We start from the raw sequence: 105,648 nt of genomic DNA on the forward strand, positions 1-105,648 counted from the left end.
TCCAGGGAGTGTGTGTGGAGGGTGGGGCGGGGGGCGGTGAGGCGTCAGGGGGGGGGCGGAAAGGAGGAGTGACTGCAAATGGGCACAGTTCCTTGGGGAGGGGGTTATGAAAATGTTCTGGAAATTGATCATGGTGAGGGTTGCGCAACTTTTGGGAATGCACTACAAACCACTAAATTGAGTAAAGGGTGGAATTTTATGGTATGCGAATTGTACCTTTATTTTTAAAAGAGGGAAAATGACGCCCGTGGAGGAGTTAGCGGAACCGAAACAATGAAACGGAGCGTGAGTGTCGCCTGTCCCAGCCGCGTCCCAATGAACGAACTTTGAGCCCAGGCATGGTGCACCCGGAGGGAAGGGCGGCCCTGGAGGCAGGATCCAGAAGACACACGCCCCGGGATTCTCGGGGAACCGGCGAGGGTGGCGATCCCGGTCGCCGAGGACCGGGGCGGCTCAGAAGTTGGCCGGGCGGAGCGGAGATTTAAAGGTCGGAGCGCAGAGGCCCTTAAAGGGGCCGGACGAATTCCCTTTCTGCGTCCGCCTTAAAGCCTGCTTCGCGGCACCGCGCGTCGGACCCGGGTAAGTGCGCGGGGCCGCGGGGGAGGCGGCAGCGCCGGCCTGTGCTGTGGTCAGGCTCGCGCGCCCTGCCGGGGCCGGGGGAGTCCGCACCGGAGGCTGGCACTTCGCGGGCCGCGCGGGCGGGCGCCGGGGTGCAGGCGGGCCCGGCGGGGTCGCCGCTGGGGGCCGGCTCCCCCCGCGCCCAGCCGCGCTCTATTTTTAGCAGCGCTGTTGCAATATAAGGAATGCGCCGCGCGGCAGGCGCTCGGGGCGCGCTCGGGCGGCGCGGTCGCTTTAAGGAGGCGCCGGGGTGGGGACTGGCCAGAGCCGCCGGCGGGCCGGCGGGCCAGCAGCCGTCAGTCCGGCTGGAGCATGAAGGAGGCGACCTGAGGCCGGAGCCCCGCCAGGGCTGGAGCGTGCGGTGAGTGGTCGGGGCAGGCGGGGACCCGCGGGGAGGAGAGGGGAAGGGGCCCGGCCGCGCGGCCCCCGGTCCGGGCGGGCGCTTTGTTCCGGGGCTGGAGGTGTGGCCGCCCCCGGCCGGGCCGCGCGCTCCTAGCTGCGTGCGCTCCGGGGCTGACGCCGAGTGGCTTTGGGCCCCCACCCCAGGCTCCCGAATAACGGTGTGCGATCGTGAAATCGGCCAAGAGTGAGACTCCGGTGGGGAGGGCCTGGCCGCCGCCCCCAAAGCCTCTGTTGTGATAACCGCACTTGGGTTCCTTGTTTGCCCCGGCGAGACCCCGCGGGGTGGTGGGTAGCGGGGCTGGGGTGCGGTGGGGTGGGGATGGGGAGGGGTGGGGTGGGGGGGGCGCTTTCTCCCCTTCTAAAATGGCGTTGACGAGCGCTGGGATCCGCGGGAGGAGTTGTCAGATCCAGCTGAATAACAAACAGCACCTTCTTCATCAACAAGCCTTCCCTGCGCGCGGGGCTCTGCTCACAGGTCGGGCTGGGCTCATTCATTGACCAGACCTGGCTGGGGCGCCCACCGTGGGTGTGTGTGTGGGGGGGGGGGGGGGCAGTGCCAGCTGCTGCTCGCGGGGAAGGACCGGGAGCAATGAGCCACAGCTCAGCGTGGTCGGTCCTGGGCTCCGGGAAGCTTAGGGTTTCTGGGAGCAGACAGTGTGGAAGGTCCGCGAGGGCCTCCTAGAGGAGTTGATGCCTGGCAGGAGCCTGGGCACTGGACGCCCAGTTAGCCTGTGGCCGGACCCGAGGTCTGTGCTGGCCGCGTCTGGAGAGGTGGACAAGAGCCACTCTCATCGTGGCCCTGGTCACAGAGCTCGGGGCTGGAATGGTTCCTGCCGCTCCAGGACCCAGCTCTGCCCCTGGACCTGACGGAGAGGGTGACCGACAAGGCTCAGACTTGTGGCGGCAAAAGAGTGACCTTCCTGGCAGCGGGAGTGATGAGGAGATCTGACTGGGAAGACCCTGAGGCTCTGCTGACAGAGCAGCCATCAGGGCACACGCAGCCCAGACAGGGACGTGCTTGCTCATCATCTGAGGAGACTCCTTCAGAAAGGTTTTATTATCACCCACATAGGCGGGTGTGTGTGTGTGTGTGTGTGTGTGTGTGAACTGGGGCTCAAAGGGCCCATCACATGCCCACCATCCTGTCTGGGATCAGGCTTTGAGCAGGCAGCGGGGAGGGTCCAGCTGTCCTGGGCTCGAAGGCTCCAGGTGCAGCCTGTGTTACACTTTTGCTCTATGGCCATCCCCTGGTGAGTTGGAGTGTGGGGTGGTGAGCTGTTTGTATTAATAACCGACACGTGTCAGGGGCTTCACTGTGAACAATGCACTTTCACGGAGACAGTTCTTAGACTTTCTCCTGCTCTTCTGAAGGAAGAACCTCGAGCTGGCTCACATTTTGTAAGTCTCCTAATTTCCTGTAAATTGCATGTCCCTGCTGACCGGGGTTGAATATGTTTCAGGCCACAGCTTTTACCCATGGTCTGTTCTCGCGGTCCAGCGGCCAGTCGGCCGGAGTCTCCGTCTGTGGTTGACGGTGTCGTTTGTCCTTTCCCTGCCAGGGCAGGAGGTGTGGGGCTTTGATGCTCTGGGGTTTTCAAAGCGGCAGGGTCTGCCAGCCTCTTTCTGGGGAGGGGGGCCGGGGCCCTTGCGGAGCCCTGTGAGGCAATCCACAGCCTCCCGGAGTTGCCAGCTTTGCTCCGGCATCAGGCAGCTTGTATTTTTCCACAACTCCTGTTTTCATCTGCATAAGACATTTTTGTGACGGGTATAACTTTTATTTTATTATTGGCTCTAGCCGCAGATGTTTCATGCTTTCAGCGATCTGAGCTGCCTATAAAGTGACAAGTGTGTGATCCCTGGGGTTGCTTCCCGGGCGCCAGTGATCCTGGAACCAGGGGGAACCGCTGGGCTCCGATGGACTGAACCAGCTCCCGGGCGGCTGGCTCTGACATCAGTCAGAATCACATGTTGGCCAGCCTGCTGGATCGAGCGCGTTCTCAGGGAAGTGCGACCTCCATTTTATATTCCACATCTGGTGTAATCATGGTTCTACCCATGAAATGCCCCCCGATGGAGGGTGCCTCCCTGCAAGCGATTGAAAACATACCTGCTCAGGGGCATGGCGTCGTTTATACAACCCATACGCACGGGAACCAAGTGGGAGCACCTTCCTGTGCAAAGCGGGAATGTCCTCAGGTGTCCGCAGGGTGTGCACGGAGTTCCAGGCCCAGGGCAGGCATCTGGCTGGCTGGGAGGCACAGTTACCTTCGTCTGGGGAGGAGAAAGAGGAAGGAGCTGGGGGAGCGCCCTTTGGCAGGTGCCCATTCTCTAGACTCAACCTTCCTAATGCCGCGACCCTTTAATACAGTTCTTCATGTTGTGGTGACCCCCAACCGTAAAATTATTTTCGTTGCTACTTCATAACTGTAATTTTGCTACTGTTATGAATCGTGATGTAAGTATCTGATATGCAGGATGTATTTAGGTGACCCCTGTGAAAGGGTAGTTCAACCCCCAAAGAGGTCGCAACCCACAGGTTGAGAACCGCTGCTCTAGAGGCTGAGCATTGAGAGGAATTCTGTTGGTGGGCGCTGAGGCCTTGCCAACCCTCGTACGAGTCTTGGGTGATGTCACTGGGCCCTATGGTACTGGGTCAGTGGGGATGCTTTTGGCTGCAAATAATAAAACCCAAGTACTGGTGGGTTAAGCAGACTTTAGATCTCCCAAAGATGCTCTCAGCTCACATGAGGTCTCTATAAACAGGGATTGGGATGGTTGTTAGTGCCACTTCCAGCAAGTTCTTGCATGGAACAGGCAGCCAAGTAGGCTGAGGGTCTGAGGTACAGAGCAGTGGATTTTACTTTCTTGGGCCACAGCCTCTTAACCATGCCAGGGAGAAGCCCAGAGAAAAGTTGCTCAGATGTACAAAGTTGGGCATACAGTTCCGAGGCTTCATGGATCTTCTGAAAACGAGGGCTGGGTCACAGTTAGAGCCCCTGGTCTAAGCCATGTTACTTCAGTGGTGTTTACCTAGGACAGTGGTCGGCAAACCGCGGCTCTCGAGCCACATGCGGCTCTTTGGCCCCTTGAGTGTGGCTCTTCCACAAAATATCACGTACAGGTGCGTACGTACAGTGCGATTGAAACTTCGTGGCCCATGCGCAGAAGACGGTATTTTGTGGAAGAGCCACACTCAAGGGGCCAAAGAGCCGCATGTGGCTCGCGAGCCGCGGTTTGCCAAGCCGTAGTTTGCCGACCACTGACCTAGGACTTACGGTGTCCCTCTGCCTTCCGGCCAGGCCAGCATGCCTTCGTGTTAGAGGCAGTGACAAGAATGGAAACAGAGTGGACGGTTGTCAGTTCTCAGCCTGAGCTGAAGTCTATGCAGCCCGCCAGCGGGTCTGTCTTGCGGAACTGACCATAGAGCCAGCGGTGCTGCCGCCGCCTCATGCTTCAGACAGCCACGGTTGCACTTCTTGGTACCTGCCACGCATTCCCTGTGCCCGTCTCCACTCTTCTGGGTAGCGTTCCTGCTGCCTGTGATGAGGTTGTCCTGCCTATTCTCAGAGACTCCACCCCCTGGCCCTCCTTGGCCTGGCCCCCACCACTGAGCCCCTAGGCCCTTTTAACCTGTTAGCATGACCCGAGGCAGCCTTCTGCAGCCATCTCTCTGCAGGGGTCCTAAGTAGCCATGTCCTTTAGTACTCATTGTCCTTCAGTATTCTTGGTGGCTTACTCAGAGAGGCCTGCTGATGGCCAATGGCCAAATGACAGTGTGGGTCATTACCGGTTGTTGACGTGACATCCTGGGTCTCATCAAAAGAGCCTGGCATGTGCCTATCTAAATTTACACCTAATGTTTTGCTAATGAGGTTTTGGGGAGCACTGGGGAAGGTTTTGGGGAGCACCAGGAAAGGATTTGGCTGTGCAGCATGCAGGAGGGTGGGGTGGGCAGTTGCGAGCTCTGAGCTCTGGTTCCGTGCCTCTGTGACTATCTGTAGGGCCTCGGGTGGGTCCCGTGCTGCAGGGGCCCAGGCACCATCTGTGACTTCTCGGCGGAGCCCTCGGGGTTGTCATGGGGATTAGATGAAATACACAGATGAGAGCATGCTTGGGAAACCAGAAAGGGTTATAAAAATGAAGAGCATTATCAGCATTCAGGCAGCCTTCAGATAACAAGCTGATAGCCCCGGCGGGGCCCCCTGGAGCCTGTGTGCACTGGATTCAGACCCAGAGAGCATATTTCTCCGTGGTGAGCGCCGTGATCTTAGGTGGGTCACACACAGCTTTTATTAGTTAGAGACGTGTTTACACTTACAAAAAATGCAGGCATCACCTCAAGCCTTTTTTTTTTTTTTTTAATGGATATTTAGCTCCGACTAAGGCTAAAGGAAGATTTTTAAGTGACCTCTTGAGTTCAGGCTGCGAAACCTTCAGCAGGGGAGGCCTCCCTGCAGTGCAGCCTGTGGGCTTCAGCTGGACCCTTCTAGACGCAGGGAGCTTGTTGTCCAAGTCGGGCCCCTCCATCCGGGGGGCTGTCACCCTTGCAAAGTCTTTTCCTTCCTCACGCGAGCGGTCCCCCTGGATCTGTCCCACACAAACCTGTGACAACCATGCTTTCCTCCAGCACCGGCAGCTCCACTTTCGTCAACTGCTCCTCAAACGGCGGGGTTTAAAGACAGCCTCTCTGTATGTCCGCCCGCTCCGCCCTCCCTCCTTCCCTCCCCACCCTTCCTCCTTCCCGTCTTTCCTGCAACAAAGAAGACTCATGGGCCAGGCTCTCTCTATTCGCCATTTTATTTTATAATTTTACCATTAGCCTTTTACAGATGAGGAAACTGAGGCCCAGGGAGGCTAAGCAGGCCACCCACAGCCCCAGCCGGAGAGAGGAGGCCGGAAGGACCCTGCTTGGTCCCACAGCAGGTGCTCCTGTCACCCAGTACTGCTCCCAGCACTGGAGAACCCAAAGCCGCACGTCCCTTCTCTCCTGCTGCTCACGGGACATGTCCTGGGGCCTGGCCACATGTAATCAGCGAAGCGTGGAGCAGAGGTCTCCGGAGAGAAAGGAGGGAGCACAGGACGTAGGCGGCAGCAGAAGCCACAGAGGTGCCGGCGTGGCTGCTGGCAGAGGCGGAGAGAGGACCCCGATGACAGTGGGTTTCCCTGACACTCACTTATCTTTTTTTAAAATTCTCACCTGAGGATATGTTTTCATTGATTTTAGGGGGGGGGGGGGGGAGTGAGGGAGAGAGAGAAAGAAACATTGATGTGAGAGAGAAGCATCGATCTGCTGCTTCCCCCACACACCCCAACCAGATCGTATCGCACACCCCAGGTATGTGCCCTGACAGAGAATCAAACCCTCAACCATTTGGTGTACGGGACAACACTCCAACCTACTGAGCCACCCGGCCAGGGCTGTCACTAATCGTACAGTCCATCACGAGCCCCTAAATCATTTGTGCACTTGGTATATTTTTTGAGTTTTAAAAAATAAAAAGCAAAGCCATAAGGGATCGTATAATAAATACCATCTACCTATTGCCCACGTGGCCCTTTTCATTGCTGGTGTAGGACCTAAAACACACCCCTCGTCTTCGGTGTGGGGGTCCTCAGCCTGCGGCGGCTTTCGGAGCCTGGCTCCGGGGTTCCCACGTGCCGGCTCTTTCAGCTCAGATCCTCAGCTGGGTCAATGAAAACCCCTCCTGGTTTGTCCATGGAGGTTGTTGCTGGATCCTTTCGCTGCCTCTGGCCACGCTGGGAGGAGCCGCAGGGGAGGAGGATGAGTATGCATTTTTGGATTTAACCCTTTTCAGAAAAGTGGATTTACTCTCAGAGAACATCTGCCTTCACCCTGTGGGCTCAGGCCAGACCGCAGAGCGTAATGTAGCGGCAGCTGCGCAAACAGAACTGTCGTTTACACGGTGGGTGTGTATATTTGGAAAAGAGAGAGAATAAACATGATTTTCATTTTATAATTAGATGACAACGATTCGATGAGCAGCTCACTTACAAGGTCTTTAACAAAATACAGTTTCTATTCTAAAGTATTGGAGTAGAAACATTAAAGGAAGGAAGTCTGCAGTCCAACCTAGAACCTTTCTAATCCCTAACTTCACCTTTCCATGTTTCCCTTTCCTCAGCCTTCCCAGAAAGAGGGTGCCTGGCCCCTGGTCCGGGGGGAGGGCGAGGGCGAGGTGGCTCCCCAGCCGCAGAGGGTGCGAGCGCTCCATGACAGCAGGAGACGTTTCTCACCCAACTGCTCACACCTTCTGCTTTCCACCCCCGGCTGCCTCCACGCCGGAGCTGATGCCATCCCGCTCGCGTGGGGCTGGAGCTTGGGTTAGAGCAGCTAGCAGAGCAGTGCTTTTAAAAGCTGGGCAGGGACGATGCGAATGCTTCTGGAAAAGCCGTCCACACGCCCCATCTGCAGGGAGTCAGGCACCATCAGGAGCAAAGATCTGAACTGATTGCACAGTAAAACACTAGGGACCTGAGGTGGCCCCCTCGTTCTCTTTATTAAGTGGTAAGAAGGAGTGGAAATGTTTTCTGTCCCTGCCTGTGTCCCCCTCCCTCCCTCGGATGGGGATGCTGCAAAGCCAGCGAGGGCTGGGGCCCGAAGACCTTGAGAGAACCTGCTTTGTTGGGGTTTGTCTCCCCATAGAAGTGATCAGGGACTGTACCAGTGAAGGCAGTTAAACATATTAGAAAACCAATTCATTTGACTACACACAAATATGCATGCATGTTATGTGTACACACCTACTCTTTCCCAAATATTGATGGTTTTGGTTATTTCTTAAACTCCTCCCATTATTTCTAACCATCTCTCCTTTGGCTCCAGCCTTAACATCTCTCACTTAGATCACTTAACATCTCTCAATAGCATTGGAACGGCTTCTCTATCGCTAATTTAAAAGTAACTTTAAATTTACTGATCTTAGAGAGAGAGGAAGGGAGAGGGAGGGAGGGAGGGAGGGAGAGAGAGAGAGAGAGAGATCGGTTTGTTGCTCCCCTTATCCATGCATTCGTTGGCTGATTCCTGTGTGTGCCCTGACTGGGGATCGGACCCATCACCTTGGCACATCGGGACGATGCTCCAACCAAACGAACTACCCGGCCAGGGCGCTCTATCTCTAATTTAACCCGCCCCCCGCCCCCCATCTATCCTAAAGTTAACCAAAATGAAGTATCTCAAAATCAGATCTGAGCATTTTATTCCCTTGCTGATAGACCCTTTCGTAAGTAGGAAGGGGCTAGTCCAGCCGTGGGCAAACTTTTTGACTCGAGGGCCACGATGGGTTCTTAAACTGGACCGGAGGGCCCGAACAAAAGCATGGATGGAGTGTTTGTGTGAACTAATATAAATTCAAAGTAAACATCATTACATAAAAGGGTACGGGTTTTGTTTTTTTTTTAGTTTTATTCATTTCAAACGGGCCAGATCCGGCCCGCGGGCCATAGTTTGCCCACGGCTGGGCTAGTCCTACCACATATTAAAATACACTACAAAACTGGAGGAATGCTCGTTGTGTTGCTCTGCATAGGAATCAACAGGCCAATGAACCAGAAGAGTGTCTCCCGAAGTCTGCCAAACCTTTTATTTGCAATGAGGCTGCAGGCCCACTTTTTTTTTTTTCCACCCAGTTCCCACCCCACCCCACCCCATGCCCTTACCCCCACCCCCACTGTCCTCGTCCTTAGGTGTACGATTTTTGGCCAGTCTCTTCCCGCACCCCCCACACCCCTTCCCCCTGAGAACTGTCAGTCCACTCCCTTTCTATGCCCCTGATTCTATTATATTCACCAGTTAATTCTGTTCATCAGATTTTTTATTCACTTGATTTTTAGATTCACTTGTTGATAGATATGTATTTGTTGTCACTTTGTTGTTCATAATTTGTATCTTTACCTTTTTCTTCTTCTTCCCCTTCTTAAAGAATACCTTTCAGCATTTCATATAATCCTGGTTTGGTGGTGATGGACTCCTTTAGCTTTTCCTTATCTGTGAAGCTCTTGATCTGACCTTCAATTCTAAATGATAGTTTTGCTGGGTAGAGTATGCAGGCCCACTTTTTAAAGGAAAGTTCTGTTTTTAAAAAACCTGCTCTACCTACTGTGTGTTAGGCTGCCCCTCGTGTACCAGGGACCCAGACGAAAAGTGAAAGTGTCCGTAGGCAGTGGAGCTGCGTGGAGGTTGCTGAAGGTGTGGTGGGGTTGGGAGGCCTCGGCCCCTCGCCTCCCCAAAGCATTCTATGATCGTTTCAAAAGCAAAGTTAATTTTCATTCAGTGTAAGGATTTTCGTTTTATCGTTTCAATTTTCAACATAGCTTCTTGAAAATCTCCCTTTTTAGATAACCCACAGATTCAGCCCTTACATTCTCACTCCAGTGGAAGCGAGGTCCCAAGGAAGAGATGGAGGCAAACCCATCTTTCCTGGCGAGGACCATTCTCTCACAAGCAGGCTCAGCAGCCCGAAATAGCCTGTCATGCTCTTCTTTCAATGGCTGCTTTATTGGAGCCGGAGATGATGGGAAAGGGTGGAGCCGCTGTCCCGAAGCCTTGGGGCATCTATGGGGGGAAAAACATGACTTGTATGAGATGTGTCTTCCCAGCCATCCCTCCACACCCACATTCCTCAGGTCCAGAGGCTTGGGAGCACAGCTGGGACGGCCTCCTGCCCCTCACACCCAGGCCCTTCGTTTCCTGCGAAGGAAGCCAGGCCCCAGGTGTCCTGGTGGCACTCCGGGGAGCTAAGGGCAGCTGGCATCAGAGCCTTCGCACCCACCCCCCTCCCTGACCCCCAAACCCACCCTCCCGAAGCGGACAGCGGCCCGAGTCCACTTCTCTGGGACTGGGTGGGTGTTTCCTGCATGTTTGAGATTTCACGGAGGAAATCAAAATAAAGAAACAAAGCCTTTGTTTTACTTCTGGACTCCAACTGGGGCCGGCTGGAGGCATGGATAGGGGGAGCAGGAGCAGGTCACTTGGCACTTTAACAAAATAACCGTTCTAACAAAGCGTGTAACAGGGGCTTTTTCTGTTGGGGTTGGTGTGAGTAGGGTAGCTGGGCGGAGGGCTGGGTGGGCCTCTGTGTGGCAGGAGTGGGCCCCAGGCAGGGGTCTGGGCCCACCAGCAGGGCTGCAGAACTGGCAGCCAGAGGGGCCGTAGGGAGCCCTCAGTCCGTCCTTCCTTCCTCAGCAGACCCACAGGAAAGTGGGCCGGGACATGGGCGTGAGCTCCAATTTCTGCCCTCGCTGTGGTGTCTGTAACCTTGGGCTAGTCCCCCATGCTGTGAGCCTCCTTTGCCATGTTTATGACAGGGGCCAGATGTCCCAGCCACCTGTCCCTCTTTTTGCTCTAGCCCAGTTATATGGGGTCCGGCCCCAGCCCACACTTGTGGAACTGGGGAGGTGGTTCCCCCAATATTTCTTCGTTCTTCCCAAAGGATTTCTCCTTGTAGAAGTGCTCTGAGTATATTATTTAAAAAAAAAAAAAAAAAATTAGTCAAGCATTGACAAAATCTGCAGTATTTCTAGGGGTTTCGGGTGGGGCCTGTGCCCGCTGGCCGCCTGGCCTCGGCAGGGTCAGCTGCCGCGCTTTGCATGCGCACAGTAGTCATTGGCTTCCTCATTTCCTGAGCTTCACCAAGCAACGAGGCTGTTGTCTGTAACAGCTTCCACCACGTGTAGAAAGGGGTCGCCCACTGCTCAGAACAGGGCAGAAGTTAAGCTCCTCAGACAGCGCCTTTCCTGCTCACGCCCTTGGAGAATTTCTCGCTGGCTGGCTGTCTCCTCAAGCTCCGTTGACTGCCGTTTTCCAGGGGCCAATTTTCCTGGACAGTATCCCCAGAACTTCTGAAAACTCCAATTTTCCATTACTTTTGACTGCAGAGCAATAATGACAGCTATTTAGACTAGGCTGTAGGCCTGTCCTTTTATATCTGAAAAGAGCCATTAAAGGACTTGGCTAAAGCCCTGGCTGATTTGGTTCAGTGGACAGAGCGTCGGCCTGCGGACTGAAGGGTCCCGGGTTCAATGCGTGCCCAGGTTGCTGGCTCGATCCCCAGTAGGGGGCATGCAGGAGGCAGCCGATCAATGTTTCTCTCTCATCATTGAAGTTTATCTCTCTCTCTCCCTCTCCCCCTCCCTCTCTGAAATCAATCAATCTATCTATCTATCTATCTATCTAATCTTTTTTTAAAAAAAGGACTTGCCTAAACAGGAGTTCTGCACCCCAGTCCCACACCTTTACCCGCAGTAGGAACCAGCAAGAGCGCTGGGGATCAGCTTTTCCCTTTATCTGCACTCCTGAGACAAGCCAGCACGGGCTGCGGGTCGCGATTATTCCTCTGTCGTCAGAAGTAAAATGTGCTTCCTGTTGAGCCCTGGGGTGGCCCAGCAGTAATGCTTCGTCCAGCTGAGTGGCTGGGCCTCCCGGTGGAGTGGCTGTCTTTCCCTCCCCCCGCCCCCCCCCTTCTCCTAAGCAGTTCGGGACAATCAGAAAACACCGCTCCATGCGGCCCGGGCACCCCTCTGGCCAGTGTGGCGGAGGGGGGACTTTGACAGGAGTTCCTACAACACAATGAGAATAATAATAGCAAGCACCTCATGTGCCAGGTGCTGTTCTAAGTACTTGCTTATAGTAGCTCATTCTGTCCTTAAAACAGCTCTGAGAGGTGGGTACTGTTCTTAGCCGGTGAGGAAGCTGAGGCACAAAGGGGTTGAGCCATGTGCCTAAGGTTGCACGCCCAGCAGAAGGTCAAATGCTCTGATTCATGACCTTTTAGGAAGTGCTGTATGTAAGCCCTGGCCAAGTGGCTCGGTGGTTGAAGGTTTCAAGTTCCATTCACGGTCAGGGCACATACTAGGCTGGGGGTTTGATCCCCGGGGGGGGGGGTGGGGGGGGGGGCGGGTGCAGGTCTGCCCACTCTGCTGTTTGCCCCCTCTCTGCCATCCAGGGCTAGTCGTCCAGCCTGGCCAGGCTGCTTAAGAGAGCAGGAAAAATGCAGCAGCTGTTGAGAGCTTGGGGAGAGAGAGGTAAAAAGTGGCCTTCCCGCGGAGTGGGCTTAAATCAGAGTTTAAATCAGTCATTCCACCCCACCTTCAGGCCGGTGCAACCCTCCAGAGCCAGGCAGCGCCCCCCCCCCCCGCCCCCCCCCCCCCGCCCCCCCAGGCCGGTTTTACAGCCTCTGCAGAGGAAAATCCCCCGCCGCCCCAGGCGGCTCATTGCCATGCCCTCCTCGTGTTCAGGAAGTTTCCCTGATTTTGCTCCTGCTGGGCTCTCAAGGTCTGATGACTCTTTTAACGTGGAGATGAATTGGCTGGCCCCACCTCAGGATAGAAGCTGGGCCGGTTTCTTCTAGTTGTGGGTCAAACATAAAAATGGTCACGTTTTTCATTTATGGTGTTTAACAGTTTGAATATAAACGAAGGAAACACATCAAAGCAGCAGCCACTTGTGAAGGTGCCTGCCTGCCCTCCCCCTCCCTGGCTCCGACGCACTCCACTCCGAGAGGCTGTGCCCGCCCCTAACGGCAGCTGGACTGGAAAGTCTCCCTCGGGCTGAGGAGTCCAGATGCTGCCCAGGGTTGGTTCCACTTCCTCGAACCTCACACCTCTTCGGGGCCAAAGCCGGGCCGGGCCCAGGCAGTGCGAGCAGTGGCCTGCCTGGGAGTGGCCAGGGCCCTGGGTGTGTGCCTGCTTGGGGCACGCTCCGGGCAGACGGGGTAGCAGGAGCCCTGTGGGCTGGGGCACCCCGGGCAGTGATCTGTTTGGCTTAGATCATGTGTAAAGCTTTTTCACTGGTAGCCAACATTAAAAAATCAGTCTCACACACAAAGTCAGATTTCTGGCCCTGGCCGGTTTGGCTCTGTGGATAGAACATCGGCCTTCAGAATGAAGGGTCCCAGGTTCGATTCCGGTCCAGGGCATGTACCTTCATTGCAGGCTCCTCTCTGACCCAGGCCCTGGTCGGGGCATGTGCAGGAGGCAACCAATTGATGTGTTTCTCTCACATTGATGTTTCTTTCTGTCTTTTCCTCTCTCTTCCACTCTCCCTAAAAAATAAATCAATGGAAAAATATCCTCGAGTGAGGATTAACAACAACAAAAAAAAAAAGTAGACTCTCTGTTAACCCTGTAGCTCAGGGGTCCTCAAACTTTTTAAACAGGGGGCCAGTTCACTGTCCCTCAGACCATTGGAGGGCCAGACTATAGTTTAAAAAAAAACTCTGAACAAATTCCTATGCACACTGCACATATCTTATTTTGAAGTAAAAAAACAAAACGGGAACAAATACAATATTTGTATTTGCATGTGGCCCGCGGGCTGTAGTCTGAGGACCCCTGCTGTAGCTGATATGCTCACGTTGCAGCAGTTAACTGGTGGGAGTAGCCGTGGTCTCCTGTTAGCCACAAGCCCCACCTTTCCCTATTGCCTATACCTGCCCTCCTCTCATGTATCGGCCTGGCCTCTGCCAACACGTGAGTTCAGGACGCCCATTTGTTTCCTGAGTCCCCCTTTCTGCTGCTGCAGGGTGAAGCGGTGGAGATCGTGGCCAGCAGCACTTGGGTGCTGGAGTTTACCCACAGTCAGCCCAGACAAGAAGCATCCATCTGACATGGGGGGCTGCTGATGCCCAGGGATGCTTGCCTCTGGCATTCAGCCTTCCCGCTGCTCTCTGTCGCCACCTCTGTCCTCCTCCCAGGCTGCTTACAGAGGGGGCTGGTGTGAGGCCATGGAGTCCACGAGACAAAAAGCTCTGCACTGGGACAACCCTTGAAGTTGTGTTCTGGTGAGCTCCACACAGCCCCACTTGGGAGAAAGAGAATATGAAAAGATTTGCCTCGCTGCCGTCAGGAGACTGGGGCGGGGTGGGGTGTCCCCAGCCCCGAAGGCAGAGATGATCAGGGATCTGGGCCCCGAGGGCTCAGTGTTTGGGAAGGAGCCCCTCCCTGCCACCTGCTCCTCCTGCTGGGTTGGTGGCCACGTGTGTCTAGCGCAGGGGTGGGCAGACTTTTTGACTCGAGGGCCACAATGGGTTCTTAAACTGGACCGGAGGGCCGGAACAAAAGCATGGATGGAGTGTTGGTGTGAACGAATATAAATTCAAAGTAAACATCATTACATAAAAGGGTATGGTCTTTTTTTTTTTAGTTTTATTCGTTTCAAACGGGCCGGATTCGGCCTGCGGGCCGTAGTTTGCCCACAGCTGGTCTAGTGGGTCTCCTGGCATGGCATCTCCCTGAGGAGGGCTTCACCCCACTCCTCCGGGCTCTGCGTGGCCCCAGGGCATTGCACCCACACCACCTCTGCCCTACCCTCCACCCAAGCCAGACTCCCTCGCGGCTCCCAGTGTCAGCCCTGGCTTTGGAAATGCAGACAGCTGACGCCTGGAGCGTCTCTGTGCCAGGGCTCCAGGCGAATCCTGAGATAAAGAAGACGAGGTCCAGCCCATTGCTTCCCCCCCCCCCCCCCCCCCCCCAAGGGAGAAATATGACAGTAGAACACCTCCTTCTCCCAGCGCCGAGGGGAGGAGAGGCCGGCTCCTGGGAGAGCAGAGCTCCGTGGTCCCTGCAGATGGAGATGTGTGGCCTGTACAAGCACAGAACCTGTGACCTCAGGGCTCCTCATCACCACAGCTGAGCAATGCCTTCATGGTGAGGAGGCTGTGGGGAGGCAACAGGACAATGGCTGCAGAGCACTCTGGCTGCCACCTGCCACCTGGGGGCGCTCTGCAGTCAGGAGCGAGGTGGCCTGGTGGGAGGAGGCCTGGGCGGGGAGGAGGGCCCAGGAAGGAGGGATCACTCGGGAGCATGGGTTTGAGACGGGCTCCTTCCCCAGGGCATGCTTTCACAGGCGGGGAGCCAGTGCTGGCAGAGACTCATGGGCAGACCTCACGGTGCCCTGACAGAGGCTGGAGCCCTGACAAATCAGGTGCCACCTGTCCTCAAGGATGCCATACTGGGAATCAGCAGGAGCAGAGGCTGCACGAGGGGGCAGGGGTGCCCGCATGCCCTGTCAGCGGGGAGAGCTCCAGGCACCTGTGGGTAGTGATCCGGGAGGAGGAATGTGCTTGGGTTGGTCACGGGGCCGTGAAGCTGGTATGGTGGAGGGCAGTGCCTGCAGGGGCCCGGGCAGAGGGCAGAGCCAAGCTCTGAGGTGGACATGCCACATATGGCAAAGTTGCCAGGCCTTGGCCTCAGATTTGAGTAAAGGGAGGTTTGAGCTGCTGGGGGAGGAAGAGGAAGAGAATGCCAGGCAGAAAGATGGGAAAGGGGGCCTGGAGGCCAGGGGAGCGGTGTGGGAGGGCTTGCTGGCCTAGTCCAGCATATGAAGGGTTGAGCCTGAACAGCCCGAAGTGGTGCTGTGAGGACACGGGGGCTCACAGGAGTCTTCCTTTGAGGGGCAGCTGAATCCGAATGGGGGAGGGGGAAGGCAGGGGCCGGCCAGGCGTTGGGGAATCCCAGAGTGTTAAGGAGAACCCCCCCAAAGGAGGGCAGGTGTGAATGACCTTCCCAATGGGCATGCAGATTTCTCCTAAGACTGAGAAGTTCTCCTTAACTACGGGTGAGACTGTCCCGGCCCTAGGAAAATATTAATAGGCCCCCAGGACTGAGAATACAGCAGCTGTAAACATAAAGTCATTTCCTCCTTTCTGTCCCTAGCTGCCACTCAAGCTGGGGGCCGCCTCTCACAGCGGGGAGGTGGTGAGCCTTGCCCCTCAGCCCTGGATTGAGTTCCCTCCCCCCCTTGTGGTCAGTGGTTGGGCGTGGGAACACAGTGGGGGCTGGGTGGGACTCTGAGGCCATGCGGGCCGGGCCAAGTGGCCAGGTGGTAGCACCCCCATGACCCAGGGGTGCCAGCGGGGCACGCTGCTCTGACGGGCTGTGTGGACCCTGCAACACTGTGGCCCTCGTTGGCCCCCCGGATCTGAGAGCCTCTCAGACCTACCAGGTGCCCCAGGCCAGCTGGGTGGTGAGTGGAGGCGAGTTTTAGTGTTTAGTTGCCAGGCCTGGGTGCCAGATCTCAGCTTCACTCGCCCTTCACCACGCTGTGCCCTGTCTCAGACTCTGTCTCCCTGCTGGCAAAATGGGGGCATTACATGCCACCGCACACACAGGTTCCTGCCTTCAGGCCTTTGTGGCTCTGCCACACCGTCCGTCCAGTCCGTGTGACCTTCCTGCTCCCACCTGACCCTGGAGCCCTTTCCCATCTGCTTCCCCTCGCCCCGGGGCTTCTGGAACACTTGGAGTTTGTCCGGTGCAAGTTGTCCAGTCTCCGCTGGTCTTTTCTCATTGGCCAACCTCACTGGGGTCATCAGAAGGCGTGTGGGCACCTTGGAGGGGCAGCTGCCCAGCGAGCTGACCCTGCTCCCGTGGGCCTGTGTGGAGGGCAGGGCCTGAGGGCTTCCCCGCACGCTCTCCCCTGCCTCGCCCTGAGGCCGGCCCTGGTTCCTGCATTATTCAGCGCTCTGAGGCAGCCACTGTGTGCTGGGCACTGTGCTCGGTGCTAGGGATGCAGCCACGAAGATGCTCAGTTGTCTAGGCATCCAGCCTCCCTCCCACTCACCTTACACCCACCCCCTTCCCTTACCACCCCCACCCGGCTGTACCTGGTGCCTCCTGGGGTTCCACACCTCCATGCTTTACACCTTCACAGCTTCTGACCCTCACCTAGGATACACTTGTCGCTGTTACTCACCTGAGCTTATGCCTACTTGGCCTACAAGAGGCCATTCTGGCATTGCCTCTGCCAGGAAGCCTGCAGTGCCCCAGGCTGGGTGAGAGGCCTCACTCCTGTGCTCCCACAAAGCTTAGCCCTGTGTGCTATGACCGTCTGTCTGTCTGTCCCCTCCCACCACACACCTTGAGCCTTAAGGCCGGGCCTGCACTGGGCCAGGCGCACTGAGTGCTCTGGGAGCGCCTTCTGGGTGCGAGAGTCTTCTGCAGTTGGAGCGTGTGTATTGGGAGAAGGGCAGCAGCACTGGTGGCTTGTTTAGTTCACTCTCCGGGGCTCTTTCCGGTGTCAGGTGTCTTGTTAGTTTTTCTTTCTTTCCACAGAGGCATCCAGAGAGGGGCTGGGCTTTGCAGTGGAGAGCACTCCTGGACTTAAAGACCAGAGAGAGAACCCGTATTTAATGCCGAGTTCCCATATTTTGGTATCTTCCAAAGTCTATTCTGTGACCAAGCATCTCCTGAATGCTGGGGGCAGTGTCTTTGAGGAGCCTACATCTCACCCGTCACTCCGTCAGCAATGGGGGCTGCCTGTCCTGCGGCATTGCTGTGGGCACGGTGGCAGGCTGGGCCAAGATGCTGCCCTTAAGGCAGAGCCCAGCCTGCAGGTGGTGTGAGAGCACACGGGGGAGGGTGTGGTGAGGGGCTGAAGCGAGCTTCCTCTGTGGAACCTGCCCGTTTGCAGGCGTGAACTCAGGAAGGACCCTGGAGAGGGGGGATGGCTTCCCCAAGGAAAGGGGCTTGGGACACACTGGGAAGGATGCTGGTGAGGGTAACAGTGTTCTGTTTGTTGAGCACTCACAGTGGGCCAGATGCTGACCAAGCAAATACATGTGTAGCCTTTTGCAACCACCACGAGGCACATGCTGCCACTGTCCCGCCTTTTACAGAAGAGACAACTGAGGTTCAGAGGTAAAGAACTGGCTAAGGTTGCAGGCTGTCTGGGTCCAGAGCCCACGCTCCTGGGTGAGGGGCTCCAGGTGAGGGGCCAGCCCCAAGCCTGTGTGCAGGACCACAAGGCGACAGGCTGGAGCTGGGGCAGGGACCAGCACAGTGGAGAGGGTCCCAGACACAGGTGCTGGAAAATGAGGGTGTCAAAGCCACCTGGTGCTCCCACAATGTGGGCAGCTGCCCGATACCCCCAGCTTCCTCCCTCGTCCTCAGCGCAGGAGGCCACCTGGCAGTACCACAGCTGTGTCCTGTGTGTGGACTTTATCCCAGTAGGGATGAGGGGCGTGTCTGTTTTAAGTGACGGGTATGGGCGCTGACCTCCTCAGCTGCTCCTCCCACAGGGACAGCCATCTGGCCTTGGGGGCCTCCCTGACTGTGACCCCACCTCCCTGGCTCATGCGGACCTCTTCCCCACGCTCCTGGACCTGCTGCCACCCACCCTCTGCCAGCCTCAGAGGACGCCTAGTGGTACGATGGGCTGCCCAGGGCTCTGGAGGCACACTACCTGGCTTCAGATCCTGGCATTGCCTGGTCGACCTTAGGAAAGTTAATCTACTCTGTTGTGTCTCAGTTTCTTCAACTGTAAAATGGGGACAATTAGAGTCAGTCACACCTCATAGGGTTATTGTGAGAATTAAATGAGTGAATTTGGTAAAATCTCCCAGCAGCATCAGGCACACCACATACATGAAGTGTTTGTACTGTTTTTAACATGATCACTGTTATCACGCTCAGGACTCAGTGCTGGGTCCTCACTGGCTCCTCTCGTCTCCGGGCCCTGCCCAGGAGGCACTCTCACACTAGCGATCAGACCCAAGTGCTAACAGTTGTGATATAAGGAAGCACGAGGTGCTTGGAGGTTGTGAGTCAGCCCAAGGGCATGGTGTCCCGCCTCTGGATGACTTGGAGCCCTGCCCTTTGCCTGGATCTCTGGATTCCTGTCTTCTTTCTGCCAGCAGGTCCAGGTGTGATCCTGGCAGAGGAGCCTGGATTTGATGGGATAGAAAAGCAGGGCTGATATGTTAACAGAAGACTTAGGTAAGACAATCTGTCAATCAACAGAAGAGCTGGTTATCTCCAGAATGGTGCAGTGACAGTGCTGGGCTTGGGTCAGCAAAGGTGTGAGACAGAAGGTCCGGAGCTAAGTCTTGAGGAGGGGAGAGTGGAGCCTTACGGGTTATCTCCAGAGATGATCAGGCAGGCTACCCCGGAAGGTCCTGAGCTCTTCCCAGGGAACAGGATGGCTACTAGGTGGGAGGTTTTGAAGGGGACCAGATGAGTAGTGGGTTAGACCTGGGATGGCAAACAAGTTTCCTCTCTGGACCAGTCATCCAGTTCTGGCTGCCAAGGATGCTGCATGCAAAGGATTCTAAGACTGAGCAGGAAAGAGAACCGTGCTTGATTAGTGATGTCTGCCATGGCTCTGGGACTGGGAGGGGCAGTACCCATGTCACATACTCACCATCTAGATCTAATGATGTTAAGGTCCTTTACAGCATAAAATAACACGTACATGTTGGGCGGGTGGTTAAGTATTAATAATGAAGTGAGCTGAATGCACTGGCAGCTTCCTGCTCGGGTTGAGTGGTGCAGTGACAGTGCTGGGCTTGGGTTAGCCAGGGTGTGAGGCAAAGGGCTGGAGCGAAGTCTTGGGGAAGGGAGAGTGAAGCCCTAAGGGATACCCAGTGGCCTGGACTCTGGCCGGGCCACACACCAGGGAGGCACAGCCTGCCAATCAGCAGCCCATTTCTGGGAATTGTGCAGAGGGGAAGGGCAGCTCTTGGAATTCAGAGCCATTTCCTCCACGTGGGTTGGGTCACTCCCCCCACTGTGTCCTCATCCCTCTGAGTGGGCACACCCAGATACCAGACAGAGGAGATTAGCTTCCTAGGGCTGATTCAGCTCAGTGTGAATAGAAGTCCCTTACTCTCCCAGGAGCTCCGTTAATAGTGACTATGCCCCCTCGTCCAGCCCTATTTCCCTAGATAACTCGTAGTTCAACTGATGGGGTTTGGGAGAATCTTTAAAATAATTAGTATAGAAATAGAGAAGCAAAAGCAGTAAGAACTACGCCTTCAATAAAGTTGGCCGCACCCTTGGGAGAGACTGCGTTGGCCACTGCCCCGGCTCTGAGAGTCCCTGGTCCTAGAGTCAGGGCCAGGGAGGCAGCCACAAGGATGAACTCTGCAGGTTAGTGAATCACGGTGACAGGCACAGAGAAGTCCTGTGATGCTACACAACTAATTGCCCAAAGAACTCAAGGCCGTGGGTGTGATGGTTCCCAGCCTGCCCGGTGGGGTCCAGCCAGGCCGCCGCGGGCATCCACGCCGTGTGACTGCTCTGTAGCCTCCCCTGGCACCGCTTGTTCTGGCCGGGACGGTAGGAGGCTGCTTAGGAGATGGCGATGGCTGGGGAGATGAGGTGCATGGAGAGGCCAGGAAGCCATGACCCCTTCACAGTGTCTGCAGCTGCAGCCATGTCTTTCACGTGCCCACTTAGAAAAATGGGCAGTGTTTTGGGGTGTCCCTTTGGGAAATCAGCTCTAGAAGCCCTAGAAACTGGAAACCCGGGGAGGAGAGGACAGATTGGGTGATCTAACCACGGAGTTCTGCCATGGCGGTGGGAGGGGAGGCTGCTGGGAGCGCACTGCTGTTCCAGGCATTATATCTTTATTTTTTTAAATATATTTTATTGATTTTTTTACAGAGAGGAAGGGAGAGAGATAGAGAGTTAGAAACATAATGAGAGAGAAACATTGATCAGCTGCCTCCTGCACATCTCCTACGGGGGATGTGCCCGCAACCCAGGTACATGCCCTTGACCGGAATCGAACCCGGGACCCTTCAGTCCGCAGGCCGAAGCTCTATCCACTGAGCCAAACCGGTCTCGGCACAGGCATTATATCTGACACCGTGTGAGTCCCCTGGCAGCCCCCAGTGCTCTTAGGGCCGTGGATGGGGCAGGTAAGTGGTTCAGATCACTGCCGTCCACCAGATTGTAGGGAGACCGGGACCCACTACTTTGCATATCAGGGCAAATATGCCCTTGCTGGAGGCCCTCCAGGTTTTTTGTGTTTTTGTTTTAAAACTGGGACTGTACACGTTCTTGAGCATTCTGTTCTCCTGTTTTACAAATGGGGAAACTGAGGCTCCTGGAAATGAAGAAACTGGCTTTAGGTCACACAAGGCATCTGTATCAGAGACGGAGGGGGGCTCTGCCCAAGACTGCTCCCAGGAGGTCGCCCCCTCCCCCAAGCACACTTGAAATTGCTGGTTGAAAAACTTCTTCTGGGGTCATCCGTCTCCCAGCCCCACCTCCTAGGGGTGTGCGCCTGCCCGTCAGAAGAGCAGGCTCACCCCCTGCTTCTTGGCCCAAGGGAGGACGGGGTGGGTAGAAGGCTGCTCCGGGGCAGCATGGGGTCATTGAACAGACCCTGGGCCTCCCCGTGTTGGGCCCTGCCTGGCCCTGTGAGCGGCAAGGGAATAAGGAGACGTGGCCCTTGTCCTCATGGAGCTTCCACGCTGCCTGGGGAGGCGCATCTGCCGTTCAGGGAACAGCTTCAAGTGATGCCAGCTGGTGCTAACCCCGGGGAGAGGAGGGAGCAAAGGACAGACCGCCGTTTCCATGTGCACATTATCGGGAGCGTCGAGGCAGAGGCAGTGCCTTTTAGAAAGAAGTTGCCAGCAGAGCGAGGTTCGGGCTGCCCGTGGGCTGGGCGGGGCTCTCCAGCGGCGGTTACCATGGGAGCCAGCGCTCATCTGCCAAGTGGCTGCTGTTCCAAAAGTTGGTTTCTGAGTGGAGGGGGCTGCCTGGAACCTCAGAGCCATTTCCCATGGAAACAATGTTCTAAATGACGGGTGACGTTCCCACACACGCCTTTTAATCTGAGCTGTGATGGCAGCAGAGCTTTCTAGTGGGGGAGGGGCAGGAGGCTGGGAATGGGGAGCCTCAGAGCAGAGGACCCATGGGAAAGTCTCTCTCTCTCTCTCTCTCTCTCTCTCCTTCCCTTCCTCTCTCCCTCCTTCTCTTCCTCTCTCCCTCCATCCCTCCCTCTCTTTTACACACACACACACCTCCACACACACTGAGCTAGGCTAGAGAACAAAGATTTGAGCTCCTTCTCTGAGCTGGGCTCATTTCATGCATTTTAATTTTATGCTTAAGGCAATTCTGCAAAATATGATTCTCTAACCAACCCCATCTCACAGATGAGAAACTGAGGCTGGGAACGGGAACATGCCCAAGATCCTCCAACTGGTCAACAGGAGAGAATCCAGCACAGAAAACCGTGTGGGGAGACTTTAAGGAGAACCTCGCGTCCACCTTCAGCATCCTCCCACCTCAAATCCTGAATTTATATGTCCATTTTTTTTTTTTTTTTACCAGGTTAGGGAAGTTTTCTGTCATTATTTTTTCAAATAGGTTTTCAATTTCTTGCTCTCTCTCCTCCTCCCAGCACCCCCATGATGCGGATGTTGGTACACTTGAAGTTGTCCCAGAGGTTCCTTACACTATCTTCATTTTTTTGTTTTTTTTCTTTTTGCTGTTCTGATTGGGTCTTTTTTTTTTTTTTTTTTTTTTTTGCTTCCTTCTATTACACATCGCTGATTTGATTCTTGGCTTAATCTGCTGTACTGTTGATTTTCTGTTGCCGGCTCAGTGGGTTTGGGGGTCTCAGAAGAGGAACAATGGCATCTGCCAGCATTTCTGTCTGACAGAAAGCTGCCACCCCCCCAGCGCTCACCCTGAAGCCAGACAATTCAGTTCCTCCCCATATGTCCCTGGTTCCTTTCACGCTGCTGCCGCAGCACCGGCGCTCAGAGGGAGTGAGTCTGAGGACGCTCGTGTGTGGGCCCTTTAAGAGGAATGTCTGGAACTCCAGCAGCCTCTGTGTCACTCGGCCACAATCCCTACTGGTTTTTACAGCCAGAAGTTGTGGGGACTGCTCTTCCCAGTACTGGAACCCTGGGCTGAGGGGGGGTGGCGCTGGGCGCTGGTGTGGGTCTGGGACCCTTTGCTCCTCCAGGGGGGACCTCTGGAGCCAAGATAGCCCTCCTGATTTTTATCTGCCCCACGTGGGTGTGGGACCAGCCCATTCCGCATCTCAGCTCCTCCCACCAGTCTCCCTGTAGCGTCTTCTTTAATTCCCTAGTAGTAGGGCTTCCATCCATCGAGATGTCAAGCAGTACTGAATGACGGTTGTTCTGTAGTTTAGTTGCAATTCTGATGTGGTTGTGGGAAGATTCAAGGAGTACATTTACCCACACTGCCATCTTGACTAGAAGTCAAGAACCAACATTCTAGAGTGATCTCCAAGGTGCCTTCCAGCTGAATAGGCTGTGCATATAAGCAGTTTGCTCCTTAATCGCCGACCAATTTTTCATCCTGTGGTGACTTTTAGAAAATATTTCTCGCCCTGGCCACTGTGGCTCAGTTGGTAGGAGTGTCGGCCCATACACCAAAAGATCATGGGTTCGATTCCCCGTCAGGACAGGTACCTAGGTTGCAGGTTCAATCCCTGGCCCTGACTGGGGCCCATGGAGGAGGCAACAGATAGATGCTTCTCTCTCACATGAATGTTTCCCTCCCCCTCTCCCTCCCTCCCCCTCTCTGTAAAAATCAATGAACATGTCCTCGGGTAAGGATTAAAAAAAAATCTTTCTTTGCACCACCTGAGACCAGCTTGTTTTGTGGAGTGTAGTGCATGCCCTTTGGCATTTTGCCTTCCCTCCCCATTTACAAAGACATCATTTAGTCAGGGATTATCTGGGGGGAGATTGAAGACTGGAAAAACACATCCATTAGGAGAAGATGCAGCCAAGAGACTTTATGAATTGGGGAGTTTTCTGGACCCATTCTCCCACCCTGGCGACCCCTTCTTTTCTTCCTGGGCTCACAACTGCTCCCAGAAAGGTCTTATCAGTGTGATTGGTTCGACTTGGTAGAGGAAGGGAGGTAATCCCAACCCCTGGCTGGGAGACTTGCCCCTTAGCCTTCTGCATGGTGAGGCCAGTGCTGTGGACAGTAGGTTGTCTGACAGTTGTTCAGAAATGCCAGGGCTGAGCTTCCAGTTCCTTCAGCGAGCATCTGCTCCATGCTGGTGCTATGCTAGGCTTTGTGCTACAGACAGGGACCAGAGGCAGTCCCTGCCCTTTTGTGCATAATACAAGCGTAGAAGATTTTAGGTGTGTGGTGGCCTCTGTACCAGAACTCCAGGTCTCCAACCCAGGGTAGAGGTGATGCCTCTCAGGGGAGTGCGATTCCCAGGCTCAGGCCGGACCTGTGAAGAGATCTTTGCTCTTTCTGGGGCCGCAGGGGTGTGCAGAGGATGCGGTGTGACCATAGGGCACCCTGGGAGAACACAGAGCTGGTCGGGGGAGAGAGGAGAGTGTGAGAGGCTACAGGTACCGACCACTGGAGGGTCCGTGATGGCAGCCAGTGACAGCCTGGAGTGTCTAGTGAAGGAGCCCGGGCTTGACCCATCAGCTGTGGGCAGCACTAAAGGGTTTTCACCACAAGGGACCCAGTCCAGTTTTGGTGTTAACTGTGCATCCCAGCCCTGTTCCATTGCATCTGAGTTGGGATGGAACCCCGAGTTGGCCTCCTGTGGTCTCTCCGGAACTCAACCCCCAATTGCTGGGCACCGTGAAAGAAGGGGCCCCCCTCTGGCAGCGTCCTGCCCGCAGCCTTGCAGGACAAGCAGAGGGCGATTATTAGCAAGTCCCTGGTGAGTCTGTTGTGGGTGGTCTGAGCACTGACTCACAAGTTCAGTTCATGTTCTCTATCATGTTTACTAGCATATTTTTTTAATCCTGTTTTATTTTGAGAAGGAAATCAAGAGAAACAGTTTTCCTTCCCGATACCTTCCCACCCACTTAGTATTTCTTGTTCATGTTGCTGCCAGCAGAGAGTGGAAGGGAGCTTTAAAAACAGCCTCTTTCACAGACAAACACACACACCCGGGCCCAGCATCGCTACTCACCCCCGGCCAGGAGGGGCAGTGAGGAGCTGGCTCTCTCCCACCTCTCCCCATCTCCGTCTCCCTCCAAGGCCTCTGTGGCCCCTTGGACCGCCATCTCTGTCATGTGGGAGATAGTTCATTGAAGTCTCAACTTACCTCCATCTTTGTAGGAAGACCACAAGATGCAGGGGCTGCAGCTGGCCCTGGTCCCCCCATCCCCCACTCGAAGGAGAGGCAATCACACATTTTCAGGTGGCTTAAACATTTTATTTTGTTGGAAACATTTTAATATGGTTAAGCTTTTCTAATATACAACTATCATACATGCTTCTTAAAGAAAAGAAAATTGAGAAAGTTCCCTGAAATCTGCATTAGACACAGCCACCTGCCAGTCCTCTCTCTGCCTGGATCTAGGCATGTAGGTTCACAGATGAGTAGCTTTATGGAAATGCAGTCATAGGTACTTGCTGTTTGCAGCCTGTTTTATTTTTTTACACATAATATAAACTTTTTTTAGGTAAGTAAATATCATCCTTTTTTTAAAAATATGTTTTTATTGACTTCTGAGAGAGAGGAGGAGGAAGGGAGAGGGAGAGGAAGAGAGAAGCATTGTTGGGAGAGAACCATCACTTGGCTGCCTCCTGCACACCTCCCCTACTGGTGATCGAGCCTGCAACCCTGGCATGTGCCCTGACCAGGCACTGGCCCAATGACCTCTCAGTACATGGGGTGACTCTCAACCAACTTAGCCACTTCGGCCAGGGCTGAATACCATCTTCTTAATGGCCACATAGTGTTCCATTGTGTGGGTAACTTTTCCTTTAGCCTACCCCTCCCAACATTTAAGTTATTTTCATTTCTTTCCTGACTCTTAACAGATTGTACACTTGTCTGCATATCTCCTTAGAATAAATTTTCACATGTTGGTACAGCTACAAGAGAGGGCATGTCCATCTGAAATGTTGCTATATTTATGCAAATGCAGTCTCAGACCAGCGTGGACAGATTTGCACTTTCACCCTTACTTCCCCACACTGCAGGGAAATCCTAAATGTCAACATCAGGCTTCAGTAACTGCAGGAGATTATGCAATGACTCTCGCCTGTAGCCCCATGCAAATCAGTGTGGCCACATAACCCACATTTGTATCTAACACCCTTTCTGTTGAGATCTAGACTTGAGGACTCTTCTGGAGTGGAAAATAACTGTAGAAGCCAGTCCTTTGATCCGATAGGTAAGAAACCATGGCTCAGAGAGGCAGTGGCCTTCCCAGGCAGCAGCAATGCACACAGGACACCCAGTTTGGGGCCCTCCCCCTTCCCCTGGGCAACTACCTCCTCACACTCTGCTGTGAGTCCTTAAGTTTCCCAGTCACACATACAACTTGCTCAGTACACTGAGGCAGGCGCAAGCCTTCTCCCCCCTCCGCTCAGGGCCCGCTGTCATGCTGCCCGGGAATGCCCACCAGGAGGTGGCATAGCATCTCCCTGGCTGGGCCCGCAGTTAGCAGCTTAGGTCCCTGGCAGCAACCCTCAAATTGTTCTTTAGGTGACTGACCCTCACTCCCAATGGTGCTTAACGTTTGGGGCTGTCAACCTCCTGCTACTGGAGACTGTGGGCTTCCGTCGTTATAACAGGTCCCGGCGTCCCTCCTATTTGTCTGAGTGCTCCTTCCATGCTCCCTGGCTGCCCCTCCTTGTCACTTTGTGACACCATTTCCAGAGGCCACTCTACTTCTCTGCTGTTGCCTCTTCACAATCAGGCCTCATCTGTTCAGGCGCAATTATTCTTTTGCATCCTAGCCCCATATTTCCAGCTCCCTCCTAGGCACCTTAATTCAAGGTTTCTCAGTGTTGGCACTTCTGATGCTTTAGGATGGACAATTCTTTGCCGTGGGGGGTGGGGGGTGTGGGGAGGCGCTGTCCTGTGCATTGCAGGATGTTCAGCAGCATTCCTGGCCTCTGCTGACTAGATGCCAGTAGCACCCACTTGGTTTTGACAACTAGAAATATCTCCAGACATTGCAACATCCCGGGATGGGAGGGAGAATTGCCCCTGGTGGAGAACCGTTGCCTTAGCTGGACTCAACATCATCAAAACAAAACTGAGCCCGGCTCCTCCCCTTCCTTTCCCCCAACTGGAGCGGGTTGACCAGATGTCGCGAGATTCTAGCACGACTCTGTGCATATTAACAGTCAAGGGGAAGGAGGCAGGATCACAGAATTGGGAGAGTTGGAAGAGGCCCCTGAGATCCTGAGCTCAGGTGTGCTACGCTGTTGGGGCCTTCTTTCCTTTACGCAAAGATGGTCTCAAATCCTTCCCAACTCTTCATCCAGTGGGTCAGAGTTGGTGGGAAAGGTGAACCTCCATGCTGTCCCTGCTCAGATCACAACCTCATGTTTACCTGCACAGGTAGGCACAGGGCAGAGTTTAGTGGTGGGAAAGCTTCTTTGACATGGCTTTTGGCTGTGCTTATTAGAGACCATGTGGCATCTAGTAGTACTGTGTCCCCGAGGCCAGACCTGGCACAGGGTTGGGATTCAGTAAATGATTGAATCAGTCATTCTAACAGTGACTGTCTCTGGGTGGTGGGATCAGGGGTGACATTTTAATATTCATTTGCTTTTTTTCATTTTCAAAACTTTATAAAATTGGGAGTGTTTATTACTCTGTAAAAAGGCAAGAAAACCCAGGACTATTTTCCCCTGAGTCAGAGAGGAAAAGGTCCCTGCCTCACTCCTCATGTCTTGCTTCCCCAGGTCTGACCCACAGGAAACATGGCAACCAGCGCCGTCCCCAGTGACAACCTCCCCACCTACAAGCTGGTGGTGGTGGGGGATGGGGGCGTGGGCAAGAGTGCCCTCACCATCCAGTTCTTCCAGAAGATCTTTGTGCCTGACTACGACCCCACCATCGAAGACTCCTACCTGAAACACACAGAGATTGACAATCAGTGGGCCATCTTGGACGGTGAGACCTGGCTGGCAGCCCTGCAGGGGGGCTGGGGGTTAGAGGCAAAGTGTCAGGGAAAGTTGACAGGCTACAGTGGGGTAGGATGGTTTTCTTCTAGTTGCCATTAGGGAACAGTTGGTATTATGAGGCAGTTGGTCCAAGGCCATGTATGGTTTCCAGGGTGAATTCTGAACAGCTTTGTGGAAACCAAAATGTGTATTCAACAAAGAGTCAGGGTGAGACTCCTGCCAACTCAGTGATGTCATGTGGGTTATTTATTTGCTGATCAGAAGCTCTGATTAACATTTACAGATGTCTCTAGCTAATAAAAAAATGGAAAATAAATTTCTCAGTTAAACACAGTTTAGTTGGTAAATGTCCCTTGGAGGGGGAAAACTTGCGTCTGACATGATGTTACTAGTTGAGCCCAAATTGGTCTAGATTAGCAGTTCCCAAAGTGTGGTAGCTAGGCCTGCAGCAGCAGCGTCACCAGGAAACTTGTCAAAACTGAAATCCCCCAAGCCATACTGATTCAGAAACTCTGAACGTGAGGCCCAGCAGTCTGTGCCTTAACAAGCCCTACAGGTAATGCTGAATTCAGAGAGCCACTGTTCTAGATTCCCCCGATTGTGACTTCATACTCCGAGTCTTTCCCTTAAACAAAGAGCCGTTACTCCTAGACTGTCATTGTAGGAGGGGAGCTTTGAAAACCACTGGGATCTAAGTCCTCTGCCAGATGTGCGATCTGCAAATATATCCTCCCAGCCTGTGGCTTGTTTTTCATTCTCTTAACAGTGTCTGTCAAAGACCAGATTGTTAAAATGTCCCGAAGTTCATTTATTAGTTTGTTCTTTTATGGAACGTGCTTTTGATGTTCTAAGAAGGCGTCATCTAACCCAAGGTCACAAAAGTTTTTTCCATTATTTTCTTCTAGAAGGTTAACGGTTTTAGGTTTATCATCTCCCTGAGTTAACATTTGTGTGTGGTATGAAGCATGGAACAAAGTTGGTTTTTTGTATATGAATATGCAGTGGTTCCAGCACTGTTTGTTGAAAGTCTGTCCTTTCCTGACTGAATTGTCTTTTGTGCCTGTGGTGAGAATTGTTTATCTATTTTATGTCTTTAATCTGTATGTCTATTTTAACACCAGTACCACACTGTCTTGAACACTGTAGCTTTATAATGCGTCTTGAAGTCAGATACTGTTAAATCTCCAGCTTTGTTCTTTTTCAAAATTGTTTTGGCTAGTCTAGGTCAGGGGTGGGCAAACTTTTTGACTCGAGGGCCACAATGGGTTCCTAAACTGGACCGGAGGGCCGGAACAAAAGCATGGATGGAGTGTTTGTGTGAACTAATATAAATTCAAAGTAAACATCATTACATAAAAGGGTACGGTCTTTTTTTTTTTAGTTTTATTCATTTCAAACCAGCCGGATCCGGCCCGCGGGCTGTAGTTTGCCCATGGCTGGTCTAGGTTCTTTGCATTTCCATATGAATTTTAGAATCAGTTAAATTCTAAAACTCTAGATTTTGATTGGGATTGTATTGAATATATAGATCAATTTGGGAGAATTAACATCATAACAATGTTGAATTCCCAACCCATGAGCACAGTATCCTCTCCATTTATTTAAGTCTTTAAGTCTCTCATTAATTGTTTTGTAGTTTTGAGTGCCTGGGTCTTTTAAATATTTTGTCAGATTTATACAACATCTGTATTATAAATGATATTTGGGTTTTTTAATTTTAGTTTTCAATTATTTGTTGCTAGTATTTAGAAATACTATAGGACTTTGTATATTAATCTGGTAACCTGCAACCTTGTTAAATTCACTTATTCTAGTTTTTGTTTTGTTTTTTTGTATTCCATTGGATTTTCTGCTTAGATGATCATGTCTATGAGTAAAGATAGTTTTACTTCTTTCCAATCTGGCTGGCTTTTATTTCTTTTTTCTTGCCTATTTCACTGACTAAAGACATACTTGTCTTGTTCTTGATCTTAAAGAGAAAGCGTTCGCTCTCTACATTAAGTTTGACGTTAGCAGTAGGTTTTTAATAGATGCCCTTTATCAGGTTGAGGAAGTTCCTTTCTATTCCTGGTTTGCTGAGAGTTTTTATCGAGAGTGGATGTTGGATTTCGTCAAATGTTTTTTCTGTGTCTACTGAGACAATCATGATTTTTCTTTTTTAGTTTGTTAACATGACAAATTAACATTGGTTTTTCTAACATTGAACCGACATTGCATCCTTGGGATAAACTTTACTTGGTCATGATGAATTGTCTTTTTATATATTCTTGGCTTTGATTTGCTAAATTTTGGTTAGAATTTTTGCATCTATGTTCTTGAGAGATCTTGGTCTCTAGGTTTCTTGTAATGTTGAATAATATTGAATTTATCGAGTGAATGGGGAAGCATGCCCTCTTCAATTTTCTGGAAGAGTCTGAATAAAATTGGTATTATTTAATGTTTAGTAGAATTCACCTAAGAAGACATCTGGGCCTGAGGTTTTCTTTTTATGAAGATTTTAAACTACAAATTCAATTTTTTAATAGGGCTATTTAGGTAATCTTTTTTTTTTTTTTCAGTGAGCTTTGGTAGTTTGTGTCTCAAAATTTTTTAGTTCATCAAAGTTATCGAACTTATTGGCATAAGGTTGTTCATAATATTCTTTTATTGTCCTTTTAGTATCTGTAGAATCTCTAGTGTTGTTATCTCTCTCATTCCTGATATTGGTAGTTTGCATCTTTTCTTTTTTTTTTTTTTTTTCCTGATCATGCTGGCTAGAGATATATCAATATCATTGATTTTCTCAAAGAACCATTTTTTTAGTCCATTGATTTTTCCCATTTGGCTTCACTGATTTCCACTCTCATCTGTATTATTTCCTTTTGTCTGCCTACTTTGGATTTGATTTGCTCTCTTTTTCTAATTTCTTTAAGTAGGAGCTGATGTCATAGATTTGAACATTTGTTTTTTCCCTAGGTATTAATTTGGTGCTATAAATCTCCCCTAACTACGCGTTCAGCTGCATCCCACAAAATTTAATAAGTTATGTTTTTCTTTTCATTCAGTTCAAAATACTTTCTAATTTCCCCTTTGATTTCTTCATTGACCCATTGGCTACTTAGAAATATATTATTTAGTTCTCAAGTATTTAGGAATTTTCCAGAGATCTTTCTGTCATTGGTTTCTGCTTTAATTTCATTGTGTCAGAGAATAAACAGTATATCCTTTGAATTCTTTAAAACATATTGAGGTTTGTGTATGGCCCAGGATATGGTCTGTCTTGGTAAATGTTCCATGTGCACATGAAAAGAACACATCTTCTGCTGTTATTGGATGAAGTATTCTATCAGTGTCAATTAGATCAAGTTGGTTGATAGTGTTGTCAAAGTTTTCTATATCCTTATTGGTTTTCTATCAATTTGTGCTGTCAATTATTGAGAGAGGGTGTTGAATTTCAGAGGGTAATTGTGAATTTGCCTATTTTTCCTATTAGTTTCTGCTGCATGTATTTGGACACTCTGTTATTAAGTGCATAGGTGTTTGAGACTGACACATCCTCCGATGAACTGACCCTTTTATTATTGCAAAATGACGTTCTTTTAACTCTGGGTCCTCCTCCCTGCACTGTGGCCTGGAAACTCTCTCAAGGCAGTAAGCTGGCATTCATAGGTGCCCTCACCTCTCTTCCATCTCTTCTCTCAAGGTCACCACCCTTTGTGGCCTGATGTCCAGTGTCTTGACAACCATTGTTTTATATATTCTTGTCTGTGTTTTTTTTTCTTCTCTTTTTTTCTTTTGGTTGTTTGAGGTGAGAAGGTAAATCTTGTCCCTATTACTCCATCTTGGCCAGAACCAACACACAACTTTGTGTGTGCTAAAAATCACTGAATTTTACATTGAAATTTTAAGTGAAAAACATTTTTTTAAATTAAATCTTTATTGTTCAGATTATTACAGTTGTTCTTCTTTTTTCCCCCCATAGCTCCCCTCCACCCGGTTCCCACCCCACCCTCTGCCCTTACCCCCCCCGCCCACTGTCCTCATCCATAGGTGTACGATTTTTGTCCAGTCTCTTCCCGCACCCCCCACACCCCCCCCACCCCCCACCCCGAGAATAGTCAGTCCACTCGCTTTCTATGGCCCTGATTCTATTATATTTTAAAGAATGAATATTTTCCCTGACTGGTTTGGCTCAGTGGATAGAGCATTGGCCTTTGGACTCAGGGGTCCCGGGTTCGATTCTGATCAAGGGAATGTACCTTGGTTGCGGGCACTCCCCAGTGGGGACTGTGTAGGAGGCAGCTGATTGATATTTCTCTCTCATCGATGTTTCTGACTCTCTGTCCCTCTCCCTTCCTCTCTGTAAAAAGTCAATGAAATATATTTTTTAAAAAAAGAATGAATATTATGCTATTTGAATCATATCTGAATTTTACAAAACATCATCCTTCATCGGCCTGTCTGCAACCCTGGAACATTGGACAGTTCCACCAGGTGCCTGATGGTACCACACATGTTCCCACCTCAGCGACTCTGCATTTGGTGTTCCCTCTGCTCAGAACACTCCTGCTGCGGAAATGCAGTTACTTTACTTAGGTCTCTGCTCAAATGTCACTTCGGTACCCACCCTGCCCCTGTCATTTCTGTCCCTTGCCCAACTCTTTTTTCTTATGCGACCTTTTACAATTGAGCATATATTTGTTTAATACATTTATTTATTTGTTTCCGTTTTTATCATCCCCCAGTAAAATATAAAATTATGGAAGCAGGGAATGTATTTTACCTACTGTTACATCCTCAGCATTTAGAATACTGCTTGGCTCCTAGTAAGTCCTCAGGAAATGTGGAGTGAATGAATGAATGCATGCATGAGTCCTAAACAATATATGTGCAGTCACAGGCTTGATGTGCTAGCTGTATTATTTCTAACACACAGTAAAATAAATATATTTAACTAAAAATCATCTCTATTAAAATTAAAAACTTACATTTAGGACCTTTCTAAAATCATTCATACATCACCCATTCGAGTATATGCTTTGGGACATACTGAATTAAAGGCATATAAACAGGTTTCTGTACCACAGGACTCAAAGGAGACCACGCCACGGGGGTGCTAAGCCTGGGATGCCTTCCAAGTGCTCTGAGCTCTGGGGTTTCTCTTCTTCCAAACTCAGAAAAAGCAAAAGCATGAGGAGGAGGCAGAGGCAATGGAGAAGGGACTTGCCTAGGATCAGACCTAGCTAGAGGCAGAGCTGGGCCTAGGGGCTCTTGACTCTGCCATGCACCCCCCCCCCCCGCCCCCCGCATCCTGTTGTGCTGCCTCCTCAGCTGGCCCAAGTCTTGGGCCTGCAGGGTAGGATGTTGATCAAACCCTCTGTCCACTTACAATAAGGGCAGGTATTTCTGGGCCTTTGCACTCATATGGCCGCCAGGCCCACCTCTGCCCAGCCGGCCTCTGGAACCTTGCATCTGTCTTCCATCGACAGAAAACAGCAGTGGGCCCAGAGTCTCCGACACCCATCCCACCTTTGGTCCAGCTCTGCGGCCGCTCTGTCTGCATATCCACAGGGGGGCTCGGTCTTTGCAAAGAGCAAAAGCCCTGGCCCTTCTGCATCCTCGGAAGCTGGGATGCTTCCACCCTGGCTTCTGCCCAAACCTCAGACACAAGTGCTGGTGTCTTCTCGGAGGGGCCTGGAGCTGGCTTTTCCCTGAACACTCAAATCCACATTCTTTCTGAGGAGAGAAAGGGAAGGAGGACAGTGGAAGGGCAATGAGAGCAAAAGGAACACTCCTTGGGAGCTTTTTCTGAGCGAGGGGTTTACGTGTGGCTTCTGTGCTCGGCAGCCCTCGGGTCCACTCAGAATAGACACTTCTCCATGGCTCCAGCTGAGAGGGTGCAGGCAGGGCTGGCCGGTCCTTCCACCCAGCCTCCCCTTTCTTGCTCCCAGTGATGTGGGACGACTGCTCCTCTTTGCTGCTGTCCTCAGATGATGAGCCCAGCCCCGCAGGGCCCTGCCTGACCCCTGATCCTGGTTCCGTCAGCCATCACTGCTTGATTGCTTCCAGGAACGTGGCGCTCACTGATCTCCAAGGTGCCTGGGCAGTGCTTGCTGGTAGAGAGCCCCTCCTTACATTGCGGCCAGATCTGCCTCCCAAGCCCTCTTTCCCTGCTGCTGCTCCTGCCCTCACAGCAACGTTAGCAGTTACCGCTGACCACTCTTTTCCTGAAGGCCAGACCCAGTGCGGAGGGCTCACAGATACTACTTATTTCATCCTTGTAACAGTCCTGCTAAACTGGAGTGAACACTCTGCAGGTGAGCACAGCTACTCTCCAGCCAACATGCCCCGGTTCTACTGTCCCAGCTGATAAAATGGGGAAATACTTCCGAGCCATTGAATGTTGCTGCTGCTGCCTCTGCTGCCCTGTGCCCCCGACCCCCCCGCCCCCAGTGCCTGTCCAGCAGCCCTCTGATTGGTTGCCTCTGCCCGGGTCCTTCCTCCACCTCCTCAGAGGCCTCCCTGCCTCCATGGCTGTCCCTCTTTGGCTGCCAAACTCTGACTATATCTCTCCCTTCTCTGAACCTTCAGTAGCTCCCCAGTGCCCAGAGAGTTCGAGCACATTCGTTTAGGACCCGAGGACCCCAGCCTGTGGTCTCCCTGTCTCCTCTTTCTACCTCCTATTCCCCCCCACAAACCTTTTACTCTGCACCCCCGCCTCTTCACTGCTCTCCCTTTTCCAGCCCCCAGGCCCTTGCTCAGGCTGCTTCTCTGCCTGGAAGACCTTTCCCCAGGCCCCATCTTTTCATGTCAAAGTCTGTTCATCCTTCAAGGGCAGGATTAAGTGTCCCTCATTTTTATTCTTCCTTCAAGGACAGGATTAAATGCCTCCTCTTGCTGAAACCTTCCATTATCCTTCTAAGCTGAAGAGAACCCACCCACCCCCCCACCCCCGCATCGCCCATAGCATGTATCGCTTTCTGTTTCATATTCTGATTTTTCTTCAGTCCGACTGGACTGTTAAGGAGCTTGATAGCCAGATGCATCTTAGTCTTTAACCACCCGAAGGACCACACAGAACGGTTGGCACAGAGTAGGTACTTAGCAAACAATTGACGAATGGATGGCTGATACCCCTTAGGGTGCCACAGGCAGGTTGCTTCTCTCCCCGACAGTGGGCGGGCCTGGCAGTCACCACACACCCACGTGCTGTCCCCGTCCAGTGTGTCGGGAGTATGCTGGGCTCTTACACTGAGTGAGAAAGGTCCTCTATTTCCCGTGCTCCGGAACGATCGGTGGGTTACAAGAATAGCTTTGTGCCATTCGTGGGGTAAGATTTTATCTCATCAACTTCATCACTGATTATTGGCCTACTCAGGTTTTATATATTTTCTAGAACCAGTTTTGCTCATTTATATTTTCTTAAATCATCCATTTCATTGAGAATTGAAAATTGATTGCTATAAAACTGCATATAGTTTTCTTTCATAATTAAATGTATATCTCTACTCATAGTCATAGGCCTTTTCTCATTCCAAATGCTTATTTGTCTTCTCATTTTTTTTCTCTGATAAGAATTGGTAAAGGTTTTTGGTGTATTTTTTTTTCATTGGTCATTTCAAAGAATCAGCTTTTAATTTATTGATATCAATACTTTTTCCTTTCTCCCATTCTCTAAATTTCTACTTTTAGTTTGTTTTATTTATTTTCCTTCTCTAGCCTCTTGATTTGAATGCTTACTTAATTTTCAGTCTGGTTTTCGAAAGTGCATTGCAAGCTGCCTTTTTCTCTGCGTGTCACTTCGCCTCACGCCAGAGGTTTTGTTACTGTTTATTGTTGTTCAGGTCTAAATAGTTTGTAACTTCTGATTTGCTTTTCCCTTTAACTGGAGAGTTAGAGAGCAGCATAGCTTTTTAAACTTTGGAGTGACTAGATTCTTTTATACCCATGTGCCTGTTAACTTACAATCTTATTGTATTATAGGCAAAAGATGGCTCACATGATTTCTGATTTCTGGGATTGGTTGAAATTTTTATTTATAGTCTAACATGTGGCCAATTTTGGTGATGATTTCATGTGTATTTGAAATACTTATTTCCTGTTTGAGTGTAAAGTGTGTTGTCTCTGTCTCTTGTCCATCTCTAAGGGAAGCCCATTCAGTTCTCCCACAATGATTATGGAATTTGTCGATTTCTGCGTTTAAAAATCCATATATTGAGTGCCAACTGTCCGGCACACCGTGGCCCTGGCGCTCCTCACGAGTCACTATTCTTCCTTCAAGGACAGGACTAAATGTCTCCTCTTAGATTTGTGACTTGGGCAGTGAGAGGGGACGGTTGGGAGGAACCCTTTGCTGAGATGGCTCTCCCAGCTCCCCACTCCTCTTCTAGCCCTGGCTCCCCCCACCAGCACCCCTCTAACATCCTCGTCCTAGGAGGCAAATGGCCCTGGCTCTCGAGGGACCACTCCTTCCCCTGGGCCCTCCTGGTATCTGTCCACACGGCTGAGGAGCCTCCTAATCCAGGTGGCCCCGTCGGGCTCTCCCCGGGCACACCCACAAACAAGCTGTCCCCCCCCGCCCCTGGGGGCTGCCAGCAGGTGCACTGTTTCCACTTACAGAGGAGGGAAGGAGCTGAGTCAGATGACTCCCCAAGAACCGCTGTGGGAGGGTGCAGCGGAGAGCCATACCCGGGCCAGAGGGACTTGGAAGCCCAGCTGATCACAGGCCTTTCTGTAGACCAAGAACCGAGGCCCAGGGAGCACCATGGGTTGGGATCTGTGGGGCCATAGCAAGTCAATTAGAGCCTCACACTGAGGTGTCTGAGGCCCCGCCAGGACCCCCACAGCCCAGCCCAGGGGCCTGTGTGGCTCTCATGGGGACAGTTTGGATCGAGCCACTGAGGGGGCAGCAGGCTGCGGGGGGCCCCGGGGGACTGGTGACAACTCTGACTGGCCCATCCCACCCCAGTTCTGGACACGGCCGGGCAGGAGGAGTTCAGTGCCATGCGGGAGCAGTACATGCGCACGGGGGACGGCTTCCTCATCGTCTTCTCGGTCACGGACAAGGCCAGCTTCGAGCACGTGGACCGCTTCCACCAGCTCATCCTGCGCGTCAAGGACAGGTGGGCACAGCGGGCGGGCTCCCTGCTCCTGGCTCCCAGCAGCCTCTGTCTTTCTGTCTGTCTCTGTCTGTCTGTCTGAATCCCTGATTTTCAGGTGAAAGCTGAGGCACGAGGGGCAGAGCTGAATTCAGACCTTGTTCCCTCCGACTCCTACCCTGATTCTTTCCTATGGGGTCAAACTGTTCCAATTTAACCGATGTTTTATTACAAAGAAAAGTGAATTTTTTCTCCAGATTACATTGTAATTGGTTAAATTGCATTTGAATGCGAGCCCCCCAATTAAAGGCTCTTTTTTTTCCCCCTTAGCTTATATGGAGTAGCTAAATAATTTGGAGTCTGTTTTAAGCCTGATTGTTTTTTTCCAGTTAATTGCATCTTAAAGAGGCAATGTAAAGAAAGAAAAAGGGCAAACTTTGAGCAAATCTCAGTAAATTCCTAAAATTCAGTTAACACCTATTCCAAAGGCAAAATGTTAATAACTTTACAAGGGATACACAGTTCTCTCTCTCTCTCTCTCTCTCTCTCTCTCTCTCTCTCTCTCTCTCACACACACACACACACACACACACACTCTCACTCACAAACCTCTAAGAGAGAAATGTGGGTTAAAACCCTGACCATAGCAATCTCAAAAGAGAAAACATAAATGACTCGGATGTGGGTAAATACTCAACCTTCTAGCTATTAAAGAGGTGCAAGGAAATATGACCAAGTTCCGTTTCCACCTGCCCGATTATGATTTTCTTAGTAGAAGTAGCCAGCGCTGACAGCTGCTGTGAGCCGGGCGTTTACTCACTGTGGACCGCGTTGGGCCACATGTGTCAGTGGGCGTCTCTAAGGCAGACATGCCCTTGACCCCGCCTCCTCCTGGGAGCCATCCCGATTCTGCAGCCGCCATTCACTGAGGGCCAACTGTGCGGCCCCCTGGCCCTGGCGCTCCTCACGAGTCACTGCGACGGCCACGGCAGCCGGCACGGTGGGTGCATCTGGGGGGCCGGAGATGGAAGGAAGCAGGTCTGGGAACCCCGCCCCTGGCCCAGGGGCCCCTCTGTGTCCTCACTCACAGGGCTGAGCCAGGGGGTTCCCTGGAGGCCCCTCGCTCACCTTGGAACAGGCCTAAGCCTCCAAACCAGGGCAGGCAGCAGCCTCAGGCCCCTCTCCCTTCCCGGAGGTCTGTGTGCTGTGTGAGGCCTGAGGTGTGGCTACGCTGCCTTCAGGGGGGTGGGGACAGCGAGACCTCACAAGCTGCTGTCCCTTGTTTCCCAGGGAGTCGTTCCCGATGATCCTCGTGGCCAACAAGGTCGATTTGATGCATTTGAGGAAAATCACCAGGGAGCAAGGAAAAGAAATGGCAACCAAACACAATGTAAGTTGCGTGTGTGTGTGTGTGTGTGTGTGTGTGTGTGTGTGTTGGGATGTGTAAAAGTCACTCCTACTGTCCTGGTCTGTGTGGATGGAACGTGAGCCTCGCTGGTAGTGGGCTGGGTTCCATGGGGAAGCTTGGCGGGCAAATGCGATGGTGGGATATTTTGTGAAACAGAACAACGGGCCAGAGAGAAAGCACCCTCGTGTCAGTCATTAGAGGCCCTCATGTGGGGAGCAGGTGCCCTCACAATGGACTGCAAGCTGCGGGCACGGCACCTCCCGGGCCTGACTCAGCAGAGCATCGCTGGGCTGTGCCGAGGGCAGGCTCTGTCCCTGTCTCCGGGCCGGTTGCCTGATGACGCTCAGACTCCTCGGGTCAGCTGCTAGGCGCTGTGCTGGGGGCACCCTCACAGCCACACACAGAGGTGGATTCGAAGATCTCCCTCTCCCAGGGACTCACCCTGAGGTCCGCCCAGGCCACAGTGTCAGCAGACATGCTATGCGTGGTTAGTTCTTGGTGACGCCCCTTTGCCGGCTGGGTGGTGCTGGGTGGGGCCACTGGACTCTTCCGGCCTCTCCCTGCATCGGCACAGCCCCTGCCCCGGCCTCATTGGCCAGGCATGTAGACGTCTGCCCTGACTGCCCGGAGGTCTGCAAGGCTGCCCGGGCCCTCCGCCCCGTGGGCCCAGCTCTGTGAGCAGAGGAAGGGGACTCACTGCGAGGTTGTTCTGCTTGTCTCTGCCTTCTGTGTTCATGCTCATATTCATTCAGCACCCCTAGGCCGGGAAACACAACTCCTTTCCTTCTGGTGACAGCAGACAAACAGACACAGCAAGTTCGAGGGGGTCAGAAGGTGACATGTGCTGGGGGAAAAGTAAATTGGGGAAGAGGGTTGAGACTGTGGGGTGCAGTGGGTGCTTTTCCAAATAGATGGCAGGGAAGGCCTTGCTGGGAGGGTGCATGTCAGCCAGGACTTACAGGAGGTGAGGGACTGAGCCCTGCGGGTGTCAGGAAAGAGGTTCCAGCAGAGGGAGTCATCGGCACAGAGGCTCTGAGGCGGGAGTTAGAGGAACAGCAGGAGGCCTGTGTGGCTGGAGCAGGAGCAGGAGCAGGAGCAGGAGGGGTGAGTAGCAGCGTGAGATCAGAGAGATGGTTTAAGGCCTGTGGACTTTCGCTCAGAGCGAGAGGGGAAGCCTTGGCGGGTTGTGAGTGAGGAGTGACGTGGTCTGACTCATGGCTGAGCAGCTTCGCCCAGGTGGCCGTGTTGAGAGTGTCTGAGGGGGCCGGGGTGGGACTGCGGCAATAACCCAGGGCAGGCTGACGTGGGCCAGTGGGGCGCACGACGGTGGCGAGCAGTGGATGCGTTCTGGGTGTATTTCTAAGAGAGACAACAGAGTTGGTTCACAGATTGGATGTGAGGAGAGAGAGAAGGAAAGGAATGGGGGTGACTGCGAGGTGTGGGGCTGAGTCACTTTCAGAACACTGAGTGACCGTCACTGGGCCGGGGGAGGCTCCAGGAGCAAGTGTGTGGGGAGACCAGGAGCGTGGCTTTAGATCTCTTCAGTTTGAGGGTGCGCAGTCCTGGCCGTGGGGCAGCCTGGCCTTAGGCTTGCCCTCCCGCGTCCTCTCAGGGCCCTGGGAAGAAGAGCAGAAGTGCCCCGGGTAGAGAAATAGACTCGGGATGAAAAACGAGTAGAATCAGAGCGTATTTTAGTTTGATAAATGAGTCTTTAGTCTTCCGGTATAGAAAACGGTCACGTGAATTCTATTTTTAGGGAGCTATTAAATATCTCTGTGGCTGGAGAGCAAGAGGGAATTGGAAAAACTGTCAGTGGAACTTGCAGAGGGAGAAGCCACCACGGGACTTGGGGGTGTCGGGCCAGGGTTCTGCGGGGCTTTGAAAGCATCCGGCTCCCAGGGCCCCTGAGAATTCGCATGTGGCCTCAGTGCCCCTTTCACCGAGAGGGAGCTTTGCCTTCCAGATCCCATACATAGAAACCAGTGCCAAGGACCCCCCTCTCAACGTGGACAAAGCCTTCCATGACCTGGTCAGAGTGATCAGGTGAGCGCGGGGCCCGCCCTAGAAACAGGGCCCCTGGGCAGGGTGGGCACCAGGAGGGCCGGCTCTGAGGGGAGGCTGGGCACTTTGGGCCTGTTTTTAGATTTCTTCACCTGCCCCTCTTCCCACCTCCCTTTGCTCACCCCCCTGTCTCTGAGTGAAGCTTTACTAGCTGACGGGAGGTGCCTGCTGCCTGAGGCTCCGGCTCCTCTCGGGGTTCCCCTGGGTCCTGCAGCGTGGCCTCCCTGAGGCAGCTCCCTCCATCCTGCCCTCCCTGTCCCCCCAGCACCGCAGCTGCCCTTTGACATTTCACCTGAACGCCCAGCATTCTGACTCCCAGGCTCAAATCTCAGGGGGTGTTGAGCGTGTGTCCTTTTGCAGACCCCACACCCAGTCCGCCTACAGGATTGTCAGAAACCCCAATCAGTAGCCTCTCATACATTCCTCCGCAGTCACCTGGTGCTGAGGAGCCTGACACAGCCTCCCGGCTGGTCTCCCTGTCACCCACCTTTCCCATTTCCAAAGTCTTCAAGTTAGGTGTGAAACCACATACAGGGCTCTAACAGTGACCTTCCTGGCCGCCACCCTCAGCCCCCAGCACAGCAAAAAGGCAGACACACACACACACACACACACACACACACACACAGAAACACACACAGAAACATACACACACACACGCACGCGCACTCCGGCTGTGACGTTGCAGGCTGCATCTCTGCAGTCTCGAAATTATTTTCCTTGTGGGCATTTTGCCTCCAGTTAGGATATGCTATCACCAGGAGGTGGCGAAGTCTTGGTTACAGACCTGTAGTTCCCAGGAGAGGTTTTAAACATAGGAACTATGAACAGAAAACATGTATAAAGCTTGTACTCTGCTGACCTGTCATTTTATTTAAAATATGAAACATGGAAATAGAGGGGAACATTATATAACACATAACGTAGAGTATGATTTAAATCGGTGTGGCCACAGCATGATGGCAGCAGTTCTCAGCAGTAGGATGAGACACTGTCCAGGCCACGCCCTCCTTCAGCACCTAGGACAGCAGCATCTCTGCCACTCCCACCCCCCACCCCTAACCCCAGCCTCCCTGCCTCAGACCCAGGGCCAAGGGAGGGAAGGCACAGGGAAAAGCAAAGCCCATTCTGACGTTGACTTTCTGCCTTTCACTGTCTCAAAAGGCAACAGATTCCAGAAAAGAGCCAGAAGAAGAAGAAGAAAACCAAATGGCGGGGAGACCGGGCCACTGGTACCCACAAACTTCAGTGTGTGATATTGTGATGGGCCTGGGGCCCTGGGCAGAGTCACCGTGAACTGGCCAGCCCTCGGGACCCCTCCACTGCCTAACCTCACCGGGAACTGTTTCTAACCATGACCCTTGACCCGAGGACTGGGCGCAGGAAGGGAGACATGGGGGGTGGGCAGGGAGGAAAGGGGGTCCGGCCTCCTCGAAAGGGCACAGGCTTCGTGTCTCACAAGACACAGCATCCGAGCCCCGCGTGTGATTCAGCCGGTTCCTCCCGTCTCCTGGCGGCTGTGTTGTTTCTTTGAACTGCGTAGTGTCGGTTCGATGTGGACGTTTACCCACCACGTACAGAGTACGAAACAAGCCATGACCCAGCTCCCGCTTGTCTCCAGTCCTCGGTGTCTGAGCTTGGGCGTCTTTTGTAGGTTTTTAAATTATTTTAGTGATCACTGTTGTCTCGAGGGGGTCTGTGCCCGCTGTCTGGTGGAGTTTCACCCTTCAGCAGATCCCCCTGACAGCACGTCCGGAACATCGTGGTTGTTTTTCGCTGAGTTTTCCCGGCAGTGCCAAACTCACCTCACTATGAGGGACAGTGACTGGGAGGCCTCAGGGGCAGCAGTCCCTGCTCGTGGCCTGAAAATGGGAGCCATGAGAGCCGTGCCCAGCAGGAGGGTTTCATGGCCGATATCAGGAAACAGAATCTCATTTTGCTGAGGGGAGAGGCTGGCCCGAGCTTGCCAGCTCTTTTTTTTTTTAATATATATATTTTATTGATTTTTTTACAGAGAGGGAGGGAGAGGGATAGAGAGTTAGAAACATCGATGAGAGAGAAACATCGATCAGCTGCCTCCTGCACACCCCCTACTGGGGATGTGCCCGAAACCAAGGTACATGCCCTTGACCGGAATCGAACCTGGGACCCTTCAGTCCGCAGGCTGCCGCTCTATCCACTGAGCCAAACCGGCCAGGGCTAGCTTGCCAGTTCTAAAAGGGGTTTCATGATCCTGGAGATGTAGAGACTCAAGGGCACAGATCTGCCCGAGTGTTCGTGTCTTTCCCCATCGGCGTGGGCTCAGTCTGTTCCCGGCCTGTGCTGCCCACAGCTCTCCATCACAGACACACTGACAAGGCCTGCATGCTTCTCCACGCCACCGTGCGCTCATCGGGGCACCATCCGGGGATCCTGGTTTGTGCTGAACCTTACGCAGAAGTGATCCAACACTGTTGTTACCTAAACAGCACCAACACCCGAAGCCGTGTTCCCTCTGAATCAACTGACGACCACTCCTGAAGCCCAGTGAATCCTTTGCAGAGTCAGCATTAGGCCGCCTTCCTGGCTCATACTGACAAGGCTTGTGTCAACCTCTCAGATCTTAACTGTAACATGTGATCAGAAGAGAAAGGAAGGTTGAGGTGAAGACATCGCTCCCATACCCCTGTTTCTACGAGGGGGCAGTCCCCCAACTCCCTGGTGATGTCCCCCTCCCCCTCAGTGCTGCTGGTGAGAGCCCAAGACTGGATTTGGGGGCCGGGGTGAGGGGGCAGGGGCAGCAGGCACAGCAGTGACCCCTGAGAGGAGGTCAGAGATGAAGTGGCGCACCTTGTGACCTTATTTTCCAAATGTTACCAATCGGGTCACTGGGCAAACTGGAGCACCCCTAGCAGGTGGCCTGGCCTCTGTTTGGAGAAAGGACCAGGGAGAGCGAGTGCCCGGCTGGACATCGGGACGCCGGATCCTTCTCCAGCTCTGAGGGAGCACCGAGGGGCCAGCCGGAGGGACCTGCTGCAGAAGGAAACAGCCGAGAGTTTTGTTAGCTGGAAGTCAAACTTCTTTATGTGTCTAAATGGCCCTTGTTTTTCTGAGCCTGAAAGAAAGGATAATAAAGAACATTCCAGATCAGGCACCTCACAGCTCCCCAAGAACCTATCCTGTTAATGAATGGGCATCTTAAACACTAGCAGCACCAGGCTCTTTCCAACCCTATGCTCCCCTGAGCCACGGCCCGTGTGCCCTGTGGTGGCAGCCGCAGGCTGGTGAGGGCGAGGCAAGGCCGGTGGCAGGAAGTCGGGCGGAGATGTTTGTATCGAGGCAGCGGTGGCATGGGACCAGGGGCCCTGCACATGGGGCAGTGTCCACCGTCGGTAAACATCTCCCGGACACGGACCACCACCGTGCGCCTGCCCACAGGGGAGCCTGCCCACAGGGGAGCCTGCGAAGCCCTGAGCACCATGTGGAGAGTCTCAGAAGCAGATAAGCTGACCTAGAGTGAAGCCCTTGGCCATGAAGATAACAGACAAAGGGGTTCCAACCGCTCCCGGGCCCCCCGCCCAACAGGCAGTGCATCTGCCCTGCCTGGCCCCATCTTCCAGGGCATCTATCCTGCACCCAGCCCCCAGCTCCACTCCTCAGTGCCCGAGAGGGAACCTGGGTCAGGGGTGGCCTCCGTGGCCTCTGCCGTGGAGCCAGTGGTCAGCCTCCATCTCCCATGACCTCCTTTTCCTCCAGGTGCGACGGGTAAATAACACTTTTAAAAGACAGGTCTTTGGGTTTGAGAGAACCATGAGCCCTCCTGGCCGCGAAGGCTGCCAGATGGGCCAGAGTGGCGTGTGCCCTGGGGCAGCCCCAGCACAACATTTTCTCCATGGCCCCCTGGCAGGTCTGTCTTGGAACCAGCTGGCCCTGCTACCCGATCGGTGACTGAGGAGCCCAACGGGACTTGTGTCTTTTGTGACATCCCGGAGTTCCCACTGTTTTTCCAGACGAGCTGAATAGCCCAGCCCCTGAGCACACCCTTCCTGAAACCCCCACCCCATGCCTTCGCCACTGTGTGCTCTCAGACTTCCTTCTAAAATCGACACCCTCCCCCTGCAAGGGCTCCTTTCTCCCCCGCTGGTAATCCTGGCCGCTCTCCCACCCCCACCGCCTGGGGCCCGGCCCCCAACTCCCCCCCCCCCCCCCCCCCCGCACTTTGCCACGCAGGGGGCGTTTGGATGGTTTTTCTTAGGACTTTGCCTCCCACCTCGCTGTGGAGCGTGCTGGTCGCCTGTCTCGCTAACACGTGGCAGCTCTAACTCAAAGGACCTTCACGTGTGACGACAGTCAACCCAGAGCCATAGACGGGCTGCCTCCATTCGCAGCCCATTGGATTAGAAATCCCATGTCGGTTTACTGAGAACAAAAGATACTTGAATAACGGAGCGCCCGTGAGCGCCCCGCTTCTGTTACACAGTATTAACAGGTGGCCGTTGTCGTGAGACGAGAGCGATGCCTGGAGATCTCGACGATGCGTGAGCCTTTTATGTAACTTTTTATTAAGTCTTTGTGTATCTCAACTCATTAATAAAGAAATGAAGAGGAACACTTGTCTTATTTCTTCTTATTCGAATATTCCTGAAGTTTTGCTGACAACATTGTCCGTTGACAGTGTCTGGCTCAGAACACCCATCTCTCACGGGCAAACCTGAAGTAAGGAGACCACTGGGGTCCTGGGAGGCGTCTCCTTCCTCAAGGAGCCCGAGGAGGAAGGCAGGTGTGTGGAGACACAGCCCCTTGACGTTCAGCAGCCCTGGATTGGAGCTTTGCCACCGGCCTGTCTGGGCCTCTGAGCTCGGTCCCTGCTTCAGTGCTCAGCTGCCCGCCTGTGAACGGGGCAGGAGTGTGCTCCTCGGAAGCAGGCGGAGGGAGCTCACAGCAAGGAGCCCAGAAATGGCGCTCTCTGTAAGGGCCACCTGCGGGGTTGTCTGACGTGCTTTTCATGGAAACTGCCCCCGGCCCCCATCACAAGATCACAGTCGATGTGATTTCATTTTTCTATTGATTGAACCTGGTGGGTACTTGACCAAGCTGAGCCTCTCTCTCCTGTATCATCTGAGTCCTCTCTCTCTGGGATCTCTCCCATCTTAACACAAACAAGAACAAATCCTTCCTTTGACCCACGTCCTCTGCCAGATACCACCTGCTGCTTCTCTGCTCTCTTTTGTAGAAAGGGATCTTAAAAGAGTAGCCTGTGCTTACTCTCAGGAACCCCTCTCATTCCTTTCTCTTTAAACTGCTCCAAAGAGGTGTTCACCCCCTCGTTCTCCCACCGCCTTTGTCAAGGTCTCCAGTGGCTCCCATCACGTGGAATTCAGTGGCGGGCTCAGTCTTCTCATCATTGATCTGCTTACAGCATGGACACAGTTGACTATCCCTCTTCCTGGTTAAACTGTCTTCCTCTGGCCTCGAGGGTGCCGCCATATCTGGTTGTTCTTCCTTGCGGTCCCTCCCTAACCTCCTTTGCTGGTTCTCTCTCTCCCACCACCTACGGATAGAAGCCAGGGGGCGCCCCCGGTCAGCACCGCAGCGTCAGCATCACTCAGAATGCTGGAAACCCATGCTCTTGGGCTCTGTCCCGACCTTCTCAACCAGCATCTGCGTTTTCGGGAGAACCCCAGGTGACTCAGGTACGCTGAAGTTTGAGTACCACTGCCCCAACATCAGCTCAGCATCAATGGAATCCAGTCCCGGACTCCCTGTGCTTCGAGGCTTAGTTCAACCACGTGCAACCAGAAGAAGCCTCCTGGGCATTTATCGCAACAATTCGAGTTTGTGCCTCTGTCTGCCACAGCGGCAAGATTCTGCCTGGCGAAGGCAGCGAGCTCGGAAGTGTCCCGCAGTCAGCACGTGGTTCCCTGAACTACGGGAAGCTTTTACACAAAGGCAGGTGGGCTCCAGGTTTGCTTCTCAAACCCTCTAGCGTTTTTCTTAAAATGTGGACAACTGGCCGACGGGCATGGCTCAGTGGCTGAACCTCGACCTGGGAACCATAAGGTTACGGTTCGATTCCCGGTCAGGGCACATGCCTGGGTTGCAGGTTCGATCCCCAGGGTAGGGTGTGCAGGAGGCAGCCGATCAATGAGTCTCTCTCATCATTGATGTGTCTATCTACCTCTTTCTCCCTTCCTCTCTGAAATCAGTTTTTAAAAATTTTTTTTTAAAAAAGGGGGAGAAAAAGTGGACAAGGATGCTCAATGTAAAGAACAAGAGAACGCGAACAATCGGAGCTGGAAACGGGTAAAGGCCCTGTTCTTCGGGCACACGGAGGTGAGCTGCTCTGTGCCAACCACTCTCATGCCCCGGGACTTGCACTTTCTAGGCTCGAACATCGTGCCAAATAGCTCATTACATGCTAATGTGGGAACTAAACAAAGAAAAGAAGGCTGAGTTTGCAGAGATCCAAGAACTGATGGATGCTCTCAGGAGAGTGTGCACCCTGGCAGCGGTGTGTAAGCCGTGCACTCTGGCTCACGCCAGCTTCCTGGCCAGGCGGGGCACCTGCGCCTGCGCTGAGGGGCGGAGGGGAAATACCTGGATGAGTGGTTCTCCAGGTCTGGTCCCCAGTCAGCAGCTTCAGGTCACTGAGAACTTGTAGGAAAAACAAATGACCTGGCCCCGCCTCAGGCCCTCCGAGTGAGAAGTTCTGCGTGGAGGAGGGTTTGTAAGCCCTGCAGGAGATTCCGCTGCTCCCTCGGGTCTGAGAGCCCCTGAATTACAATGAAAACCCCATCACACGCAGGCCAATGGCGGCTGGTTCGTTCTCCCCTGCAAGGCAGCAGCTGGCTGTCTGGACCAATTGGCCCAGGTCCTGCCTGCATCTGAACCCCAGGGGCCCCCGCACACGCAGAATGGTGTGTATTCGGGGGGGACAATCACTTTGTCGGTCCTCACTGTGCCACCCACCATGTGTTACCCAGAGGAAAGATGAGCTGACCCCTTGACCGTCCTTTTCCAACTTTAGGCCCTGCTGGTAGTTTCACGGCCGCTGAGAGCGGGAAGAGGAAATGAAAGGAGCGGAGATCCATCTCCCTCCCCTTCTAAGGAGAGCGGACAAAGCTCTTCACTTGGTTGACACATCCCTGCACGCGCCCCCACAGCACCCTGAGGGAGGGGCCCGCCTCCCTTCTCCCAGTTCCCCCAGTGACTCAGGGTGCGACCCACGCATGACTCACCCACCGCCTCCCGCCGTGGTTAGCAGCACCTGCCACTCAGAATTGACAAAAGAGGAGAGGAAATTGGATGCTGTGGCAGCCGGGGAAGACTTGGTTGGGTGGGAACCCTGCTGGGAAACGCAGGCAGAGGAGGGGTGTGAGGCAGGGAGCAGAGCCGCCTCAAGCCCGATGCCATCACCTGGGATTCATAACCACCTACGCCAGTGCCTCGGAAAGGACTGTGTGTTAGTATTAGGGTCACTTCAGGAGGTTGGGGGGCATCTCGAGGCCCAGACCACACCCCCAGAGAATCTGGAGCCATTGGCCTGGGTAGGGGCCCGGGTATGAAGACTTGTTAAAGCTCCCCAGGTGACTCGGCGGCACAGCCAGGGTCCGTGGGGTTCTGGCCCCTTGAGTACTGTGCTTCTCAGTGATGATTGGTTAATACAAGAAGCAGCTGCCTGCAGGAGCCCGTGCCTGAAGTTACGCAGGACGCTGGTTTCCCGCCTTTGTAAACGGACACCTACCACAGGCATCTTCTCTCCTCACTGGTGCTCCCAGAGCCTGGCTTGACCTGCCGACTCATCTGCTCACAATCTGTCCCGACACCTCATTCCCTCACGTCCCTTCCAAGTTTACGGAAGGCCTGGCGGCACAAAGTTCACACGTGTTTACTAAGGGAATGGATAATTACTACAGATACCAGCGCGGGCCTCCAACCTTAACACCTCAGTCAGACAGGCTCCTACCGCCCTTCTCCGCTCCCAGCCCCATGGCCCCTGCGCCCCAAGGCCAGGTGCAGACTTCAGATCGTTCCCAAGGGTCAGGTGCTCAGTGATGTCCACTCCTGTCTGTCCCACAGCCCCCCTGCCTCCGTTTCCACAAAGAAACCCCACTCTCAGTCACCATCCCTGCGCTTTGCTGAGGACTCCGGGGTCCCCGGGCTGGTCCCTCTGCTGTCTGGGCCTCTCAATTGGCCACCAGCCCATGCTCCACGGGACCCTCCACCACCCCCTGTCCTCCCCGACCGCCGGCCCCCTTCCTCAGATCCTCTCACCTCCGCTGGGTTGCCTTTGCTGTGATCCCATAATCCCTTCCTGGGCTCAAGTGTGGTTCCAGTTGTTACGAGGTGACCAAGGTTTCCAGTTTGCTCAGGACTGAGAGCTTTTCTGGGACATGGATCTTCAGGCTAACACCAGCACAGTCCCGGCAAAGCAATGTTCATATAACAGCTCCTCCCCTCTCCCCCCCAAAATAAGTCCAATAGTTGGTCACCCTACTAGTAAGAATAAAACTGTCACCTTGTTCTAGAACAATAGGAGTCACGATAAATTAGGTGGCAGTTCTCAAACTTTATCAACCATCACCATCATCTAGGCCAGTGATGGCGAACCTTTTGAGCTCGGCGTGTCAGCATTTTGAAAAACCCTAACTTAACTCTGGTGCCATGTCACATATAGAAATTCTTTGATATTTGCAACCATAGTAAAACAAAGACTTATATTTTTGATATTTATTTTATATATTTAAATGCCATTTAACAAAGAAAAATCAACCAAAAAAATGAGTTCGCGTGTCACCTCTGACACGCATGTCATAGGTTCGCCATCGCTGAATCTAGGAGCTGGATAAAATGCAGACTTTTCTGAATCAGCTGGCCTTGGTGGGGGGGGGGGGGGGGGGGCAGAATTTGTCCTTACGGCAACGTCTTGCGAATGTAATGTTGCTGATCTAGTACCACACTTTGTAAACCCCGAATTAGCACATCCATGTCACACATTCACAACGCGCACTGCAGACACTAGTGACCAGCGAACATTTTGCTGGGCCCTTGCTGTGAGCCAGGCACTGTGCTATTGATACGCAGCATCTCATGTAATCCCCGTGGCAGGGACCCTGTGGTGGGTGATGTGGCGCTTGTTTCATAGAGAGGAACCCCGAGGTCCAGGGAAACCCAGGAGTGACTGAGCCTGAACTTGCACCCCGTTCTCTCCCTCTCGGTTTGCCACCACCCCCGCCATGCGGAGCACGAGCTCCTCCCAGCTGGCTACCCCACCCTTTCCATTTTCACTGGTTTCAGGAAAATCTCTCAATGCATCTCCCACATCCCCGCCTTCTTCCGAGTGAACTGAATGCAGATCAACTTCCCCTGGTGACTCAGCGGCAGTGCTTTGAACCTAGTTAGGTCACTGTCACTTTCCTGAGCATCTGCACTGGGCTTCCTCCCAGGGCCCAGCCGCAAGTCCTTGATGCAGGGCACCACAATGTTAATAGAACAACCACCCCCCTCCCCCCCCCCCCCCAAAATAAGTCCAGGTTTTTTGTTTTGCCTTTGTGGTTGGCACTGCTGAGTTTCTGACGTGTTTGGTGCACAGAGGGTGTGTGGGGCGGTGCCCAGATCTAGCCCAGCTTTGCTGCTGGCTGATGACCTTAGGCAGGTGGCCCAGCCTCTCGGCCTCAACTTCCTCATCTGTCAATTGGGGTTGATGATGATAATTGTACTTTTAGTGCGATTGGACTATTGTTGGGTTTGAATTAGAGATATACTTCCAGAAGAAATGGCTGGCATATAGAATCTCTAACTCAATGTTAGCCAAGATCCCAGAATCAGATCATTAAATGCTTTGGGAGTGCCTACCAGTAAGTACAGCCACCACTTATTGAACACTTGGCAAGCACCAGTCGTGTGCTTTGCATGGGTCACCTCACGTAAGGTTTGGAGGAGCTGGGTGACTTACCCAAGCACTCAGCCCAGTAAGTGGGGTGCCAGGATCCCACCCAGGCCAACATAGCATCCCCTCTGCCAGCCTTGCAGGGCAGGTCCTAGGCTGGGCATCAGCAAGGAGGCTCAGCCTCACTCCATCACCACTCTCCCTTGGATCACTGGCCTGGAAGGCTCTGCCCTGCACCCCCATCCTCCGGCCACAGCTCCTGGTCCCCAGCCACTCCCCTGTTTGCCTTACCCCCATGCCTCAATGCTCTTTTTTTTTTTTTTAATATTTTATTGATTTTTTATAGAGAAGAAGGGAGAGGGATAGAGAGCTAGAAACATCGATGAGAGAGATCGATCAGCTGCCTCCTGCACGCCCCCCAATGGGGATGTGCCTGCAACCAAGGTACATGCCCTTGACCGGAATCGAACCTGGGACCCTTCAGTCCGCAGGCCGACGCTCTATCCACTGAGCCAAACCGGTTCGGCAATGCTCTTCCCCTGAAAGGCAGCCTCCACACTCCACTCACTCTGCCTGTTGCCCTCTCTTCTCGTGGGACCCAGGGCTACTTGGAGCTTTGCTTTCACCAGGCTCCTCTTGTCAAACAATACAGTCCACCCACATGGCAGGCAGGTTGGCATCAGGCATCAAGAGGCTTAAAATTCTCTATCCTAAAAATTCCACTCTCCTACAGATATCATCAAAGATGCACAGAATGATGAACAAAGCTGATCTTTGCATTCATAAGACAAACAATTGGAAATGATCTAAGTGAACAATAATTGGGGAAGGTTAAGTAAATAATGTTATACCCATAAAATGGGATGTTGTCCAGCTATTAAGAGAAGATGTGTGAGCCAGCAGGGGAACTCTACATTTCCTGTACTTTCATGATCCCTGGGTGTTATAATCATTTTTAAATCTTCACTGAGTGGAAACATGGAGAAAATGGCATCAACTTCTATTTATTTTCATTATTTGACCACCAGTAAGACTGAACTCTTTATGGTTTGTCCAGTTTTACTCCTTATAGGATGCCTATGTATGCCATCTCTTCAATTGCCATTGGGGGTTTTCTTTTTCTTATTTATTAGCTTTTACATATTAAGTTTACTGACCACTTATATCTTATATTTATCCCCAAATTTCCCAATGTAATTTCTCTCTTAATTTTATTTATAATTTATTTTTATACTATATATTTTTTAATATATTTTATTGATTTTTTACAGAGAGGAAGGGAGAGGGATAGAGAGTTAGAAACATCAATGAGAGAGAAACACCGATCAGCTGCCTCCTGCACCCCCCCTCACTGGGGATGTGCCCACAACCAAGGTACATGCCCTTGACCGGAATTGAACCTGGGACCCTTGAGTCCGCAGGCTGACGCTCTATCCACGAGCCAAACCGGTTAGGGCTATTTTTACACTATATATTTTTTATTTTAAATGTTCAAAGCTCTCATTTTATCCTTTATGGTTTTTGTCTTTGGTGTAATGCTAATAAGGTCTTTTCTCATATATATATATATATATATATGCATATATATATATATATATATATATATAGACACACACACACACACACACACAAAATACTTTTATACCTTTTTCCCCCAGATGACTATCTAGCCATTAAATAATACAATGGAATTGTTCACACTCCATACCATTATAGTGAAGATTAAATGTGTGAATTCTTGAAAGCTCTGGAAACAATCACTGGCACATAGTAGGTGCTGTATTATTCATGTAAATATTCATTCATTGGAGATTTATTCTGGAGTCAGATGTGAAATAGGTTTTAGCTTTGCGTTAAGCCAGTTGTCCCAACATTATTTATTCATAACACACCCTGTCCTCATCAAAAAGCTTGTGCTGGCCTGGCCGGTGTGGCTCAGTGATTGAGCATCAACCTATGAACCAGAAGGTCATGGTTCGATTCCTGGTCAGAGCACATGCCCGGGTTGCAGGCTCAATCCCCAGTGTGGGGCCTGCAGGAGGCAGCCAGTCAATGATTCTCTCTCATCATTAATGTTTCTATCTCTCTCTCCGTCTCCTTTCCTCTCGGAAATCAATAAAAATATATATATATTAAAAAGCTTGTGCTGGAATGGGCCGAGCTCTGAGCTGGGGGAGAGGCTACTCCAAACTCCCTGCTCCCTTTTCCCGGTGCCAAGTTCAAGAGCTTTGTCCCAACAGGTTTCCTAAGGATGGGGTGCAGAACCACCTGCTGGCTCCATTCCCAGCCCAGGTGCAGTGCCTCTAGCCGCAGTCTTTCTACAAATCCTTCACTTTGACCTCTGGAGGCAGTGAGATTCCCGTTTTCTCCAACCACACTCCTCCCTCCCCCCTCCAGCTCACTGAACTTTCTCGGCCAAGGTCCCCACCTGCCCCCCAACCTAGTCAGCATGACCAGGTAGAGCCCTTTGTTTTGCACCGGACAGTAGTGAGGGGGTGAGGGGTTCTCTATCCACTGGGGTCACCCAGCCAGGCTATCTGGCCACTGCTGGTTCCTGGGTCCAATAAGGGCCAGATTTCCATGGTCTGAAGCGCAAAAATGTTCATTGTTCTTCCTTCTTCTTCTTCTTCTTCTTCACCTCTGTGAGGAAGTTTTTCAGAAGCGACACATTTTCTCTGAGGGCCATGGTATCAAAGGTTAGGGAGGAGATGGAGCTATGACAGAGATGCCTCTCTTTGTTAGGCTAAGCGCTGAGGGTCACTTTCTGAGGGCTCCTCTGTGCTGGCCCAGCCTAGACCGCACTATGCACAGAGCATTCGTGCCAATAGCGCCCCCTGGCCCGCACAGCTGCCAAGACACGTGCTAAGCGTTTTCCTCAAGTCACTTCTCCTTGAGTCTGAGGAGGAGGAGCGAAACGCCCCTCAGGTGAGGGAACTGAGCTTCGCAGAAGTTAAATAACCCCCCCAGGTCTCACAGGCCTGAGGGGCACAGCGGGGACTCTGCCAGAGCTCCCACCTGAAAAACGGGGCTCTCTGTTGGTTGTGAGGATTCAATGAGCTGATGCATTCAAAGAGCTTAGAAATACTGCCTGTCAGACACATAGAAAGTTCTCCATGCCCGGGAGTTGCCATTTCAGCATTATTCTTGCGGTAGCTGCAGCTGGCATTATTATCCCCATTTGAGGTTCCCCGCCCTGCAGCCGGCTGGGCGTGCGGTTGGGAAGTGCGACTAGTGTTATTCTTGTCCACCAGGTGGCAGCACTGCAGAGCCAGTGGGTCCATTTCCCGCCGCCTCCTCAGTGTGGTTCCTAGGGAAGCCCTGCGCTCCCAGAGGCCGCGGGATATCAAAGGCCAGACCCTTCTGCTACCTGCCCCAGCTCCACCTCCACCCTCTGGGGCAGTGGTTCTCCACCTTCTGGCCCTTTAAATACAGTTCCTCAGTTTGTGACCCAACCATAAAATTATTTTCATTGCTACTTCATAACTGTAATGTTGCTTCTGTTATGAATCGTAATGTCAATATCTGATATGCAGGATGGTCTTAGGTGACCCCTGTGAAAGGGTCCTTTGACCGCCAAAGGGGTTGTGACCCACAGGTTGAGAACCGCTGCTCTGGGGCTTCCTGCCCTCCAGGTCTGCTTGTACCCAGATAAACGTGCACCCTGGGGACTCAGGGTCTGGACCGCAGCACGTTCATAGTACAGGCTGCCAGTGGTTCACAAAGGGGCAGGCCTTCTCAGAAACGGTGCGATGAAGCCCTCTGGGTCGCAGCTTCCCCGCGGGCCAGGCTGGCTCCTCTGGACACTCCACACGACAGCCAAGCCTAATCCCTCACGGCTGATCTCAATTGTCTTCTGGGGATGGATGGCTCCATCTGCTTCAAGCTCCCCAGGTCAATACAAGGAAACGTGGGCCCCAGGAAGGAGTTTCAGACAGGCGCCACACACATTCACCGTCCCACCCTGCAACCACCTTGGAAGACCCCAGTCCCTGACCCCTGGCCTGTTCGCTGGGCAACCAGCATTTCACAGAATGTTGTGGGAGGGCCTGTCACAGATGGAGCCTATTAATGGGCAGATTCCAAAGCCCCACTTTGGCCAGTGGTTCTCAAGGTGAGGTCCCAGGATCACTGCTACAGATCACCTGGGAACTTGTAAAAAATGCAAATTCTGCCCAATCAGAAACTCGGGCGGGGGCAGCAATCTGTGGCTAACAAGCCCTCCGGGCGACTGGGCGGCATTGGGGTTTGAGGCACACTGGCCTGCACTCCCCCCTCGCCTGTGGCTGCAGGATCCTGCTCCACAGACATCGCCAAATCGCTCTCACCAGAGGTCCGGTAGGTCTAATTCATCATTTCTAAGGGGCCAAGTGTTGTGTCGATAGTGTGGTTAGTGGGTTGTGTGGTATGCCACCAGGCGTGGTTGTGATGGGTATGTTCCCGTATGAAGGTGCTCAAAGCTATTGCGGTTTTAGTTTTTATCTTGATGAAAATGTGTAATGTTTTCCTTACAGTTGCTTAGCAAACAGAACTCTGACTTGTGACAGGGGACTTCACAGATGATCAGATTTCATGGTCTATCTTGTTTCCGACAGCTTTACAATTTTCCTCCCCCGAGGCAAGGGGAGGTGGCCCTGAGGCACGGATGCGTTACGTGTGAAGGGGAGGAGATGCAGGCCCAGGCCCTGCCCCCCTCCCCCCATAATGTTGATGAGAGCCCCTGCCCTGGGAGGGACCAGGCTTGGGATGGGGCAGCGTGGTTCCTGAAGGAGCGAGAGGTGCCAGCCCATTCTTTTGGTAGAACTCCCAATCTCAAGTAGATGATTGACGTTTGACAGGAAGTGTGACCTGTTCATTCCTTTCCCTGCCCGTCACCTCCCAGAGAGGAACTTCATAGAACTCAGCATTGCCACCCAGATCACCCGACACATGCAGTGAGAGAGGAAAGATGGACGCGTTTCCTCTGAAAATGGAGCTGGTAGCATCATGTAAACAAGGCTCTCTCAATGATGCTGGAAGCTGTCAGAACGTAGATTTTTTTTTCTAATTACAAATAAACGTGTATGTTTCTCAGAAACCCTCAGCCCACTTCTTATGATTCTATAGATAGAAGTGTAGTGAGTTGAATAGTGGTTCCCCCAAAGTAACCCCCAGTCCTAACCCCCAGAACCTATGAATGTGACTTTATTTGGAATTAGGATCTTCAGAAATATGATTAAGTTAAAGATCTCATGGTAAGGTTATCATGAGATTTCGAGTGGGTCCTGAGTCCATTGTCTGGTGTTCTTAGACTGTAGGCTAACAAGAATGTGGATTAGGCTCATGGCACAGGTTCAGATCGCTAGCCCCCGAAAAATGCCTCATTTTCCCCATCAGAGGCACCGATCATTGGCTTTAGCTTTTTCTTCTTTCTAACATAAGCATTTAAAGCTAGACTTTTCCTCTTAGCATTGCTTTAGCTGCATCTCACAACATGTGATGTGTTGTATTTTATCATTAGAAAAATATTTTCCATTTTTTCTTGTGGGTTTTTTTTTTTCTTTGACCCATGGAGTAGATAGAAGTGTTTTAATTTCCAAATATTTCAGGTTTTTCTAGTTATCTTATTATGGAGCTCTAATTCAATATCACTGTGGTTGGAGGATTTACTCTGTATAATTTCAATCCTTTTACTTTATTGGCTTAGCATATGGGGCACCATGCACACTTGAAAAGTAGAGTTGGCCATTTATGGTATAGTCCTGTAAGTGTCATTTAAGTCACTATGACGGTGTCACTCAGATTTTCGAAATCTTTGCTGACTTTATGTCTAAGTCTACCTATACTGAGGAAGAAGTGTTAAGACCCCCAATTATGATGGAAGAATTGTTGGTCCTCCCTTTGCTTGATTTTTTTAATGGTAGAAGGAGGAAACGGAAACAGCAGATGGAACAAAGAGCAGACAGCAGAGTTAAACCCTAATATGCCACTTGCTACCTTAAATACAAGAGGATTAAACATGACAATTAAAGACGGAAATGGTCTGACTAGTTTTTAAAAATACCCAACTTTATGCATATGAGACACTTTCTTTTTTTTTTTAATAATTTTTTAAAAATATATTTTATTGATTTTTTACAGAGAGGAAGGGAGAGAGATAGAGAGAAACATCGATCAGCTGCCTCCTGCACATCTCCTACTGGAGATGCTGGAGATGTGCCCGCAACCCAGGTACATGCCCTTGACCGGAATCGAACCTGGGACCTTTCAGTCCACAGGCCGATGCTCTATCCACTGAGCCAAACCGGTTTCAGCCATACGAGACACTTTCATATAAGAACACAGGTGAGTTGAAAATAAAAGGATGGAAAGAGAGATTGTCATACACACAGTAGGCACCAAAAAGCTGGAGTGATTGTATTCAGATCTGGCAAAATAGACGTCAAGACGAGGAGAACTGTCGTGGACGAGGTGGCCGAGTGGTTAAGACGAGGAGAACTATCAGATCAGCAGTGACATTTTATATAAATGGTGAAATAGTAGGGAAACATGCTATAAATGTGTATGCGCCCAATCTCTGCTTTAAAACACATGAAGCAATATTTGACAGAACTAAAAGAAGAAACAGACAAATCAAACCCTGTTCTTAATAAGTTGTAGAATAGATAGACGAAAAAATGTGTAACGATGTGGAAATTCTGAACAATACTATCAATCTTCTTGATCTAAATGGCACATAAAATATTATGCCCAACAACTACAGAATACACCATTTTTAAAATTTTTTCTTGATGGTTGACAGGATACAGTTGTCTCCCATTTTCTCCCCTTTACCTCCCTCCACCCAACCCCCACAGCACCCCAGGCCTTCCCCATACTATTGTCTGTGTCCATGGGTTATACACATACGCATATATGTTCTTGGGTAATCTCTTCCTATTCCCTCCCCGCCCCCCACCCCCACTGAGATCTGTTATTCTGTTCCATGCATCCATACTTCTGGCCCTATTTTGTCAGTTTATTTTGTTCATTAGATTGACATGTGAGATCATGTGATACTTGTCTTTCTCTAACTGGCTTACTTCACTTAGCATAATAGTCTCCAGGTCCATCTATGCTGTTTCAAAGGGTAAGAGAGCCTTCTTTTTTTTTTTTAACAGCTGCATAGTATTCCATTGTGAAAGGCACCACAGCATTTTTATCCACTCATCTACTGATGAGCACTTGGGCTGTTTCCAGATCTCAGCTATTGTAATAATGCTGCTATGAGCATATGGTGCGCATATTCTTTCTGATTGGTGTTTTGGGATTCTTGGGATATAGTCCTAGAAGTAGGATTGCTGGGTCAAATGGGAGTTCCATTTTTAATTTTTTGAGGAACGTTCATACTGTTTTCCACAGTGGCTGCACCAGTCTGCATTCCCACCAACAATACACTAGCGTTCTGTTTTTTCCACATCCTTACCAGCACTTGTTGTTTGTTGGTTTATTGACATAGTCATTCTGGCAGGTGTGAAATGATACTTCATTATTGTTTTATTTTATTTTTATTTTTGTAATCCTCACCCAAGGATATTTTCCATTGATTTTTAGAGAGTGGAAGAGAGAGGGAAAGACAGAGAGAAATATCGATGTGAGAGAAACACATTGTTGCCTCCTGCATGAGCCCCGACCAGGGTCCACTCTGGGGAGGAGCCTGCAACTGAGGTGCATGCCCTTGACTGGAATCGAACCCGACGCTTCAATCTGCAGGCAAACGCTCTATCCACTGAGCAAAATGGCTAGACCCTTATTGTAGTTTTAATTTGCATCTCTCTGATGGTCAGTGATGTTGCACATTTTTTTTACATGTCTTCGAGTAGCCCAGTAGCTTGCTGCTGCCCTCCTGTAGCTCTCGGTGGCTGCCCCGCACCCCCTCATAGCTTGCTGCCCTGCCAGCTCCTGTAGCTCTCCCCTGCCCACTTGTAGCTCGCTGCCCCACCCTCCTGCTGATCCATGATCCAGTCGTTAGGTGTCATGGCGTAATGCCATTTGCATATTACATCTTTATTATATAGGATATTATATAGGATTGGCCATCAATCATGTGTCCTCTTTGGAGAAGTGTTTATTCAGGTCCTTTGCCCATTTTTAAATTGGATTGTTTGTCTTCCTGGTGTTGAGTTGTATGAGTTCTTTATATATTTTGGAAATTAACTTTTTATCAGTTAATAAGGGTGTTGTGGTCACAGGAGGGTCCCTGAGCTCGGCCAGGTGGGCTGGGGGCTAGGTCTAAGCTTTATAGATGCTAGAAACGGGGATGCGGGGTTCTAGGGGCCACTTGGAGGGCTCAGACACAAGCTCAGGTCCACGCTGGGCCTGGAGGCCCTCGAATGACCAGCCAAGAGTCTCACTAGAGTGGATAGATGGGGTGTAGGAGACAGCTATTAGGTGATGTTTATCTATGACAAGACATTTGTCCACGTGTCTCGGTGAGTCATATACTGCCCTGGGCAGCACCTGGTCCACCCAGGGTTTTCTAATCGGGTGTTGCAACTGCACCCGCCTCTGACGCCTGCGCGGGGTGTTGATGTTGGAGGAAGCCCTTGGAAAAAAAAAAAAGGATCATTTTTACACCCAGGCCAACTCCCGACCCCGCCCCCTCCTCCTGGACCCGCCCCTGGAGGCGGAGCCATCCTCGGCCGCGCACTCCCAGGCCCGGCGCGAGTGCCGCTGCCGGGAACCGCGAGCTCCGAGCGCCCAGACGGCGCCGGCCAGTCCCGCAGGGCAGGTGAGGCCTGGCAGTCCGGTTCCTGCGCCTGGAGGACACATGTGTCCGGGCGTCGGCGCTCACGGACCTGAGCCCAAGTGAAGCTTTCGGAAAAGGCAAGACGGCGGCCAGGAGATGTCCGCGGAGAACCCCTGCGCCCCTGGCGCGCCCGATGCTCCCTGCGCCCCCGATGCTCCCTGCGCCCCCGATGCTCCCTGCGCCCAGGGACCGCCACGCGCGCCCGGCCCGGAGCCTCGCCTGGCCCGCCAGCTGCTGCCCGAGCTCTACAGCTACTTGGCGCGCGTGCTGTTCTACCTGGTGCCCGTCTACCTGGCCGGCTACCTGGGGCTCAGCATCACCTGGCTGCTGCTCGGCGCGCTGCTGTGGCTGTGGTGGCGCAGGAACCGCCGCGGGAAGCTCGGGCGCCTGGCGGCCGCCTTCGAGTTCCTCGACAACGAGCGCCAGTTCATCAGCCGCGAGCTGCTGGGCCAGCACCTGCCGGCCTGGGTGAGCCGACCTGGCGGGCAGGGGTCAGGGTGGGGGGGAGGCCCTGGGAGGTTCGGGAGGAGCCTGCGGGGCGCCGGGGAGCTGGGACGCGGGGACCCGAGGGAGGGCAGGAGCCAGGTGGCCCGCACGCCTGGTCCCCCACGGGCCCGGCTCAGATGCCCTGGGGGCGGGACCGTGCCCCTCGCCCCCCTCAGGCTCACCTCCACCTCCGTTTCGGCTGCGCTGGGAGAGGGACCTGGATTTCATGTCAGGGCCCAGAGCCTGGGAGAGAAGTCACGGGCGGGCCACACCCAGGAGGAAAACAAGGGCGTCCGCGCCTCTGCAGTTACTCAGGAGGGAACCAGCCCGCCTGTTGAGTCAAAGAAGGAACGCGGGGCGCTGCGCTGATGGGCAAACGCAGTGACAGAAACTGCGGACTAGTTGCCTTCGGCAGCAGTCGGGACAGAGCGGGAGGCAGGGCCAGAGATGGCTGTGCGGGGAGGGGGCGGAGAGGGGCCGGGGAGAGGCTGGCGGGGCTGGGTCAGGCCTTCCCTCCCTCTGCCTGGAGGGAGGCTTCTGATTGGGGTAGTTGGGCGCCCGTTCCTGGGATTAGGAATCCGGGATGAGAAGCAGGTCTGTGTGAACACCGGTGAAGCGTATGCAAATAGATGTAGATGTGAGCTCCTGTGAAGAGGATGCAAATAGTTGTAAATGTGAACTCCTGTGAAGAGTATGCAAATAGATGTAAACGTGAACTCCTGTGAAGAGTATGCAAATAGATGTAGTTGTGGGCTTTCTGACCCTCCTCAGGGAGGTTTACTAGCTGCGGGGAGGGGCGAAATGTGGAGAACCTGGGAACTACTCCGTGGAATATTCTTCTCCCTCCTCTGCCTCCTGAGGAGCTCAGACTGTTTATGAAGACGGAGAGACAGGGCTCTGGGAACGGTGCGGGCAGCGTGCCCCTTGCCCACGGGGCTGGAGCACAGGTGTCTCTATCTTACCTGCTGCCGGCACCGTGCCTGCCACCTTGCCCATCTTGAGACCTGGTTTCCTCGCATGGAAGTGGGGCTGATTGATGGCTTAGGGCCCCGTTGATATCAAGACATATTTTCCAAATTAACACGGCAAACCCGTAGTTGGGGATTGAAAAAAAGCTGTGGGTCTCCACGGCCTTGGCTGTGGCTGCCACCTGGTCCCGTAGAGGGGCACCCAGGGAGTGCGATGGGTGCCCGCCCCCTGCTGCTCTCACCTCCTCTGACTTACACCCCCCTGTGAGAGGTAGAGGCCAAGGCCAGGTGGGGCCGAGCAGAGACCATCCCTCTGCCCTGCCCTGCCGGTATTTGGCGCTCAATTCTCAATCCAGCAGCCTCCGCTGCCTGTTAGACGCCTCACCACAGGGCTCCAGATGATCTTAGTCATTGTTCTCCCTGTGGGGCTCATTGTCCCCGCCCCGCCCCCCCCCCCCCCCCCCCGTGAAAACTCCAGCCAGCCCCCTGGGCCTCGTCTGGTTCCCTTCCATGGACGATACAGCTTCGGAGGGCTGCTTCCGCCTGAGAAGGGTTGTGAGTGAAGAACCTGCGGGCTTCCTTGTCTTGTGACTGTGGCCGGGGCACAGGGAGAGAGCAGGCGGGGTCTCCCGGCTCAGCCCCTGGACAGGAGTGGCTGCCGTGTGCACGTGTGAGTGCTCCTCGCACACAGCTTTTAGGGCTGTTTTGAAGGAATGGAGAGCTGCCTCGGTCAGCCCTCCCTGCCAGGCTGCGGACTGGGGAACAGCGGAGTGACAGGAGTGGGGTCCTTGGTGCTGCAGAGCTGGTGACAGCCAGCGCACCGTCATGCAGCTGCAGCCTGGAACGCGTTTCCGCAGCAGTTGTGTGAGCCGAGTGTCTGAAAGCTGCCTGTTCAGCCAGCAGTGAGGGCTCGTGGGGGCTGTGGTGTATTCTCAATCTCCCTGGCTGCCTGGCCCTACCTTCCTAATAGGAAACTCGCTCCCAAGGGTCCGAGCAGCATGTGTGTATCTCGGAGCTGGATGACCTCAGGGGGTGGAGCAGTAGGAGGGATGTGCAGAGTGGGGCTGTCCAGGCTCCCCCTGCGCCCGGCTCTGCTGGGCCCGGCCTGTAGGTTCAGGGACTCCAGCATCCACCTCCCTTCTGCTCCTCAGCGTCACTCCTCCATGCTCTGGGCTCCTCAAGACCCTCCTGGGGGAACCTTGGCTGCTGCACTGCCCCCCCTTCCCCCCTCCCCCCCCCCCCCCCCCCCCCCCAACCGCCTTTGGCAGGGCCCTGGTGGGAGCCGGGCAGGCCGCACTCCTGGGTTCGTGCCGCGGGCCCCTCCGCAGCTGCGTGCAATGATGCTTATTCATCGAGCCCTTGCCCAGAGCTCAGGTGGTTTGATACTTGTTTTGCTCCTTCCACGAGTGGGCCGGTGTGAGGAGGGAGGTGTTTGGGGGGATGAGGGCCTGAGGCCAGGTGGAGAGAGGAAAAAACTGTCAGAAAATGTGGCATTTTGTCCGCCTGTGGTCTCGGGCCTGGCCGGGCTAGGTCTTCTGCCAGCTGATAGCACCAGTGGGCAGCCTTGTTAGGCACAGTGCACCCTTGTGCACCTGCTGGGGTGGGGCGAGCTGATGTGATTGGTGGCAGGTCTGGACTTGGAGTCTGTGCTCATTCACTGGGGGCCTTGCGGAGGTCCCCTGTCTTCTCTGGGTCCCCGACTTCTCTGTGGGCGTGATGAGGATTTAGGATCCTGCCATGATTAATCCGTCCCCAGTTGGCTTTTCTCTGGTGCCCCCTGCCCACAGGACCCTGTTCCCCAAACTTTCTGCCCCCCCCCCCCAATCGGCTGGGAGCCGATGGATGACGGCTGACAGGTGAGCCATTCCCCTAAAGTGGGGAGCATCCCAAGGCTCACGGTAGCATCCCTGGGATGTTGGGCCACTAGGATGGTCCCTCAAAGCCCCAGTGCCAGCCATCCAAGCAGACAACCAAGCTGAGTGCTTTCCTTTCCTGGGAGCTCGGCATTCCTCCTGCGGGTGGAGCCCCAGTTTTCCAGGGCCCAGGCTCTCACGGTCCGGTCCGTCCTGTGCTGAGACTTTTGTTAATTAGGGGAAGAAAATGCGATGACAGCTCTGAGCTTGGGCCGGGCGCTCTCAGATTACATTGCAAAGCTCACTTCTTGGAGCTCATGTGTGGAACCTGGTTTTGAACGTCAGGACTGGTTGGGGGCCACTTGGAACTGGGGGACTTCCTACCCATGAGGCCCCCGAGACCCGGTGAGGTCATTCATGTGGCTCGGAGTCAGGCCCGTCCTCAGGAAGCAGGAGGCAGGCAGGTTTTAGCCAGGCCCCAGGGTCTCTGCCCCATGTCTTAGCGATGCTTCATGGACTTCCCAGGCCCTGGGCCAGGATTGGGCAAGAGAGGAGCAGAATGTGGGCCTCCCTCCCTCCAAGCCCCGCACAGGGATCTGAGGCATCCTTTACTCAGTTGGCAAACATCTACTGAGGGCTCGCAGGATGCCAGGCTCGGTGCCCACAGCACGAGTGACACGAGGTCCCGCCCTTGAGGAAGCCCGGGCTAGAGGGGCGTCAGAGCCCCGAGAACAGCCTTTCCTGATACCGGGTGAGGAGTCTGCAAGGCAGCTGTGCAAGGCCAAGGGGAGAGGCTCCAGCCCAGGCCGGAAGTGGCCCAGGTAGCCTCCTTGGAGGAAGTGGCACTGAGGTGTTCCTGGCTGCTGTAGGGGTGGGAGTGGCTCCGCTGTTAGAGCTCAGTGGAATCACGATGTTATGGGTGTTTTTTTTTCTGCCTGCTTGCTCTTTCCTCCCCTTGCTTTTAGTGGCACAAATGATAATAATCGCTTTGTAAAAGAATTGAGGTTGGTAGGCTACTGGTAAGAATTTGGTGTTCTCCCGGGAGTGACAGCTATGGGACTTCGGACCCCCAGTCAGGAGCCCCGTGGGGCACAGGAGCCACCTTCTTCCAGGGCCTGAGCAGGTCCCCCCGCCTGGAGCCCCGCGCACGCATCTCCCACACTCTCCCCTCCAGGATCAGAACCGCCTGGGAGCTTGTTAAACATGCAGGTTTCCAGGCCCTGCCCCAGTCCTGACGCAACATTTCTGGGGCTCTAACCAAGAACCCATGTTCCTCTGAGCTCTCCAGGAGGTGGTTTTATGCAGAAAAGTTTGAGAGCCACTGTCCGCGTCTAGCCCTTTGCATGGCCAGGTGCTGTGGGTGTCTCCCAGCATCGTGGGGAACTGGAGCAAAAGCTCAGTGACATTAGGGCTCAGTCTGAGAGCGAGGCACCTGTCTTCTGCTGCCTTCCCTTTAGCGGCCTGGGGAGGGGAAGACACGACAAAGGCCCTGACTGGGCCCCTTTGCCGCACCTCACTGTGGAGCGCCCCTCGTGGGCAGACTTTCTCAGGGCGCCTCACAGGCATTGGGCCCACTGTCTGTAGCCGTCTTTGGGGGCACAGCTCCCTCAGCCAGTCAGCCGAGGCCAGGGAAACAAGTCAGCTGTGGTCCCTCCTCTGTGGCCTCAACCAGGTGACTGAACTTTTGCCGTGTCAGCCTCTCCCCACGTGTTACTCTCCCATCTCGGTGGTCTCTCAACGTGCAGAGCTGGGGGCACCGAGAGACCCGGTAGAGAATTTGCTGGGTTTTGGGTCAGGCAGACATGGGCACAGAGCCCCGGTGAACTTGTTCTTGGCATGCACCTGAGCTCAGAGGTGTCTGTACCTCCACGGTCTGTACAACTTCCAACAAGTGACCACGTCTGAGCCAGGAAGGATACTGAGCACCTCACATGCACTGTCGAGTCGCATTTAGTTTTCTCAGGAAGTCTGTAGAGTGGGCAGTGCTGTGCCCATCTTGTGGACGAGAAAACTGAGGTTAACAGAGGCTAACTTTTAAATGTGCAAAGAATAGGTTAGCAAGACACTAATAAATGGACTTTAAGTGCTGACATCTCAGGTGGAGGAGAGGGAGAGGAAAACAATGAGAAAAATGTGTGAAGGCTCGGCTCAAGTCAAATGCAGGTGGGAAGATCTGAGTTCTGATCTTGGCAAGTACCCACCAGTCTCTGAGTCTTTTATCTGTAAAAAGGGCATAACTGTATTTTTGCTGTTCACCTTATACAGCTCTAGGAAGAACAAATAAAATTGTCTGAGGGCAGGTCCTCTGCTAAATTAGACTTTCTATCTAAGACAGTGGTTCTCAACCTTCCTCATGCCGCGACCCTTGAATACAGTTCCTCATGTTGGGGTGACCCCCAATTTCATTGTTACAAATTGAACATAATTAAAGCATAGTGATTAATCACAAAAACAATATGTAATTATATATGTGTTTTCCGATGGTCTTAGGTGACCCCTGGGAAAGGGTCGTTCGACCCCCAAAGGGGTCTTGACCCACAGGTTGAGAACCGCTGATCCAAGAGGAACCACAGTGTATAAAGAGGAGGAGCGAGTGGGGTGCGGGGCAGCAGCACAGCCCGCACTCGGCCCCAGCACCCAGGGCTGGTGATTCTAAGTAGCCGCTGAGCCTTAGGTTTCTTATCTATAAAATGGAACTTGTTAACCTAAAATAAAAGGCCTCTCAAGAGGCATCAAGCATCTATTTGAGATCAAAGAATAGCTGTTTGGGAAGCACTGATTCAGGCAGAAGCCCAAATCATGTTTCGATTAGGAGACAAAGCCAATAGCACTTATGAGAAGGGGAAGGGGAACAGTTACATCAACAGGAGGAAGGCCTTTCATTGGTGCAGATAACATAGCACAGTGATGCTAATTCTAAATAAGGCTCTGAATTTTCAGTCTGGTAGTCATCAGTTCGCTAGTCATAATATCTACTTTCTTGTTATCTTTGCAAACAGTTTTTGGGGTCATACTGTTGCTTTAGGCCAAGTCCAACGGTGGTTTTTGCCCGTTTTAACATTCCAAAGGTTTGAGGTATAAGGTGTGCAAGGCCATTCCTCTGGAATGGCAGCTCTGGCTCCATTTACTTATTTAATTAATTTTTATAATCTAATAAGGGATTAAGGTGAGTATTAAATAACATGAGATAACAGGAACTCAATCAAAAAGGTTGAAAACAGGATTGGAGAAAGATATAATTGGGCAACTTTGAAACAAAGAAAGCAATTTCATATTAGATAAAATAGAATATAACTCAAATATATCATAAAGACAAAGAAAGGTGTTATCTATAATAATAAAAGTGCAATATGCTAATTAGACCAGACAGCAGAACAACCTTCCGGACATCATTTCGAATGTCCTTCTGGATGAAGCCGCGGGGGCCAAGGCAGAGGCAGTTAGGGGCAATCAGGCAGGCAGGCAGAGTGGTTAGGGGCAATCAGGCAGGCAGGCAGGCGAGTGGTTAGGAGCCAGCGGTTTCGGGTTGTGAGAGGGACATCCCCTGAGGGGTCCCAGATTGCGAGAGGGTGCAGGCAGGGCTGAGAGACCATCCCCCCACCCCGTGCATGAATTTCGTGCACCAGGCCTCTAGTAGTCTCATAAGAGTAGCCATAACTAAGAAGATATCATCATGGCCCTATATATTGTATAAAATAAACTTGAAATATAAACCAACAACTAACAGACTGCATGGAGGAGATAAATCAATAGTTGGGTTTAAAAGTTTTCATACATTCTGCTCTGAAAATAAAAAAAGTAGACAAAGAGGAAACAAGAATAAAGAATATTAAAAGGACATGATTAATAACTTGATCACACATGGAACAGTCATAGGAATTAATCACGCACTAAGCCACAAGGGCATTATCAATATATTCCAATGAATTGTCACCCTATGGACTATCTAGACCACAAAGACATGAAATTAGAAAACAATAATGAATGGATTGCTGTAGAAATCTCATGTGTAGATTTCTAAAAACATTACTATTTTAAAAAGTCGTTGCTTAAGAGGAAGTAATAATGGAAATTATAAAAGAAAAAAAATGAAACCACTATGTCAAAAATTTTAGGGGAATTTATAACAAATTATTCAACTCTAAGATTCATAGAGTTCTACTCTAAGAACATAGAAAAGCAACGGTTTTATTTTTTAAATTACAGTTTACATTCAATATTAATTTGTATTAGGTTCCAGTGTACAGCACAGTGGTCAGATAGTCATACACTCCACAAAGTAAGATTTAGATCAAATAAGTAAGAAGGAAGGAAATAAAAAAGATAAGGATGAAAATAGAAAATTTAAAATAAAGGAAAAGGGGACGGAAAATTAACAAAAGTTAGTTTTCTGAAAAGATTAATACAATAGGCAAAATATTTGTCAAAGTTTGATTATGAAAAAGATGAAAACAATATGGAATGAAAAAGGAATAAATACAGACATAACGATACAGATTTACTAGTAAAATAATAAAATATTATAAACAACTACATATCAATACATTTGAAAACCTAGATGGAACACACTTCTAGAAAAAAATGTGAATGCCACAATTACCACGATAAGAGATAAGGAGACCTTGAATACATTGCTAAGCACTAAAGAGAAAAATGGTAACTTCCCACCCCCTCAGGCTAAGATCGTTTTCTAGGTAAGATACCCTGAACTTCATGGATCAGATAGTTTCTATAGTTATAAGTTGTTCCAGAAAAGAGAAAGATAAGGAAAAAGCTATCTCACTCATTTTCCGATTTATTGTAAAATCTTTATATCAAAACCAGATATGAACTGAACAAGAACAGAAGCTGTAGGTATCATTTCAAATCCTGAGTGTATAAAACCTCAATGAACTATCAGCCGACTAAACATATTACGAAAAGGGGGGTTAACCCAGGAACTTGAGGTGGTTCTGCTTTAGAAAGAAAGGTCAGTTAAGTTGACCACATTAGTGAACAAAAGGGAAAAAATAATGTATCTCACTAGATATGAGAAAATATTGAATGGAGCTCAAACCCTTAAATAATGAAGCTCTCGGGAGCGTAGTTATTTGAAGGGAACTTCCTCCTCCTGACAGAGGCTGTCCTCTAAAAATGTTCAGCAAAAATCGTGCTCAACACCTTGCGGACGGGTCACGAGAATTCTCGTGTTTTCTGTTTGAAGGCTAGTGGCCAATCACGAGAATTCTTTAAAAAGCTATAAGCTTGTAAGAACATGTGATAAATAACCTCAAAATGCAATAGGTGTTTAATTTTAATTCGTGCCTTTAACATTTATGTAAAACGTTTTTTGCACTCACTCCTTCAGTAGAAACTTATCTGGCCACTGGGTAAAGGTAGCAATAAAACTACTGGCCCGCAGTGTGTTAGAAACTTCCCTTTGAGGTCAGGGACAAGATAGAGATGCTCGCTACCACCCTGCTAGTCACCCAAGAGAAACAAATAATAAAGATGAGGGCAGGGAGCAAAGAACAACAGTTGTTACTATTTGGAGATTATAAATGTATTTAAATAACCTCTGAGAATCAGTGAGTGATTAGAGCTAGTAACAGATTTCAACCAAGTAGCCCAGAAAATGAAATTTCTAATAACCGTAAAACTGGCAAAGTCAGCTAACAAAAATGTCCAGGACTTTCATAGAACGCAGTTTGTGATCCTATGTGAATACAGCCATGTGAATTAATAGAGGGAAATATTCTGTTCATGGATGCAGACTTAATATTGTAAAAGATGTCAGTTCTCTTACAATTTATCTATAAATTAAAAAATAGAGCAATCAAAATCCCAGGAGGATTTTTTTTTTTGAGACTGATAAGATGAAGCTAAGGTTCATATGGAAGTATAAATACCTACAGTTTTCTGAATCAGCCTAAAAAAGAAAAGCAAAAAGAGGGGATTCACCCTACGTAGGTGACACTGCAAAGCCAGAGAGATTAAAACAGGATGGTAAGGGCGCAGGGACAGACCATGCTAAGTTCAGCACCAAGTTCAGCAACACAGGAAAATGCACACGACTTCGGAGGGAAGTAGCCTCACAAGTTAGGAGAAAAGTGGACTTTTTTTTTTTTTTTTTTTAAGTATGTGATGTTAGAAAATTGCCTTAGAGCAGCGGTTCTCAACCTGTGGGTCGCGACCCCTTTGGCGGTCGAACGACCCTTTCACAGGGGTCGCCTAAGACCATCCTGCATATCAGATATTCACATTATGATTCATAACAGTAACAACATTACAGTTATGAAGTAGCAACGAAAATAATTTTATGGTTGGGGTCACAACATGAGGAACTGCATTTAAAGGGCAGAAGGTTGAGAACCACTGCCTTAGAGTGTAGAGAGAAATGAAATGATAAGCCTATCTCACCCACCATTTAAAAAGTCCAGATTGTAGAGGTAGATGTAAGTACAACAGCTAAAATATAAAGCCAATAGATAAAAACAGAGAGTAACTGAGAATTTGGAGTAGGGAAAGATCCCCGAAAGACCAATGATAATGGAAAAATAGAGTAATTTGTCTACGTCGGGCTGAGTACTGGGTACTAGGAGCTGCCTCATAAATGTCAGTCTCCTCATTTCATTCCCTGGTCCAGACCTAGTCAGGGACACCAAGGAGGCAGCCTGGCTGCTGTATGGCTCCCTGGGGAGAGATGGCAGGGCCGAGTGGCCGAGGAGGGCCTTCAGAGTGCCTGAGGCAGAACCTGATGGTCTCTTTTCTTGGTCTGAATTGCTGCTCTGTCTGGGGGTTCAGCTCGCTGTCTGGAGGAATGTCTTAGCAAGAAGCCTCCCATGCAGGCCTGGGTGGCCCAGAGACACCAGGCTCAGGTCATCAGTGTGGGCCCTGGGCATCTGTGGCCGTCCTCACCGTCGGGGTGAGTGTGGGTCACGCTAAAGCAAGAGATGGGCTGGCCAGTGGCACCTCCCAGCCACCCCTGCTGAACTCCAGAGTCATGCCAGGGGCTTGTTAAAAATAGAATGGAAGGCCCCGCCCTGCCGCACCGATTCAGCAGCTGTGGGGCAGCTCAGGATCTTTGACTCAGTTTCCAAGTGTGGCCAACCTGGATCACCTCTCCAGGGTCCAGGAGATGAGAACTGCTCAGCTCCCAGGGGTGCAGAACTGCCTGGGGAGAAAGGGGTATACAGATATGTAAGTTTGCCGGGGGCAGGATGAGTGGGAAGTGCAGTGGTTAGGATGGGAGGAGCGTAAGGAGTCCAGCCTGAAGGTGCCAGTGAGAGCCCAGCTGTAACCAAACTCTCCTCTGTGATGCCCCCTCCGCCCGCCCCCTCGGTTCTGACCCTGCACTGGAATGGTCTGTGACTTGCCTGCTTCCTTCACTAGCCTGGGAGCCCCTCGAAGGCAAGCACATTGCATGCATTCATTCATTCATTCATTCATTCCACAAGTATGTATGAAGACATTCGCATGCCAGGGGCAGGCCCATTATAATGGGGACGCAGGCTGAGTCAGCCCACTAGAACTTCCAGTCCGGTCAGGAGGCAGGCAGGGGGAGCGAGCAGCTCCAACCTGTGCTAAATGCTGCGGGGGAGAATCAGCAGCCACGCAATGGGGACACTCATCCCCCACTTGCGAGGGCTGGATGGTGATGAACGGGGCAATTAAAGGAGAACAGGGAAGTGCTGCAGCCCCACAGAGAGGTACGTGCGGCCTGGGCTGGGGACAGAAAAGGTCAAGGTGACTGCACTTCAGATGGGAGGGCTGTTCTGGGGGATGAGGCCAGGGTATGGGCTGGGGCCCCCGCAGAGCCCACGCGCAGGCGTTTTTTCTTCAGTGCTGGGCCTTGTGGTAGGGACAGTGAAAGGTCCTACCCTCCACTCCCCAGGTACCCAGCGTGGGACCTGCCCCGGGGGCAGCTGCCGGGAATGTGTGGTGAATGGGCTGCTCTTCTCCAGCCGGACTGGGGGCCTGACCCCAGCTCCTGCCACTTCCTTCCCCGTCATCCCCCTCTGTTCTGGGGCCTGGGCCAGCTCTCCTTCTGGGAACCAGCAAGTATTCCTTCAGCACCTGAGCCTCAGGAGGACTGGGCTCCTCTGACCTCGCAAGTTAAGAACCGTGTCCGCTGTGTCCGTGAGAATTCAGTGCTCCGCCTCCTGGGGAATGGCTCTCCCCTGGGCAGGTGGTCTAGCCAGGGTCTGGGCCTTGAGGGCATCCTGGGGCTTGGTGGGTGTGCACTGGTGTGAGGGCTGCATGGGCATCTCTGCTCAGTCCCTGGACAGTGAGCCTCAAGCTCTGATGGGAAGGGCAGGCCCTTTCTCCCCCTGGGGAGGCCCTGGGCCCTGATGGATCTATCCGAGCCGGCCTCGCACTCTGGGACTTGGGCCGTGGCGGCAGCAGTGGCCATGTTATCGGTCCATGTGCCGGCCGCCCAGTTCACTCTTTGCCCTCTGTCCACCCCAGAAACCCTGGGGGAGGGGGATGAGCAGCTCAGCAGATACAGGAGGAGACGGAGACCCCTGTGGGAGGGTAGTAAGCTCCCTGCTTCCCAGCAGGTCGGTAAAGGTTAGCCAACGGGATTGTCACTTCATCTTGGGCACCTGCCCGCTCCCGGGATGTGCAGGACTGAGCGGCAGCACTGGCTGGGGCTCTGGTGGGGCTCCTGGAAGCTGAAGATGGTCCCCCTCAGCAGCTAATCCCCCACTTGCTAGTGTAATAAGCAACAGGATGCCCTTTCTGGCTTTTCAAATTGGTAGCAGTTACCATTAGAGTCTGCACAATCACAGTACACTGTTAAGTGAAAAAAAGCCATGACCTCCATTTCTGTGAAAACTGCGCATACTTGCTTCTGGAAAAGACTGAAAGGAAATGTATCAACCTGCTAACGCGACTGCGACCCTTACCACTGGTGGCATTCTCTGATAAAATATTTCCCTTTTGCTTAGCTACATCTTCTAGTTTTTCTACTGAGTATTGTGCCATTAAAAGGAACAGGGGACAGAATTTGCCAGGAGCAAACTCAGTGTTATGTGGGGAGAGGCTCAAGTGGGGGCTCCTGGCTTCACCAGGAGGGTGGGCCTTGTTTGCACAAGTGAATGAGCGGGTTGCAGCCTGTGGGCCAAGGGGAGGGGGGGAGAACAGGGAGGGGCCTCCCCAGAGCCACCCAGGAGGGCACCCCAGGCCGGGACTGGCGGAGCTGGTGTCTGGTGCCCGGTCAGTGTCAGCCGTGCCTGGGCGCTGCCTGGTTCTCGCAGCTGCCCCACTGGCCGGGCTGCTCCTTGAGGGCAGGGCCGGCTGAGTCGCTGGCCAGGCGCCTGCGGGAGGGAGGGGACCTGGCCTCAGCGCCGCCTGGCTGGCCCAGGCAGCCTGTCTGGTTCCAGGAGCGTGCAGGTCTCCAGTCTCACTTCCCCTCGGGCCTTCTTTTTTCTAGATCCACTTCCCGGACGTGGAGCGGGTCGAGTGGGCCAACAAGGTAAGGCCAGGGCACCGTGCGTGGGACTGACCTCGCTCCAGGGCTGCCCCCTGCCCTCTGCTGAGTCACCTGCAGGGATGGGGGGGCGGAGGGGAGGGACGGGCAGCATGTGGGCCCAGGCCCTGCCTGCCCCAGGGGTGGTGGCCTTCTCCTGTCTCTCCCCTCTTAGCCCTTACCTCCCTCCCGGTTCTTCTCATCACCAACGACTTCCTTTTCTTTGAAAAACCATGCTTTTCCCTGTGTCAGTAATGCATGGGTGCAGCAGGAAAGTCAGGAAATACAGAGTAGACAGAAAAGTGCAGCCTCCAGCGGCCTGGCCCAGAGAAGCTTCCCCGGAGAGGAGGGGGCTGATTGCGCAGCTGCCTCTGGCTTTGGCCGGGTTCCCAGCCCAGATCCGCCAGCACTGGCCGGGCGAGCTCGGGCAGGTTGCCTAACGCCTCAGAGCTGGCTCCCTCCTCTGTGCAGTGCAGTGATTCTGGTCCCTGCCCGTGCACTTGGTGCGAGGATTACTGAGGCGATTAATGCACCACAGTGCCTGGCGCATCGTGGGTGCCGGGTGCCGGGATGGCTGTCATCACAGGTGTGACGGCTGCAGGGTCACAGGGAGCGCCTGGGGCTCGGCTGCAGGTGCCCAGGGTGGGCTCTGAGGCTCCAGGTCTCGCCCCTCCCCTTACAGTGAGAAATCGGACTCTGTTCCTCCCTGACCTGCCCAAAGCAGTCCCTATACGTGAAGGCGTGTGCCGTCCCCCTTGAGACTTTAACACAAACCTCGCGTCTGTTCTGGACAGGAATGACTTGGGTTAAATATAAAAAAAGGATTTCCTGATTGTGTTTTTTGTTAATCCTCACCTGAGGATATTTTTCCCTTGATTTTTAGGGAGAGAGGAAGAGAGAGGGGAAGACAAAAAGAAACATCAATGTGAGAAAAACACATTGATTGGTTGCCTCCTGCACACGCCCTGACCCGGCCGGGGAGGAGCCTGCAACCTAGGTACATACCCTTGAGTGGAGTCGAACCAGAAAGCCTTTGGTTCGCAGGCTGACGCTCTATCCACTGAGCCAAACCACGTAGGGCCCGATTGTTTTTGATCTAAGGCTGCCATTCTCATATTACCCCAATGTCTTTGCCGAGTTCTCTGCCCGGCCGGCATGGCTCAGTGGTTGAGCGTTGACCTATGAACCAGGAGGCCACTGTTCGATTCCTGGTCAGGGCACATGCCCGGGTTGTAGGCTCAATCCCCAGTGTGGGATGGTGCAGGAGGCAGCCAATCAATGATTCTCTCTCATCACTGATGTTTCTCTCTCTCTCTCTCCCTCTCCCTTCCTCTCTGAAGTCAACAAAAAAATATATATTTTTAAAAAACCTGTTCTCGGCCTCTTGGTAAAATTTGGAGGAAGTAGTTTGCTGCTTTAGGAGGAGGGAACAGATTTCTGTGGATTAATTTCTGTAAATTAATTTCTGTGGGCCCAGGGCCTCTGGGACAAACCGTGTCCTGTGCCCCCGGTAGTGTGTTTGTGTGTGCTTGGGAGCCCACAGGCCCCGCATGCACGCTATCTTCTTGCATCAACACACACAGACCAGAGGAGTAAGGCTCCCGGATGGGAAACAGTTACGTAGACGAACCACACACTAGGGCACAAGTACGTCCCAAAGAGCGTAGTGCTCCAGAGGCACTTGGCAAAGGACAAAGCAGCGAGACGGGAGGATGGGACCAGCCCCTAGAGAGGCCCCTGAGAGAGGGGGGGACGAGCCTCCCGCCTCCAGGCTGGGGAGGTGCATCTGTAAACGGAGGCCCCAGCCTGAGAGAAGGAAGAGGAAGACGCCTTTGCCCACAGAGCCTACAGCTGCCTGGCCCTCCCTCTGCTGCTCCTCTCTGATCACTCTCTCCGGGCACCCGGCCCGTCTCTGCTGCCTTCCCCTCCCCGGCCCTGCACGAGGTGCCCAGACCAGCTGTGGGTCACTCTGCATAGAAATCTGCCGGAGAAGGCAGCCTGTTCTGATGGCTAGGAAAAGCCTAAATCCACAGGAAACAATTTGATTCTCTTCTGTGATTTTTTTCCCTTAAACTTCTAGCCAGCTGCTAGTCACTTATCCCACAGCGAGGATTCAGATAATTTATGTGTTAGCACAGGACCAAAGGGCTTCACATCATTGGGTGTAGCGCATGACTGTGTGTCTCATGGGGTTCTGCAAACAGCACCAGATCGTGGGGGCCTGCTGCCTACCCAAGAGTGAGAACCACTGCTGTCGATACCCGCTGTGTGGCGGACAGACGGCGACTGGGCGGGCAGATGGGCAGGCAGGCAGATGGGCAGTGCAGAGTAAGGATCCCATGGCCCTTATATGCATATATTTAAAATAGAATTTTAAAATATAAAATTTTGTTAAATTTTGGAAGTGAAACTTCAAGTTAGGTTTTTAGTGCGGGTTGGGATTAGACCAGAGAGGGCCAGCTCCAAGGCCTGAAAGCGTCATTCAGGCAGCCGAGGGTCTGGGGTGGGGGACACAGACCTGACCACCGAGGGCCTCTTCCTGTCCCCACAGATCATCTCCCAGATCTGGCCCTACCTGAGCTTAATTATGGAAAGCAAGGTCCGGGAGAAACTCGAGCCCAAGATCCGGGAGAAGAGCGTCCACCTGAGGACCTTCACCTTCACCAAGCTCGACTTCGGACGGAAGGTCAGTGCTGTCTCGGGAAGGGCGGCCTGGGCCTTTTCTCTGTCCCCTGCCCCCGTCACGGCTGGCGGAAAGGTTCCCACTGGGCTTCACCGGGGGCCCGGCCCCCACCGGCACTGCCCAGCCCCTGGGCCTCCGTCTAGACCCCAGGCTCCTGGGTCCCAGCACCATCTATGCAGATTTGAGGAAGCCTCACTCAGAACAGAGCTGGGAAACAATTCCAGATTTCCTAAGCCAAAGTTTGAAAGGATGTCATGCAGGGTGGAAGCCAGCCAGATACAAGATGTCCAAGTCACACTGGCTACCCCCGGGCACCAGCTGGGGAGGACAAGCGCTCTGGGAGTGGATAGCACCTCGGAGCAGGGCGTGATGCTGTACCAGTCCATTGATTCTGGCGGTCGGTGTCCAGAGCCCAGACTCGGGGTGAAAGAAGCTTCTGTTTAACATACCTAACCCCACATCCCTATTCTCGACTGCGCTTCCAATGCCACCTCCTGCCCCACCCCTCTTGCCCCAAAGGGCCCCCTGGATGTGAGTCTTACTTTGCTCACCTGAAAACGCATCCCCCAGGCAGAGGACCGTGGGGTGTCATCACCCAGTAAACCGGAGGCCTGGGCCTCTAATCTGCTCTGGAATAAGCAGGTGTCTGAGTGAGGCCAGTCTGCTGAGAGCTGTCTGCCAGCCCCAGGGCAAGGACCCAGCTCAGATGCCCCCTCTCTCCCCCGCCCCGAGGAAGGGCTGGATCAGGCTTCCCTGAGCCCTGGAGATTCTGGCTCATGCCACTCAGACTCTGCCAGGCCTGGCTCGTCCCAGAATCTGCTGGTTCATTTGTTCATTCCGTGTTCACTCACGTATGATATGGAGCATGGCTGTGTACGAGACACCCACCGTAGACAGAGGTGGGTGTGGCTGTGTCCCTGCCTTCAGGAAGGTCCCTGTTCTGTGTGGAGGCAGATGCATGTACAGGTGGATGACAGCATGGCAGTGTACGCACCGTGGTGGAGGAATGCGTGAATTTGGGAGTGGGGGCCGCGGTAGTCAGGGAAGGCTTCCCGGAGGGGTGATAGCTGAGTTGGCATTTGAAGAATTCAGCAGGCGGAGAGAGCCTGCTCAGCCAGGCCGGTAGTCTGGTGGTGCCTGTGGGACGTGGCACTGCTGGAGAGCGCCCCCTGCTGGCAGCAGGAGCAGGCCTAGAGCTGGCTGATCCCGAGGATGCTTTTTATGACCTCAGGGGAACCTGGCCAGGGACCTGCAGGCTGACTAGATGCCCCCAGCCCTGCAGGAGAAGTACCTGACTCCTGGTGTTCCAAGCCCTTCCCTTCCCGTCTCCTCCCCGACCTGGCTTCTTCCCCCCCCCCCTCCCCCACCCAACTCCTCTCCATTTGGGGGCTCACAGAAGACTCGTCACTGACCCTCCTGGGCTCGGCCAGGACCAGTGCACTCACCACAGCCCTTCCTCATGCCCCTGAGTGTTTACAGCTCCCCGATTCCTGTGTCCATGCCCAACTCCCTCTGTGCTGTGAGGACCTTGGGTCAGTGACGTAACCTCTCTGAGCTTGTTTCCTCATCTGTAAGGAAAGGACCTGCCCCTAAGGGTGGTTGTGAGTGAGACTGACGGGCCTGGCTGTGTGCGTGGTGGTGCTTAGGCACCTGGAGGGAACGCCAGGGGGGCCAAACCCAGCTTTGAGCCCTCACCTGCTGTGAGCCCTGGGCTAGGACTTCCCTGCAGCGCAGCGCAGATGCTCACAGAATGGCTCCTTCCTCTCTGTGGTGGGGCTCAGGAGGGCAGCCGTCCCCAGGACTCGCTCTGCAGACGGGTTCTGGGGCTGCTGAGCTTTCACAGGTGTCCGCACACCGACCCGCTGGGAGCAGCAGGCTCCAGGCTGTGGGAAGTCAGTTATGTCGCCCCCGACCCCCCTCACCCCGCCCCCACCGCCCAGGCTTCCACTGGCTGTTCTGGTCTTTAACCCCAAAGCCCTGGAGGCCAGGGTAGAGCCAGGGGCTGAGGGCCTGAAGCTTCTACAATTCTGGGAACTCCCTTAAAGAAAAAGAATATAAAATGAGGACAAAAATGAATGTTAAATAAATATGAGAATGAGAAAATAAACCACAGCAGCTTACACATTTGACATATCACGCATATCAAAAACTCTGGAAAAACTACATAATTTTAATTAACTGCTCAGCGTCCCCCTATAATACTGTTTTCCCTGCATATTTGGCTCTGTGCTCTTTGATAACTTTTCATGGGACAGTGCATATGTGAACATCACTTTCTAGGAGAATAGAGAGATGATGAAATATTTCCTCTAGTCTGATCACATTTTTTCTTTAATATTTTATTATGAAACTTTTCAAAAACAAAATTGAGAGAACCATCTGGATTACACAGTGAGCCCTTTGCTGTGTTGCTTTAGCACATGCCCATGCCTCTGTCCCTCTTGTCATCTATTCTAAAGCGCGCATTTAACACTAAATTCCAGACTGCAGTCTCACCCGTCCACTTCAGTATGTGTATCAAATTCAAATGAAATTTATTTTTGATTCTTTTTTAAAAATCTTTATTCAGATCATTATGGATGTTCCTCTCCACCCCCCCATAGCTCCCCTCCACCCAGTTCCCACCCCACCCCAGGCCCTCACCCCTCCACTGTCCTCGTCCATAGGTGTAAGATCTTTGTCCAATCACTTCCTGCACCCCCCACACCCTCTTTCCCCCGAGAATTGTCCGCTCCCTTTCTATGCCCCCGATTCTATTACATTCACCAGTTTATTCTGTTCATGAGATTTTTTTATTCATTTGATTTTTAGATTCACTTGTTGATAGATATATATTGTTGTTCATAGTTTTTTCTTTACCTTTTTCTTCTTCTTCCTCTTCTTAAAGAATACCCTTCAGCATTTCATATAATACTGGTTTGGTGGTGATGAACTCCTTTAGCTTCTTCTTGTCTGTGAAGCTCTTTATCTGACCTTCAATTCTGAATGATAGCTTTGCTGGGTAGAGTAATCTTGGTTGTAGGTTCTTGGTATTCATCACTTTGAATATTTCTTGCCACTCTCTTCTGGCCTGCAAAGTTTCTGTTGAGAAATCAGCTGACAGTCTTATGGGTACTCCCTTGTAGGTAAGTGTTTTTCTCTTGCTGCTTTTAAGATTCTCTATCTTTTGCCCTTGGCATTTTAATTATGATGTGCCTTGGTGTGGTCCTCTTTGGATTCCTTTTGTTTGGGGTTCTCTGCGATTCCTGGACATGTAAGTCTATTTATTTCACCAGGTAGGGGAAGTTTTCTGTCATTATTTCTCCAAATAGGGTTTCAATATCTTGCTCTCTCTCTTCTTCTGGCACCCCCATAATTCGGATGTTAGTACGCTTGAAGTTGTTCCAGAGGCTCCTTACACTATCTTCATATTTTTGGATTCTTTTTTCTTTTTGCTCTTCTGGTTGGGTGTCTTGTTGTTTTTTTGCTTCCTCATATTTTAAATCTTTGACTTGATTCTTGGAATCCTCTAGTCTGTTGAATCTCTATATATTCTTTATTTTAGTCAGTGTATGCTTAATTTCTAACTGGTCCTTTTCCTTTTTTTTTTTTTTTTGGCATTCTCACTAAAATCCTTGAAGGTCTCACTAAGTTCCTTGGAGGTTTCTGGAAGATTTTTGAGTAATAACTGTGGTTTTGAACTCTATATCCAGTATTTTGCTTTCTTCCATTTCTTTCATTGGTGACATGTTTCTTTGTCTCTGCATTTTGGCTGCTTCCCTGTGTTTGTTTCTATGTATTGGGTAGAGCTGCTAAGTCTCCTTGAGTTGATAGAGTGGCCTTGTGTGCTAGGTGTCCTATAGGGCCCAATGGCTCTGCCTCCCCAGTCACCTGAGGTGGACACTCTTGGTGCACCCCTTTCTGGGCTGTGTGCACAGTCTTATTGTAGTTAAGACTTGATTGCTGTTGGTATCACTGGGAGGAATTGACCTCCAGGCCAATTGGCTGTGGGGACCAGCTGTGTCTACAATGGAAGAGCTGCTGTGCAAGAGATACCCTTATGGAGCAGGACTTGCTTCAGTGTGGCTTTGGTGCTGAGTCCGCCCCTTGAGCATGTTGCTTATGGATGTGTAGAGTTGTAATCTGGTATGGTCTGACACTGACCACTGGGTACACTGGCTCTTGGGTCTCCAGGGAGGTGCAAAGTCAGCCACTGCCTGGGGCCACCCAGCAGGAGCTACAGAGAGATCTGCAGATTCCTCCTCTTTGTATTGGGTTTGGAAGTGCCCAGACAAGACCCAGCTGTGAAGCAAGGCAGGCTGCTGCTGCCAGCCTTGGGCCTTCTTTTAATAGCTTTGGGGCTCCCTGATCCCACTGCTGCCTGTTTGACAGGTTTTAGGCTGATAAAGGACAGGCCATTCATATGCAAAAGCCACTGTGCACAGCTTGGGTGGGGTTGTAAATTGGGTGGGGCTGGGTCTTAGGGAATCACCAGGGCGGAGCAAATGGCTGCCAGTCAGCCCTGCACCGGAGAGGTCGCAGCACAGGAACAATGACTGCTGTGAGCACCTCCATCTGAAAGAAAGCTGCCCTCGCATTCCTGCCCTGATGCCAGACAGTCCAGTTTCTCCCCATATGTGTCTGGGTCCCCAGAGTCTCACCCGGAACAAGAGTTCAGAGCAAGCGGGAGCTTCTATCTCTCTCCTGATTAAAAAAGCAGTGGACCCAGGTGCCAGCCCATTCCGCACTCTGCACCTCCTACCAGTCTCAATGCGCTTTCTTCTTTACTTCTAGTTGTAGTACTTCCACTCAGCCAGCCTTCCCATGGTTCTGGATGATAGTTGTTCTGTCTTTTAGTTGTAATTTTGATGTGATTGTGAGAGGCAGCAAGTACAGGTGTTTATCTGTGCCGCCATCTTGGTTCTCCTATTTTTGATTCTTGCTAAATAATAACCAGGCCCTCCTCCAGTGCCACTGACAGGAGGAGGAGAGTGGGCAGAGGGGGAAGAAAGGTGATCTAGGAGCTCAGTCCTTGGCCCCAGAACCTGGGAACTGTGGTCCTGGCGTGGAGCTCTTACATTCCGAGGGTCAGATCACTTAGCCAGGGACCCTGCATCTTCCTTTGCCCTTAGGGGCCAACTCCTACTCATCTGCCCGAACTGCTTAAATGCCACCTCCAGGAAGCCTCCTCTAACCTCTGCCCACCCCAAGCTGGGTTGGGAGGTGCTCCTGAAGTCCCCAGATGGCCACGTGGCAGCACAGGCAGCACCTCACCTCCCTCCCCACATCACCACCACCACCACCACCACCACCACCACCACCACCACCACCGTCTCCTCTGCTGGGCTGTGAGGACAGGCCTAGACACCTTGCTTTTCACCTGCTCCCAGGCCAGCGCCTGGTGCAGCGCGGGTGCTCAGTAAATATCTGTGGAGGAGAGAGAGAAACAAGGGTGCACATTCTAGGGAGGGAAGTATCAGGGTGACCACGGCAGATGGGACCATGGGTGGGTTTCTGTGTTTATGCCTCAGGAGAGCAGTGGGCATGTTGATTATTTTGGGCAAAACCCAGTGCTGGGAGGGGAGCAGCCTCGCTGCTGCAAGGCCTCTGCTGACCCAGCCCCGGCCTCTCTTCCAGTGCCCCAGGGTCAACGGTGTCCAGGCGCACACCAGCAAGCACAACCGGAGGCAGGTGGTCCTGGACCTGCAGATCTGGTGAGCCTCTTGCCTGGGGGCAGGGGTGGGTCCGGGGCACATTCTGTGGGAACAGCAGTTTGAAGATGGGGTAGCATATAGACACTCTCATTTGCCCCCTCAGAGCAGATATACCCGCAACTGCCCTGGGCTGGAGACTGGGATGGGGAAGAGTTTCAGCAGAAGGGACGGTCCGGGGGAGCCACCACCATCTGACCCCTCAGCCCATGCCTGGCTTCTCCATCAGACCAGGCACTAGGCATGTTCTGGGTACCAAGGCCCAGGAGCTGAGCTTTCCTAGAGGCGAGGGCCAGGTCTGACCTCGACGGTCAGAGCAGCTGCCTCAGAGAGGATGTAGCAAGAGGGAGCACGGGTGACAAGATGCTGGGACATGGGGTGAGTCCCAGGGTGCTCTGCACAGGCTGTGAGACGCCAGCAGGAGAGCTGGGCCCTGTGGCTCCTCGGAAAATGAAAGGATGCAAAGACACATGAGTGACTAGCTGAGCGGGTAGGGCAAGGGCACCGTGTTTGAATGAGGTTTGTAATAGGCCTCGAGTTGGTGAGAAGGGAGATTAAACCCAGGAAGTCTTCCTGGAGGTGGTGAGATTGGAATTGTGTTTTAAAGGAACCAGGATCAACTCCTGAGGTTCTAGAATGTTGCCGTTCCTTTTCAGTGTCCTTATCCCAGAGGCTGCACTGAGGGCACATTGGGAAGACAGGGTCAGCTCTGGGAATGGCCATCCCCAGTTGGGGGCTGTTCTCAAATGTGTTGGTATGGTGACAGCTTTGGGGTCTGGCCCCAGGCACTGCTACAGAGCCTGGTGTGAACAGTTAGGGCCTGTCAGGGTCATCGGGCTTCCCCACCCAGCTTCCTGGGCAGCTCCCGGAGTCCCCAGGCCTTACCCTGACCTTCCAGGGGATACCAGCTCCCCTGCCTGTGCCCTGCAGGTATTTGATGGCGACCGCCCCGCTCCCCTTAGTCTCGAGTCCTTTCACAGGGTCTCCGGACCCTTAGCCTCTGAGGCACTCATTCTGAGCTCCCTGTGCCCATCACTTGGCAGGAGCCACCAGCAGGACTCGGCTCCTGAGAACATTGCCTTTTCCCTCCACCACCCCAGCAACCGCCTGGGTGAGGGCTGGATGTAGGCAGTATGGCTGCTCTGTCCATGGGGAAGAGACCTGGGAAGCAGGGGGGTAGGGGCAGGAGCATAGCCGAGGCAGAGGGCGGGGCCCTGTGTTCCCCAAAAGCCCCTCCTTCACATCCATGGGGTCGTGGGACAAGGTGATACTCAGAGTCATGGTCATCGCGGGCAGAGGTGGGGATGTGCGTGGGACTCCTGGGTGCAGGGGCCTGGGTCAGTGTCTGTGCAGAGCCGAGAAAAGCCGAGGCGGTGAGGGTGACCCTATCTGGGTGAGGCGGGGCTCGGGCTGGGTGGCGCTGGGCAAGTTTCCCACCTTTCTGAGAGATGGACCTGCCCCTCTTCCCAACCTTCCTTCTCCCCTTTCAGCTACATCGGGGACTGCGAGATCAGCGTGGAGCTGCAGAAGATACAGGCTGGTGTGAACGGGATCCAGGTGAGTGGGGCCCGATGGTACTGCCCCCACTCCTGTCCCTGGGGTGGGGTGGGGGTCAGGGCAGGGAAAAACAGGCTCATACTGGAGCAGGCGGCAAAAGGGGGTGGTGACACCAAACAGGCAGGTCACGATTGAGGGATTCCGTGCCCAAGGTCACACGGCCAGGAAGTGACTGCTGGGTCCCCAACCTGCGGCTCAGTCCCAGAGCCCCTCAGCCCATGCCTGCCTGTCTGTAATGTCCCCCCAGAGAGACGTCCGTGGCTCAGGGAAGGCAGAGGTTCTGTGGATGGGGTGATGCGGACCCCGTGCTTGCAAACGGGCAGATCGAGGAGGAGGCGGCAAGGAGCAGAGTGGGAGCCGCGCCTGGGCCCCGCCGGCCGGGAATGGGGCAAGGCTGCAGGCCCTCAGCCCAGCGCCCCCGGAAGGCAGTGGGGGCCAGCTCATGGCCCCTGGGGAGCTGGCCAAAGGTGGCAGGTTTCTGTTTCTGAGCGTGGTCCCTGCGGTGACCACACTCCCCGCAGGTGGGGGGCGGCTGCCCACGCCTGGCGAGCCAGCGGTGCGTGCCCTGGGCATTTGTGTGTGGCATGGGCATCAGTGAGACAGCAGGCGTGGGAAGAAGGGAGGCAGTCCCTCATGGAGCCCTCGGTGCCATCCAGTTGCAGGGCACGCTGCGGGTCATCCTGGACCCCCTCCTGGTGGACAAGCCCTTCGTGGGAGCCGTGACTGTGTTCTTCCTTCAGAAGCCGGTGAGCCCCCCAGGCCCCAGGCAGGCCTGCCCCTCCCCGGGCGGGAGCTCGTGCCTGCTGGGCCCCAGGCGCTGGGCTTGAACCACAAACGGAGATGCCTAAGCCCGCCTAAGCCCGGGCACTCCACACGCCCATCCCGTGAAGTCTAAGGCAGCCTGAGGTACCCGACTCCGCTCTCCCCAAGACCAGCAGCAGCTCGGGGAAGCTGCAGGGCCACTCAGGGCCCACGTGCCCTGGCCACGCCTGCATGATCCTGGCAGGAAGCAGCAGGCCCGACAGCCTGCCCATCCCGAGCGGGCGCCCTCAGCTGGCTGGGCTCTCCGTGTGGTGGGTGTGGGGCGCTGGGCAGAGGGCTCTCGGTCCTGGGCTTCTGGCTCCTTCCAGACTAACAGCCCCTCTGCCCGCAGCACCTGCAGATCAACTGGACAGGCCTGACCAACCTGCTGGACGCGCCGGGAATCAAGTGAGTGCCTGCGAGAGCCGCCCGCAGAGCCAGGGGGGCCTGGGGCTGTGGTCAGTGCCGGGCGCAGTGGTTGCCCTCCTCCCGGCTCCCTGTGAGGAGTGGGGCAGGCACCGAGCCCCCCTCCCTCTGGGGGAAACAGGGTGTGGGAGTGGGAGGCTGACAGCACTGTTTGGCCTCTGCGGGCAGGCTCTGTGCTCAGCACACACATGCGCACACATCACGTATGTGCACACACACGTGTGTGGGAGAGCAGGGAGAGTGGCTCTGATCAGGTGGGATGTCCTAGAGGAGGCCTGTGGACTGAGGCTCCTGGCGCTGTTGGGTAGCAACTGTGACTTTAGACAAATTACGTCACCTCCCTGGGCTCTTCCTCAGTAAAAGTGGAGCCCAGTTCCTCTATCTTGGGGTCCCTGGGAGAACACAGGTGTGTGGTGGTGGCCGAGTGGGTGTGGACACACATGAGTGGTGAGAAGTGTGTGGAGAGAAGCCCATGTGGCCGCCCCCACCGTGGCCACAAGCACAGGCCGGGAGCGGGTGGTGCTTAAAGGGGCACCGGTGAGGAGGAGCTGGTCTGGGAAATCCCTCCTTCCTGGGGCTGGCAGGGAGGGTGCTGCACCCAGAGCCGCAGGCCCCCAGCAGAGAAGGGCTCCAGCCCTGTGTGGACACAGTCCCCGCAGGGAGGGCCGGCTGGGCCGGCCAGGGCACGCACCGCTGGCTCCCAGGCGTGGTCAGCTGCCCCCACCTGCGGGGAGGAATCCTCTTCTAGGGACTGTCCCTGCTCCCTCTCTGGGGGGTGGAGTCAGCCAGCAGAGGAAGGGAATGTGGATGTGATGTCAGGGACCAGAGGGCTAAGGTAGCGACCACTCACCCAGCGTTTACTGGGCACCAGGCACTGTTCTCAGCCCTTCACACATGTAAGTCATCCTCGTAAAATGCTAGGGGGCAGGTGGAATTATCCTCGGGTTAGGGATGAGGAAACTGAGGCCCAGAGCGGTTAGCAGGTTCCCCACGGTCACACAGCCCCTGTGATGCTAACACGGCGTCAGGTCGGCACTCTTAGCTACCATGCTGGGGCGGCAGGCCGGGCTCAGGCTGCACGCTCCCGGGCAGGGCCCACCCTGGCGCTCTGCTCCTGTGCCAGCTCCGGGGACGGGTGGAGGGACAGGCGGCCTGGGGGAGGCAGTGCCACCTCTCACAGCTGATCGTGCCCACCGTCCCAGTGAGATGTCAGACAGCCTGCTGGAGGACCTCATCGCCGCCCACCTGGTGCTGCCCAACCGCGTGACTGTGCCCGTGAAGAAGGGCTTGGATGTGACCAACCTGCGCTTCCCTCTGCCCTGCGTGAGTGCCCGCACCAGCCAGGGCCCAGGGCCCAGAGCTGGGGATAGATGGCTGGAGGGGAATGCATTCTCACGGGGTGGGGTGGGGGGCGCGTGGCACCTCCAGGTTATAGGGTGAAGGCTGAGTCTCGGGACTGACTTGTCCAGTCACCCATCCAGGGTCGGGCGAAGCCCAGGCGGCATTCCTTCCCGGATCCTGGTACCATGCGGCCTGGGTTGGGGACTGGGCAGTCAGCCTGGCCCTAGGAGACTCCAGGAGCTCCCAGCCTCCTTCAGGGACATGAGGCTCCGACTCCATCCTCGGGGTCTACTGGGAAGGAGAATGGCAGAGCCAGGCGGGGGCTTCCTTAGGTGCTCAGCCCCACTGCTCCTCTATCCTGGGCCCAGCTAGGGAGGCCCTGAGGACAGCCGTGGGGCTCCCTACAGAAGGGGCCCTGAGCCCTCAGGGCTGGGAGCCGGGGCCCCCAGGAAAGGGGAAAGTGCGCACTTCACCATCAGCACCAGGCGGGGCATCAGCCTCCTCAGGCCATGAGGGTGAGGGACCGGCTCCTGTCGGCCTTCCCACAGGAGTGTGGCTCCATCCCACCAGGTGAGGCTCAGACTGACAATTCGATGCCACCACCTGCGCCACAGCCACTCACACTCCTCAGGGGTGTCCCACGCCAGCGGTGCTGTCAAGTGGCCGCGACTTAGACTCACTGGGAACTGTTCCTCTGTGTGTGTGGGACACCAGCTGCTCATGAATGTTTATATTGATTTGTTTCACTCCATTTCCTATTTTTAGGGTTTTTTACCTTAACTTTACAATCATATACAAGCATGTGCATGCTTCCAACGTGCAATATAAAGACCGAGTTATAGTTTAAGGAGTCGGGCTTCTAGCCCTTGTCCCTCCACCTACTCTGCCCCTTCTCCCTGGAAGCAGTGGTCCCCCCCCACCCCCCGCCCGATTTCTCACTGTTTGTTTTCTAAGAGGCAGATACGCCCCCGTGTTGGTGTGTGCATATCTGTCCTCAGGTCCCCCTTTCCTCGGCGGACGGCCGCATAGCACTTCCCCCGCTTGCTGCGTCAGGCTGTGTCCTGGGATCTCTCCCTGACTGTGGATGGAGCCCTCGTTCTGGGGCCACCGGTTTCTCCACGTGTGGGCATGCTGCACCTATTTCACCGGTTCCCCACTGACACACAGTTGCGTCTGTGTTTTGCTGGGACAAACAGGCTGTCAGGACATTCTTACAGTATGGCTTTAGGGCTAGAAAGTGGGATGGCTGGGTCCAAGGGAAAAGACATACATACTTATATTTAAAAAGAAATAGTTCCAGGCAGGAAGGCTACTCTTCCCAGTCCTTGGCTCTGTTCTGCCCTAAGACATGGCCTGGGGTGGGGGGTCGGGTGAGACAGGGCTGGGCTTCTAGGAGGCAGGGACCCAGCAGCAAGCAGTGCCCATGGGCTGTATACACCTGGGCACTGGGCAGAAATGACACTGGAGGTCAGTCTGCATGCTGGTTACAGACAGGAAACCTCAGGGGCTTGGTTTGCCCTGGTTATTGGCAGAGCTGAAATGGCTGCCGTGGAAGAAGCCATTCCCAGGGCAGAATGGGAAGGCCAGGAGTGTGGGCGGGCACTGAGGTGCAGTGGACAGAGCTCTGGGCCCTGCCATCACGTGCTGCATGGCCTTGGCCAGGAGGCTGCCGTCTCCCCATCCAGACCCAGGAGAGGGTGAGGTGAGGTGGGGTGGGTGGTGTCTGAGGCTTTGGCCTGATAGTGTGGGCCTCGAGGGCTGGTACTGCCCAGGGAGCAGCGGTGATCCCTGCGCTGGGCATTTCCAGGGGGTGATCAGAGTCCACTTGCTGGAGGCGGAGAAGCTGGCCCAGATGGACCACTTCCTGGGGATCCGAGGCAAGTCAGACCCCTACGCCAAGGTGAGCATCGGCCTGCAGCACTTCCGAAGCAAGACCGTCTACAAGAACCTGAACCCCACCTGGAATGAGGTGTTCGAGGTGAGGGGCTCCTCGGCCACAACTGGCTCCACTCTGGGTCGTGCTGGGGACAGGCGGCCCCTTGCCCTCATGGGCCTCACCTGCCCGTGGGGCAACACTGGCCAAAGGAGTGGGCCTTGGGGCGGGCAGGATGGGCTGCGTATCCCTCTTCCCAAACCCCCCCGTGCTCCCAGAGGTGGGCTGCGGTGGCCCCGGAGGGACAGCTTATAGATACGCTTCCTGTCCCCCCCCTCCCCCCGTCAGCTGTGTTGGAGGCTTTCAAATCAAAGTAAAAGAGGAAACCTTGAGGCAGTCCTGCCCACTCCTCTCAGCCAGAGCCCAACACCAGGGGCTGAAGTTCTCCCTTGAGCTTAACCACACCCCCTACTCCCTGAAGGAGGCCCCATGGCCTGTGAAGTGCCCTGGAGGCTGCACAGCCTGCCAAGCACACCTGCAGCTGCTGTGCCCTGAGCACCCCCATGGGTTGCACTCGCCTCTCCTCCCCACCTGCCGGGGAGGGCCTCTCACAGGAGGGCTTCCCGGGCACTGAGAAGGCCGGCGCCTGCCCGGGCTCCAGCTGGCAGCTGTGGAGCTGAACCTGGCTCCCAGGGGTCACGGGTGAGTCTGCTTCAGCCGCTGCCGTGGCCTGCGGGTCACGTCCCCTCTTTCCTTCCAGTTCTTAGTGTACGAAGTCCCTGGCCAGGACCTGGAGGTGGACCTGTATGACGAGGATCCTGACAGGGATGACTTCCTGGGCAGGTGAGGAGGGCTGAGCTGGGCCTGGGCGCTGGGCCTTCTGTCTCGGGGCCATCCACACCCCCCTCCTCCATGCCTCCCGAGTGTTCCACCCTGGACTCTGGGCCCAAGGGATACAGACGACCCAAGGCTTATGTGCCGCAGGCCCTGTTTTCTGATCTCTTAATAATGTACCAAGTCCCCATTGGGGCAGGGGCAGGGGCAAAGCTGACACGGATGGCAGGTCCCCAGTGTCGGGGAAACCTGGCTACTCAGGGGGCGCACACAGAAACTCAGGGTGTGTGAAGACTGACACGGCCAGGCTGGGGCTGCCTATCCCAACTGCCCACTTCCAGGTCCTATGAAAGCCTTAACCGGAAGTGTTTATTGGAGAACTGAGGTGGCAAAGCAAGAGCCCGACACTGTGTGTCCAGCCTCAGAGGACACTGGCTGAGTGTTTGAGTAAATTTGCCGTCGCCAAACTAGAGGACATTCTGCAGCTTTAAACACTAAGCAGGATCTGCGTATGGACCTGGAGGACGTCGGTTATGTAGTCGGCAGTGGGGCAGGTGGGAGTGACCCTGCAGTTCGAGTCACCTTCCCGGGGGACCCTGTGTGTGTGTGTACGTGTTCATGCACACAGCAGGCTGCTCTCCCTGCTCGTCTCCCAGGGCCGGGACTGGGAGGCTGAAACGAACTTTACACAGAGCTTCATACTCCCGTGTTGTTCAGCCTGTCCCCGTGAACACAGAATTTTAGAAAGAATGAACAAAACAAAGTGGGAGGGGCACAACCTGACAGCCTAAGAACCAGCGCGCAAGCAAATGTTGCTGGTCTTTTTCTCTCATCTTAGTAATTTTCATAATATTGCAGGTTTGAAGTGTGGCTTGTGATTCATATTTTGTGTAACTGATTTCAAGTGTGTTTGGAGCTCAAACACACTTCTAACAGTTACATGCAATTAATTTCCCCCCTGGCTTGAGCCAGGGTAGGTGGGAGGCACGCTGAGAATGTGGGTGTCACTTCTTTGCACACACATGCCAACTGATCCTGTGGAAGGCACTGGGGGCAGTTCTGGAAATGGAGGCATTTGGGGTTGTTACAATGACTGCGGGAAGGGGAGCCATGGCATTTAGAGGGCACGGGACAGGGAAACTGAATTCCTGCAACGCATGGGCAGTGCTGCACAATGAAAAACCATTCCACTCCAATGCCAGTAGCACCATCACTGAGAATTCAGAGCGATGAGTCCAGCATTACCTGCTTATTCCCCTCTGGGGGTGGAAGCCACCTGCCTCTGGGCAGCATGCCCAGAGCAGCCCTGATGGCTAAGACAGTCCCTCCTCCTCGAGCTGAGCGTGGCTTCCCACTGGTTCCCTGGCATGAATAAGATCCTGGGTATTTGAACGTAGATCGGGGTGGGCCGCCACACCGTCCGCTGCTGCCTCCTGGGAGCCGAGCTGACCCCTCCCTGTGTATTCCAGCCTGCAGATCTGCCTCGGGGATGTCATGACCAACAGAGTGGTGGATGAGGTAGTTGTGGTGCAGCCCTCCCTGTGGACAGCCCTCGCAGGTTGCTTCAGCCCAGCTGGTCTATGAAATGGGCCCCTCCCATGCTGAGCCACACATACTGGTCTCCAGGGGCAAGCGCTGGGCGAGACACAGATGGGTCCCAGGAACCTCCAAGGCCTGGGTGGGAAGAAGCTTCCCTGGAATGCCCCGACCAAGGACCTCCAGCGGGGGATGGTCACACTGCAGGGCTGGGCCTGGGCAGGAGGGGTTTTCCATCCCAAATGTAGCACTTCCTCCTAACCCACATGTCCCAGTCCCTCAGCCCAGAGTCTGCGCTGCTTCCCCTTTTCCTCTATTGGGGCCCCACAGGGTCCCAGACCTGAGCTGCCTGTGGAGGGTCAGTAGCACCTCCCTGTCCCTGTCCCCAAGCTTTCCTTTCCCTCATCTCCCCGCAGTGGTTTGTCCTGAATGACACAACCAGTGGGCGGCTGCACTTGCGGCTCGAGTGGCTTTCACTGATCGCTGACCCTGAGGCTCTGACTGAGGTGAGTGCAAGGTGTTGGGGCTCCCTAGCAGAAAGCAGGGCTGGTCACGTGTGGGCTGAGCCCCCAGACCTTGCTTAATCTTCGGGCCAGCCCCACCTTTTAAAGAACCTGCCCCTCAGCCCTGTCTCCACACAGGGCAGCTCCTGGTCTTTCTCTCTCTCCTCTGAGCATCTCAGTCTCCTTCAGGGAAGCTGGGATCCTTAAATGCTGCTGGTGCCTGTCAGCCTAGACCAGTGGTCGGCAAACTGCAGCTGGCGAGCCACATGCGGCTCTTTGGCCCCTTGAGTGTGACTCTTCCACAAAATACCGACTTCTGCGCATGGGCCATGAAGTTTCAATCGTACTGTACATGTGCGCCCGCACGACGGTGGTCGGCAAACTGAGGCTGGTGAGCCACATGCGGCTCTTTGGCCCCTTGAGTGTGACTCTTCCACAAAATACCACGTGCGGGCGTGCGTACAGTGCGATTGAAACTTTATGGCCCATGCGCAGAAGTTGGTTTTCAGCCTGGGCGAGTCTACTTTGAAGAAGTACTGTTGATATTTGGCTCTGTTGACTAATGAGTTTGCTGACCACTGGCCTAGACCACAGGGAAAATCCACCATGTCTGACTTGCACCTGTCGTGCTGCAGTTGGGTCTCAGCGCTGACAGAAAAGCTAGGCTGAGGGATCTTCTCACCAGCCTGGAGGGCAGGGGCTGGCTTCCCTCCATGGGGGACCTAATGAGGTCTGTGTCTGCTTGCAGGACAACGCTGGCCTTTCCACTGCCATCCTTGTGGTCTTCTTGGATAGCGCCTGCAACCTGCCGGTGAGTGGTGACATGGTCAGTGTCACACACCTCCTGCCTGCCTTGTGCCCCCCTTGCTAATGCTCACTTGAAACGGAGATGTCTTCTTGTGCTGCAGAGAAACCCTTTTGACTACCTGAATGGTGAATATCGAGCCAAAAAACTCTCCAGATTTGCCAAGGTGAGAGTGTGTGTGCGGCTGAAAACCTGAGAGCAAGTCAGAACTCCTTTTCCCCAGGGTAACCCCAGCCCCATGTTTTCTGGGCAAGTCTGCGCACACAGCCTGGGTTTGGCAAGAGCTGTCCTTGTCAAATTTCCTGGTGCCAGGCACTGGGCTTGGCAACTCATCCCCCACATTCATTGTGCCCGCGAGACACGATGACCATGTCCAATTTTATTGCCATTTTACAAATAGGACCCGGAAGGTTAAGGCCTGGGTCACACACCTAAGGGAGGAGCTGGAACTTGAATCCACCCTGTGTTTCTCCATAATGCCAGGGAGCCAGAGCCTGTACCCAGCCAGCTCACTGTTCACGGAGGCCCCCCCTGGGGTCAGCCCTGTCCAGGTGCTTGCACAGTGACGGCAGCAGCTGGCTGGCCACAAGTCCCACTGATGCTCCTGAGGGCTGGGAGGTGGGGCGAGGGTGTGCATCTTAGGCTGACACTGATGATGCCACCCTCATTGTGATTTGCCCCCTCACAGAATAAGGTGAGCAGAGACCCTTCTTCCTATGTCAAGCTATCTGTAGGCAAGAAGACATATGTGAGCAAGGTAAGACAGCTTTGTGTGTAGCCATGGGTACGGAAATGGGGGCCCCAGCCCTTCTCAGGGAGAGAAGCAAAAGACAAGGGAATTAGCTTACACTGAATGCCAAGTAGGTGCCAGGACACATTCTAGACACTTTATATTTTATTTAGTCTCCAAAGTAACCTCACAAATAGTTTCATAGTTCACGAATCTGAGGGAGAGAGATCAGTGACTTACCCCAGGGCACATGCTAGAAAGCAGCAGAGCTGGGGTTCAAGTTTAGGCGTGACTCTAAGTCCTTTCCACCACCCCGTCTCCCCGTCCAGCAGCAGAAACCTCCCTCCCAAGTGAGCACTACGCTCACATGACTCTCAGCTCCTTTAAGTCTGGCTGCTCCGCCCTAATGCCTCCCACAAGCGTGTGTGGGTCTGATCATGGGCAGAGGCCACCAGAGGTCCCTGGGGGCTGGAGTGAGAGCACAGGGTATCCTGCTCTGCCCAGCCAGACCCTTTAATGGCCTCTCTTCCTCTGTCCCCAGACCTGTCCCCGCAGCAAGGACCCTGTGTGGAGCCAGGTGTTCTCCTTCTTTGTGTGCAATGTGGCATCTGAGCAGCTGCGTCTCAAGGTTTGCTGGCAGCCGGGCTGTTGGATCAGAGCTAAGAGGTGTCTCGGCCAGGAGGGTGGGAGCTCGAAGTGCACCTCGAGCAGGTTCCCCTGGCCAGTCAGCCCCGCCCCAAGGCCTCCCACATCTCAGGGAGGCTGGTGCCCAAGGTCACTGGGTAAAGGCTGTGGGCACATCCCTCAGGTCCCTTGGCTCTCCCTGTGAAAGCCTGTCTGGCTGTTACACAGCACCCAGAGTGGCCTGTGTTGAAATCTACTCAGGACATTTCTGATGTATTTATTTTAAAATGTTAATTTTCACAAAAGATCTGTGGAAGAGCGAATGGAGGATTAGACAATGACGTGTCTTTACCTGGGGGATCTGGGGCCTCAGCCTGGTGGCGGGTCATGGAGCAGCAGAGCTCACCAGCCCTGAAAGCCCCAGGCCCTTTGTCTCCGACACACTTGCCTTATAGAGACCCTAACTGCCTCTACCCTGAGTCCCTCTCTTCCTGACGGAGGCAGGGAGCAGGCCTGATCCCATTCCCGGTTTTCAGAACAGGACCAGAGGCCAATAGCAGCACAGTACATGCTGACAGAAGTGAATTAGACATGGCCGGGCCGGGCCCAGAGGGTGGTGGTGGTGATTCTCATTTTGCGGCTGGCCCGCTGCTCAGGTCCTGGATGACGACCAGGAGTGCGCTCTGGGAGTGCTGGAGTTACCCCTGTGCCAGATCCTCCCCTATGCAGACCTGACCCTCGAGCAGCGCTTCCAGCTGGACCACTCGGGCCTGGACAGCCTCATCTCCATGAGGCTGGTGCTTCGGGTAACTCTCTCCCTTTCCTCGCCCCCCCTCTTCCCCCGAAAGGTAGGGGGTGGAGCTCTGGTACAAGGTAGATGGCCCCAACACTTAAGTACTTGCTCTATGTTGGGAAGAAGCTAGGAGATGGATTCATATTTTCCATAGTTTTGGAATATTATCAGCCATTACCTCTTCAAATATTGCCTCTCCCATTCTTTTAATCCAGGGGTCCTCAAACTACGGCCCGTGGGCCACATGCAAATACAAATATTGTATTTGTTCCCGTTTTGTTTTTTTACTTCAAAGTAAGATATGTGCAGTGTGCATAGGAATTTGTTCATAGTTTTTTTTAAAACTATAGTCTGGCCCTCCAACGGTCTGAGGGACAGTGAACTGGCCCCCTGTTTAAAAAGTTTGAGGACCCCTGTTTTAATCCTTCCAGAGCCCCTTCCATGCTGAACCTTATCATCTTCATATTTTCTATTTTTTGTCTCTTGGTGCTATATTCTAATTTTTTCAGATCTATCTTCCAGTCCACTAAATCCTTCTTTGGCTATGTCTAATCTGCTCTTTAACCTGTTCATGGTCTTTATTTCATCTTTAGTCATTTGAAAATACTTTTAAGGCATATTACCTGAATTCTATTACCTGAAGATCTTATGATTTGAATTTTGTTTCTGTTGATGCTTTTTCATGATGACTCATTTCTGTGTTTGGCAACTTGGGCTGAAACATGGTCAGTGTTCCTCTGTGAGCTGGACTGAGGTTGTTCACTTCCAAAGAGACACTGCTATTGCTGCAGCCAAGAACCTCAGGAGAACCACAAATATGGGTTCTTTTTTATGTTAATTTAGGTATGGATTTTTAGAGAAAGAGAGGGAAAGAGAAACATTGATTTGTTGTTCCACTTATTTATGCATTCGTTGGTTGACTCTTGTATGTGCCCCGACTGGGGGTTGAACCTGCAGCCCTGGCATATTGGAACAACACTCCAACCAACTAAGCTACCCAGCCATGGCCTATGTTAATTTTTAACTTTGGGTTTCAAGACACCACAGATAGTGTAAATTCATATGAGAGAGGCCTACAGGTGCCCTATTGTTAGAAAAGACTTAATTTCCCCCCAACCAGATTCAGGCTGAGACAGACATGTGTCCTGTCATTAGGTTTTGCTGGTGGGTGGAATGTGTATCCTAGGCTACTTTTTCACTAAAGAGATCCCACCTTCATAGGTTCTACTTCAACTCCCAGTCTCACACTGACCAAGGCCTCTTTTCCTAATCCCTTGGATTCCACGGTTGATAAATGACCCTCAGAAAGCTTAACCTTTATTTTTTAGTTTTCTCCTCCCTCCCCCGCCCCCCCCCCTTTTTTTTAAGCCCTAGGGACTTTACTTTCTTTGTGATTTTGGCTATTTAAAAGGATGTTTATTTAATTGGGGCATTCCTAACAGGATGTTTTTCAGAATATTTTAACCACCATATTGCTAGAAATGGAAACCCTTAGCAAGGGTCCTGATAAATAATGAAGGGAAAAGAGGAAATGCAATGGCTAAAGTTTGAAAATTTGGTGCTAGGGCCACAGACGTATGTGTGGATAGAAAACACATTTTAGGAAAGTAATGGTGAATAGGTGACAGTTGGAAAACGACCATATCCAGAAGGCAGCTGGTGATGTGTGTGAAGGTTAAGGGGAGGGAAGACTGAGGTACAGGCCTGGGAGTTGCATGCTGAAAGTGCAACTCTCGTGCAGCTAGTATGAGTACAGCAAGGAGGGACCAGGACTGAGTCTTCATGAAAACCCACAAGGGAGGCAGGAGGAAGAGGGAAGATAGAGAAGTACTGGTCAGAAGGGGCAAGGCCGAGAGAGGTTAAGGAAAACATGGTCTGGAGGGAAAATTGTATTGGGCAGTCAGGAAGGAATTGGGAGCTTTGAGAAAACTGTTCCTCCCAGAAAAAAAAGAGAAGAAACCATTTCCCAGAGGTTAAGGTGAGAGGAAAATGGAAGTGGTGGGCTCAGCCCATAAACAACCCTGTCATTTGCTTGCAGTTCCTACGTGTGGAAGAGCGAGAGATGGGGAGCCCATACACAGGACCTGAAGCCCTAAAGAAAGGCCCTCTGTTCATTAAGAAGGTGGCCACCGATCAAGGTCCCAAAGATCCACCCCAGGGAGAGGGTCCTTCAGACTTGCCCTGCCCCCCAGACCCTGCTTCTGGTACCAAGGAAGCCTCCAAGAGCACCACGACAGCCACCAGTGCCACCACTGCTGCCACTGAGCCCACACCTCAAGCGACAGGCCCAGAGCCGAAAGGCAAGGACAGTGCCAAAGGTTTCTGTGAGCCCATGGGGGAGAAGAAGAGTTCGACTTCCATCTTCCTGACTGTCCCAGGCCCCCACTCTCCAGGGCCCATCAAGTCACCCAGACCCATGAAATGCCTTGCCTCCCCATTCGCATGGCCACCCGCGAGGCTGGCTCCCAGCATGTCCTCACTCAACTCCCTGGCCACTTCCTGCTTTGACCTGACAGATATCAGCCTCACCATTGAGTATGCACTTCTTTGCTTAATCTTTTCTAAGATCACCTGCCTGAAAAATAACTCCCTGGAGGGAAAAGTAGATATGAACTTACTTTTCTGTTCAAGTTCTGGTTTTTCACAGAATGGCTTCACGAGAGGCAGCATGGCGTGGTAGAAAGAACCCAGGGGTGGGGTGGGGTGGGGTGGAGGGGAGAGCAAGTGAGCACATGTACACCAGTCTATATACAAAACTGTAAATAGACCCTGGACTTTGGCTGTTTCAGCAGAAATCTTCCCTGAATTCTGAAGTTACACAGGGATAATATGAAATTATGTAATCAATGACTGCCACTTAAGTGCTTATGATGGGGATAGTGCATTATTTAATTCCATTTTCACAATAACCTTATGAAATAGAACTTATTATCCTAAAAGTCAACTCACCCAAGGTCCCACAAGCAGTCACGCTGTAAGGCAGGTCCCACTCAAGCGCTCATGCTCTTCCTATGGTAAAGCAGGATCATTACACGTGAATGTGGGATGGAACTGACATCCAACTGAAGAATTTTTAAATTAACCCATGTTCCGAAAGCAGGACATGCTTTGTCTTGGGGATAGGGAGAGAGGCCAACACTTGTAAAGGCAAGAGAAGTGACCAGCCCTTTCTTTGCAGGGGCAGGGATTTCAGGCCGCGGAGGCTGGGCGAGATTCAGCTCACGGTGCGTTACATATGTCTGCGGCGCTGCCTCAGCGTGCTAATCAACGGCTGCAGGTAAAGACCCAAAATGGAGGGGGGCACTTGGCAGAGATGGGCAGCCCCAAGATACTAGTAGACAATACAATGGGAACCAGTGAGGTTTGAAGGCTGTCTTGCTGTGAGTGACAAGGTCCTCAATGGTGTTGATGGGCTCAAGCCAAGGGCTTTGCTCAGAAGCAAGCGCTGCCAAACTGTCTGGGGTAGTGGAAGTCAGTACATTTTCTCAACTTCCTTTAGATGGAAAGGATTTAGCTGTACTCCAAACTACACGAAAACTCATGTTGTCAAAACCATGCATCGGATGTTTTGTCCTCCCAATTCTACAGACTTTTGCTTTGTTGGTCATCTAGACTCCTGGGCATTTTTATCCTCAAGGGCACCTAAAGCTCAATAGCTAGTACAGCTTTCTCCACATGAGTGTTTTCAATGTTTGAAAATCAGGACCTTTTTTCTTTAATGTCTTTGAAACCAAATCAGAAACCTGACACGCTGTACCAGCAGTGGAGTTGATCCTTATGTCCGTATCTACTTGTTGCCAGAAAGGAGGTGGGCAAGTCGTAAGAAGACCTCAGTGAAGCGGAAGACCGTGGAACCCTGGTTCGATGAGACGTAAGTGGTCCAGTCGGCCTGCCCAGAGTGCCTCGCCCACTCAGGTACTTGCTGAGCACCTGTTGTGTGCCTGGCAGTCTGCCGGATCATGTGAAGGGCTAGGGTTGAACAGGACAACATGGTCTATGCCTTCATGAAGCTTCTATATACTTTAGGGGAAGAAAAGAGTTGCCAGGGCGGTTTAGCAAAACAGCTGACTACTTACTTGGTCATAGGAGCTAAAGTATTCCTGATTATGTAATATTCCACACCTTTAAATGAAGCCTCTTTGGCAAGAAAAGGATTTTAATCTGGTTAAATATATTTTCTTTGAATCTGTGTTAGAGCAGAAGTTAAAAATAAACATAAAATTTTCTCTAAAGCAAGTCCTTTGGCCTCTCTTCCCTCCTTCAACAAAGCATAGGAGACAGATACCCTCAATACCTTGTCCACCCATGTCCTTGGGGACATTGCTTGTTTTCGATGGCTTTGTGGGGGTAAGTCTTAACCATTTTTTATTTCAAGTGGGCCTCAAGGTACAGAAATAAAAATCTCATCATTGCTTCCTTCTTCAGAATCCTGAGAAGACATTTCTAGCCAGCCAAGGAAGATATACCTGATAATTTTGGTTTTCTCTTATCTTAGAAAAACTACCCATTTTAGCTTTTACTTCCCTTGACTATGGGACCAGACAGAAAATCAATAAGGCAACATTGACCTTAACAAGTATATACAGAACATTCCATCCAAAGCAGCTGAATATAGGTACGTTCTCAAATGCATATGGAACACTCCTCAGGATAGATCATGTTAGACCACTAAAGTCTTAATTTAGGAAGACTGGAAAAGATGCCCCATATGATTTCAATCAAATGGCATGAAATCAGAAATTAATTAAAAGAGGAAAACTGGACAGTTCACAATTATGTGGAGATTAAACAATGTGTTATTGAACAACCAATGGGTCAACAAAGAAATCAAGAGAAATGAAAATGGAATGCAACAAAAGCAGTTCTAAGTGGGAAGTTCATAGCGATAAATCTCTAAATGAATAAACGAGATCAAAGCCCAAAGTTAGAAGGAAAGAAAAAGATCAGAGTGGGAATAAATGAAATAAACTAAAAGGACAATAGAAAAGATAAAACTAAGCTGGTTCTTTGAAAAGATAAAGTTGATAAACCTTTAGCTAGACGTAACAAGGAAAAAAGACAAAATAAAATCAGAAAAAAGAAACATTACAAATGATACCACAGAAATATATATATTATTGATTTCAGAGAGATAGAAATATCAATGATGAGAGAGAATCACTGATCAGCTGTATGCCCCCCCCACCGGGGATTTGAGCCGTGAACTCCTGGTTCGTAGGTCAGTGCTCAACCACTGAGCCAGGCTGATACCACAGAAATAGAAAGGATCATAAAAGACTACAATTATACACCAACAGATTTAACAACTTAGAAGAAATGGGTAAATTCCTAGATACATACAACCTACCAAGGCAATCATGAAGAAATAGAAAATCTGAATAGACCAATTACTAGTAAGGATTTTGAATCAGTAATATCATCTCAATAGAAGCAGAAAAAGCATTTCACACACATTCATTCATAATGAAAACTCTCAACATAACAAAGGCCATATATGACAAGCCCACAACTGATAGCATGTTCAATGATAAAAAGCTTTAAACCTTCTAAGATCAGGAACAAGACAAGTATGCTATGCTCATTCTTGTCACCTTTATTCAACATAGTACTGGAAGTCCTAGCCAAAGCAATCAGGCAACAAAAAGAAATAAAAGGCCCCCAAATTGGAGAGAAGTAAAATTGTTACTATTTACTGATGACATACTATACATAGAAAATCCTAAAGAATCCACACAAAAAACTGTTGAAACTAATCAACAAATGTAAGAAAGTTACAGGATACAAAGTCAATATACAAAAATATGTTGCATTTCTGTACACTAATGAACAGGGGATAAATTAATCCCATTTAAAATATTATAAAGAATAAAATACCTAGGAATAAATTTAACCAAGAAAGTGAAAGACCTGTAGATTGAAAACTATAAGACATTAATGAAAGAAATTGAAGGGGACATAAATAAATGGAAAGATAGTTTGTGCTCATGAATTGAAAAATTAATACTATCCACAGCAATCTACAGATTCAACAGAATCCCTATCAAAATCCCAAGTATATTTCATAGAGATAGAATAAACAATCCTAAAATTTGCATGAAACTATAAAAGACCCAAAGCAACCTTGAGAAAGAACAAAGCCAGAGGCATCACACTCCTCAATTTCAACTACTAGTATATTACAAAGCTACAGTAATCAAACAGAATGTTACTGGCATAAAAACAGACACACAGATCAATGGAACAGAATAGAGAACCCAGAAATAAACCCACACCTATATGATCAACTAATATTCAACAACAGCACCAAGACCACAAAGCACAATAGTCCAATGACTTAAGAGAGGCAAACAGGCTCTTGACACTTCCAGGACAATGATTATGTATGCCAGTGATGCACTGAGTATCTGCTATGAGCCAATACTGTTCTATAAGCTATTCTTAATAGTCTATATATCTTCTGTTTCAAAAGTAGGAAAATGGATGAGACACTTTCAATGAAAATATGTAACTCTGATTTCCTGACTTTTTGCTTCTTAAAGATTTGAATTTTTTGTTCCCTTGGAAGAAGTACAGAAGAGGTCACTAGACGTTGCAGTGAAAAACAGTAGACCACTTGGCTCACACAGAAGGAAGGAGCTAGGAAAAGTAAGTACAAGAACAAGAGTTCCTTGGGAATGGCACCCTTGTAGAAATTTTGATTGGATCATTTAACTGTTATCAGAACTGAATTCAAGGAAGTCATGGCCTCATTAGGAGATTTTGGGTGTGTTTCTTAAAATATTCTTGAAACTAAGTGATGTAGATGAATAAATTAATATGATAAATCCTACTGTAAAAAACTCAAGAATATCCCAATTCATTATTGCATAAGTGTTTGAACATCTACTATGGTATTAAGTATTGTTTCTGTATATTTTTCTATACATATAGCATTGTTGTAAAGCTAGGATCTTATTACGTCAATATTTTTGTGATGATAGGATTTTGCTTCAAGTAGTAGAGGAAATAGAATCTTCAGAAAGATGCCAAGGGGAGACAAAGAAGAATTATATTTGTACAATACCTCATAGTTGTATTCTAATAAACATCTCCTTATGCTCATCTTTTTAAAGCCCACTTCTATGAAGTAGGTGATATTATCCCCATTTTTACAGTTGAGGCAACTATGGTGTCTTGCTTTAGATTATGATCAGTTAATGAGTAAAGGCAAGCTGTTCTCTTTCTGTAACATTCATATAGACATTCTGGGGTATACAGCAATTCACCTCCCCAGGACAATGAGGTCACTGTCCTTCTGGAGAGGTTCCATGTTGAAAGCCAAATAGACCTTTTTATGATCAATTCCATTTATCCCAGTATGTTTCCATTTAGTGCAACATTTTTTAAAGGGAACTGATTTATTTGTGATTGTTTAGGTGCTGATTGATTTATCAAAAGAAGATCTGATTATGGGCTTCTCACAATGGTAAGTGAGCCCTTTCATTTTATCACGTTAATAGTCTCATTTGCCCATATTCTCTCTCCAAAGTTTTTCTCTTCTCAGAACATTTCAGTTCCTTTGATTGAGGAGGAAGGCTGATTATCAATCACCTTTACTATCTGCAGATCTCACTTACCTAAAGGATCTGTCAGCTCTAGCCTTAATCCTGGCTTATAAAGAGATGGGTTCTGCTGGTCCCATACAGACCCATGCAAGCTAGACTGTCCTGATGCTATCACAACACACTCTCAATACTAACATAAATCCAAACCCAATTGTCTTACAGGTATGAGCTCACTCCAGATGGACAGCCCAGAAGTTGATGATGAGCAACATAATCACCTTTATATTAAAATGTGTATATATGTATAGTTTGTAATTTAATTCAGAACAACCATTTGAAAATATATATACATACATTCTTGTGTGAATTTAACTGGATAGTATTAGAAAGAGGTAAACATAAGTAAAAGCCAGAACTACTCTCTCGGTTGGATTTAATTGTTCAAATCCCAAAAGAAATGGGGTATTCATGGCTAATCAATTATTAGAACCTCAGCAGTGATTTTTTTCACTTTTGATAGGTAATTATAGACCATCGGACTTAGGCCTTGCCTGAATGTATGTGTCAAAAGTGACCTATCTCAGGCATAGGGGGTGGGGAGGAGGCTTCTTTTATGAGACTAAAAGGTGACCGACCTCCAAATTGCCAAAAGATAACACTACCTAAGCCCACTGCCATCTCTGGTACTCCTCTGCCTGGGGATTTATTCCAGTATCTGAATTGGAACTAAAATGTATTTTTTTCTGATGGGGGGAACAGTGATATACCTAAACACCTTGAGTTAAATACTCCAGTGTGGATGGCCTGGGACCAAACTCCAGCATGGGGCATTATTTCCATAGGAAATGCAGGCCAGGTTCCAGACTCAGGTCTATGTCTGCACTCCCCTAGCAGAGCTGGACTCTGCTGCAGTCGGTGCCAGAGGGGCTTTCTGTATCCTCTCAGACAGATGTGCAAATTCAGCTTCACTTTTCTAAGAGACAGCTGGTTCCTCTAATAACATGTAAAAAGCAAACCATGTAAACTGTGTATTTAAATAAGTGCCTCGTAGAGAGCAGAGTGGTGCAGCGGAAGCATGCTGGGCCCATAAATAAGTGCCTCTTTTGCATTTCAAACTATAAAACCAAATATTCTTGTTCTCGGCTGTGCCTAGAGCTGTTATGAAGGTCACGTCCTTGTCTCTTTTATCCACTCAGACAATGCCCCGTTGCCATCAGTTTTCTCTCCCTGCTACTGCATTCGCTGCAGCTTTTCTAAGAATAGTAACATCTTAAAGCACAGTTTACTGTTATTCTCATTTATAAATTATCTATGATTTTCTCTTCTCTATAAGGTTAAAGCCCATTTGCCTTTTAAACCTAACATAATCTAATCTCCAGTTTTTTGCTATTTTATTTGCTCTATTCTAGAATAGTCCAAATATTACCTCCTGCTTATTAAAACCCTACTCAGCTCTTAAAGGCCTATCTCAAATCCACCTCCTCAACTAGGCCAATCCACACTGAAATGGCCTCTCCCCACCACCTATAGTATAGCAATACTGTCAATACTGTGCATTTTTCATTTTAACAATTCCCTGCTTGTTACATTTAATTTTAAAAAGTTTACTGGGTATCTATATGCTAAGCAACTGCTTGTATTGTGTTTGGTATTTTTTGTTTCCATTTACTCTCCAATTGAACTATAGAGGAACTTCGGTTCTTGAACTTAATTCATTCTGGAAGGCTGTTAAAGGAGTGATTTGTTCGAAAACTGAATCATTTTTCTCATTAGAAATAATGTAAATTCAATTAATCCATTCCAGACCCCCAAATGATTCACTGCTTTAATCTTTCTTATATACAGTACATGTCTAATGTACTTTTTAATCTATAAGCACTTATTTTCTTAAACTTATCAAACCACCCCCTACTAGCCTTAAATGAATCACTTTCAGGTCAGCATGCAGCATCTTTATTTGTTCATTTATCACTGCCTCCGAAATGGCTGTCACTAACTGCTTTTTGTTTATCCAAATCAACCGTTTTTCTACCTCTTGGCCTCCTTTATGTCTTAAAATTGTGCTAATCAATGACTTCCCCAGCAACAAAAGCATTATCTCTTTGTTGCCTGAGCCTTTCATGCTGAGACCTCAGCATGAAAGGGTTTGTCAGGTTGAAAACCGAAGTTTGGTTCCACAACCTAGACATTTTTTCTGTGAGCAACTTGGTCAAGAGCAGAATTGCTGGAGTTGGGAGACATTGGAGAAATGAGTTTTGACTATATAAGCTATTTGAATTGATTTTCACCTCCATCATCCAAGATTATGCTAAATACATGGTAGATGTGTAATTTATTTCTGCTGAGATTTCCATCTTGAATGGCAAATTCTCATAATAAAATGGGGCAACTGATGCCTGTCCTATCTACCTCACAATTGCATTGTCATGTTCATTAAGTAGACTTGAAAATGGTGAAGTAAAAGGGAATGTTACCAGATATCATATCCTGAAATCTGGCAACCCTAAAACAACGGATCAAAATGGCAAAGCAGACAAGTAAAAACCTATCTTTCCTCTTCCAAACACATAGAAAACCTAGTTCAATGGTTCTCAATCTTCTGGCCCTTTAAATGCAGTTCCTCATGTTGTGACCCATCCATAAATTATTTTCGTTGCTACTTCATAACTATAATGTTGCTACTGTTATGAATCGTAATGTAAATATCTGATATGCAGGATGGTCTTAGGCGACCCCTGTGAAAGGGTCGTTCGACCGCCAAAGGGGTCGCGACCCACAGGTTGAGAACCGCTGACCTAGTTAAAGCATGAACATTTATTTTAAACATGGTTGATTAAAAAGTAACACAGGTAAGGTTAAAGAGGCAATCTAAAGCAATGTATCGGAGTTGAAGGGGTGTTTAAGTGTTGAAGGGAACCTGAATTTTAGCATACACTAGCCAGGAGACAAGGCTACTTACTTTCTCTGTGAGGGACAAGGAGCCTGAAAAATTTAGTGTCATCAAGAAAAGACCTTTTCAATAAAGACAAGGAATTGGTTGTCAGCAATGGGTGAAAACAATCAGCTAATCTCCCTTATGGGTTCACAGGATCTAAAGTTAACACAACTGACTTGGTATGGGAATCCCCCAAACTTGAAACTTATGTGAAAATTGGTTTTGAACCTGGAACCATGTGAAGCCCTGTAAGAGGCAACCACAAAACTGGCCCTTAGGGTTGCCATTCCCATCCAGGGCACGTGTGGACCACTGCAGCAGATAATTCCCCTAAAGCAGTGGTTCTCAACCTTCCTCATGCCGCGGCCCTTTAATACAGTTCCTCATGTTGTGGTGACCCCCAATTTCATTGTTACAAATTGAACATAATTAAAGCATTGTGATTAATCACAAAAACAATATGTAATTATATATGTGTTTTCCGATGGTCTTAGGCGACCCCTGTGAAAGGGTCGTTCGACTCCCAAAGGGGTTGCGACCCACAGGTTGAGAACCGCTGGCCCTAAAGGGAAGCTCACTGGATAAATTATAAAAAGTATAATTTACAAATATGAAGCAGATTAAACAAAAATGGCCAGATGTATTTCAGCAAGAATTCAGAAGTGGTGTGTGGGAAACAGTAGCGAGTAAAGAAATCTGCAAAATATGTTGGTAACCCTAAGTCTTGATTGTTTAAAAACATACACAAGCCAAACAACTTGGGGTATATTAGACTAAATGTGAAAGGCAAAACTATATAGCTATAAGATAATATAAGAAAATAACATTACAACTTGTGACTACAGAAAGATTTCCTAAGACATGAAGAGCACTAACTATAACTATCAAAATTAGATTCTGCAGTTCATAAAAAAGAAATATAAATGGCCAATAACCAAGTAAAAAGATGCTTACCTTCATTAGTAACAACACAAATAGACATTAAAATAACAGCTCTATACACTAGTCTGGAAAAAAAGTTTAAAAACTGATTTACTTGGTATTGGTCAGGATATGGAAAAGTAGGAACTCCTTTACAGATGTTGGGAGTATAAACTGGTGCAACAAATTTGGAAAATAGCTTGGCACTTTCTTCTAAAACTGCAGATACACAGTCCCTATTAAAAGTAGCCACACTTGCCCTCGCCGGTTTGACTCACTGGATAGAGTGTCGGCCTGGGGACTGAAGAGTCCCGGGTTCGATTCTGGTCAAGGGCATGTACCTTGGTTGCAGGCACATCCCCAGTAGGGGGTGTGCAGGAGGCAGCTGATCAATGCTTCTCTCTCATTGATGTTTCTAACTCTCTATCCCTCTCCCTTCCTCTCTGTAAAAAAATCAATAAAATATATTAAAAAAAAAAAAAAGTAGCCACACTATCATCCCAGAGCCTCCATTCACATTGTTACCTATAGAAATAGTACTACCTCCATTTGTACAGTACACAGCCTCTGTGGCTACATATAGAGGTGTTTTCCCCTAAGATCCAGCAGTTTTACTTCTTGGATATCGATTCTAGAAAACTTGCACACAAGTGTACAAAGTTCCATGTACAAGAATTTTCATAGCAGCAGTTCATAGTAGCTAAGAACTAGAAACAACCTAAATATCAATCTCCAGTAGAACAAATGGATTATAGAATATTCATAGAGGAATACTAGACAGCAATGAAAACAAATGGCCTAGACTTACACAACAACATGGATGTACAGTAAAAACATAGTACTGACCAAAATAAGCAATGTTAAAAATACACACATGATTCCATTTTTATAAAGTTCAAAACTAGGCAAAATTCAACTACCTTGGTTTAGGCATACAAACAAAAATGATCAAACTATTTTTACAAAATAAACACTTCCTTACCTCTAATGGTGGGTGGGGAGGCCTTTTGGAGTGCTTGTGATGTTCTATTTTTTGGTTGTTGCATGGTGTTCACTTTATAATCATTTGTTATACTTGACATTTATGGTTTTTAGCATTTTTAACATATATTTTACAATAAATAAAAGATTAGTGAAATAAATGAAAAAGAATATCCAGCAACTATTAATTAAAAGGACAAGATTGCAGTCAAGGCAAAATGCATTAGGAGCAATAAATAGAGATATTAATCAAGAGGATATTATCAACTATGAATTTGTAAATACTTATAAAATGGATTCAAAATATATAAAACAAAATTTGAAAAATTCAGAGATTTCAGTATCGCCCATAAACCAACAAGTCAAGCAGACAAAAAGTAGATTTAAACAACATAGTAGCTATATATGTGTGTGTATATGAAATTAGACTTTTTTAAAGCACATGTAGAACAGGTATATAATTTATCACATAGTCAACAAATTTCCAAATACTTAATGTCCAAAAGACCATGTTCTCTGACTACAATGCAATAAAATTAGAAAAAATAAAGAGACAACCCTGAATTATTTTCTTCTAAACTTCCACTTTTAACCAGGATGGACTGACAGAAACCAAATTTACCCTTCCACCTATACCAACCAAAATCAAAATAAACAACAAAAAGACAAAATACATGAAAACAATAGTTTTCAAGACACTGAATATCAGGTATGTGTCCACAAAAAGACCTGAACATGAATATTCATAGGAGTTTTATTTGTAGAAATAGTAAACAACTGGAAATAACCCAGATTTCCAACAATAAATGAGTGGACAAATTATGGTCTATTCAGACAATGAAATACTGCACAGCAATAAAAGGGAACAAACTTAATAAATGCAACAACATGCAAAAATCTCAAAATAATTATTTCAAGTGAGAATACAAAAGAAGAGAACACAGCCCTAACCGGTTTGGCTCAGTGGATAGAGCGTCGGCCTGCGGACTCAAGGGGCCCAGGTTTGATTCCAGTCAAAGGCATGTACCTTGGTTGCGAGCATATACCCACTAGGGAGTGTGCAGGAGGCAGCTGATCGATGTTTCTCTCTCATCGATGTTTCTAACCCTCTATTCCTCTCCCTTCCTCTCTGTAAAAAATCAATAAAATATATTTTTAAAAAATCTTTTCCCTTAAAGAAAAGAAAAAGAAAGAAGAGAACACATTGTATGACTCCATTTACATAAAATCCTATCAAATGCAAACTATAATGACTAAAAACAGATTATTTGTTGCCAGGGCAAAGAAATAGATTTTGGAGTGATGGTATGTTTATTATTTTGAATGTGGTGATGGTTTCACATGTGTATAAGAACTTATCAAACTATATACTTTAAATATGTATAATTCATAGGTCAATTATACATCAATAAAATTGTAAGAAAATCAAGAGGTAAATATTTGCAGAACTTTACTTATATTTTAACTAATTATCTGATAAAGAG

The 105,648-nt window shown here is 51.4% G+C and overlaps 2 protein-coding genes across 4 annotated transcripts; both read left to right on the forward strand.

Annotated features, from left to right (window-relative positions):
- Nucleotides 1-415: 415 nt before the first annotated feature.
- On the forward strand, nt 416-44,781 carry MRAS (muscle RAS oncogene homolog). Of its 3 annotated transcripts, none has more exons than XM_070433491.1 (6): nt 416-579; nt 27,430-27,640; nt 36,599-36,752; nt 38,019-38,118; nt 40,100-40,179; nt 41,362-44,781. In XM_070433491.1, the coding sequence occupies exons 2-6, from the start codon at nt 27,448-27,450 to the stop codon at nt 41,459-41,461; spliced, it is 627 nt and encodes a 208-aa protein (XP_070289592.1). In that variant the 5' UTR covers nt 416-579; nt 27,430-27,447; the 3' UTR covers nt 41,462-44,781. The 3 variants fall into 3 exon arrangements, with proteins under 3 accessions (XP_070289592.1, XP_070289590.1, XP_070289591.1); XM_070433489.1 differs by lacking the exon at nt 416-579 and adding an exon at nt 877-979; XM_070433490.1 differs by lacking the exon at nt 416-579 and adding an exon at nt 26,988-27,082.
- A 14,144-nt stretch (nt 44,782-58,925) lies between these two features.
- ESYT3 (extended synaptotagmin 3) lies at nt 58,926-99,694 on the forward strand. Its single transcript, XM_070391469.1, has 23 exons — nt 58,926-59,297; nt 71,552-71,593; nt 74,139-74,273; nt 79,887-79,963; nt 81,451-81,517; nt 82,174-82,263; nt 82,671-82,726; nt 83,947-84,067; nt 85,893-86,063; nt 86,719-86,801; nt 88,262-88,310; nt 88,745-88,834; nt 89,580-89,642; nt 89,740-89,802; nt 90,325-90,393; nt 90,908-90,994; nt 91,647-91,796; nt 93,822-94,318; nt 94,962-95,060; nt 95,523-95,654; nt 98,323-98,428; nt 99,199-99,248; nt 99,550-99,694. Exons 1-23 carry the CDS (start codon nt 58,926-58,928, stop codon nt 99,584-99,586), a joined length of 2,706 nt encoding a protein of 901 aa, XP_070247570.1. The 3' UTR covers nt 99,587-99,694.
- Nucleotides 99,695-105,648: the final 5,954 nt, after the last annotated feature.

Source organism: Myotis yumanensis, unplaced genomic scaffold, assembly GCF_028538775.1.
Source record: "Myotis yumanensis isolate MYYU_CA2020_CCGP unplaced genomic scaffold, mMyoYum1.0.hap1 SCAF_14, whole genome shotgun sequence".
NCBI lineage: Eukaryota > Metazoa > Chordata > Mammalia > Chiroptera > Vespertilionidae > Myotis > Myotis yumanensis.

What these genes read in the sequence shown, in the direction of transcription:
- MRAS (XM_070433491.1), top strand. Translation starts at nt 27,448, where the DNA reads ATGGCAACCAGCGCCGTCCCCAGTGACAACCTCCCCACCTACAAGCTG. An exon ending in TCAGTGGGCCATCTTGGACG is followed by an intron (nt 27,641 to 36,598) that starts GTGAGACCTGGC and finishes ATCCCACCCCAG; the next exon opens with TTCTGGACACGGCCGGGCAG. An exon ending in ATCCTGCGCGTCAAGGACAG is followed by an intron (nt 36,753 to 38,018) that starts GTGGGCACAGCG and finishes CTTGTTTCCCAG; the next exon opens with GGAGTCGTTCCCGATGATCC.
- ESYT3 (XM_070391469.1), top strand. Translation starts at nt 58,926, where the DNA reads ATGTCCGCGGAGAACCCCTGCGCCCCTGGCGCGCCCGATGCTCCCTGC. An exon ending in CTGGACGCGCCGGGAATCAA is followed by an intron (nt 82,727 to 83,946) that starts GTGAGTGCCTGC and finishes CCACCGTCCCAG; the next exon opens with TGAGATGTCAGACAGCCTGC. An exon ending in CTGAGCAGCTGCGTCTCAAG is followed by an intron (nt 90,995 to 91,646) that starts GTTTGCTGGCAG and finishes CCCGCTGCTCAG; the next exon opens with GTCCTGGATGACGACCAGGA.